Genomic DNA, 116,292 nt, shown 5'->3' with positions numbered 1-116,292 from the left:
TCTTATGTTTTGAACATGCTTTAAGCACCAGTTATATTTGCACATTTACTTTGATAATCTTTTTCATTTTTTTCCCGAATGGTTGGTTTTGACAAGATCAGAATTTATGCATTGAGCCGTCATCTACAGGAGGTATGTGCAATAGTGAGATTGAAATTTGAAGGAAAAAGCACCATATTTCAGCAAGATGATTTCAGAATGTTTGCATTGATACTTTTTTGTATTTGTTTATCTACAGATGCTGTCTCGTTTATTTCTAGAAGAGATGATTGATAGGAAATTTGTGATTGGCTCATGTATTTTTTGAGTATTTTTCATTTCTTTAGCAACTATGTTATAAACTTCAGGTCATCACTCTGAGACAGTGGTAGTTGGCAAGAGCACTGATCTTTAGCTGATTGACTGAATATAGAGGAAGTTATATCTGTGAAATTTGTTTCTCTAAGAAGAAAAGTATTGTTAGTCTAGAGTAAGAAATCAAAGGCACTGAAAAATTTAAAACCGCTTTTTTTGGGAGTTGCAGGCTTATTTGAAGATAAATTAATGAGTGTAAATAATGCCAATGACAATCGACACAATGCCTTCAATTTTAAATTCTGCTCTGATGCATATTGTATGGAATCCTTACCATTCCTTTCTAAAAGAAACTTTTTTCAAAATGGGAAGGAAGTAACAATTTAGAGAAATGTTGCTAAAGAGAAGCCTTATTATTTCTCAGCCTGGATTATTACGGTGTTTTATCCAGTTGCCCTAGACTTTCATTGGAACTTTGCCTGAGCCTAGAATACTACATTTGGGTGCATAATTAAGGCTCTTAAAAATTTATCACTATGGTTATCTTTTATTTATTTTTATGCCTTCTTCTGATATTCTTATCTGTGCCCAGGCTTTATGCAAATTAGCACTTAGGTTGACTTTTAGCACTCAGTTAGCATAAGGGACTCCTGCTCTAACGGTTTGAAGTGTGGGTCCAGTATACTTTTCTTGTTTCTTTCAGAATGTCTCTACCTTCTTAGACATTCTGGAATACCATTCTAGAAGGTGAATTCCAAGTACAGTGATTTTTTTTTTTCCCTAGTCCATTATAGTTAATCTTACTAGTTGGATCAAACATCAAAAGGAAAAAAAGCACAACCAGGAATTTTGGCTCTCAGTGTGCTGTGAGACTATTAATGTTTAGCCCTTGGACTCTATACTAAGAACTTAACTGAAATTTCTGAATTGGTATCCCTGCGTAGGACAAAGTTTTTCAATACTGTGTTGGAAATCTGCTTTAAAACCATTTAATTTAGGCTGGGGTAGGGATGGGAGACTGCAAGTCTATTTCTATATGAGGATATATTATCCTACCCCACCTCTACTGTTTTCTTAATTTCCATTTATTTGTAGTTATTTTAATAAAAGCTATTTGGATTCTGAGAAGTGCTAAGTAGTTGTGAGAGGTCTATGCAAGTAAGACAGAAAAGTTCATTGAATGAAGTTCTCATTTCTCTCTGATAGACTGTGCTCGCAAACTGCCTTTTCTTGGTGCTGTTGAAATAATTTAGTAGCTCACTAAGGTGCCAGTTTCTCTCCAGAAGGGTGTAAGGTTTTTGATTGCCCTTTTTTTTTTTTGTCTCAGAGTTGTCTTCTAAGACAGTCATTACCAAGTTATATGTAGGGTTATCTTTTTTTCACATGATGTGGCAGAAGTCATAACTCATAAGATTTAGGTATAATCTGGTTTTGAAAACGTGATTGAAACTGTTGTTTTTTAACTCGGCAGGCAGCCTAGGCCATGGCTGGAAAGAGAGGGTAAGTCCTTCCTTGCATGATGATGTGTGCAGGGTTCCTGACTACTGAATTCCTAATTTTCATATTTGAATTCACATGTGTGATTTCACATCAGTAACTTGTGTTTCTGAAATATCCTAACTAACTTGTTAATAAGGAAAGAAACCAGATTTGCTTAAGTCTGTTCAAGGCTGACATTCTGAAATTCTAAACTGGAAATAACTTCCCGCAGTATTTGGAAAGGTTCTGATGATGATGACCAGCCTAAAATGGCTCTTTGGGAAAGAAATTTCCTTTTTGATGAAAACTTAAAGATTGTGTTTGATAACTTAAGCAGTTAAAAATACAGCTTTAAAAAGACAGCTTAATATGTATTCAAGCAAACCTTTTTTGCTTTTGTTTTTGTTTTGTAGAAGGAAAAGAGAGGAATTGATTATACCAAAAAGTAATAACTATACATAACTTTGAGTGAGGCTACTTATATCTTAGAATGGATATCCTTTAACTATACCTACCCCACCACGGTTAAAAAAAAAAAAAAATCAGTGTATATATTGAGAATGTCAGTCATGAGCTTAGTGTTTAAGTAATACATCTCACTTGCAGTTGTTTGCATGATTAGTCTTGTGTATCTTGATACCCAACTTTGCTTTTGCTGTGCCAATTCAAAACTACTTTGCTAAAAAAAAAAAACCCTCAGAATTCATTGACATCAGTTTTGTCTTGATTACTTGATTTTGTATTGTATTTCTGGGACCAAAAAAATTTTGAAATCTTTTTTTATGTAGGACAGAAGTTTGAAGAGATAGAAAGATAGTGTTTATGGCAGATTTCTGTTCTTTTGTATATTAAACTCTTCAGGCTGCTGGTAAGGCAGTTTCTAGGGCACACTTTTTTTCCTCTTTATGTTTCTTGCTAGTGTAGACGTGGTATGTTTAAATACTTCATTCTCTGCTTCATAATTCTAATATGAACACTATACTATTGGTAGACACATAAGCTGAATTGTATATTTTAGTTACTTGGCCTAATCAAGCATAACCAAAGGGAGGGTTTTTTTGTACGTGCCTCAAACTAAGTGTATCGGCCACATTTCATGTCTTTCCCAAATATGTAGAATTGTGAAGCAAGTTCTCTGCCTACACTAGAAACATAGGGTGTTTATAGGTTGTCATTTAAGTGTAGAATATTTGGAGAAACAGTTCAGTCTCTCCTTTTTTAAACTGTTAAACATTCTGTCACAGTTCATCACTCCAGTTTGTTACTTTCTTGAGAATAGTCCATTTTTGTTTTTGTTATAATGCTTACTATTATAATATGTTTTGGTCATTGGAAACAAAACAGCTCATAGTCGTGATGTAATACAGTAACAATAACATAATAGTCATTTTGCTTCAAGGAATTTAATTAGATAGCCAAATAACCACTCTTTGTTGATTACCTTTGTACGGCTTTTGTCTTACTCTCCATGACCATTACTGGAAATGTCTGACAGTGAAGCACATACAATAGAGCACTTGTTAACTTAACCCTCCTGCATAATGCACTCATGAAAAGTAGTGCTTGCTACATGGTTGAAGATCTTATGATCCATGTGCTGGGGCTCTTTGAGTTATTTGTAAAATAAATATTTAGTTCCAGTTGATAGAGTGAGTTTTCTGGGCTAACAGTATCAAGCCCCTATCTACTGCAAGTATAATCTTGACTGCCCCCCTTTAAGTCAGAGGAGATGTAGAATTTAGGACACTTTGAGACATTACATTGTAAAATAGCTTGTTTTATGTTCCTAAAGCTATCTTGTTCTGTGTTATAGCTACTAATCATCTCAATGTAAGTTTTAAATAAATGTATTTCTTTAGAGTTGATTTGCACTGTGATTTTTCCTTTTTTTAACTCTGCACCATTGAATATAATTGCTTTCTTCCTCCCCTCTTATTCCCTTCAGTCATGCAACCCTTGGCTCCCTTAAGTTGAACACTTTCCAATACTCTTACAAGTTTAAACACTGCATTTATTTAAAAGAAAGAATTCTTGGGCTTCCCTGATGGCGCAGTGCTTGAGAGTCCGCCTGCCGATGCAGGGGACGTGGGTTCGTGCCCCGGTCCGGGAAGATCCCACATGCCGTGGAGCGGCTGGGCCCGTGAGCCATGGCCACTGAGCCTGCGTGTCCGGAGCCTGTGCTCCGCAACGGGGGAGGCCACAACAGTGAGAGGCCCGCGTACCGCAAAAAAAAGAAAGAATTCTTATTGCTCAGATGTTTTATTAGCTAAATGAAGAGGCTTATACAGGTAGGGTACTTGTCGAGGCGGAATGCTGTACTTCATCACACAGTGCTAATCCTGTGAAGTTTCGTCTAGCTGTGTATTCCCCAACATTGGCCAGCCCTGGTACCACACAGCAGCTCAGAGCACTGCGGTACATACTCATGTCATGAGCATCATACCACTCTTCGGTCTTTTCATCATAGCACTCCACATTAAAGGTGGTGGTAAAGCCATTAAAGCCACCCACCACAAACAAGAGGTCGTCTACCACCTCGATACCAAAATTGCTACGAGGATTAAACATAGTGGGGATCATGTGCCAAGTATTAGCCACTGGGCTGTAGACTTCTGCACTCCTAAGCCGACTAGCTCCGTCAAAGCCGCCTACCTGTGGACAGCAGAGGAAACACAGCTGGCTGTTAACCATCGCTTCTGTTTGCTGAGGATGCCCTCTGGGGGGGGGTGGGGGGACCAGTGATTTCATACCTCCCTCTTCCACTACCTTCCATGGAAAAAAGCTTTCAAATTCTTCCCAGTGGTAGTGTAAACCTATTTGCTAACAGAAAATCTAGGGCTATAATTTTTGTTGTACAAAAGGAACTCACCGCATATACGTGTTCTCCATAAGCAATTACGCCTATTCCACTCCTCCTGCTTCTCATGGGTGCTATGACTGTCCACTGATTATTCTCAGCGTTGTACACTTCTGCTGTAAACAGGCATTCATTTCCATTAAACCCACCACATATGTAGACCTGTGTGAAGAGAGTTCCAAGATTATTAAAACTGGGGAGTAGAAAGAAAGGGTGTGTATATGCTGGTGGCTGGTGGCTGGGGGCAGGGGACACTTCTGATGCCAGTCTTCAGTCTGATTTTCTTTTTTCCACATGTGCATGCATTGCTTTTTAATAAGTAAAATCAGAAAAGATAGTTACAAAGGGCCACTTAGTCATTTGATGAGGGAGTTAGTATTGCAAAGTGAATACTGACACTTCTGTTTTCCACCCATTATTTCCAGGCTTGTTTGCTTTCACATCTCCTAATCCCACCTTCCCCCCGGGGTCTTACCCTTCCATGGAGCGTTGTGGCACTCGCATCACTCCTCTGTTCATGCATGGGGGCAATGAGTGTCCACTGGTTGGTCTCTGGCTCATAACGTTCAGCAGTGTTGAGACGCACATAGCCATCAAATCCTCCCATGGCGTAAATAAAATTACTGAGGACTGTCACGCTGACATAGCAACGCCTGGAGTGCATCGGGGCCACCTGGTGCCACGTTTTCTCGACTGGGTTGAAACGCTTAACACTATTGAAATAGTCTACACTATTGAACCCCCCAATGATATAAACATAGCCTTTCAAATAAGCTGCCCCGTGGTAGGCACGAGGACTGTCTTCCTCACAAATGACAGTCAGCCATCTGTCTGCCCGAGGATCATATGCCTCAATGGCATTGATGGGGCTCCCACCACTCCAGCCACCAATTGCAAATAGGATGGCGTAGGGCAGGCGGGGCCTGGTGAGTGGGTTGGTGAAGTCAGAATTGGAAGGTCCGTTCATGTTTAGGTCATACATGGCCCTCAGTGCATTAATGATGACTGGCTTGCATTCCTCACTGTCTCTGACATAGTCATTCATCTTAACGTTGTTCATGAAGTATTCAGCATGCATTAGAGCCAGGCGAACCTAAGAAGGAAATACAGAAAGTCATTCAGATGAGGTATGGTGTCTGGAAAACCCATGTCCTTAAGCCCGCAGTTTTACAGTCTCCTCTGAATGCAGTAGGGTCATGTTTTGTTTTGTTTTTGTAATTTACAGCTCACCGTTTAAATATTTGTGTTTTGGAGGTGGTATACATTGGATGCTGAGAATGAGCGAGATAGAAGCCACCTCAAATGGTCACAGAGCTAGTCCATTCCTTGGCCCCTGGACAGGACTATTAGACCAGAAAAAGCTGTGGTCATTGTTCAGTAATTGGATATCTATGTCTCTATATGTAAAATAACATGAATTAGCACCAAATGGCTACACTTGAATGCAATACTCATGATCTGGTTTCTTGTCCAACTCCTATTTTGGTTGGGGAAACTCACAGAAGGAAAGGGGTGAGAGGAGGACCCTTTAGAATTCTTTTGAAGGCCTGCCCTCTCCTTCCCCCACTATCAGGGAGAATCTTGGTCAAAGAGAATATAACTGGGGCTTCCCTGGTGGCGCAGTGGTTGAGAGTCTGCCTGCCGATGCAGGGGACGTGGGTTCGTGCCCCGGTCTGGGAGGATCCCACATGCCGCGGAGTGGCTGGGCCCGTGAGCCATGGCCGCTGAGCCTGTGCATCCGGAGCCTGTGCTTCGCAACAGGAGAGGCCACAGCAGTGAGAGGCCCGCATACCGCAAAAAACAAAAACAAACAAAAAAATATAACTGGAGCAGAAGGAACTAGCAATGCCAAGGGCAAAGAAAATTGCAAAATTCCAGAGAATAGCAGGGGATGCCTTCTGTAGATGTACATATATAAGTATATGTAAGTATAACTACAGCCTTGGAATCTGTCAAACATCTGAGTATGGCTCTTGGGACAATCCCTCTGGGATAAATGAGTCAAAAGTGAGCAATTAAGGAAATTCTCTGGCAGTCCAGTGGTTAGGACTCCGAGCTTCCACTGCAGGGGCATGGGTTTGATCCCTGGTTGTGGAACTAAGATCCCACAAACCATGTGGCACAGGCAAAAAAAAAAAAAAGCAATTAAGCATCCCACAAAAGAATAACTAAACGACCTTGGGTAGCAAAACTGAAATATGCTGCTTCCTATTTTGGGGGTCATGAGAAATCCATTTTAAAATGGCCTCAAATACAGCATCTTCTTGTTTGACGTTGAGCTCATCCTTCTCAATGATATCCTTAAGTTCAGTGACTGAGAGCTCTAAAAACTCTGCTGAGACTTTCACCATCTCCTCAAAGTTGTGCAGGATGAACATGTAGGCCTTCCGCCTCAGCTCAGGGCAGTAGAAGTAGTCTGTTAACTTGCAGATGCCGATACAATTTTCCAAACACAGCTCCGCCTTGAGGAACTCACAGCAACCCCTGACAATACCCATGATGTTAAATTGGTCTGCAGCAGCCAGCAGCTTCTCCACGTTGTCTGGTGTGATGGGGATGGTCCGGGTGTACGCATATTCGATAATTAGCTTCATCATGTCGGGGGAAATGCCAGGGATGTTGTATACCTTCTTTTCAGTGTTGTTCCAGTTACTTGTAAACAAAGCTCTGGAAGAAGGAAAACTAGCAGTCACTGAAATATTTCTCTCTAGTTTGCCATGTTCCCTCCCCCCACCACCTTCTCTTGTTGTGGAAAATTTGGACATTTTCCACATAGTGTGCACAATAAGTAATTTGGAAATAAATTGGCGTGAGGAAGCGGGGGGAGGAGGGTAGGTTTTATACAGTTGTCAAGAGAACCTTTCCAAGAACTTTGACTTTGGTCACTTTTATTCCTATCTTCATGATAAGTAGCCTTTTTCCCATTTTGTGGATGGAGAAACTGGTATCTAGAGCTGGGAGTAAGACCCAGGTCTTTTTCTGTCTCAGCCCATTGCCCACCAAATTCTATCTTAATTAAGGAAATTAAACTTGAGCAAATACACTTTTAAAACAAGTATTATTCAATCAACACATATCCAGAATCTGATCGCTTCTCACCTCTCTCATTGCTACCTTCTTGGTGTGAGCCACCACCAGCTCTTGCCTAGATTATTGGGAGTAAACCTCCCAACTGATCTCTCTGCTTCTGCTTTTGACACCTCCAGAGTTTATAGTCTTATCCCAGACACCAGCATGATCCTTATGAGTTTATGCTCCTCTTCCGCTCAGAACCTTCCACTGACTTCCCTGGTTACTCAGAGTAAAATACAAAGTCCTTACCAGGGACTACAAAAGACCTCTGAGATCTGGACCATGAATACCTCTCTAACCATATTTCCTCTCACCTTCCTCCTCACCTTGCTCCAGCCCTGCTGGCCTTGCTTTCCTTGAATACACCAGAGATGCTTCCATCTTTGCACTTTGCTTTGTACTCTGCCTGGAAGGCTCCCCCAAGATCTCTGTTATTTCCCAAGACCACAGCCCCTTGAAGTCTTTGCTCAAACGTCACTTTGTCAGCAGTGATAATCCTATTTAAAATTACCACTGACCACTCTCTATCTTCCTTTTTTTCCCTAGCACTTATGATCGCATATGTATTTTATTTATTAAATGCCTGTTCCCCCTACTGGAAGGTAAACTTTACGAGAACAGGAATGTTTGTACATTGTTTTATTTCCAGTACCTGTCACAAAATAGGCACTCAATAAATAATTATTGAATGAGTAAAATGACCACTATTCCACAACAACTTATTGGGTCCCTACTATGTAGCTAGGTACTTCTCTAGGTGTTGCAGAGGACAGAAGTCCCCGCCCTAGTATATTTTTCCTTCCTTTTTCTAGGACGTTTAAGGGAATGTGGGCTCAGAGATCAAATTCTCTAGAGAAGAGGTCTGAAAACCTACAGCCTCTCGGCCAAATTCAGCCCAACTCTTGTTTTTGTACTGCACATGAGCTAAGAATATTTTTTACATTTTTAAATGGGGAAAAAATATTTTGTGGCACCTGGAAATTAAATTCAAATTTCGGTATTTATAAATAATTTTATTGGAACACAGCCATACCTTTCATTTAGTATTGTCTATGGCTGCTTTCCTACTAAAGGCAGAGTGGAGTAGTTGTGACAGAGACTGTATGGCCTGCAAAGCTTAAAATAGCCACTATTTGGTCTTTTTGTATACCCTGCTCTAGGTCTAGATGAATGAGAATTTTTAGCAACGGGTGGCACGCACTTACCATATCTTCATTGGAACCGAGTACTCAAATATTTTCAGCTCATGAACAAAATAGGTCTTTTACTTCCTGGGTTACAATAGTTTTGGCTCAAACTCCCTTTTTCTTCTGAAAAATATTTCCTTGGTTCTTTCCCCTCATCCCCCTTCCCATGCTCTCAGTCCTTGTTAATTTGTCACCCTGTTTGAGATAGTCTCAGGGGCTTAAGGGGTGGCTGAAGTGGCATTGTCATCTAGGTTTAAGTAGGAAATCCACTACAGGTGTCCAACCTTCCCAAAGTTTGCTTTGGGTGAAAATCAAAGAAAAAAAGCCTCTGGCCCACCAATAGTTGGTTGAAATCTAGTTGAAAACGAGACAGAAGAGGCTCTGGCCCTAGCTGTGCCTCTTCAGAAGACAAAGGAGCCAATCTACAGGAGCCCAGGGCTTTGACAGTGTCCCTAAACTTAAGATAATGGGGCGGGAAATATGGAATGAACCAAAATGTCTCAGAATAAGCCCCATCCCTCCTTTTGGCTTAGTCCAGCAACCCTGTTATACCTAAAGTAGGAACTGCAGCTACAGAGGATGTTCTTGTGGGCATTGAACTCAAAGCCATTGACCTCGATGACCACGTCGCAGAGCTTGCCCTCTAGCCTAAGCTCGTTGAAGACCTCACAGGTCATCGCACTCATCTTCCTCTCCATGTGAGGCTGGTGGAAACGTGTGGAGGCCGCCGCGCTCTCCATCTCCATGGCACCCTGGGACAAGCGGAGACAGGCTGCTCTCCTGGGGTGTCGGGGAGGCTTGTAGGGGCCCTTTAGCCAGCTGTCACTCCTTCTTCCTATTACATCTTTCATACAGGGCCCAGCAGGCAGCCCAAGTTCCAGAATCCTGGGCCCGCAGTGAGATCACTCTCGGCATTGTGCTGTCAGGTTCTGGAACTCTCTCCTGTCCCTGTCCTCCCCCCCTCCCCCAAGGCATCACTCAGGCTGAAGACCACCCCACACCTTCCGCAACCAACCAGGAGCAGGACGTGACCACCAACACCACACAAGACTTTTGATTCACTCTAGCTCCTGCTGCCCACTTCCGGTGCTCAGTTTGGCGTCTCTGTAGCAGCCATCTACCTTCTTCCGCAGCTTGGCACTTGGCTCCCGAGACATGAGTTCAAGGAAACCGAGTCAGGGGAGGCAGAAGGGAGAAGTAAAGCTGATGAGTTTTCATTCTGGCCCAGATGTCCAGGGCCCTCCTGCCCTCTGGACTGAGTCACTCATCTTCTGTGATGAGGAGCGAGCCCCGTGAAGGAAGCACCTTCTGGATGTTCAACAGAATTCACTTATGGCTCCTTCACACCCCCTCCCATCTGCGGCCTTTTGGTCATGCAAACCTTAAGCCTGGAAACGTCCATTACGGTTAGTGTTTTTGTTCTAAAAAGAGTGGCACCCACCCACGTAACCCCAGCCTCTTGGGACACTCCCCGCCCCCCCGCCCCCCGTCCCCCGTCCCCCCGCCTCACCCTCGCCCCGCCTCACCCCCGCCTCACCCCCGCCCCGCCCCGGAGGAAGCGACGCCTGTGCAGTGGGGCCGCGGGGCGGTCTTTGTGCCCACGCCGCCAACCGGCCGGCAAGCGCCATGGCGGAGGAGGTGAGGCGGGAGGAGGAGACCGGCGTGGGGCGGGCCCCGAACCCCCGGGCGCTCCGAGACCCCCACCGGGCCGCCTGGGCCTCGCCGCGCCACTGCGGCCCGTAGGCGCCCAGGCCCGGCCGGAGCCCCCGCTCGTCCCCCGCGCCCCCGGCCCGGCCTCGCCGGCCTCCCCTTGGGCCCAGCGCGGTGCCGGGGTCAGCGGTTCTCTCGGGTCTCGGGACAGGTGAGCACCCTGATGAAGGCCACGGTTCTGATGCGGCAGCCCGGGCGGGTGCAGGAGATCGTGGGCGCCCTCCGCAAGGGCGGGGGAGACCGCTTACAGGTACCGCGGGGGGGCTAGGGATGTGGCCTGCCCAGTGCGCCTTCCCGCTTTGCTGCGGACACCTGCAAGCATGCCTTCAGCCCCTAGAAATGACCAGGTGCCCGAGGGCAAGCCTGTTTTGCCTTGAGGGAGAGCCCACCTGCCCAGAAACCTAGATTTCAAATTTTTCAGTAAGGTCGTGCTCTAGACAGAAAGCACCCCCACACCAGGCCTCCGGGTCTTGTTGTCCTCACTAGCCGAGGTTGGTGGGCTCCCCAAGAAGGCGCAGATGTGTAGATGGGCCAAAAGGTGGGGGCATCTTAGGAAGGACCAAGGCATTGAGATGGGTGCTACTGAAAGAGTGGAAGGGGTCCTGATTCTGCAGTCCCCACCCCCATCCTCAGAGAGGCTGGCTCTTCTCTGGGTTAGCACAGGTACTAACTAGGATTAGTTCTTCCTTCAGCGCTTCCTAACTCCCCCAGGGCTTTGCCCGCAGACTGGCACTGAGCTGTTTGGACTCCCATAATCATCCTCTCTGGCTGGCACAGGGCCACCCTGGAAGGAGCCTGTCTAGGCATCTCTCTTTTGCATTTTAGGTCATTTCTGATTTTGACATGACCTTGAGCAGGTTTGCCTATAATGGAAAGCGATGCCCTTCTTCTTACAGTAAGTCACATACTAGCTTGCTTTATTGGGCTCGACAGGATGATGGCTTCTAAGGGGCAAGTAAAAGGAGTTCTGTGTTTTTGCAGATATTCTGGATAACAGCAAGATCATCAGTGAGGAGTGCCGCAAAGAGGTGGGTTACTCCCTTCTTTGCTCAGAAATGGCTATCAGGGCTTCCCTGGTGGCGCAGTGGTTGAGAGTCCGCCTGCCGATGCAGGGGACACGGGTTCGTGCCCCGATCCGGGAGGATCCCACGTGCCGCGGAGCAGCTGGGCCCGTGAGCCACGGCCGCTGAGCCTGCGCGTCCGGAGCCTGTGCTCCGCAGCGGGAGAGGCCACAGCAGTGAGAGGCCCGCGTACCGCAAAAAAAAAAAAAAAAAGAAAAAAAAGAAATGGCTATCATATATGACTTCCAGTGGTTCTTGGTTAGGACCAAAGGTTCCAGGGTTGAGACCTTAGAAGATTAATTTTTTAAAAAATTGTTGTTATGCTCAGGTGGACCTAGTCTTAATATACTGAGACAGCTTTTCCTTCTTGGCCAAGACATGTGATGATGGATGGTTGGAATATGCTTACTGCTATCTATAGAACTTAATAGGAGACTTCGATGTGTGCTGTGTAACCCTCCCACAACTCCGAGAGGTGGATAGAATCATTACTGTCTCCATTTAGCAGATGGGAAAACAGGCTTGGAGAGGTTTGAGCAACTTACCCAAGGTCATACAGCAAGATGCAGAGCTTGGTTTTCCCATAGATCTGATTCTGTTCCCAAACTCTTTCCACTATATTATGCTCTTCCCTTGATGGTATACATTTTCTTGGTAAGGCAGCAGGTACCAAGAAAGACTTCTGAATTAACGTCTATGTATGAAACTCCCGTTTCCATAAGATGCATACAGATATTGTAAAGCGATCCCTGTAGCCTTGGAGTTCATTTTACTTTGCTACGCGTTCTTCCCATCAGTGTCCTCTTTGCCAGAGCAGAGCTGTGCTAGCCCCTCGCTTCTCTGCAGGTTGCTGAGCTCTTTCTGCTAAATAGCTATATCATTTAGTTCCACTTGATTATGAAGTTCACCAAATTGGTTACTAAGTGGTCTGTTGGTCTGCCATATTGGTCAGATCTTCTAATACTCTGTCATGATTACTGGTTATTAGGATGGACAGTGAATTATAGATAGCTCTTCTGTTTCTACACTTGTCTCTCGGGTGATGCCACTTGCAGCTTAAGGTAGATTCTGGCTGCACCACTGATTACCTTTGGCAGGTCACTTTTTTTGGTTCCTCACATCCCTGATCATAGCAGCTTCCAGAGAGCTACGTCCACAAATAAGACAATAGGTTTGGATGCCCTCTCTAGGATAAAGAAGCTAGAGAACATTAAGATTTGTGGCATTGATGGGTTCCTGAAGAAATTAATAAAGCAAAATTTATGTAAGAAATCTTTTTTCTTTTTAAAAATTTATATTCTGGGGGCTCCCCTGGTGGCGCAATGGTTGAGAATCTGCCTGCCAATGCAGGGGGCACGGGTTCGAGCCCTGGTCTGGGAGGATCCCACATGCCACGGAGCAACTAGGCCCGTGCGCCACAACTACTGAGCCTGCGCGTCTGGAGCCTGTGCTCCGCAACGAGAGGCCGCGATAGTGAGAGGCCCGCTCACCGCAATGAAGAGTGGCCCCCGCTTGCCGCAACTAGAGAAAGCCCTCGCACAGAAACGAAGACCCAACACAGCCAAAAATAAAATAAATAAATTTTAAAAAGAAGAAATGTATATTCTGTTGAATTCTGTTATACTTTCAGAAAAATGTTCTCACACTGAAGAAAACATTGAGAATCTTAACACATTTTAGGAGCTTTCTGTCTTTGTCAGTCTTTGTATTTAACCCTCTTTTGGACTGATGGTCAGGGACTCCATTTGATCTCATAATATTCCGAGACCATGCACGTATTAAAATTAAAAATTTTTTTAAAAAATAAATTTATTTATTTATTTATTTTGGCCGCGTTGGGTCTTTGTTGCTGCGCGCGGGCTTTCTCTGGTTGTGGCGAGTGGGGGCTACTCTTCGTTGCGGTGCGCGGGCTTCTCGTTGCGGTGGCTCCTCTTGTTGCAGAGCACGGGCTCTAGGCGCACGGGCTTCAGTAGTTTAAGCACGTGGGCTCAGTAGCTGTGGCTCGCGGGCTCTAGAGCACAGGCTCAGTAGTTGCGGCGCACGGGCTTAGTTGCTCCGCGGCATGTGGGATCTTCCCGGACCAGCGCACGAACCCGTGGCCCCTGCATTGGCAGGCGGATTCTTAACCACTGCGCCACCAGGGAAGCCCAAAATTAAAATTTTTTGCTCAGTTCTCATTTTTATTGGGCACTGTTACTGACTGAGCCCATGTGACACATGATCCCTGAAGCAGCCTATCTAGATTGTGGAAGGTCCTGGCATGTGGAAGGTGACCTTAGCCAGAGGAGGTGCACAGAGATGCTCCCCGTGAGATTGTCCACCTGACGTTGGCAGTGCGATGAAGTTATCCCCTAACATGCTGTGTCCCAAGCTTCAGTCTTCTAGTTCACTTGAATGATTTTTGCCAGATCTGTGTAAATTACCCTGCTTTTAAAGATCTGAATGCAGTTAACTTGCAAAAGAAAGAAGCAATCTTTATGAAAGCATGAGTGTGCTATTCTAGTTTTCTTTCTTTTTCTGACATACATTAAAATGAATCCCAGACAACTAAAATGAAAGGTGTTTTTATCCATGTACCACCCCCCAAAGTTATCTTGCCTACCACCTGAGAAAATGTACCACATTTTGGGAAATACAGCGTTAAATCAGTTCTTACTGATGAAGCGGGAGTGCAGAGGGATGGCCAGCTCTGCAGCTCCAGTCACTCCCTTACATGAAGTTGCATCTTCTAGGTGACTTTTTTCTCATGCTGGACTGTAGGACTCTGCTGGGGAAAACTTGATGTGGACTAAACGGCTTTTCTCTTCCTTTGGATGTCACAGCTCAAAGCGCTCCTCCACCACTATTACCCAATTGAGATTGACCCACACCGGACCATCAAAGAGAAGTTACCTGACATGGTGGAATGGTGAGTGATGGTGGTGGTGAAACGCCCCTGGCCCTCAATGATGCTTGGTCTGGACGGGGGTGTATTTTTCCTGAGCTTTGGTCAGATGCAGGCTCCTTTACCTTACTGAATGCTTAACTGAAGGCCACAAGCCCAGCTGCTAGAACAAATTGTCCGGATACAGCCAGGCTACGTGTGGCTACTGCTAGAATAGAGGGCTCACCAAGTATCCTTGGAATGAGTTAGAAGCCCCTTAGTTTGGGGCAATAAGTGCTTTGGGGCAATAACCCTCCTAAGGAAACCAGTATCACTGGGCAAAGCCCCAGTTCTCCATAGAGTGGGGTCACAGAGGGAGGGATTCAGAAGAGCTTTGACATCAGCAGCAACTTGCCCAGCTCTTGTGTTGCTGCTGTGTTGCTGTCTCACCCTCTTCTTTTAGGGACAAGCAGGGTCTTTCAGGAAATGGCTCTGGGGAAAAGGATGAGGCCTCCGCTGTCAGTACTTCCAGAGGAGACTCGGCCCTGAGATGAGAAAGGTCACTTAGTGGTTTGAATTTGGGGTTTCGTGGGGTGTCTCTTTCCAGGTGGACCAAAGCGCATGAGCTCCTGTGCCAGCAGAAGATTCAGAAGTTTCAGATAGCCCAGGTGGTGAGAGAGTCCAACGCAATGCTTAGGTGAGCTGCCTGCTCTGGAAAATGTTTCTGCCAGACTGTTTGGAATGGGTTTGCTCACAAAAGAGAGGCTGGGAAGGATCGAAGAGGAGTCAGTTGCTGGGAGAGTCAGAAGCGATCTAGTACCATGAGTAGCTGACGTGGAGAAGGTCTTGCTTTTCCTCTCGGGACACAGCCAGAGAATTTTCTATCCTTGGGTGTGTCCTAGGATGCAGTCTGCTGGTAGTGGATGTGGTGTGAATATGACCAGGGCTCCATATCCTAGAAGAAACAGCATCTAGCTCATTTTTCCCAATGATAAAAAGACTTTTGGGGTCCCCATGGTGACTGGTGCTCTTTATCCAGACATGGGAGTTGGCTGACCTAGGACCCTTGATCATCCGTAGCCTTCACAGTGCAGCTGTCTGCTGGAGCGTTCTTTACTGGAGGAGGGATGAGGGCACGTAGAGGAAGGAGTCAACACGGGTGCCTTCCCTCAAGGATTGTGTGTCCTGATTGGGGAGAGACGCTAGCTCGTGGAAAGCCAGGAGAGTAGACACGTGCAGACCCAGTAAGTGCCTGGGTGGGTTGGAGGTGTTCCCCAGTGAAGCTCCCTCAGGATAGCTGCCTGGTTGTATTTTGCTCAGGCAAAATAATCCAGAAACAAACAAACAAAAAATGTGGTTATATGGTGTATATGAAGTTCAGGGACAGGGAGAGCAAATCAATGGTGATGTGACGTCAAAATGGGGGCGATGGCATCGACTGGGAAGGAACATGAGGGCATCTTGACCTGGTCAGTAACTACATGTGTGTGAACATGTGTAAATATTAACTGAGCTGAACACTTAAGATTAGTGCAGTTTAATAATTTACTCTGTATTTTATACCACAATTGAAAATGTTTTTAAAAAAATGTTAACAATGTAACCCAAGTAGAAAATAAAGAACAGTCGCAGAGACAATGCCGTTTCAGAACCGTTCATGTCACTTCAGGGATGGATACAAGACGTTCTTCAACACCCTCTCCCAGAACAGCGTTCCCCTTTTCATCTTCTCCGCGGGCGTTGGGGATATCCTGGAAGAAATCATGCGACAGAGGAAAGTGTTCCACCCGAACATCCACATCGTCTCCAACTACATGGAGTTTGATGAAGATGTGAGCTGGGGCTGGAAGAGGGGTGGGGACCGCCAGCCAGGGTGCTTCACCCTAAACGTTAACCTTGATGGGGGAGGGAGGAGGGAAGGCATGCCGGCTTCTTTGCCCTCAGCAGTTATTTATTTACTAGTGCCAGCTAAAGACAGTCGCTTTTGAAGGACCCACTCTTGGGTGTTTGGCTGACAGTCGACTCTGCCAGGGAGGACCGAGTTTAGGGCTCAGCCAGGCCCCGTGTCACTGTCATGGCTCGTGTGCCATCCTAGGTACTCAAGGGCTTGGACTTGGACTTGTTTTTCTTGAGCCAGAGGTGGGCTGCTCTGACTCACCCGTGTTCTGACTTCTTCCCCTTAAAACCAAGGCTGGAATTTTCATCCCTTTGACCTGTGGTTAGGGTGTGGCCCACAGCTGAGGTTAGCGCACATGTAGCCAGGCAGTGCTTGTACCACGGGCTTCATGCTTTCACCAGAGTAGGTGATCAACAATATTTGATGGTTCCTGTTAGTTTAAACCAGGGGTTGTAAACTTTTTCTGTAAAAGACCAGGTAGTCAGTGTCTCGGGCTTTGTGGGCAATATGATCTCTGTCACAACTACTCTGTTACAGAAAAAAGCACCCGTAGACAAGAGGTAAACAAATGGACCTGGAGGTGTTCCAGCAAAGCAGTTTACAAAAATAGGCCAAATCTAGTCCACAGGCCCTAGCTTGCTGACCCCTAGTTGGATCACAATGAAGTTTTGGCATTATCTGTGGCTTTCAGGATTCCCTTTCCTCTGTGGCAGAGACAGTGGAACACTGGTCCTGAATGGGTCCTTGTAGCCCTTCTGTCTGTCTCTTGTCTTGATTATTTAGGGCTTCCTAAAGGGATTCAAGGGCCAGCTGATACACACCTACAACAAGAACAGCTCTGTGTGCGAGAACTCTGGTTACTTCGAGCAGCTTCAGGGCAAAACCAACATCCTCCTGCTGGGAGACTCCATGGGGGACCTCACTATGGCTGATGGGGTTCCTGGCGTGGAGAACATTCTCAAGATTGGCTTCCTAAATGACAAGGTAGGTAGGAGACCCGGGTTCTTCAGGGCTGGCTTCTCCTTCATTCCTGTTAACGAGTGCTTATTGAACACCTTCTGTGGGCTAGACCCTGTGTGAAGTATGAGAGGCACAGAGGTCAGACACAAGCCATAGTCTCATAGGAAACAAAAGAAATACCCAGTGGTTACAGCTGTGCACGAAGCACACGGCATGACCCAGAGGTCAGAGCACGTCATCAGAGCCCACACTTACCGAGTGCTCACCGTGTGCCGCGCACATTAACCCAGTTCATCTGTACAGTCATACTCTGAGGTAGTGACTGTTACACGCAGTTTACAAATGAGGAAACTGAGGCAAGGGGGTTAAGTAACTTGCCCAAGGTGACATAGTTTAGAAGGTGGTTGGGCTGATTACCAGTCCTCCTAAATCATACCAGTAAGGCATGAATGAGATGGGAAATGTTGGTATTCAGGATGTGGGTTTATAATTTAGAGAAGGAAAGCATAGGAACAGACCAGAGGTTGACAGGGGTGAAAACCTAAGGTCACAGAGGGGCACAGTATGGCATCAGGCTAGAAGGCCTCCAGTTCTCACCCTCAGCCAGTAGGTGCTGAAGGCTTGTGAAGATTCAATCCAGATAGATGAGAGGTAACATCTGATCTTTTTTGTTTCTAATCGTTGTGACGGTCCTTTTGGCACTGACCCAAAGGTTAATTGTGGCAGCCTGCATCCATGGCCATCTGTGTCTCCAAAGGGCAGTTCCCGGTAACCTTGAACTCCTCCTGGGGAGTCGCAGCTTGAATGCCCTCTTCCCCAGCCCCAGGTGCGCAACAGCGGGCAACGCGGAGGGCAGGGTGCTGGGGGACTCTCGGTCTCTGCTCCCCGGGCAGGTGGAGGAGCGGCGGGAGCGCTACATGGACTCGTATGACATCGTGCTGGAGAAGGATGAGACGCTGGACGTGGTCAACGGGCTGCTGCAGCACATCCTGCAGCAGAGGGACTGGACAGAGATGCAGGGCTCCTGAGGGCGGGCCGGGGTCAGGCCCCGCGGGCTGTGATGCGGACGGGCTTCACCGGAAGGCTACTCTGCTCTGAGCACTGCTCCTGCCTGTGCTGCAGAGAAGAGTCCGGGCGGCCGGGAGCTGCTGGCCCACGCCCCTCCCTCCCCCTTTCCCTGGCTTCGTGGTGTGTGTTCTCCAGAGCCTTGAGGGAGCCCTGCCAGCCCGGAGGGCAGCAAAAGCCATTCCAGCTGAACTGTGGACCTACACAGTGTTAGCACTTTAGGAATCATTTGGTCCATGGAATCTTTTTTCCAGTATTTTTTAACATAGGAAGCTGCTCTTCAAACAAATCTAATATGTGAAACAGATCAAAATAAAAAAAGGAAAACACAGAGCTGTTCCGACTGGGGTGGGGTCGGGGCAGCGCCTGTACCTCCTGGTTCTGGAGGCGCAGGAACCTCCGAGAAGCTGCTAGAGCTCCACGGAACACGGTTTGAAAACCCCTGAATTAGCCCAGGAGACTCTGAGCACAGCGAGCACAGCCTAGTGTGTCTGTGGGCATCACGGTGGGCGGGCAGGGCTGGAAGGGTGTGTTCCTGACCTGGAGTGGTTTGACTTGATTCTCATGCAGCCGTTAAACTTGAAATTCAGCTGAGATCAGCTGAATCTGGCTGGCCCTGTATGCAGAGCTCCCTCTTTATGGGTCCCTAAAGTGATCCATCTGAGTGTGGATTTTCACTGGTGCCCTTGGCTCCTGTCCTTCCTCCTCCTCCACGGCCACTGAAATGGATGACTTAAGGGCGGTTGAGCCGGGACCTGAAGGGAGCAGGTGCTCAGGGTAGTTGGATTCATTCCCTCATCTGCCTGCCTGGTGGCTGGTAAGTTGTGTTTGTCTGCAGCTCAGCAGAGAAAGTGGTGGGAGTGTTGACTGAGGGCCAGCTGTGCACCCAGGTGCTGCAGGTGCCGTTTCACCCTCACAGGGATCCTGCAGGAGGTATGGGTCCACTTAGAAAGGACCAGTCCTTTGCCCAAAGGCCAGAGCTGGGAGCTCGAGCTGGGGTTGCAGTGTTTCCGACAGAGCCAGCCTTCTCTTCTGCATCACGCTGCCTCCACACGGACTTCGTTCAGGCTGTCCTGTTAGGCTTGGGGGAGGGTGGTTATCCTCTGAGGCTGTCACCTCTGTCGACCCCGAGGTGCTTTCTGTGCTTTGGGACCAGGGAGTATCATTCACTGGCGACCATGGGGAGCAGCTCCGTCTCTCGGGGGATCTTGGGCAAGAGCTTGGTGCTTGTGGGGGCAGTTTGGGGTGTGAATCCAGTCATTTTCTCTCCCAAGCATCCCCTCCACCCCACCCCCTTGGATGGCTTGGGTCATCTCTGTCGCGCTGGCCAGAGTCCAGCCAGGCAGGTGAGGGCAGATGGCCTGATTAGTGGCTGAAGCAACTCCTTCCTCAAGACACCAGAGGTTTGAACTCAATTACCTTTTTTTTTTTTTTTTTTTCGCGGTACGCGGGCCTCTCACTGTTGTGGCCTCTCCCGTTGCGGAGCACAGGCTCCGGACGCGCAGGCTCAGCGGCCATGGCTCACGGGCCCAGCCGCTCCGCGGCATGTGGGATCTTCCCAGACCGGGGCACGAACCTGCATCCTCTGCATCGGCAGGCGGACTCAACCACTGCGCCACCAGGGAAGCCCTCAATTACCTTTCTTTCTGGCAGGAGGGAGAAGCACCAGGCAGGTGGTAACAGCTGGCGGCCAGGAGCAGGGAGAGGTGGGAACATCGTGGTATTAGAAACGATCTATGTGAAAGGGGAATCTGACCTGTGTGGTTTAATTTAACCCTTGAGCTTTGCATGTTGTGTTTGAGTTCAGGGAACTTGTTTTTCCATTCAGCTGGGACCTTTAGGAGATCAGGATCATGTCTCCAGGCCTCCCCTGCAGGCCCCTCTCTGTGGACACTTACCCCCCCAGCCTCCCTCCATGGTGAGGGCCCCAGCTGGGCCTCAGGGAGGCAGGAGGCTGAAGGGCCATGGAGGTGGCCTGCTTTGCTCCCTTTCCTCCCAACACTTGGGTCTAAGCTTCCCGCCCCCAACCAAGAAAGACCACGTCCCGAGGACTTTGGTTTCGGACGTGTTTTATTTGGCACAAGGGAGCAGGGGGTCTGACACCAGTTTAGCCTTTGGAGTGTGCAGAGCTCCTCCCACCCCCCTCACTCCTCAGTAACGAGCCCCTTTTCCACATTTATCTCAGCCCTGAACAAAGGATTTCATAGCCCTAAGGTCCATCCAAGTAGGTTTCCTCATACCACCCCCCTTCATTTTTCTCTTGTTCTTTGGTCCCTAGAGAAGGCAGCCTTCTTTAGGGGTAAAAGGTGACACAAAGCCCAGCCCTGAAGTGCAGCACCCTAGGGGCTCTTCAGCCACCACTGGACAGCAGCGAGGGGGCATGGGACAGGTGAAGGGAACCGGACAGGTAAGGTAGGGCTGCCCCCCCGGAACCGTCCCCTTCCCTAGGAACCAGCCAGAGCTGAGGGAGGAAAGCTGGGGGTTCATGTTCCTGGGGAGCTGCCAGGACAGAGGAATGGGGGCTGTGGGGGGGGTGGGGCGGGTCGAGGATGGTGAGGAAAAGTACAGGTAAAGGGGAAGTTTGGGGATATAAGGAAATGATGAGCTTGGCCTTGCTCAGTGTCTGGTGACACGGAGGGGAGGTCTGAGCAAGGGGCCAGCAATGACCCCAGCCAACCCCCAAACTCCACCAATCCCCAGATTGGCTTTGTAATTCCAAAACTTTTAAGGAAGGGGTTTGGGGCTGGGAGAGGAAAACCAAACAGAGATCTGCGCTGTGGATTTTACTCTCGGGCAGTGGGAAAACCAGAGTTGTCCCCTCTGACCACTTTCTAGAAACTTCCAGACCTCATCCCAGCAGAGGGCAGGGTGACTTGGGAAGTCAGCCCCCTGCCCACTGTCCCCCGAGACGACCTTCGCATCTGGGCCCAGGCCTCTGCCCGTCAGAGCTCCTCGTGGACCCGCTCCTCATCTTCGTCCGACTTCAGCTTGAGTTCCTCGGCGGTGATGTTGCCATCCTGGTTGCGATCCTGATTCTGGAACATGTCTCCTATGGTTTTCTCAGGGTCCTGGCCAGGCAGGAGGCGTCCTTTGCCCTCACTGACTTGAGCCTTGATGAAGGTGGAGAACTGCGGCCAGGAGAGCCAAGGGGAGGGGGAGAGAGCGTCCTGCCTGAGCAGCTGTGCTCACCTTGGGCCGGGGGCCCCCAGGCGGAGGCCTTCCAGTGAGGGCTGAGGAGAGGAGCTGGTGCTGCGTCCTGAGGGGGGCGGGGTGGAGGGCGTGCCCAGGGTCAGGCAGCCACGGCAGGGAATGGGCTGCATGTGCCAGAGGCAAAGGCGGGGATGAGGGGCAGGGGCAGGAACACGGGTGCAGACAGGATGGTGGACACACCCTGTGTTCTCGTTAGATGCCACCGTGCAAGGTGGCTCCTGCCAGGTGACAGCGTGGGAGGGATGACTAGAAGGAGCGAACTCCTCACCCACCTCCTCCGGGGGGACCTCGCCATCCTTGTTGAGGTCCATGTCTTCAAACAGGTTGGCAGGAGGGTCTTCGTGCCACACAAACAGGTAGCCTTTGGGCAGCCCCTCCTCCCGGGACACCAGCTCCACCTCAAACAGGAGCACAGCACTTCCAGGAACCCCCCGGGCTGGAGGGAGGGGAGGAGGAGAGAGGGAAGGGTCTGGGCCCGGCTTCACTGCCTGCCCAGTGCGCTCCCAGCCTACAGGCCTCAGTTCCTGCCTTGGGGGCTGGAGAGTGGGGCATGGAATGGGAAGCATTGGGAAGGCCTCTCTCACGCCTGCCGGCAGCCATCCAGGCTCCAGGTGGCGGGGCAGAGGGGAGGAGGAAAGCCATCAGGCCAGTCTCTGCTCACCTCCGCTCTCTCCATGTGCCAGGTGCGGGGGGACCACCAGCTGCCGCCTCTCTCCCACACACATGCCCTGCAGGCCCGTGTCCAGGCCCTCGATCACCTTGTGGGCGCCCAGAGTCGCCTCCTGAGGGGCCCCGTAGTCGTGGCTGGGGGGAGAGCAGATTCCCGGGTCAGTGCTCATCCTGGTCCCCGGCAGGCCCAGGGCAGGGTGCGGGGGCCCAGCGGTGCAGAGATAGGATCCATCCCCTTATCTCGTAACTGCCCTGCAGTGTGGCCGGGGGCTCATCTCTCCCTGCTCGTTTCCCTCCAGAGTGGAACTAGCAGCTCCTCTACTGCTTACTTCACCCTCCCTCTGCCTGTGGACTTAAGAATTTCAGCTTAGATGGGAACTTAGGGAGGAAGGAAGAGTCAGGGGTGCTGCTAGGAGGACTCCCCACGCCTGGGCCCACCCACCTGCCCAGCCCTGGCCCTGCCCCGGACCCACGAGGAGAAGAGCTTGGTGCCATCCAGCAGAGAGCAGTTGTAGTGGTAGCGAACAAAGTCCCCAAGCTTGGCCGTCTCGTTGCAGGTCTCCGGGGGCCGGGACAGTGTCTTGATTTCCACTGGATCTGCAGGGTTGTGGAAGTCGATGATGTGGACGTCGAAGATGAGCACAGCAGAGCCAGGGATCTTGTCTCCTGGGGCCAGAATGGGGGCGTGGATCAGCTGGAGTCTAGGAGGGGCTGCTCTAGGTCTCCATGGAGGCCGCAGACCTTCCCCATCGTGGGGTTTTAAACAAGGATGGGATGGGATGTTTGTCCACATAGTCAACTCCTGTCATATACTCTGTGGTGGTGAGGAGGCAGGGGAGGGGAGGGGCACGCCAGCTGGAAAGCCTTTTCCATATGTATCTTGCAACCTCCCAGTAACTCACCCTGCTGATCGATGTGATTAGTTCCATTTTACAGGTGAGCACACAAAGCCTTCCAGCAAAGCTGGCACTCAAATCCAGGTCTCTTTGCTTCCCAGGGCTCTGCTGTTTCTGTTTCTGTTCTTCCATAACCGCCCTCCCTCCCCGAGCTCAGGAGTCGGCTGCCTTTCTCCAGTGTGGAAGGGGAGAAGTGGGGGACTGCCCCCTGGAGAAAAGGATGGAGTCCTGGTGGCAGGAGTTGGGTGGGGACCAGTGTTTTCGAGGAGAGGGGAAGAGCAATGGCGGGAATCCGCCCCCTTCGCCCCCGCCCAGCAGGGGGAAGGTCAGGAGGAACTGAGGTGTTGGCTTGGGGAACAGGGAGCACGCCTACCAGTCCCGTTCTCCCCGTAGGCGAGGTGGGGGGGGATGGTGATCCTCCGGCGCTCCCCCATGCACGAGCCCTGCAGCCCCTGGTCCATCCCTGGGACGATGTAGCCCTGCCCCACATAGGTATTGTAGGTGTGGTTTCGGGAGTAGCTGCAATACAAGGCGGGGAGGCGGGCAAGGGAGTCACAGCGGCCCCACCCTTCCCGAAGCACAGAGCTGCCCCCAGCCCCCACCCCCCACCGTCGTCCTCAGGACCCCCCCGGACCTGGAGTCAAAGAGGGTGCCATCCATCAGGGAGCCGTTGTAGTGGTAACGCATGAAGTCCCCAGCCACGGCTCTCCGGACGCAGCCAGGTGGCAGCTCCAGTGTCTCCAGCTGGACCGTGTCCTTTGGATTGTGGACGTCAATCAGTAGGACGTGGAAGACCAGGGAGGCCTGCGGGGGGATCACAGTCCCTGGGGAAGGGAGAGGCTTGAATCATACACGTGGAGAGCAAAGCAGGGCTGCTTCTCCACTCAGGAAGGCCTACGTGAGCACCGTGCAAAAAGGTGCTAACCCTGCTTTCCAGAGCCTTTGACGCCCATCAGCAACCCTGCTTCTTCCCCTGTGAGGCCTGAGCTGAGCTTTCCCCAGGGCCACCACCAGCCCACATGAGCCTTTGTGTGAATCAGAATAAAGCACCTTTATTTTTGGGTTTTTGTTTGGCTGTGCTTCGAGGCTTGCGGAATCTTAGTTCCCCAACCAGGGATTGAACCCGGACCCCAGCAGTGATAGTGCCGAGTCCTAACCACCCAAGCACCCCTTCTTAGTGAGGTGATCACCAAGGGCTAGATTTCATCACGACTTGCCTCCCTGGCTAGGTGTCCTTGTGCAGTACTCAACCTGAACAACTGTATGTGGCATCCCACTTCTAGAGAATCCCCAAGTCCCTGCTGCCCTCACCATAGCCTTTCTCGCCATAGGCCAGGAATGGAGGCATGACGATCTTCCTTCTCTCTCCAGGACACATGCCCAGCAGCCCCTGGTCCATGCCCTTGATCAGCCAGCCAGAGCCCACGTAGGTGTCGTAAGTGCCACCTTTACTGTAGCTGCAGAGAATGAGGTAGGGGTGAGGCTGCTGTTGGTGGGAGAGGCAGGAAGGCCCCCGACTCTCCCGCTGCATGCCACACTCCCTGGCGCCCCAGGGCTCCTTCCAGCCCTTACCTGGTGTCGAAGGCAGTGCCATCCAGCAGCGTCCCGTTGTAGTGGTAGCGGACAAAGTCGCTGTCCTGGACCATGCGGGGGCACTGGGGCGGGCGCAGCAAGGTGCTCACCTGCACAGTGTCCGCCTTGTTCCACACATCCAGCAGGACCACATCGAAGTAGAGGGTGGCATCCGGGGGAATAAGCCCCGCTGTGTTTGGTGCAGCCCCCAGAGTGGGGGGTGGAGTGGAGGTCTGAGCATCCTGCTTGGCCTCCCCCTCCACCACCCTTAGTTCCCCTTCTCCCAGGTCAAGCTAGGATCCTACCCAGGGCCCTATTATTGCCCTTCCTCCCGCCCCAGGGGCAGGAGACAGAAAAGTCTAGTCCCAGACCTGCCGCGCTACTCATTCTGCTGCGCATGCAGTGTGACCTTGGAGAGCCGCTCTCCCTCTCTGAGCTTCAGTTTTCTGGCCCTGGGCCCTTGCTTCTGCCTCCTGGTCTCCTCCACCCCCATGCCTGGGCCCCAGCTCTCCTCACCCACGCCGATGCTGCCATAGCCAAGGTGCGGAGGCACAATGAGACGTCGCCGCTCATTGACGCACATGCCCATGAGGCCTCGGTCCATGCCGGTGATGAGGCGCCCCACGCCCACCACGATGGCCACCAAGGTGTGGCGGTCATAGCTGGGGAGGGAGGGGGCAGATGGGATACAGTGGCCTCTGCCCATGGTCACATACATGCACGGGTGCACACAAGTGCACACACACACACACACACGCACACACACACACACACACACAAAACATCCTCCTCCCTACACAAAGGTGTAGACCCACAGGCTCCTCAACTCTTCAAGCCTCCCTCCTAGGTGGGCCGTGACTCCCACCTTAATAGGATGGGCTGTTACAAAAGGAAGTCCCAGGAGGCCAGGGGCTTTTATCTGCCCTGGGATGGGGGGATGGTGCCAGCAGTCCTATCTGCTGACAGAAAAGGAGCGGGAAGTGCAGACCCAGGGCGGGGGGGTGTGGGGAGACCAGTTATCCAGCACTTAAATGATAAGGCCGATAAGGCTTGGCATTTTGCATTCATTATCTTTTTTAAAATATTTATTTATTTGGCTGCGCCACGTCTTTAGCTGTGGCACTTGGGATCTTCGTTGCGGCATGCGGGATCTTTTAGTTGCGGCATGTGGGCTCTTCGTTGTGGCATGCGGAATCTAGTTCCCTGACCAGGGATCGAACCCGGGCCCCCTGCATTGGGAGTTCGGAGCCTTAACCGTTGGACCACCAGGGAAGTCCCTGCATTCATTATCTTATTTAATTCTCTCCCCTGTGAGGTGGGCATTATTCTTATTCTTATTCTTATTTGCCACACCATGCAGCTTGTGAGATCTTAGTTCCCCCACCAGGGATCAAAGCCGGGCCAAGCCGGGCCACAGCAGTGAAAGCGCCGAGTCCTAACCACTGGACCACCGGGGAATTCCCGAAACGGGCATTATTGATTTCATTTTTCTTACGAGAAAAATTGAGACTTGAGAGACCAAATGACTTGCCCAAGGTCACACAGCTAATGTTTGGTCTGTTGCACTCCAAAGCCCACGTTTGGGCCACTGCACCATCAATTCACAGAAGAAAGGAAGGGGAAGCAGAGCTGGCTGGGGATAGGGATTGGTTTTCAATTTTGAAAAAGCCTACTCTAAAATTGCCATGGCTTTTACTTGTTTTTAGTTACAGTTTTAATTTTAAGTTTTCAGAAGTTAAGGAAAAATGGGAGATTATTATTTTGATGGAAGGTGTCATGGGTTGTGAAAGTTTTCCAAGCTCAGCACTGCTTGGATCCAACCTGGATCCAAGAGTCCCCATCAGAATCCCCGATAGGGAGGCCACTCCCCAACTCCCAAGCCCTCCTCCACTCCTTGGTGGCCACAGGCTCACAGCTGTACTCCTGGCTACTGCCTATGCCTCATTTTGCCCACTGAGCTGGTTGTATGGCCTGCTTCCTCCACAGTGCCGTTGTGAGAGCCCAAGCATGGCAAGAAGCTTCTACCAGTTAAACACGACCAAAGTTCTCCCCGGAGTCAAGGCTAATGTGTACTGAACCTGCTTGCAGATTGTAAGGTACTGTGTGAAGTTCACTTTCATTCATCGTCTTGAGTCCTAACATCAGCCTTAGGAAGCAGGGATGCAGTTTTTCAGACTGTTTTTTAATCTCCTTTTTTTCAGATGAGGACAGTAAAGCTTAAAGAGGCAAGGCTCCTTGTCCATGATCACAGCCTGGGTTTGAATCCAGGGTCTTGGTCTCAGGAGTTCGTGTTCTTACCCAATAAACTGCCTGCCTCCAAAGCCACTCATTTCTATAGGCCGAGTTGTGTGTGCGACCTGGACCCAAGGTTTAACTGAGGCTGGCCTGGCCTACAGCCCTGCCCCCACCAAGAAAAAATGGACTTGCCAGAGCAGACGGAAAGCCTGGACACAGACCAGGAACCCATCTCTCAAACCCCAAGGCTGGCAACATGGGCGGCAGCACTGACCTGGTCGAGCTAAGATGGAGGGAGATGAGGGTGCGGGATCACGGGGAGAGGGAGGCATGAAAACCCTCGGAGGAGCCCAGGGTGGCATGTGTGCCTGTGTGACATGTAGGCAGACAGGGTCCCTACACCAAGTTATGCCCTGCACTCCCTGATCCATCCTGCTGTCTCAGAGTGCCCACCAGCTTTACCCCACTGGCTGCTAAAAAAACCCCTCCCCCTCCCCCCAAAACTCTACTTACTTCTTCTTCTCTAAACACAAAGGCACTGAAACCTGTGGCTGGAACCAGAAAGGGAGTCAGGGTGGATGGAAAGGTAGAGGGTGCTGGGCTGAGACCACTGGAGGATTCACATGCAGCAGGGACCATGCCCTTCCCCCCAACTCTGTGGACCAGAAACCCCCCTCTATGTCTTTAAATAAAGCGCTGGTAAGTAAATAGAGCAGTTCACCTTGATTCTCAAGCATTCTGAGAGACAGGGAGTTTGTGTGAAAGAAACAGGGGTCTTCTGAGAGGCGAAGGTTTGAAATTGAGGGCAGGGATGTCTGGGGAGATGTACGTCTAGGAGTCCCCCCACGCAGGGTGCTGTGTTTGAGGTTAGCGGATCACGGTGTGAGTAGGGAGCATGCAGACACAGCTTAAAAGCAGCAACGAGGGAACCCCAGGACTGAGAGAGCTTGGTCCCGGGCTCCGGGAAGGGAAATGGTGAGCCTGGGGGCACCCAAGCCATTACCTCGAGTCAAACTTCTTGCCGTCCTCGAAAGTACCGTTGTAGTGGTAGCGCACAAAATCCCCCATCTGCACTTCCCGGGGACAGGCCCTGGGGATGTGGTATCTCTCGATGACCACATCTTCCAGGGGGCTCCCGGCCGGGCTGGCGCGGCCCAGCCCCCTCCCCACGGCCTGCAGCAGCAGCAGCAGCAGCAGCGACTGCAGCAGGGGAAGCCGGAGGACGGTGTGGCTGGGGCGCCCCGCGCGGAACATGGTGCCTGGAGCTGGGACGGCCGGCAGTGAGGGCGAGCGAGCGAGCCGCCGCCGCCGCCAGACTCCTTCCCCCCACTCCTCCCAGAGCTGGCTCCCCCTCTTCCTGTCCTCCATCCTCACCCCCGCCCTGGCTGGTCCACGTGGAATGGGGGCTGGGGAGGCTGAGCTGGCGGGGCGGGGTGGGGGGGAAGGGGTGTGGAATAGGAGGAGGAGGGCCAGGCTGATAGCTTTAGAGTACGAGGAAAGCGCCACCAAGCCCTCCAGATTTTCCCCCACCCGCACCCTGGGGCTGAGAGACCTGGGAGGGGTAGGGAAGTTCCGGAAAGTTGGGAAAGTCGGAGCCGACTTAAAAAAAAAAAGTTCGGAGTCTTTTTTTCTGGAGCCCCCCGGGTCCTAAAGCCGGACTGAGGCATCCCTTGTTTCTTTGGCTGGCAACCCCAGATCTAGGTCTCTCCGGGTGGCTGGTGAGGCTCCAGAATCGGAGGGGTATCTCAGTGCTCCCTCCCACCCCTTCTGCCCCAGGGACGGCCTCTCCAGGGACGGGCTGCTTTGTCCTGCAAAAGCTGGACTGCCAGAGGACTTTCTGACGTGGGGATGGAGATCGAGTGGGAGGTGGTGAGAGTGGAGGATGTGCAGGGTAAAACCTGGGGTGTGCCTCCCCGTCGCGGGCTGGGGGGACACTTGGAGGAATCTCTTCGGGGCTGGGAGTGGGGAGTGAGCAGAAGGACCGCTCTGATGGAAGGAAGAGCAGGTTCCAGGGCTTGGGTAAAGTAGAGAGAGGTGGCACTTCCCTCAATTTCTCTATATTAAGGTCTGGGGTGGGGGTGGGGGGGCTGTCTTTGTGTGGGAGGGGCTTTCTGGGCTCCGCATCCCTGCGGGAATTGTTCCTCCACCCTCTCACCATCTGCCAAGGGGAGGACCCCCAAGGGCAGGAGGTCGGGGACTCAGGATAGTGTTGGCTTTCTGAGAAGAGTGGAGACACTGCCCTCGGCCGCTCGGGGGATCTGACTCAAGCCACGACCCCGCCTCGCTGCCCCCGGTACCAGGCGCTAAGACCCAGCGGGCGCGCCGGCCAGTCCCGGGCCCCAGAGCCCGCCAGCCTGCCCGGCAGCTGGGCCGGGACGCCAGCTCGCGGAGGGAAGAGACAGCGGCGCGGAGGGGGCTATGGGTCGGGCGGCGTGGGGGCTGCTGTGGCTGCTGCTGGGCAGCGCCGGGGCGCAGTACGAGAAGTACAGCTTCCGGGGCTTCCCGCCCGAGGACCTGATGCCCCTGGCCGCGGCCTACGGGCACGCGCTGGAGCAGTACGAGGGCGAGAGCTGGCGCGAGAGTGCGCGCTACCTCGAGGCCGCGCTGCGGCTGCACCGGCTGCTGCGGGACAGCGAGGCCTTCTGCCACGCCAACTGCAGCGGCCCCGCGCCGCCCGCCGCCGCGCCCCCCGAGCCCGCGCCCCCCGGCCCCGACGGCGGCCGCGGCGACGAGTGGGCCCGCGAGCTGCGGCTCTTCGGCCACGTCCTGGAGCGCGCCGCCTGCTTGCGGCGCTGCAAGCGTTCGCTGCCCGCCTTCCAGGTGCCCTACCCGCCGCGCCAGCTGCTGCGCGACTTCCAGAGCCGCCTGCCCTACCAGTACCTGCACTACGCGCAGTTCAAGGTGCGCTCCCAGCCGGCGGCGCCTCCCAGTCGGGTCGGGGGGAGCGCGGCTCCTCGCGTGTGCTTGGGGCTGCGGGCTCTGGCCCTGCTGACCGGCCCTGTCCCCACGCCGCAGGCGAACCGGCTGGAGAAGGCGGTGGCCGCGGCCTACACCTTCCTTCAGAAGAACCCAAAGCACGAGCTCACCGCCAAGTATCTCAGCTACTATCGCGGGCTGCTGGACGCCGCCGACGAGCCCCTCACGGACTTGGAGGCCCAGCCCTATGAGGTGGGGTGCCAGGGTAGGGCCAGCCCTGACGCAATTCCCTGAGTCCCCCCATAGGGCCCGTGGGGGAGGGGAGGTGTGGGGGTCCCCTTGACCCCTGTGCCGCGTCCCCTCCCCCTAGGCCGTGTTCCTCCGGGCTGTGAAGCTCTACAACAGCGGAGATTTCCGTAGCAGCACCGAGGACATGGAGCGGGCCCTGGCCGAGTACATGGCCGTCTTTGCCCGGTGTCTGGCTGGCTGCGAGGGGGCCCACGAGCAGGTGGACTTCAAGGACTTCTATCCAGCCATAGCAGGTATCCACCCCGGTGGGCACCCCTTTCATCCGCAGGGCCCTGCTTCCCAGAACTCCTGAGGCACCTTAACACAAATATTCATTCCATACACATTTATGGAGCGCCTACTAAGTGCCTGGGAGGCGGACAGGCATAAGGTGTTATACCGACCCTCAGACCCTTCAGTCGGCGTTGGCTGCAGAGGGGCCAACAGAACGCCTGCCACTGGGTGCAGAGGGCTGCGGTAGGGAGTGTCCAAGGTGCTGGGCATCGGTGCAGAGAGGAGGTGACATCCCAAAAGGGTCTGGGGAGGTTGGGTTCATGGGCCTTCCAGGCAGAGGGCAACGCAGGTGCAAAGTTGCTGAGGTGGGAAACGACCCAGCAGGTGTGTGCAGAAAGCAGTTTGTGGCCAGAAATCACACCTAGTCTGGGGATCCCTAAGGGCGGAGTCCCTCAGCAGGGGCAGAGGGGACTGTCCTGAGCTTCTCTCTTTGGCCTTCAGTCCCACCTCCAGGCCTCACCTGCCAACCTCCCAGTGTGCCCTGGCTTCCTCTGGCTTTGGGGCGGTGGGTGAGCTGTGGGGGTGATAAGTCAGCCCAGGCCACTGTAGGCTTCCGCAGCATCCCTTGTCCCTCGACTGTCTCGTGGGATCAGCAGGCAGAGCTGGGACTGGAAGTCATCGGCCGTCATCCCCATCAGCGGGATGGAGCTGTTCAGCACACCAGCTCCTCACCGCTGCCACCCCCACCCCCAGATCTCTTTGCAGAATCCCTGCAGTGCAAGGTGGACTGTGAGGCCAACTTGACCCCCAACGTGGGCGGCTACTTCGTGGAGAAGTTCGTGGCCACCATGTATCACTACCTGCAGTTTGCCTACTACAAGTGTGAGCCTCCTGGTGGGCTTGGGGTGGGGAGAGCACTGCACTGGGAGTGAAGCCGAGCCAGAATTGAGGACCCTTGGTGATGGGAGGGAAGGCTGGGGGTGGTGAGGCAGGTGAGAAGCTCGTGGCGGGGAACAGAGAGCAGCCTCAGGGGAGAATGCCAGGGCCTCTTGGGTAAATGACTAGAGAGTCAACAACTGCACAGCACTTGATAGTTTACAAAGCCCTGCCACATCTGTTTATCTCACTTGATCCTCTCACAAGCAACCGGTAGCTGGCGTTACTGGACCCATTTTTCAGATGAGGAAACCGAGGCTCACAGAGGGTAAGGGGCCATTAGTTACATGGCTAATAAAAAGTAGCACCAGGACTTAAGGCTCTCCTCACTTAAGGGGGATTCTGGCATCAGCCGGGGCTAAGGTGGTCAATCTCCAGGGTTTCTGCAATGCAGAGATGCCAAGATTCAGTCAGGCTGGAGTTGGAGAGGAGGAGCTGGAGACAAAGGGCCAGGAGACCCTTTGTGTTCTAGTTGGCAAACAGGTTGAGGGCTGGGCCACCGGCTTCTGATTCCCCAGTGCCATCATTCTCCAGCTGTGTGAGCTCAAGCAGTTTACCTGACCTCTCTGTGCCTCAGATTTCTTATCTGTAAAATGGGGATGACAGTAAGAGTGAGGCTTAAATGAGTTACATGGGGCATAGGGTAAGCGCCCACTACATTCTCGCTTGTATTATTATTGGGTGGTGTGAGGCGCCCGACAGGTATTCTGGGAGGCAGCTGGGGAACCAGGGGCACTGGACTAAATTTTGGGAGATAGGGGTGGGTTAGTTGAGGGTTATCCCTGAAGGTGGGGAAGTGCCAGGGCCACTGCTCACTCCTGTCCTGCCTGCAGTGAACGACGTGCGCCAGGCCGCCCGCAGTGCCGCCAGCTACATGCTCTTTGACCCCGAAGACAATGTCATGCAGCAAAACCTGGTGTATTATCGCTTCCACAGGGCCCGCTGGGGCCTGGAGGAGGAGGACTTCCAGCCCAGGGAGGTGGGCATCGCCGAGGCATTCTTAGGATATGTGATTTGATTTTTAAAAAAAAAGGGCTTCCCTGGTGGCGCAGTGGTTGAGAGTCCACCTGCCGATGCAGGGGACACGGATTCGTGCCCCGGTCCGGGAAGATCCCACATGCCGCGGAGTGGCTGGGCCCGTGAGCCATGGCCGCTGAGCCTGCACGTCCGCGTCCGGAGCCTGTGCTCCACGACGGGAGAGGCCACAGCGGTGAGAGGCCCGCATACCCCCCCCCCCAAAAACAAATAAAACAAAACAAAACAAAACCCTGCCTTCCTCCAAAGGCAGGGTGAGAAATAAAAAGAAAGAATTTGGGTTGTAGTTGGAATCCTAGGTTCAAAGCCACCAGCTGTGTGGTCCTGGGAATACTACTGGCCTTTACTGAATCTGTTGCCTCACCTGCAAAATGGGGGTGGAACAGCCTACGTCTCCAGCACAGTGCCTGGCATGTGGGAGGTAAAAAATATCTGTCCCTGCCTGCTCCCTTCCCCACTCTTACCATGCTCACTGCTGGCCTTTGCCCTTCTTCCCCAGGGACCCCATAACCTGGACCAACTGAAGAACCCCTTGGAATTCTAGGGCAAGACTGGCAAATATGGGGCACGTGGTGCCACTCCCCACTTCCTTGTCAGTGGCAGACATTGCGAATCGATTTAGGCACTCTTTCTCACTGAGCCCTCAGAATCCTTCTTAACCCGGCACTTCAAGCAGCTGTGATTTTTCGACCAGCATGTGAACTGATACCTGTTCCCTGCTCCTCGAGCTGTAAAAGGGCCAGAGGGCCCAGATCCTAGGAGCTCTGGCTCCTCCACCATCTGGCAGCAGGGCCTGGCTCACCACACTTTCCTTCCCTCCTCCCAGGAGGCCATGCTCTACCACAACCAGACAGCGGAGCTTCGGGAGCTGCTGGAGTTTGCGCACATGTACCTGCAGTCAGATGACGAGGTAAGTGGCCCCTTGCCCTCCTGGCTTGGGTGGTGATGGACACCCCTTGATCCTCTTCCTGGGGCCGCTGTGCCAAATCTCAGCCTCCGCTCATGGCAGTCAGCCATTGTGAAGCAGAGAGATTTCACCTGTCCCTTGTTTACACCTGCCCTCCTCTCCCCACTCCGCGTTCTCACACCCCCCTTCTCTACATGTCTGAGTCTCGCTTCTCCTGGGCCCAGCTCTGGTGGTGCCTCCTCCAGAAGCCCTTGCTGTACATCCTGGCTCTGTCTTCTGGGCTTGCAGTGCCTACTCTGACCGTCTGTGCCTCCCTCGACCGGAGTTACTTACAGCCCTCGTCTGTCTCACCCCGCCCCTTTCTCCAGCCAGCCTCCTAGAGGACTGGGCTCCAGGACAGGGACCAGGTTATTCCCAGCTCTCCCACAGCACCTGGCACAGAGCTGGCCCTCAGAAACTGGGCTTGAATGAACCAGTGAGTGAGTGAATGAACACAGGACGCCAGGAAGGAAGGACCACAGTGTGTTATTACATTGATTCTAAATGAGGGTTTGAGAGCCTGAATTCTCTGAGGTGTTGCTGCCCAGTGCTTGTTTATCCATCCCCTCCATTGTTTGTGCACCCATGCCCCCCCTCATCAAACAGGGGGCCAGGTCTGCCCAGTGAGCCCCCAGGCTTTGGTGCTGACCAGACTTGGCTCCACCATTTCCCAGTTGGATAGCCTCCAGGCAAGTGTTAGGTAACCCTCTAACTTCCATTTCTTCATCCATGAAATGGAGAGAATAATGGCCGTCTTACACTGTTGTGGTGAGAATTCAACGAGATCTAGTATGTAAATCACTTAGTGTAGAGCTGGCACATAGTAGGTGCTCAGGGGGTGGTAGCCATTTTGATTACTGTTATTTGTTGCTTGCTGTTTGCCAGACACCGTGATTGGGGCTGTGGTGAATTGATGAAAGGCACAGTCCCTCGCCCAGTCAGCTCACCGTTAGTTCAGTGCAATGGGAGAAGTCAGCACAGGGCACTGGACGAGGCCTCCAGACCCAGCCAGGGTCATCAGCAAGGGCCGCATCCTGGAGCTGATGCCTGGTGTTGGAGGGATAAACAAAAGCTATCCAAGCACAGGGGAGTACAGGTGTTCCTGGCCGGGAAGCAGCATGAGCAGACAGTATTCATGGACTAGCAGTGTGGCCTGTGTATTTATGCTTAAAAGTGGGCTGTGGAGAGGAAGAAGGTTACACCAACCCTGAAGCTCAGCTGGTGGAGCCCCATGCATCAGTTCATTGAGGGGGCAGTTTGGGAACAAGACTTAACGGAGAAACCCTCCAGTCATTCCTGTGTGAGGTCTTGAGTGTGACTGGGAAGGAGGGGTTTGGGACCGAGATGGGATGGGAGGGTCCCTTGGCCAGGAAGGGAGCCGATCTGGGTTTGTGCCTGCTATGACTTGGTTTATCCTCCCATCCTGGGGCTGCTCTAGATGGAGCTGAAGGAGACAGAACCGCCCGTGGAGCCTGCGGAGCCCCCATCTGATGCCGAGTTTGAAGGGGAGGGCGACTACGAGGAGAGCATCTATGCTGACTGGTGGCAGGAGCCAGATGCCAAGGGCGATGAGGCTGAGGCCGGTCAGCGACTTGAGTCCTGGTGGAGGGGCGGGGATGCAGCCTGGGCTGGATGTTAGGGACAGGAGGATCCAAGCACTGGGCTGCAGAGGCTGTGGAGTAGCTGTGCTGGGTGCTGGCGCCCCTCTTCTGGGGGCTTCCAGCCTGTTAGCAACCCCTGTCCCACCTGGTAGAGGGGTGGGGGTGACATCCTTCCTGGAGCAGGGACCAGCTGAGACCTGTTCCTGGGGACCCTCACTCCTGCCTGCGCCACCTCCCCGAGGACAGCACCCAGAAACCTGTGGGGGATGGGAAGCTAACCCCAATGCTCTGTCCTTTCATTTTTCAGAGCCGGAGCCTGAACTAGCATAAGAAGAGGGCCCCTGGCACCCCTCAAGAGCTTTGGGAATCCCGGGCCCAGTGGCACCACCCCCACCAGCCTGGGCAGCAACAACAACTATTTATTAAACATGTAAATGGACATAGCTGACCAGGCCCCATCCTGTCCCAACTGTGAGCACTGCTCCCCAGACCCCTCTTGCCTCCTCTCTGGGTCTCTGGACCACCGGATGATGGTGCTGCAGCTGCTGACGGCCTGCCCTCCTCCCAGTGTCCTCCCCACCCAGTGGGGCAGTCTCCTGGAGGAGAAGATGCTAGCTCTTCCTAGGTGGGGTCTCAGCCTGAATTGCAGACACAGCAGAGGGGCAGCTGGCATCACAAAGAGCACTGGACCAGGAGTCCAGCAGTTCCTGGCACACTGGCAATTGGTGCTCAATAAACATTTCTTGTTGAATGAATCACAGCATTGGGGTCCAGACTCCCCTGGGCAGAGTGGTGAGGGTGCAGGTCCTTCCCTCCCTCCCTCTGCACCCATCTCCCCTCATCAGTAAATGTGGAGACAGGTGAGGGGCCACAGTTTGGCCTCTGTGGACCCTGGGTGTTTGCGACCACGAGGAGCATCAGCCTGCCATTGCAATCTGCCACTAGGGGGCGTGAGGATGCAGCTCTGCCTGAGTCCTGGCAAGATGGTGGTTTCAGATTTCTAAGGTGGTGTGTCCTGTATTTTCCTAGTTCAGCATCGCTTCCCTCAGGGAATGTGGGGAGGGGGCCAAGGACACTTACTTCCGGTTTTTACTTTCCAAGCGTTTACTGAGTCAGAGCAAGCATGCCCTGCGCTGCCCTCTCTGCCCATTCTCCCATTCACTGCACAGCAGGGAACAGACCCTCTTAGTGGCCAGAGAGACCCTAGGGATACGGCTTGATAACATGAGACTTGGTGGTGGCAGCGGGACTGCCAGACCATCTTGCCCAATCTTGCATTGGCTCTGGGGGGCAGAGAATTTGGAGGTGGCTACCACCCACCCTGTGATTCCCCCCCACTTCATGTTCCAGAGCAGGGAAGTAGGGGCAAAAGGGGTCTCTCTGGGGAGGGACAGCGGGCTAGGGCCAACCAGGTGACAGTTCTGGCCCACTGCCCCCATTTCTGTTCTCCCAGCGGCAGGGTGGTGGAGGACCTTTCTCCTCTTATGGAAGGTGGAGCGGAAGCTGGTAAGCCCAGTTGTCACCGTCCACACCCCTGCCCAGATGTGCCAGCTGACGTGGCCTGGGCCCTGCCCATCGCTGTGCCCAGGAGGACTCCCTGCCCTACCCCATGCCCTTCCCCTGGGCCTTTGGTGAAGATGAAGAAAGGAAGGACGGAGTCGGAGTGTGGAGCACGGGCGGGGTCAAAGCTCGGGGCGCTGGTGACCTCACGCCTCCCTCCCTCCCGTAGGTGGGTCTGCAGTCGCAGGGTCTCCAAAGAGTTCCCAGGTACCAGGGCGGCCCCGCCCCACCCCACCCCACCCCTCTCAAGCTGCTGTGTTGTCAGCTTCCACCGAGGCCCCGCCCCCTGTTTCTGGGAGGGGCTGCCCTCCGGAGGGTGGGGAGTGGGGACGTGCTCCAGCATGCCTGCGTGAGTAGGAGCTCTGGAATCTGCACCGCTGGGTTTGAGTCTGAAAGCGCCTGTGTGCGGGAGCGAGAAGGCCTGTGTGCTTGTGTGTTGGTGTGGATGTGAACGAGTGCCTGCGTGCACGTGTCTGAGAACGTCCGTGGCAGCGTCGTGGGCGACAGCGGGTTTGCGCATGCGTCCCTGAGAGTGCGCGCATTCGTGACCCTAACCCTAGAATATGTGGTTGTACTCAACGCTTATCTATTGGGCACCTACTACGAGCCGGGTACGTCGCAGGTGCTGGGCATACAATAGTGGGCAAAGCAAGCCAAGCACCCCCTGCCCTCCTGGAGCTTGCATTCCAGCTGGGAGACAGGCAATAAACAATAAATGTTATCATGAATGAATTATCTGGCTATGTTACATAAGTGCGTTGGGAAAATAGAGCAGGGTGAGAGGATCGGGAGAACAGGGCGGGAATGGGGGTACGGTTTAAGAAGTGTGTTGATGTGTGTGTCCAAGTGTGCATCTGAGGGTGGCATCTGAGGGTGAGGGTGTGTGTGTGTGTGTGTGCGCGCGCGCGCGCGCGTGTCCTGGGAACAGAAGGCCGCCCCTCTCTAGGTACTCACCCACATCCCGGCGTTAGCCCAGGCCCACCCCTTCCAGTGGGCCTTACTCAGCTTCTCCATCCCTGGCAGCCACCAGCCACTGCCACTTCTCTCTGATGCCAGCGTCTCCCCATTGCCCGGCCAGCTCCCCAAACCGGTGAGACCGAGTTCTAGCGAGTCCCAGCGTGGGCCCTCTGGGGCCCTCCAGCCCATTCTCCCAAGCCCACCCGGCCCAGACGCCTTCACCTCCTCCACATCTCTGTCTCACTCGGTCCTCTCCTTACCCCGCTCCCAAATACCCACCCAGCACCTCAGCAGCCCTACCATCTGTAGCAAAATGGCTAGAAGGTTAGAGACAGCCAAAAAGGCGCTGGGGATGATGACCTCACACATTAGGGCCAGACTCAGATGTCACAGAGTGTCCTGGACCCAGAAAGGCCCCGTCCCAAGCAAAGCATCACTGCTACAATGTATTGAATACCTACTGTGTGCCGGGCACTTGGCAGGTTCTTTACAGGCTTCAAAACAGTCTTCCAGTTCCTGGACTTCCCTGGCGGTCCAGTGGTTAACACTCCTTGCTTCCACTGCAGGGGGCAAGGGTTTGACCCCTGGTCCAGGAACTAAGGTCCCGCATGCCATGTGGCCAAAACAAACAAAAAACAAAAAACAGTCTTGCAACATATTTATCAATTCCCTTCTGCCACAGGTGAGGCTGAGGAAGGAGAGCAACCTGTCCAAGGTTCCTCAAGGTGGGGGGTGCCTGAGCTGGGTTTGAAACATTTCTCCCTAAATCCGTGATGCTCAGAGAAGGGAGAGAGCAGAGAACACCCTGGTCTCCTCTCTCTGGTCCCCAGAGCTGGCTTTGTCCCTTTATGCTGTCAGCTGGGGCTGAGGAGAGGAAGGTGAGGACCAGATGTGGAGACAAAGCCCACACATTGCCACAGCTCACCGAGGGAGGCAGAGAGTTCCAGAAGGGAGGGAGGGAAGGAGGAAGGGAGGAAAGCAGGAAGAGGAGGAAGAGCAGGCAGTCCGAGCCTCACTCTCAGGCCTGATTCCATAGCCCAGTCCCACTTCCCGCTGTTGGCTCCCTGGGATTGGACCAGATGTTAGAGGGCCTGGGGACAGACTCGCTGGGGTCATTTAGACCAGCCTCTTCTTGAATCCTGAGAGGTGATGGCCAAGGGAGGCGGGGGAGGGAGGGTCCTATGGGATTCCCCCAAATTCTTGCAAATTCCAATGGAAGAAATTCCCCGCTTAGGTTTGAGAACTAGTTCTTGAAGTCTCACCCTAGTGTTCTCCTCCTCAGGGAGAGTAGGGTCCCCCTGACCCCCTCCTGTGTCAGAAGGCTGTGTCCAGTTGGCACTGGGGCCAACCTCATAAGCTTCCTGGGGGAGTCCTGGCAGCCACAGGGCCCAAGCTCTATGCAGCTTCCCAACTCAGGGGCCTTCATCCAGGCCTCCTCTTGCAGCTTCTCTCCAAGGATGGCTCCAGCAGATGGCCCCAATTTCATGGATGGGGAAACTGAGGCCCAGAGAGACTAGATTGGGCTCCCAGGGCCGCATGATAAAACTCCAAGATGACTTGGGGATTAGATGGGAGTATGCTGAGTGCTGGGGCTGCCCACTGGAGCCAGCCCCAGCCCAAACTGGGGACACATCACCCCATAATCACCACCTGCCTGGGTGCCAGCTGGCACCGGGGTGCCTGGATAGCATCTCTTCTGACCCCCAAAAAGCCCTTGGGGTGGGAGCAACTTTCATGCCCATAACTCAGGTGGAGAAACTGAGGTAAAAGGAGGACATGGCTGCTTGTTTACCCCCCTCCCCCACCCCATATACTTGATCCTCTGAATCTGTGGAAGAACTCACTAAGGTATGTCCCTTGGTAAAGAAGAGGCCAAAAAAAAAAAAAAAAAAAAAAAAAAGAAGAGGCCAAGAGAACTTGACATTTTCTATTTGGGGTCATCTTTTCAGCTTTCCTTTAACACGAAGAGTGCTATGTTATGTTCCTGGAGCAAAGTAAGTGGTGGCCATTTGAGATTCTTTTCTTTTGAGCATTTGGCTAAATCCTGGTGGCTTTCCTGGAGGAGGAGGCTAGGAAGGAGTGAGGTTCAGACAGTCTAACTGGGGAGTCTGGCCTCTTTCCCTGGCCCTGGGTGGGTGTGGGGAGCAGGGGGTCTTTTTGGAGGTTTCACAGCCATGAAGGAGATAACATCAATTTTTTTGTTATCTCCAAGTGAGGTTATGCACACAGTGACAGAGACACAGGAATGAACTCAGAAAATGCTTGTCATGTAACTTTGATAACCCCCCCTTTTTTTTTTTTTTTTTGGTAATACCTTGATATCCTCAAAAATGGAAATGTCCCTGGTCTTGGAGCTCCTCCCCGGCCCCCAACACACACTTTGGATGGAGCTGGCTTCACAGCCGGGTCCAGGCTTCACCCGCCCCCACTCTCCCTGCCCCTCCCCCTCACTACTTCCAGGTTCTCTGCTGGGGCCATAAATTATCCATGAGCTGTAAGTTGGCTGCTTCTTCAACTGCAGGCTGAAGTGCTGATGAAATATTCAAGGATCTCAACTCTCACATTCCCTGGTGGCCGCAGGATGGGACTAGGGAAGCTGGGATTAATGTACAAGGATAGAGGCCTCCAAACCTTGGCCCTAGTTCCCACCGAGGTGGAGTCCAGGTCAGGGAGACCGGGAAGGCCAGTGCGCGGGAGGAGGTGGGGGAAGGGTCTCTTTGTATAATCGATGGCGGTGGGTCTGTGTAGGGCCCTCGCCGGCTTAGAGGGTTTAGAGGAAGTGAGGGAAGGTACTGATTGAGTCCCTGAGGAGGGCCGGCCAGCCCCGGGCTGCCCCACCCCTCCCCCAGCCTTGGCTCTAATCCGGAGGCTTGCCTGAAGTCACACCTCCAGCTGACTTCTCCCAAGGTTGGTTCTCATCTGCCCCCCTCCCCACAACTGCCAGGAGTTTGCTTGTGTGACCTTGGGGAAGTTCCTGTCTTAGCTCCAAATTTAGTGTCCCCAAATACACAAGGAAGGGGGCTCTGATTAGAGTTCTCCTCCCTCTTCCCAAGGATTCTCAACAGGTGGGGGAGAAACTCCAGCCGTGCGTGCGTGCGTGCGTGCGCGCGCGCGCGCGCGCGCTGACACGCACGCTGACACGCACGCACGCATGCGGGCCGGGGAGGGCTGGCCTCTCGGTGGGAAGGGTGCCTGTCGGGGCAGGCATCGCCCCTGGCTTGTTGTGGGAGGGAGGGGCACGCAGGCTGGCAAGGCGGGTGGGGCCCCAGCTGTGTCAGCCTGTGAGTGGAGTCGCCCAGGCCAGGAACAGGAAGCGGGGTGACTCAGGCGGCAAGGCCTCGTCCCCTCCCTTCCCCCAACCCACTCAAGACGGGCATAAGGTTGCTCAGAGACCCGGGGAGACCCAGCTCCAGAATAGAATCCTGATGCTTGGGGCCCTGCCTTTTGGGCTCCTGAAGCCCTGAAATCGTACTTTGGGACGGTTGAGGTAGGGGAGGGGGCCGCTCGGAGACGGACATTCTCTGGAGAGGTCCTGACCCTCCTCCAGCCTTTCCGTCCACCACCACTGGCCCCTGGTATCTCGCCCTCGCCTGTGCTATTTCTGGCCCATCCTATCTCTGTTTTCTTGTCTCCCTGTTTTCCCTTTGACATTCCATCCCCGCCCACACACCTCGCCTGGCTGGGAAGTGTGGCTGGAGCTACCTCTGCTATTAAGAGCCCTCCCCAGGCCGGCTGGGCACACACCCACTGGGCCAGGCCGTGGGCAGCCTCTGGCCTCGAGGTTCCTCCCCTTGGACAAAGGGGAGCAAAAATGGCAGGAGCACACCCACCCTCACCTCTGGGGCCTTGCGCGGTCCTGCCCTGTTCCCACTCCTGGCGATGCTTGGGCCCACTCCAGCCAGAGCATTTGGGAGACTCTTCTGTAGCCAATGTCCTCTCCCCAGGCCTGAAGGGGTCACCCTGAGCAAGTCCCCTCACCCCAACGCCAGGAGCAGTGAACAGGGGCAACAGTGCAAACGGAGTTGCACATACATAGATCTACATAAGCTACAAGTCAAGCTAACTGTTCAAAGGTACACCTTATTACTGACAAGGACCTACTGTATAGCACAGGGAACTCTACTAATTTTGTGATAACCTATATGAGAAAAGAATCTGAAGAAGAATGAATATATGTATATGTATAACTGAATCACATTACTGTACACCTGAAACTAACACAACATTGTGAATCAACTATAATCCAAAAAAAAGAAAAAATGGATACGTGAAAATGCTTAGAGAAAATGCTGGAAATATATACAACAAAATATGAACAGCGATTATTTAACTATGATGGGAATATAGCTGATTCTTTTTCTCTCTCTCTTTTTTTTTTTTTGCGGTACGCAGGCCTCTCACTGTTATGGCCTCTCCCGTTGCGGAGCACAGGCTCCGGATGCGCAGGCTCAGCGGCCATGGCTCACGAGTCCAGCCGCTCCGCAGCATGTGGGATCTTCCCGGACCGGGGCACAAACCCGCGTCCCCTACATCGGCAGGCGGACACTCAACCACTGCGCCACCAGGGAAGCCCTCTTTTTCAGTTTTTATACTTAACATGTTTTGTAATAAGAAAGAGAAGAATAAATGCTCTTTTGTTCAAAAAAAAAAAAAAAATAGATACACCTTGCCAAGTATACCTCCACCGTGACCTGAAAGCCAGGCTGGAATTCAGACTTCTGACTCCTTCTCAGAACATGGAAGCCTGCAGAAAACTTCTCCCTGACCCCCAGCCCCCGGGCCATCTCCCCTCCCCTTCGCAGCCCTGGCTTCCCCCACACCACAAAGGGCCTCCAGCATGTGGGTGCAGGTACCCAGCTTGCATGTCCCCGCTGTGCGCATCCCTTTCCCATAACTGCCCCTTGTCGCCCCTTGGCCTACTACGCTCACACCATGCACAGTGCTGCTATCTGAACAGGAGAAAGAACCTGAGTAAGAGACCCACAGGCCCTAGAAGCAGGGTCAGTGCTGGGCACGTACCCGTAGTGTGATCTCCAAGGGCCAAGGCATCAATCTGTGTACGTTCATGCCCATGGCTCTGTGTGCAGGGACGCAACCGCAGAAGGACCGGAGCAGGGACCTGGGTGTGCGGTGGGCTCTGCCCCTTTGCCTGGGACTGTGCCACCCGGGAATGACTTCCACTCGTCCGTGCTCCTTTCCCGCTGCTGTAACGCCAGGGGAGAGCTGCTGGGTGGTGGCAAGGGACCGTCATCAGCCTGAAGTTTAGCGTCCCGTCTGTTTACCTGGTCTTCCTTTATGGAGGCGGCCATCCCTGAGGCCAGGCAGAAGAGGAGGGAAGAAGGCCGTGTGTATTTTTTTTTTTTTTTTTTTTTTTTTGCGGTACGCGGGCCTCTCACTGCTGTGGCCTCTCCCATTGCGGAGCACAGGCTCCGGACGCGCAGGCTCAGCGGCCATGGCTCACAGGTCCAGCCGCTCCGCGGCATGTGGGATCTTCCCAGACCGGGGCACGAACCCGTGTCCCCTGCATCGGCAGGTGGATTCCCAACCACTGCGCCACCAGGGAAGCCCGGCCATGTGTATTTGAGTGTACTGGGGAGAGAGTGCTGACACAGCTGGGGTTTGTGTGTCTGAATCTGTGCCTGTGAGTGTATATCCCTGAGGTATGAGCATGGAAGTTTGTGTGTGTGTGTGTGTGTGTGTGTGTGTAACGTGTGCAGATCTAAATGTCTACTTGTTTCTGTCCGGGGAAGGGGCCTCCACAGAGAAAGGACTGATTGTGAACAGACAACAGAGACTCATGCACCTCCTTATATGGCCCAGAGGCCTCGTGGAGGTTGAGAAGGGAGAGGAGCTGAGGGGGGCAGCCGGGCTGCCTCGGTCACCTTTCTCCAGGGAAACGCCTCCCATCCTCCACCGGCTCCCCTCATCAGACGGGCCCCTCTTTGCCGGTAACTCCTGTCTCTGGGGTGACTTGGGAGGGGCCCCTTGATGCCCTTTCCTTCTTTACTCTGAGGCCCCACAAATCTGCAAGGTTGAATTAACTTCATGTGTTCTTGGTGGCCCAAAGACTCTGCTTCCACTGAGCTCTGGGCAAGAGAAATTAGTTTAAACTGCAGGGATATGAATTAGGGCTAGACACCAGAAGGAATTTGCCAGTGTTAGAATAAGGAGACAAGGGTATTCATATAAGGGAGGCTGGAGAACCTCCTTTCCTGGAGATTTGTCAAACAGAGAAGTCCCTGCCTTTAAAGGCTTGGAGGCAGGGGACCGGGTAAGATGGTCTTGTGGCCTTTCCTTCAAGTTCAAGCTACAGAGGAGACTGTGGCCACAGGGACTCTCATCCCTATCCCTAGGCACCTCCTTGCCCCATGAGACCAAATCCCCTATACAGACAGCTGATTCTAGTAAACATCATTTTCTGATTCTTTTCTGTATCCTACAGATGAATCCTCAGTGCCTAGCAGGCAACAGTAGGTGCTTAATAAACATGCAGAAGCTCCCTTGATGTGGGAGATGCAGCTCTTCGCCCAGTCTTTCCTGCTGCTGTGGTGATGCCTCCACCCAGTCTCAGGCTGAGTTTTGGGGCCAGCTTGTTGCAGCATGTTCTAGGCTGACATGCAGGGAGAATTCTGGGGACACACACACAAACACACAGGCTTTATTCTGAAGCCTTATTTCTGTCTCTCCACCCCACCCAGGCTTCTCCACCCCTTTGCAGTCAAACAACCTACTGAAGCCAGGAGAAAGGAAGGGGTTAAGCCAGGCTTAGGTCTGGAAGTGTGTGTGTCCGTGTGTTGCCTTGTGTGGGGTGTGTGAAGTGGGCAGGGGAAGATGGGAAGTGGGAGAGGAAGGAAGAGAAACCCTGGAGGGGGCAGCAGCCTAGGATTGGGAGCTCTTTTCCTCCCAAGCTGGGGGCTGGCTGCTGCATGGCGCGGCAGGGTGGCAAGCAGGTGGGTGGGGCACAGGGAAGGTAGGGAGAAAGAAGTTGGGGAGTAGGGGAAACAAAGCACAGGGCAGTGGCCAGGGCATGTGGATGGTGACTGGCTGGGGATGTTGATGTCTCCCTGGCCCCTTCCAGGAAGACTTGGACGGCACAAGCCTCAGAAGTGAGACCGTTTGGCCATCATGCCTTTCTCTGGTGGAGAAAGTGGTCAAGGATGGACCTACCTCCATGCAGCCCATCCTGAGGGCTAGCTTTGGGGATATAAAGGTTTTTTGAGCGGGGGACCCTTTCCTGAACAATCACCCCTCCAACACCAACACACACAGAGTGGCTAAGATGACCTGTTTACACTTGGCCCTCTGGAAGCCCTTTGAGGGTTGGGGTCATTTTGATTTTCCGTGTCACCAGGGTCCTACCCGGTGTCTAGCATACAGTTGGTGCTCAATACTTGTGTGTTTAAAAAAAAATAAATTTATTTATTTATTTTTGGCTGTGTTGGGTCTTCGTTGCTGCTCACGGGCTTTCTCTAGTTGCGGCGATCGGGGGCTACGCTTCATTGTGCTGCGCGGGCTACTCATTGCGGTGGCTTCTTTTGTTGTGGAGCACGGGCTCTAGGAGTGAGGGCTTCAGTAGTTGCAGCACGCGGGCTCAGCAGCTGTGGCTCACGGGCTCTAGAGCGCAGGCTCAGTAGTTGTGGTGCACGGGCTTAGTTGCTCTGCAGCATGTGGGTTCCTCCAGACCAGGGCTCGAACCTGAGTCCCCTGCATTGGCAGGTGGATTCTTAACCACTGCGCCACCAGGGAAGCCCAATACTTGTGTTAATAAATGAATATCTGTAAGACCCTTGGCACACTGTACAGCAGGCATTCATTTCATCAACCACAGAAAGACCCTTGTCTTCTCAACCCGCCTACTGGGAAGTTCTTTCTTTTTTTTTTAAATTTATTTATTTTACTTATTTATTTTTGGCTGCGTTGGGTCTTCGTTGTGACACACGGGCTTTCTCTAGTTGTGGCGAGTGGGGGATACTCTTCGTTGTGGTGCGCGGGCTTCTCATTGCGGTGGCTTCTCTTGTTGTGGAGCATGGACTCTAGGCATGTGGGCTTCAACAGCTGTGACTCGCGGGCTCTAGAGCGCAGGCTCAGTAGTTGTGGTGCACGGGCTTAGTTGCTCTGCGGCATGTGGGATCTTCCTGGACAGGGGCACGAACCCGTGTCCCCTGCATCGGCAGGCGGACTCGCAACCACTGCGCCACCAGGGAAGCCCGGCAGGCGGATTCTTAACTACTGCCCCACCAGAGAAGCCCTGGGAAGTTCTTTCTGATAACTAACCCAGACTCTTCCACTACTGAGGGGCCTGCTGCCCCATTTCTTTTATGCCAGGGTTGATGTCCTTTAGATCTGCTGCCTGGCTTTTTCCAAACCCACCAATACTTTCTCTTTGACACACATCGTGGCTCTTCTGTCTCTCCCCAGAATATTCATTTTTGCCTTTTCCCCAGCCCCTCCCCACTGCTTTGACATTTTATGTCTATGCTATTATTCCACCAGGAGAGCATGTGGTTTGGTGGATCTTGAAGTTAGAAAAGGGTTCTAGTTTAGGATGTGCCATTTTCTAGTTTTGTCATCTCTCTGAAGCAGTTTCCTCATCTTTGAAATGAGGACCATTTTGTTGCCCTAACAATTTTTCAGAATTGTCATGAGAATTTTTTTTTAAACCCATCATTAATTTAACTTTAAGTTTTAGCAGTTGTCCAAGTTCACAAAACTTCCTTCACCCCCATGAGAGAGAGATATAGCTCATAAACCCATTTTACAGGTGTGGAGAAACAGGGTGAAAGACAAGTAATTTGCCTAAGATCATATAGCTACTAAGTAGCAGAACCCGAATCCAGGACTTCTAATTGTAAAGCTCATGAGCACTCCATCTTTGGGGGGAAAAAATCCCAACCCAGAAAAAAAAGCCTATGAAATGCTATACTAATATGTTATTACCACTTTGCGGCAAGGGTGAATAAGCCCAAAGAAGCATCATGCCTGACGCTGAGTTGGCTGGCCAGTGAAGGCGTCTGTCCTTTCCCATAGCCCCTCCTGACTCACCTGTTGGACAGGTAGGGGGAAGGGGAGAGTAATCGTTCTTACCTGCTCGGAGGTAGGGTGGGACAAGACACACCCCGTCCCTTCCATTGGTTCTTTCCTTAGTCTTACTGACAGTTCCTTGCCCAATCAGGAGGAAGTAACCCTCAATCTGCCAATAGGTGAGGAGTTAGGATGGAACCTCAAGTTGGAAAACGTCCCTAGGGTCGAGTGGCAGTCCCTGGGGCCAATAGCCAGCGGATAAACAGAGGAGGCGGTGAAAGGGGACTGGGCGCGAGGCTCCGCCTCTCCATAGGACAGTCAGGCCAGGCAGCCAGTAAGCCCACATCAGCGGGTGGGCGTCTCCCTCAGGGGCGGAGCTTCGAGGGGGCGAGAGGCGTGGCTTGGCTGTCAGGTCCTTTCGCCTTTTGTTCGGTTACTGAGTTGCTGCCTTGGCCAGAGTCCGGAGCAGCCACCGCCCGAGTGCGCTGAGCTCAGTTCGCAGCCCGCGCCGGCTCCTATCCCGGCCCGACCCCTACCCAGCCCGGCCAGGCTCCAAACGCAGGTGCGGACGATCGGGGCAGGTATCGCTGGGGCGAGGGAAGCGGGGCGAGCGGACGAGAGGCCGATCCCCGCCGTCCCCGGGCAGGTGAGGGCGGGAGCCAGGGAGAGCCACCCTGCACCGGCGGCAGGGGGCGCGCTGGGGTCCTGGGCGCGGTGACTAAGTGGGCGCGAGGTTCGCGCGGAGCGCGACTGGGGGCTCCGAGAGCCGGTGTCTGAGAAGGGTGGGGAGGGATCAGGGCAGGTGCCTCCGGGTCGCACCTCCCCCGGGACCCGCGGAGCTCGCTGGGCGCCGCGTCCCTGACTCTGGCCCTGCCTCTTGCGGGGGAGACTTTAACCTGCTCGGCCTGCGTCCCAGCGCTCACTCTGTAATCAGAAATTTACTGTTTGCGAAACTTGCTGCCGCTGGTCTCTTTGGGGCCACCGTCACCCCACCCCACGCGTTATCCTCGCTTTCCCTCCCTCTCTACTCCCCCAGGCCTGGGTGGGGCCCTATTGTCTACGCCCGGCTTGCCCAACTGTGAGGGCTGAGCGCACATTTTCCTAGAGACGCGGGCCCCACCTGCCGAGCAGGTGAGCACACGGAGTCCGGAGGCCCTGCCTTCCAGCTCTGCGAGCCTGGTCGGGACTGTACCTGCGGCGCCTCTCTCCGCTCCGTTCGGGTGGGTGCCGGGCTCTGGCTCCGCCAGCGGAGGCGGGATGGGATGGCAGGGGGATTGGTGCTGGGCCCGGCTCCGCGCTCAGCCGGTGTCTGGCACCCGAGCCTCAAGATAGGGGTCTGGGCGGAGGGGTCGTGCACGGGTGGAGATTTCACCGGCCCAGTTTCCAGTAGCTGCGGCTTCCAGAGTGTTGATATGGGAACAGGACTACCCTTCCTTTCTATCCTCTTCTTGGCGGAAAAATCACCCAGAACAAACTTTCCAGGAAGGAGTATTCACGGCAGCTTTCTCTGGGGGTTTTCCTGCCTCCTTGCCCGGGGCTTCCCGCAGGCTTTAGGGGTCCTTCTCGGAGCAAAGCCCCCTCCCCCAGCCGGCCAGGCTGAACCTGGGCAGTGCCTGCGCTGTGACCCCGTCCTCCCAGCCCCCACCTCCATCCTGTTTGCTGGGCCCCTTGGGGCCTGAGGGGGGGCTGGGGTGGGGGGCCGGGCCAAAGGGGAAGCAGCTTCTTCCTTGTCTTCCTGTCTCCGGGGACCACCACACCCCCTCGCAGGAGGCCTGCCCTACAGGCTCTCTCCCGAGCTCTGCCCCCCTCCCCAGGAATGGGGGTGGGGCAGGGCCGGGCCAAACTGACTGAGGGTGGGGGGAGCGATTGTTCTGGGTTTTTTTTCCCCTCTATCCCATCCCCCACGTTATTTAGCTGGCTGGGGATTGAGTGCGAAGAGCGCGGAGCAATGGGGCTGGATTTCCATTTGATTTCTGGGTTTTGAAGGTGCATTCCTTCTGGAGGCTTTTGAAGTCCTTTTCCCACCCACCCCCTTTCCGGAGAGACTTCGATGGGGAAGGTGGGACTGGAGGAAGGCTTCAGTGCGGAAGGTTTCAGGCAGAGCTGCGTTAGCGTCTACCCTCCCTACTCCCCCCAACAATTTCCTGAGAGCCCCTTCCCTGGCCTCCTTGGGGAACAGAAAGGGGGAATGTAACAGCCAGGTTCTCCATTCCTGAGATGACGGGAAGATGGGGGGGATCAGGGTTGCTTGCCCTGACTCACTTGGGAAGACCCTTACCGCCCTACAACTCTACCGTGGGAGGTAGATGGGAGAGTGAGGGCGGAGGTCAGACCCACCCCATGGAGTGCCCTGGGTCAGGGGGAGCCTGGGTCAGGGGGAGTCCCATGCCTCTTCTGCTCCAGTGGGTGTCACAAGGGCAAGGAGTTTGGGCAAAATAACCTGTTTTCCCTTTTCTCTGTGCCAACGTGGAGGAGGGGAAGGCATTGTTAATTACACTGGTTAAATGATTAGGTTAGCTAATCTGGTTCGTGGCTTCGATGAAAAGATAATACTGAGGAAGTATTGTTAGGAGGTGCAAACTGGCCACTTACTGGACTGGAGGGATAGGGGGAAAAAAGTAGGATCCGAGTGGTCATTTCTTGCTAAATCAAGCTTCAGCTTGGGTGACATGAGCCCTCTGCGTGCCTCCACCTGGTCCCACCCCACCCCAGTTACAACCCCATTTCCTCTAGAATCTCTGTTTGGGCTGCCAGGGATGAGGCTTTGAGAGTGCATTGCATGGGAAGGAAGGGGTACTGACTGGGCAGGTACAGGTGACGGGGGTCTCTCCCCGGCCTGGGAGGGCTTGGGGAAAAGAGCCACCTTAGAATGGGGATGGGGCAGTTGACTTCTCTACAGAGGGGCTATTGTTTGGACAGATGTTATAGTGGGGCAGTTCTGAGCACAGGGATTTAGGCTTGGACTGAGCTGGGTTTGATTCCCAGCTCTGTCGCTCGTTACCTGCGCGGACTTGGTCAATTGACTTCACCTCTCTGAGCTTCAGTGACCTCCTGGGCAAAATGGAAATAATAGTACCAACTACCGAATAAGTACTTGATAAATGGTCACTTAAAAGGTAAGAGGCTACTTACAGATTCCAAGCACTTTCATTAACTGTTCTCACTTAATCCTTATGGCCATCCCTCTAGGCAAGTATCATTACCCCATTCTACAGGTGAGGAAATGGAAAGGAAACTCGGGGAGTTCAGTAACTTGCCCAAGGTTGCACAGTGAGACCCAAGCAGGGCCAAGGCTGGCATTTGGGTCCTTTGGCGCCAAGCCCAGGTCCCATCTTGCTGTATCACCCCACCATGGCTCTGGGAAGAATTTTTCTGCCATCCCTTTTTTGAGAGTCTCTGCTTAGGAGTTTGGGGAGAAGAGAATCCCAAAGGGCCCAGGGTGGTGTGTGTGTTTGGTGAAGGCGGGGGCAGGTTTCCCAGGTAGGGGTGACTCACGTCCCAGCCTCCTGCCCTCTGAAACCCCTGCCCCTCCCATGGCTTGGTTTTTGGTTCCTGGTGGAAGGGGCTGTCTCCCCAAGGCCAGGGGCTGTGGCGGATGTGTGGAGGAGGTTTTGGCAGGGAGAGGAGGGAAGGGGTCAGAGCTGCTGCCGCCTCCTGACTTGAGCTGGGCCGAGCCATGGACTGTTCTGGGCTTCTCCCTGTATAGGAAGTGGGAGTTGTCTGCTTTGCTGGGGGCTGGAGCTGGGCCAAGATAAAGGGGGGCCTGTCCCCTGGGGAGTGGAGAGAAACAAGAGTCAGATTTAGGACGGGACCAGTGTCCTGCTGGACTCTACCAGTCAGCACTACCAGGCTGCTCTTGGGCGGGGAGCTGGCTGTCCTCTGGAGCTGGGAGCCCTGGGGGCTGGGAGTAGGTTTTCTGCTGCTGAGGAGGCCTTTCCGGTGATTGGGGTGGGGTCAGCAGGGCCTGGGTCCTGGAGGGAGGGGCTGGTGTCACTGTCCTCAGACCTGCCTGGTTCTGGCACGTCTGCCTACTGGGCACCTGACACCGGAACGGGCCTGGGAAATGGGGCCTCTGTCTGTGTCAGTACAGCCTGGGTACTGAGCCTATCAACACGGGGCTTCCAGATCCCTTGAGGTCAGGAGGGGACCCTAGGCATGGGGAGTTATTGATCCTGGAGAAGAGAAGGCCGAGGGGACTTGATGTGACAAAGAAAGAAAGAGAATGAACTCAGTCCCGGGTGATTGCTGTGAAGAGGGTGACAGGCTTGCAGTTTTCCAACAGCCCTGAGGACACAAGAGCGATTGGGACTCTTATGGAAGGAATGGAGGCTAGACAGGAGGAAAGACTTCCTGCCTGTTAGAGATGAGATCTTGAGTTGATGAGTAAGAGGGAGATCCTGGTGGAGGCTCAGGGTTGACCCTTCTCTGAACAGGATGAAGCAGGGTCCCATCCGTGTGAGCTGGGGGAGAGCCAGCCTGCCCCAGGAGAGAGGGCAGGTAGGAATCACTACCTTTTGGGGCGAGTCTGAGGTCTGTTGGGGTCCCTGGGGAAACTCTTAGTCTTGTGTCTTTTGGGAGGAGAGACCTGGCCATGTGAGAGGCAGGTAGCCATGAGCCGCTGGCCCAGTGACCCCTATGAAGAGAAGGAGCAGTGTGTCTGGGGCGAGTCATCAGGGTTTGTGTCTCTGCAAGCGACACCATGAAGCCTGCCTCCTGGGACATGGTTGAATCTGGTGGAGGTCTGGGGGGCGTGGACTGTCCTGATTTCCAGCAGCTTCCTTGGCTAGGCTGAAGAGAAAACTCACTGACCACTCCCCCTTTGCTCAGCCTCCTGGCCCCTCAGGCTTTGGGGGCCCTCAGGGCCGGAAGCTCAGCTTTCTATGACCTGCAGAGTGTGGGTTAACAGGTCGACTGTCTTTCCTCACTGTGGGGACAGAGGATTCTTGTCTCTGGATTCTTGTCTCTGGTGAGTGGCAGGGACAGGGGAGAATTGGGACGGGGCTGGGCAATCGATACACTGCTTATTTGGGGGTGAGTGGAGGTTGCACTCACTACGCGACTCCCCTCCCACTTGATTGAAAATGTAATATCTGATCATTTTACAAAACAGTTGGGAAGTTTAGGAAAGTTTCCAAGAGAAGAAAAAAGTCACCCGTCATCCTGTTGAGGCATCTAACCATGAACATTTCTTTCCCTTCTCTTTTCGTAGCGTCCTCTTATTTCTCAGCCTCACTCTTGGATGATCTTATGCTCTGTATACAATAACAAATTTTAACCAAATCTTTATCCGAACCCTAGTTTTCTCCAGCAAATGCTGAACAGGGAAGTAAGAGTTGGGTCTTCCCTGCTTTTCCAGGAGAGGGCCAGGCAGCGATCCTTGCAGAATGAAACCCTGGGGAATCACACCCTGAGGAGTGGACATGAGCTGGGGCCGGACTCCCCAAGCCCCCCTGGGTGGGGGTGGTCAGGTGGGGACAGCAGGCACTTGGGTATTGAGATACGTCACCGACCCAAGTGAGTCCTTAGCTGTTGTTTCCTGAGGCTGGTAAAGTGTTTTTCCATTCCCAGGGGTCCCGGTTTAGGGTCATCTGCCGGTTTGGGATTTTTGCCCACCCAGGGTCCCCAGCAGGGAATGGCGCTGCAGCTGGAGCCCTCTCCAGGGGAGCCCGGAGGTTCCCAGGGTCCAGCCACCTGGCCAGGCATTTCCCTCTCCTCCAAGTCCCCTTCATTTTCCCACCCTGGTTTGTTTGCTTTGGGCAGGAGCCCAGAAGGAAGAAAATAAACAGCAGCTGGGTCGGCCTGACCTGAACCTCCACCCGCAGCCAGTGCTGGGCCACAGCTCAGGCTGTCCTCCAGCCTGGATGTGAGGGGTTTCCTCTGGAAGCTCAGGATGGGCTTCTGTATCTTCTCCCGTCCCCAGGACCCTGGCCACGCATGGTACCCGCTTCAGTCCCTGCCCGTTTGGAATGACCAGTCTGATGGGGGAGACCACAGTCTCTGCCAAGGAACATCTAGTCTGCGGGTGGCGGACGTTTCTCTTGGAGCCACCCGTCTGAGGGGAGAGGCCTAGATGGGAAGCCCCAGCCTGATGGGGGAGACAGGGCTCTCAAAGGATGCAGTCCTGTCTGTCTCTGTACTTTTCTAGAGTCTGTTTCCGTCTGTGCTTGGGACCGCTCGCCAGATCTCTGCTGGAGCCAGAGACACAGTGGGGAAGGGTGGTGGCTGGTGGTGACACTGCAGAGCCCAGCCTCTCCCCTGGGGCTGCTATGTGGGGAATGTCCAGGCCTGACTGGCCTGCCGGCCCCCAGCTGCAGAAGGCAGCACGTGTGACCGGGGAGAGAGGCAGCGCCATGTCTCCACCTGGCCTCCCCTCCCAGGACCTGGACATCACTCGTCCTCCCCGGCCACACCTCCCCCGACCCCAGGGGCTCTGGCCTAGGGCCGGGAGGCAGCTCCCCTCCTAGCCTTCATCTGAGGTGTCAGGGAAAGGAAGCCTGGGTCTTGCCCTGAGTACTGGGTCCCACAAAGCAGGCTGGCTACCGGCTACCTTGCCAGGCCCATCTCTGCTGGCTTCCTCCTCTGCCATTTCTGTGCTTCCCTAGTAGAAGGACGCTTGCCTGGGCCTTTCCTACCAACAGAGGCCTTGCACAGTCATGGCTGTGTACCATCCACACAACACACAGCTGTCTGAAGAAAGGAGTGTCTTGATTGTCTCTACTTTACAGAGGAGGAATAAGGCTTCAGGAAGTTGCATGATTTGCCCAAGGGCACACGGCCAGTGAGTGCGGGGGGCTGGATGGAGCCTTCCCCTGACCCCCATGCCCTCCCACCCTGCCCATGGCCCCCTTCGTCTGTCATTGTCTGAGCCTGTGATCCATGTCTGCACAGGGTGCTGGCCTCTGGCCCAAGGAACTTCTGGAGGGCCCTGACTGCTCTAATGCAATGTTTCTGAGCCTGTTCCCAGCTCACCTCTCAGGCAGCCCATTCCTGTCCTGGTCTCCTGGTGTCTTACTGACACTTGGCTTCCTGCAGCCCAGCCCACCCCGTCACTGCGGCAGGTGCTGGCAGGGGGAAGAAGCCTGATGTAGCTCTGGTGGGGGTTCTTTTTATTTATTTTTAATTTTTAATTATTTTTGGCCGTGACTCATGGCATGCAGGATCTTAGTTCCCCGACCAGGGATCGAACCCGTGCCCCCTGCAGTGGAAGCACGGAGTCCTAACCACTGGACTGCCTGGGAATTCCTGGGAGTTCTTTTTTTTTTTTTTGCGGTACGCGGGCCTCTCACTGTTGTGGCCCCTCCGTTGTGGAGCACAGGCTCGGGACGCGCACGCTCAGCGGCCATGGCTCACGGGCCCAGCCGCTCCGCGGCATGTGGGATCCTCCCGGACCGGGGCACGAACTCGTGTCCCCTGCATCGGCAGGCGGACTCTCAACCACTGCGCCACCAGGGAAGCCCCCTGGGAGTTCTTTTTAATGTCAGAGCTGGGCCACACTCTGCCAGGACAGTCTTAGATTTAGGGTGCCTGCTGCCAGCCCCCTGGGTCGGCCACGTGGAGGAGGAAGCAGGAGCGACAGGCAGGGTCGGCCCCAAAGCAGCCCCCTTGCTTGCCTGCAGATTCCTGACCAGTGTGGACCAGTGGGGGAAGGATCCTTCGCACACCCTCTTCAGGGCCCCTGTCTTCTCTCTTCCTGTCCCTTGCGAGGTCCCCCACCCCACCCAGTGATCTCTGAGCTGGCTTCTTCCTCCTGCAATAGAGACTGCTTGCTAAACAAAGTGTCCCCATTCAACTCAGGGCCCCGCCCTGTGTCTGGCTCTGCCCGGCTCCCGCCAGGGTGCAGGGCCCGGGCCCGTGACTGTCTCGCCTCCTTCCACCCTGGCTCTGTCCAGGGGCATTGTGGCAGGTCTCACTCCAGGTCCAGGGCGGAGAGGGACAAGACTAAACCGGGTGCGGCCTCCTCCACCCTGCAAACTGCAAAAACAGCACTTTTGTTTCTTGTGAAAGAATTCCCCTGGGGCTTCCCTGGTGGCGCAGTGGTTAAGAATCCGCCTGCCAGTTCAGGGGACACAGGTTTAAGCCCTGGTCCGGGAAGATCCCACATGCCACGGAGCAACTAAGCCCATGTGCCACAACTACCGAAGCCTGTGCGCCTAGAGCCCGTGCTCTGCGACAAAGAGTAGCCCCGGCTCGCCGCAACTAGAGAAAGCCCGCGCGCGTCAACAAAGACCCAACACAGCCAAAAACAGATAAATAAATAAATTTATTAAAAAAGAAAAAAAGAATTCCCCTGGTTCTCCTGGGGACTAGGTGGGGAGAAAGGCGGGGCTGCTTGACAGCCCTGCCTGAGGTCTGACTTATATCTTGCCTGTGGCGGGAGTAGCTTCCCACCAGCATCCTTTCTTCAGGAAGAGTTCTGGTGCATGTCCTCTCTGGACTGCTTTCTACCTCTGACCCTGCCCACCCTCAGCCTTTTCTGGTCTGTCATGGGAATTCTGACTCTTTATTCCTAGAATCTTAGATATCAACTTTCCTCTGAGATCACCTGGGCTACGCTTTCTGAAGATGAAGCACAGAGAGGGAAAGCTGTTGCCCAAGGACACCCAGCAAGTTTTGCAGCAGAGGTGGGACTAGAACCTGGGACTCCTGATTGCCGAGCAGCAGGTGCTTGGCTCCACCTGTGCCCCTCCTGCCCCCTGCCCCAGGGTGTCTGGCATTCTCTCCTTGGTGGGCTGGAGGCTGGTTGGCAGTGAGGCAGATCTGGATTTGAGCAGAGCGCCACTGTTTTTCAGCCGGGAGCTTGTTTCCTCCCCTAGAAACTGGGAATAATAAAATGCCGGCCAGGGTTGCTTCTAGGGAAGCATGAGATTCATTTGCTAGTTAAGGCTCTCCCCCCGCCCCCCGTCCCCCGCCTCCCCTCCGCCATGGGTCCTTTGACCTCTGAGGGATCTGTCTCACCCTGGGCAGCTGTCCAGCCCTCAACTTCTCTTGGCTCCAGGCCTGGGCTGGCGGGGGTGGTGAGGGGCCTGCTGAGGAAACGCCCCTCCTACGGCCAGCCTTGACCTCGGTGGTCCCTTTGGATATGGGGCTGTTGAGGGGATTGTCCCTGAGGTTCCGGCCAAGGCCCGTATCGCTCTCACTTGGCTCAGAAGCATCAGGGTAGGCGGTGATCTCTACTGGGGAGCAGCTTTTCTGGCTCGGGTGGGGTGTTTTTACTGATAGGGCTGGAGATGTCCAGTTTGTCCTAAGCGAATCTGACTGAGGTTCGGCATCCAGATGTCGGCTTAGCCCTCTGCCCGACAAAGTGGCCTTTACAGGGTTAATGCAACTGTATTTACTGACACAGTTTCATCTTCCTTCTCCAGTGCTTGGATGTCCAAGGCCTCCTGCCTGAATTTTCTCCCTGGGGCTTCTGCGACAGGCTTTCTCCTCCCAAACTCTCCTGTATTCTCTGTGTCTGTCTGTCCAGGGAAGGCAGGAGTGCCGGGCAGTGTGTGGTTAGGGCGGGGCCGGGGGGAAGGGCTCCCCCTGAAATAGCCACACTTGGCCGGTGCCTGGAAAGCAGCTGGGCACATCTGGAGGTACCGAGCCTGCTTCTGTGTATCAGCCTGAAACTCTGAGTCACTCGGGGTTTGGGAGGAGAAGAAGGAGTCTGCGGGGAGCTGGTCTGGCTCCTGCCTCTGCCGGTTCCAGGTGTGCTCACGGCAGGGGAGGAGCTGGGGTCGCCATGAAAGGCGGGGAGACATGAAGGATCTTTGTCATCCTCCCGGAGGGTGGCACTGGGGCCGTCCCAGAAGACACATCATCCTTGGTGATCTTTGTTCCCGGGGTGGGACCAGGCTCACCGGCCACTCCAGCCTCGTCCTTAACTGGTCTCCCAACACAATGGGACAGTGGGTTTGAGGTGCTGGGTGTTCCCAGCCTCACGGGTGGACCAGCCTGGGGTCTCCTTGCCATCTGAGGCCACAGACTTGGGTGTCACTCACACCTGGGCCTGGGCCTGGCTCTGTCATTTCTCTGCTATGCCTCCTGACTGGGTGGAGCCTCAGTTTCCCCATCTGTAAATGCGTGAGCAGAGCATGTGCTTCAAAGCCCACTTGTGAGGACGATGACCTTTTTTTTTTTAAATTTATTTATTTTATTTGTTTTTTAAATTTTTGGCTGTGTTGGGTCTTCGTTGCTGCGCACAGGCTTTCTCTAGTTCCGGTGAGCGGGGGCTACTCTTTGTTGTGGTGCGTGGGCTTCTCATTGCAGTGGCATCTCTTGTTGTGGAGCAGGGGCTCTAGGCACGCAGGCTCAGTAGTTGTGGCGCATGGCCTTAGTTGCTCCGCGGCCTGTGGGATCTTCCCGGACCAGGGCTCGAACCCATGGCCCCTGCGTTGGCAGGTGGATTCTTAACCACTGCGCCACCAGGGAAGCCTTCTTGAAGGACACCAGGAAGGCCCTCACTGTGGCACAGCCTCCCTTGCCCGTCCTCCCAGCTGCTGGACTCTGGAGGTCAGCACCAAGACGGGAGCCGGACAGACCAAGTGGGAGTCACCACCTCCCTAGTACAGAGTCAGGCCCAGCTATTCATGGGCCTCAAGTGGCCCCAAGTCTCTGAATAGCAGTGACCACCCCAAGGTCTGCCCCACCCCGAGGGAGAAGCAGTACTGATATCTGGCCATGGTCACCAACATTGAACACCTACTGTGTGCCAGGCACCAGGCTGGGTCCTTTACGAATCTGGTCCTCACAACAGCCTACGAGGGAGGTGGTGCTACCCCATTTTACAGATGAGGACTGAGGCTCAGCAGAGCAGTGAGATGCCGAGTAGTATGTGGCTGAGATTTGAACCGGTTGGTGGGATTCAGAATTCTGGGAAAGGCTTCTAGAAGCTGGAGTGCTGGAGAGATGGGGTTCTTAGGGCCTGAGCCTCTGGGGTCATTCGCGATCCTGCCCCATCTGCAGGAAAGTGAGATCTTGGAGTCTCTGAGGCTTCCCAGAGAAACCTGTCTGGCTGCTTCCCTGCCCCACCCGGTTTCCTGCCCAGTGCCTGGGGTGTAGCTGCCTCACCTCTACAGTGCTTCCCAGGGGGCCCCAGTGGATGGGGGTGGGTCTGCGGGACCCTAGAAGCTGTTGAAGGTCCTGAATGCCTTCTCCTGCTCTGGGGGTTTGGGGCCGGGACAACAAGGTGAGTGAGCTGAGGGCTGGGTTGGGGCATCTGGCCCTTTATGCCCCTCCCACCATTGGGTTCACCCCACCCTGGGCTGGAGGTCAGAGATGCAAGCCCAGGACTCACAGACAGGTGTCCCATCCTGGCAGTCCCTCCCTGGGCTTGGTCTCTCCTGTCTCCCACCCTCCTCCACAGCCTGCTGACGGGCTTGCAGCTGTGGTGCGGGTTAGGGGTGATGGGCAGGGCCTGGGGAGAGGCTGCAGGTGGGGTCTGGGCCTGGTGATGAGATGCCTCGCTGCGGCCAGCTAATTTCCTGCCACTCCTTTGTGTCCCCAGCAGCCACCATGGATGTGATGAACCTGATCGAACAGCCCATCAAGGTGACCGAGTGGCAACAGACGTACACCTACGACTCGGGCATCCACTCGGGGGTCAATACCTGCGTGCCCTCGGTCAGCAGCAAAGGTGTCATGGAGGAGGACGAGGCCTGTGAGCGCCAGTACATGCTCAAGAAGACCACCACCTACACCCAGGCGGTGCCCCAGAGCCAAGGTCGGGATCCCTGGGGACTCTTCCATGGGAATATTCCAGCCAAAAACCAGGCTGGGCTTTGGAGGGAGGTCAGGGTCAGAGGAGGCAGACTTTAGGGGGCTCCCGGTCTGAGGAGGGAGGCACAGCTACTGTTTTTTTTTTTTTAATATATAAATTTATTTATTTATCTATTTATTTTTTGCTGCATTGGGTCTTCGTTGCTGCGTGCGGGCTTTCTCTAGTTGTGGTGCACGGGCTTCTCTTGTTGCGGAGCATGGGCTCTAGGCATGCAGGCTTCAGTAGTTGTGGCACGTGGGCTCTAGAGCACAGGCTCAGTAGTTGTGACGCGCGGGCTTAGTTGCTCCAACGCATGTGGGATCTTCCCAGACTAAGGCTCGAACCCGTGTTCCCTGCACTGGCAGGCGGATTCTCAACCGCTGCGCCACCAGGGAAGCGCCACAGCTCCTGTTCTTAGACTCACCAGTCTGAGGGAGGAGGCACGGCAACTTCAGAGCGCCCCCATCTGGGAGGGAGGCAGATTCCTCTTCCGTGAACCTGTAGTACGGAGCGGAAGCATAGACCCTGCCCACCAGTCTGAAAGAAGAGGCACAGTCTTTGCCTTCCATGAACAACTTAGTGTGATGAGGAGGCATCATTGCTGCCTTCAGGGAATTCAGGGACTGTGGGGAAGACACAGTCCTCTTGCTCCAGGAGCCTCAGATATGCCGGGGAGGCAGAGCCCAGTTCTGGGGCTTAGTCAGGGGTGGGGAGAGGCGTATCCAGTCCTGTCTGTAGTCCACAGATGCCTCCAGGGCCCTGAGTGTTGCAGCCCAGAGAGCTATGGGAGCTGGGGAGGGTTCAGGGTAGGCTTTGGCAGCCTGGGCCACGGCAGAGCTCAGCCTCTGCACCCTGGGTAGCTCCTCCCACACAGCAGGCAGAGGCCTCTCAGCTTGGCAGGGCCAGGCATTGTGTTGGTAGCTCAAGTACAGCATCCGGGTGGGAAGGTCATGTGGATGGTCCCTCCTTCCCGACTGATTGGAGGGTGGAGCCTCTGCCTCCCTCTCTTCGGGGCTTTGGGACACTTGCCAGGGCAGGGCCACCTGGGAAGCCGGGGCACCTGTTTGTGGGACTCCCAGACCCGCCAGGGGGTGGAGCCTGGACTCTGAGCTGAGAGCCCCCCTCTTGCTTGCTGAAACCCACAGTCTGGACTTTCCCTCTGATCTGCTCTATTCTACTGGGTGGCCCTCTGGGCCTCTATTTGCCTGCCCATATAATGGGAGAGTTGTCTCCTTTGGGGAGGATGAGGGTATAATTAGAACCGTGAGATTTCAGGGTTGAAAAGAGACCGAGGTTGTCTCATCCTACCCCTACCTGGTGGTTAAGGGAGGGGCATAGAGTCGGGGTTGGATTCTGGAGTCAGGCTGTCTGAGTTCAGATCCCAGCTTGGGTTCTTATAACCTCTCTGTGTCTCAGTTTTCCCATCTATAAAGTGGAGATAATAATAGTCCTTACGTTCTAGGATTGTTGTAAGATTAAATGAGAAAAGTATAAGGAAAGCACTTAATAAGTACAGGCACACCTCGTTTTATTGCACTTCCCTTTATTACACTTCGCAGATCCTGCGTTTTTTACAAATTGAAGGTTTGTGGTAACTCTGCATAGAGCAAGTCTATTGGTGCCATTTCTGCAACAGCATTTGCTCACTTCATGTCTCTGTGTCACATTTTAGTAATTCTTGCAATATTTCAAACATTTTCATGATTATTCTGTTTGTCATAGTGATCTATGATCAGTGATCTTTGATATTACTACTGTGACTTGCTGAAGACTCAGATGACGGTTAGCATTTTTTGGCAGTATTTTAAAATTGAGATATGTACATTTTTTAGACATAATGCTATTGCACACTTAATATACTACATACAGTGTAAACATAACTTTTATATGCACTGGGAAACCAAAAAATTCATGACTCACTTTATTGCAATATTCACTTCATTGCAGCGGTCTGGAAATGAAACCGCAGTATCTCCAAGGTGTGCCTGTACTCAAAAAATATTAGCTATTCCTTTTAATAATAATAATCTCTGAACGTTTTTTAGCAATATGTGCCAGGCACATGTATCCTTTCTTCTTCTTTTTTTAAAAATTAATTTATTTATTTATTTTTGGCTGTCTTGGGTCTTCGTTTCTGTGCAAGGGCTTTCTCTAGTTGCAGCGAGTGGGGTCCACTCTTCATCGAGGTGCACGGGCCTCTCACTGTCGCGGCCTCTCTTGTTGAGGAGCACAAGCTCCAGACGCGCAGGCTCGGTAGTTGTGGCTCATGGGCCCAGTTGCTCCGTGGCATGTGGGATCTTCCCAGACCAGGGCTCGAACCCGAGTCCCCTGCATCAACAGGCAGACTCTCAACAACTGCGCCACCAGGGAAGCCCCCTGCCATCCTTTCTTTTAAGAGCAATTCACAACTTTTTAAAAAAGATTTATTTATTATTTTATTTATTTTTAGCTGCGTTGGGTCTTAGTTGCGGCACGTTGGCTCTCCATTGTGGTGCACGGGCTTCTCTCTAGTTGTGGCGTGTGGATTTTCTATTTTATAGTTGTGGTGCACAGGCTCCAGGACGTGTGGGCTCTGTAGTGGCGTGTGGGTTCCAGAGCGCGAGGGCTCTGTGGTTTGTGGCACCTGGGCTCTAGTTGAGGTGTGTGAGCTCAGTAGTTGTGGCACGTGGGCTTCGTTGCCCCGTGGCATGTGAGATCTTAGTTCCCTGACCAGGGATCAAACCCACGTTCCCTGCATTGTAAGGAGGATTCTTTACCACTGGACCACCAGGGAAGTCCCAATTCACAACTATTATCTCATTTAATTCTCATAAGAATTCCCTACGACGGACAGAACAGGTGGTGCCCCATTTTACAGATGATGTAACTGAGGCGATGATGCCCTGCTCAAGGTCACTGGTTAAAGGTAGAACTATGAGTGGTGGTCTGTGAGGCAGTCCAGAGGACCCAGATGGGATGCCTGCTCCCCATTGTCCCCCTGCCTGCATCCTGCAGCTCAGTTCCTGCCTGTTGTCCCCCAGGTGACATGGATTACCAGATGTCCACGACAGCTAGAGCCAAGCGGGTGCGGGAGGCCATGTGTCTTGGTGTGACAGGAGAGGACAGCTCCCTGCTAGCCACCCAGGTGGAGGGACAGACCACCAACCTGCAGCGGCTGGCCGAGCCATCCCAGCTCCTGAAGTCGGCCATCGTGCATCTCATTAACTACCAGGACGACGCCGAGCTGGCCACCCGGGCCCTTCCTGAGCTCACCAAACTGCTCAACGATGAGGACCCGGTCTGTGAGGGGTCTGGCCGGGGTGGAGGCAGGGCAGGGAGGGGAGAGGTCAAGTGTCTGCAGGAGAGGGCCTTACCTGGGGTGGAGGGAGGTCATTGACCCAAAGCCTCATCGGTGGGAAGAGTCTGACCCGGCTCTGTCTGAGCTTTGTGGAGGGGTCTCCTGGCCCTTCGTTCTCACAGTGGCAACCAACCTGGCCCATCTGCTCAGATCCTCCCATCCTCCCCCCTCCCCCCAGGTGGTGGTGACCAAGGCGGCCATGATCGTGAACCAGCTGTCGAAGAAGGAGGCGTCTCGGCGGGCACTGATGGGCTCGCCCCAGCTGGTAGCAGCCGTCGTGCGTGCCATGCAGAACACCAGCGACCTGGACACAGCCCGCTGTACCACCAGCATCCTTCACAACCTCTCCCACCACCGTGAGGGGCTGCTTGCCATCTTCAAGTCGGGGGGCATCCCTGCCCTGGTCCGCATGCTCAGGTACCGACCCCTACTCACTGCAGGAGCCTGGGGCTTCCCCTCCCCTGGACTCCCCACCCTGCCCACGTCCCTGGGCTTCCGTACATTTACTGAGCACCTACTATGTGCCAGGTGCAGAACCACACCCAGTCTTGGTGCTCAGCTTCTCACAGCCTAGCAGGGGAGACAGGCACGTAACTCGCAGGTTAGTTATCAGGATACAGTATAGATGAGGGCAAAGGTGTGTCCAAGATTGGTCAGCGGAGCTCCAAGAAGCTGTTCACTCTAATGGAAGGGGGTTGACGGATGAGTGGAGTTTGGCTGGTGTAGATGAAGGGAAGAGTATTACAGACAGAGGGAACAGCATGTGCAAAGTCCCTTGCCACCTTTGTCTTTCCCAGTGTTGATTGGCCTTTTTCCTTACATCATATTAGGCTGCGAGTTACCTGAGGGTGTAGATACTGACCTTATTCCCCTCTGAGTCCCTTGCAGGGCCTCTCTAGTACGAGGCCTTCCACATGGCAGTTACTCAGTAGGGACAGGTGTTGGGGGGACCAACCGTGCGTTTAGCACCCAGCCGGGAGCACAGAGCAGGAGGAGTCCTGGTCCCAGTGGAGAGAGGAGAGGTGCTGTGTGCTTTGTGCCTAAAAATGGGGCTGGGGGGGGCTTCCCTGGTGGCACAGTGGTTGAGAGCCCGCCTGCCAATGCAGGGGACACGAGTTCGTGCCCCGGTCTGGGAAGATCCCACATGCCATAGAGCGGCTGGGCCCGTGAGCCATGGCCGCTGAGCCTGCGCGTCCGGCGCCTGTGCTCCGCAACGGGAGAGGCCACAACAGTGAGAGGCCCGCGTACCGCAAAAAAAAAACCCAAAAAACAAAAAAAAAAACATGGGGCTGGGGGACTGCCCTGGCGGTCCAGTGGTTAAGACTCCGCGCTTCCACTGCAGGGGGCATGGGTTTGATCCCTGGTCAGGGAACCAAGATCCCACATGCCACATGGTGTGGCCAAAAAAAAAAGTGGGGCTGGACCCAAGGGACAGCATTGGGGTGTCAGTCCTGGGAGGTGGCCCACGTTCACCTGGGACCTGACTCACGTGAGCCCCCTGCCCCTCCCCCAGCTCCCCCGTGGAGTCGGTCCTTTTCTACGCCATCACCACGCTGCACAACCTGCTGCTCTACCAGGAGGGCGCCAAGATGGCGGTGCGCCTGGCAGACGGGCTGCAGAAGATGGTGCCCCTGCTCAACAAGAACAACCCCAAGTTCCTGGCCATCACCACCGACTGCCTGCAGCTCCTGGCCTACGGCAACCAGGAGAGCAAGGTGGGCCACACCCCGCCCCCAACCAAGACCCGCAGCCCTCATGGCACCACCCTCTGTCCAGTGGCAGCTTCAGGACACTGCCTTGTTACCCTTTTTAGGTTAAATATATATGTGTATACAGATGTACATGTTTCACCATATGACTGGATATTTTGAGGACAAGGGGAAGAAAAAATTCATTATCCTCATACAACCATGTGCTTCTCCAGTGCTTTCCTGTGGGCATATTTGTACACAGTTGTAGTTATAGCAATTTACAACTTTGCGTCTGTTTTCTGCATGATATTAATTTTTTTTTTTTTTTGCTAGACTGTCCTCAAAACCACCCTCTATAACAGCAAATAGCATTTCATTTAAGTGGAGGCCCCAGACTTTATTCTGAGGGAGGGCATCTAGGTTGCGCCCTATTTTCCACCTTTATGAACAAACGATGCTGTAATGAACATATTCAAGTACACAGCCTTTCCCAGAGAGTGGGAGAAGTTTTTCATCAGTGGGGCTGAGGATTTTTAATATCTCTAAGCTTTTACTCAGAGCTCCAGGTACCTTCCAAAAGGCCTGCATTATTTGCAATGCCATCAGTGGCAATGTATGTCAGTAGTTTCACCTCATCCTTTCCAGCATTGTGTATTACCTTTTTTTTTCAACATTTTGGCTTATTTAATAGTCACAAAAGCTATTCAGGTTTTAGAGGAAGCACAGTAATAACAGCTCTGTCACCCCCCCTTCCTTCTTTGTTCCCTGTCATAGTCCCTGTCTGTCTCACACTCATTTCCCCTCTCCTTCCACAGCTCATCATCCTGGCCAATGGAGGACCCCAGGCTCTTGTGCACATCATGCGCAACTACAGTTACGAGAAGCTGCTCTGGACCACCAGCCGTGTGCTCAAGGTGCTGTCCGTGTGTCCCAGCAATAAGCCCGCTATTGTGGAGGCTGGTGAGTACTGTGGCCGGTGAGGGTGGCCCATGTGGCCGGGCAGGCGGGGGTGGGGGCCCTGACCAGTGACCAGGCTCGGTCAGCGGTGCTCCCCTGCGGCTGACGTGCTCCCATCTCCCACCCCAGGTGGGATGCAGGCCCTGGGCAGACACCTGACGAGCAACAGCCCCCGCCTCGTGCAGAACTGCCTCTGGACCCTGCGCAACCTCTCGGACGTGGCCACCAAGCAGGTGAGGGAGGTCGTGGAGCCCGGGTCTGCCTCTTCAGCCACCTCGTCCTTCCATCTTACCGTGTCCAGCCTCCTGTCTGGGAGTCTGACCTTAGGAGCTGGGGAGGCCTGAGGCCTCTGTATCTTGCTCCACTGTGGCTGGGGATGGAAGTGCCCTGTAGCCCCTCATCCCTTTAGGCTCAAGGCTCTAATCCCTATTAGGGATTCAGAAAGGGGACTAGATGAAGGAGGCTGATGTTTCTTGGCTGGGGTTCAGGTGGTGTCAGAGGAACAGTTCTGACCTAGACCCTGGGCGGGGAGCAGTAGTGTGCAGGAGATGGCTTGGGGGCCCCCGGTGCCTAAAAAGAGCTTAAGGAAAAATGCAGTTTCAGGACAAGTCTTCTGGTCCCTCCTTCCAACCTGACTGTCATTGCTAAGAACTGCATCAGTTGGCTGCTTGTTGAGCACCTGCCATGTGCTGGGCTTCACTAGGCCCTGGGGACATTGGCTCCTTTACCCCTTTCAGTACTTGGAGGTAGAGTGTGGGGCCCATCATTAGATGAAGAAACAGAGGCTCAGGTGGTACAGATACACAGTGGAATATTACTCAGCCTTTAAAAAGAATGAAGTAATGCCATTGGCAGTAACACAAATGGACCTGGAGATTATCATACTAAGTGAAGTAAGTCATCCAGAGAAAGACAAATATCATACGATGTCGCTTATATGCGGAATCTAAAAAAAAATGATGCAGATGAACTTACTTATAAAACAGAAACAGACTCACAGACTTAAAGAACAAACTTATGGTTACCGGGGGGAAGGGTGGGGGGAAGGACACACTGGGAGTTTGGTATTAACGTGTACACACTGCTATATTTAAAACAGATAATCACCAGGGCCTGCTGTATAGCACAGGGAACTCTCCTCAGTACTCTGTAATAACCTAAATGGGAAAAGAATCTGAAAAAGAATACATACATGTATAGGTATAAGTGACTTTGCTCTACACCTGAAACTAACACAACACTGTAAATCAACTATACTCCAATATAAAATAAAAAATTTAAAGAAAAAGGAAGTTTTCACAGAAAAATAGAAAAAAAAAAAAGAAACAGAGGCTCAGGGAGTTAAGGAATGGCCCTTGGTCACAGCTAGCAGACAGCAGAGCTGGGATTTGAACTCAGGACTGTCTGTCCCCAGATCCTGGGGTCTTCCTGTTCTATCACAGGGCCCACATGGCTCCCCTTGGGAGAATGAGGCTCCTGGGTTAGGGATGTTTCCTGAAAGCAGATTTGGCCTGGGGACCACTGAATGGGCAGCAGCTAAGGCCCAGAGAGGGGAGAAGCGTGTAAAAGTGGGTCAGCTGGGCCGTGGAAGCATGGACCTCCTCATCAGTTTCCTTCTGCCTAGGGGCCTCCCTCGGCCTGAGTAGAGCTCTGTTGGGTCTGAGGACAGGACGGGGTGGAGGAAAGAGCGTGGAGCTTGGAGACAGGCCTGAGTTCAGATCCGGCTCACTAGCTGTGGGTCTGTGGGCAAGGCCCTCAACCTCTCTGGGCCTCAGCTGCCCCACGACCACCTTCTCATGGGTGTTGGCAGGATCACAGGGATGAACACACACAGGCAGGGCCCATCAAGTGTGAGCTGAGTGGGCTGGAGACCTCCGTAGGCCATCCGTTCTCCCGGGTACCCTTGGGAAGACCCTGCGTTTGGGAATCTCCCTCACTCTGCACTGCCTTCCCCAACCCCAGGAGGGCCTGGAGAGCGTGCTGAAGATCCTGGTGAACCAGCTGAGCATGGACGATGTCAATGTCCTCACTTGTGCCACGGGCACTCTGTCCAACCTGACCTGCAACAACAGCAAGAACAAGTCGCTGGTGACGCAGAACAGCGGCGTGGAGGCGCTCATCCACGCCATCCTGTGTGCGGGTGACAAGGATGACATCACAGAGCCCGCCATCTGTGCCCTGCGCCACCTCACCAGCCGCCACCCTGAGGCCGAGATGGCTCAGAACTCCGTGCGCCTCAACTACGGCATCCCGGCCATCGTCAAGCTGCTCAACCAGCCCAACCAGTGGCCGCTGGTCAAGGTACCGCCCACTGCATGGTGGGGAGGAGGGGGGGAGCTCTGAAGACAGGATGAGGCGTTGTATGGGTTCAGGCAAAGCTGCGGTAACAAAGAGGCCTAAAACACAGCGGCTCCGATAAGACGGAAGTTTACTCCTCTCTCAGTGTTCCGGTTTAGACCTCCACAGTGGCCCTGCTCTTGAGACCCAGACTCCTTCTATCTCGTAGCTCAGCCATCTCCTAGAATAGAGCTTCAAAGTTTAACATGCACAGGACCACCCTGGGCGGTCTCATTCAACTGCGGGCTCTGATTCGGTGGGCCTGGGGTGGGCCTGAGAGTCTGCATTTCTAACAAGCCCCCAGGTGATATTGGTGGTCCATGGAGCACATTCCTTATGCCAGAGGGTCTGGTCATGAGGGTTGTCCTCACACGAACAGTTGGACTACACCATCCTCATAGGTGCCTTTTAACCCTGGAGAAGTAGGGAGGGCTAGCAGCGACCAGAAAGTGGGACACATCACTTCAGCCCATACTCTGGAACTTGGTCATTTGGCCACATCTGGATGCAAGGACGTTAGCACTGTGTTATGTGTCCTGCTCAAACTCAGGAGGGTTGCGAAAAAGACAAAGGGTAGAGAGGATTCCGGGGATACTTTGTGTCTGCTACTGGGAGCCAGGGTGGAGCCTGCTTCTCAGGAGGCTGCCTGGGTAGAAGAGAGATGTGTATCAGTTCCCTGTCACAGGCAGGGGAGGTGAGGGTGAGCCAGGGCAGAGGTACCGGTGTGTGTGACACCTGGTGCCAGAGAGTGAGGAAGCTGCCATAGGCTGAGGTCTTGTCAAAGGGCACAGGAGCCAGCTGGCAGGGGCTCCTATTGACTACATTTTCAACAATATAACAGTCCAGATAAGAATGACTCTAAGTGATTATATATATTGTATTTTAAAGAAAGAGCAGGGCTTCCCTGGTGGCGCAGTGGTTGAGAGTCCCCCTGCCGATGCAGGGGACACGGGTTCGTGCCCCGGTCCGGGGAGATCCCACATGCCGCGGAGCTGCTGGGCCCGTGAGCCATGGCCGCTGAGCCTGCGCGTCCGGAGCCTGTGCTCCACAGCGGGAGAGGCCACAGCAGCGAGAGGCCCGAGTACTGCAAAAAAAAATAAATAAAAATAAATAAATAAAGGGCAGCACACGGTCCCTCCCCTCCTTGGTCTTGGTCTGCAGCACAAGCTCGAGGTGGGCGGAGGGTTTGCACCCTGACCCAGCAGCTAAGTTGACAAGTGACCTTGGCAGGTCATCCACCCTGTCCTCATCTCCCCCATGATTTTCATCCCTGCCCTCCTGGTTTCTTGTTTTGAGGATCAAATAAGATGATAAATTGCTCCCCAAGGAGCCCTGGGAGGCCAGAATGGCTCCTGGGAGTTGGAGGACCCTGGGGCAGAGACCTCTTCCCAGAGCCGCCTGCTGGGGATTGATTACAGTGTGAGCGTCGCCAAAGCAGGAGGCTTCGGGGTCAACCCTAGTGAGGACTCCCTCTCCCTGATAATCAGGGTCTTGGGAACTATCAGAAAAGCAAGACTATGTTGTCTGTCTGTGAGTGGGAGGTAAGAGAGAGGGGACAGGGGGCAGTGTCAGGGCCTGGGGGCTGATGGAATATTCTGGAATGGGGTATCATTTTAGCAGGGGCTCTAAGAGTTAGACATGAGGACCCACAGATCGTATGGAATAAGGGGCATGGGCTGGGGGTGATCTCATTCTCTGGAGATCTTCCAGCATGTCTGTGGCTGGCCTCGGGGACAGAAGAGATGAGAGGGGAAGGAGGAGATGATGCTGGAGAAGTGATGCCCAAGAAGTGGCCTTGATGAGTGTCCCTTTTCTTGCCAGGCGACCATCGGCCTGATCAGGAATCTGGCCCTGTGCCCAGCCAACCATGCCCCACTGCAGGAGGCAGCGGTCATTCCCCGCCTCGTCCAGCTGCTGGTCAAGGCCCACCAGGATGCCCAGCGCCACATGGCTGCAGGCACACAGCAGCCCTGCACGGTAAGTGAGCTGCAGGGGCCTGTGACCCTCTACCCGGGGAGTCAGAGTGTCCCCTGTGTGAACGTGTGCGCATGCGAGTGTGTAAATAGGGAGGCGAGTTGCAATTGATGCCAACTCCCAGGACCAGTGAGGTTTGCCAGTGTCATGGGGGTGTGTGACCATTCCCAAGGGCTACCTGTTGCTATGCCCCAACGGCTCCTCTTGTACAGGATGGCGTGAGGATGGAGGAGATCGTGGAAGGCTGCACCGGAGCCCTGCACATCCTCGCCCGGGATCCCATGAACCGCATGGAGATCTTCCGACTCAACACCATCCCCCTGTTTGTGCAGGTGAGTCTGGGGCAGGTGGGCAGGAGAGGTTCCCCCAACCCCTGCTTCTCCCCACTGCTGAAAGGGGAAGGTTGACAGCCATGGGTTTGAGGGGGTCTGAGCCAGGCATCAAGAGGTCTTTGGAGGAGTTTGGAGAAAAGTGGCCGCACCAGGAGTGACCACTCAGCAAATGCCAGCAAATGAAAACAAAAGCTATGTTTTAATGTCCGAAAAAACCTAGAAGCATTGAAAAGTAAACAGCAAACTGGGAAGATATTTGCAAGCATCACAACAGACAAGAGTTAAATATCTTTCATATAAAAAGAGCTCGTTAATACTAGACCCCAGTGCTAGACCCCAGTAGTTATATAAGAAGAGGCACATGCAATTCCCAGGTGGCTCATAAACAAACAATGCTCGGGACTTCCGTGGTGGTCCAATGGCTAAGACTCCGCACTCCAAATGCAGGGGGCCCGGGTTCAATCCCACATGCCGCAACTAAGAGTTCACATGCCACAACTAAAGACCCTGCATACCGCAACTAAGACCCGGCGCAGCCAAATAAATAAATAAATATTAATAAAAAAAAAAAAAAAAAAAAAAAGCAATGCTCAGCCCCAGGAGTTTAAAGAAATGAAGCTTACCCTGCAGTGAGGGCCCATTTTCCATTATCAAATTGGCAAAGAAAAAAATGGGAGTGCTTGGGCTTCCCTGGTGGCGCAGTGGTTGAGAGTCCGCCTGCCAATGCAGGGGACGCGGGTTCGTGCCCCGGTCCGGGAAGATCCCACATGCCGCGGAGCGGCTGGGCCCGTGAGTCATGGCCACTGAGCCTGTGCGTCCGGAGCCTGTGCTCCGCAAAGGGAGAGGCCACAGCAGTGAGAGGCCCGCATACCGCAAAAAAAAAAAAAGGAAGTGCTTTGTGCTGATGAAGATGTGATAAAATGGGCAGTCTTATACCCTGCTGGTGGGAAGATAAGGTGGTAAAACCTTTCCAGAAAGCAGTTTTGAAATATGTATAGACAGCCAAGTAGTACAGGTTTGGGACTCTGTCTTTGTGAAATAACATAATGTAATTGAAAACATGGCAGGGATGTATGCACAGAGCTGACAATTGCAATGTTACTACTAACAATTAAAAATTAACCGACTGTCCAATGATAAGAGAATGGTTAAAAAAGGAATGGTCCATTATATCATGTGGTCATAGACAATGGTGTTGAAGAAGAACCTTTAGTTTTTGAAAGTTTTTTCCTTTAATTATTAATGTTCAGAGTAAGGAATTGGTGCCGGTAGCTACCTTCACTTGCGATTGATGAGGTTTTTTACTTTTTGTTGTTGTTTTGCTTTGTAGCATTCTCTTTCTCTCTCTCTCTTTTTTTTATTTAATTTAATTTTTTATACAGCAGGTTCTTTTCTTTTTTTAATTAATTTATGTATTATTTTTGACTGAGTTGGGTCTTTGTTGCCGCGCACAGGCTTTCTCTAGTTGCGGCGAGCGGGGGCTGCTCTTCGTTGTGGTGCGCATGCTTCTCATTGCAGTGGCTTCTCTTGTTGCGGAGCACGGGCTCTAGGTGCGCGGGCTTCAGTAGTTGTGGCTGGCGGGCTCTAGAGTGCAGGCTCAGTAGTTTTGGCCATGGGCTTAGTTGCTCCGCGGCAGGTAGGATCTTCCGGAGGCCCAGGGCTCGAACCTGTGTCCCCTGCATTGGCAGGCGGATTCTTAACTACTGGCACCGCCAGGGAAACCCCTATACAGCAGGTTCTTATTAGTTATCTACTTTATACACATCAGTGTACACATGTCAATCCCAATCTCCCGGTTCATCCCGCCACCACCACCCCCACTCCCCCTGCTTTCCCCCCTTGGTGTCCTTACTTTTGTTCTCTATATCTGTGTCTCTGTTTCTGCCTTGCAAACTGATTCATCTGTACCATTTTTCTAGATTCCACAAATATTAATAGTTAATATACGATATTTGTTTTTCTCTTTCTGACTTACTTCACTCCGTTTGACAGTCTCTAGGTCCATCCAAGTCTCTATCTCTTTCTCTCTTGAGTATCAATATGTACGCATAGATTTTTTTTTTTTTTCGGCTGCTCTGTGCTGCTTGTGATTTGTTCTCTGACCAGGGCTTGAACTCACGCCCTCGGCAGTGAAAGTGCAGAGTCCTAACCACTGGACCGCCAGGGAATTCCCATGAACTCATAGATTTTTAAAGAAAAGTTATTGAATAATGTGGGAAAATGCTTTATGCTACAATGTTTGGCAAAAAAACAGGAATCAAATATATGTATATGACTATGATAAAAATCCAATGGAAAGAAGCTGTGTCTGGGTGGGGGATTGTGTCCAGTGTGCTTTTCCATTTCTTTATACTTTTCTTAGACTTTTCACGCTTTCTACTATGGGCTTGGGTTAAATCCAAAAAAGGGAGGCAGAGGTGGGCAGGGCGGTGAGGTGCCTCATGCCCGCCTGCCTCACGCCCGCCCCACGCCCCCTCTCCCCAGCTCCTGTACTCCTCCGTGGAGAACATCCAGCGTGTGGCCGCCGGGGTGCTGTGCGAGCTGGCCCAGGACAAGGAGGCGGCCGACGCCATTGATGCTGAGGGGGCCTCAGCCCCACTCATGGAGCTACTGCACTCCCGCAATGAGGGCACCGGTGAGGGGCTGGGCTGGGGGCGAGGGAGCGAGGTGGGGAGCTGGGCCTTGTTCCCCCAGCCTGGGTGGAGGCAGGCCCCTGACTTGGCCTGTCCTTTTCTCTGCTCAGCCACCTACGCTGCTGCTGTCTTGTTCCGCATCTCCGAGGACAAGAACCCAGATTACCGAAAGCGTGTGTCTGTGGAGCTCACCAACTCCCTCTTCAAGCACGACCCTGCAGCCTGGGAGGCTGTGAGTATCCCGGGTTGGGCTGCAGCGTCTGGTTGTGCAAGTTGCGCACTGCACGAGGATTGCACTTTTAGGGAGGCCCCTACCATCCTGTCAACTTCATAGATTGTTATTTTATAATTGGATCATTTATGACCATCCCCAGCAGATGGAAGTAGTAGCTTGAACCATCTACTGTTTTTGACCTACAAAATGGCAATTTTATTTTGTCCAAACGAATACGAAGTGTTGGGGCAGGGGTGCCTTTCTCTAACTTGCACTAAGGTGCTGTACAGGCTGCAGGCTGCCCTGATCCTGGGTGGGGCAGCTCCTGGCACCCATTCTCTAGTCCTCTCCCCTCCACTCCCCTCCCCCCTCTAGTTCTGCGGGTGCCTCCAAGCATGAATGGTGGGACCCTCCACCCTGGGGAGGTGCCTGAGGAGAGGAGCTCCTCAGAGCGCTGTGTAACCCTGTCTCATCTTCTGCTCCGTCAAGGGGTCTTCGCCCCCAGCCTGGAGCCTGCGTTTTCCACCCTTCCCCTCCCCCAATCTTTCTCTTTGTCTCCATCCTCAGGCCCAGAGCATGATCCCCCTTAATGAACCCTACGCAGATGGTAAGTGTGTGCACAGCCCAGGGCAGAGGGGGTGCTTGTGTGGGTGTGAGCAAGGGGGCAACTTTGTGACCCCTGGGCCAAAGGACCAGTGACAGCCACTGTCGTGTCCACATGCACTCCTGTCCGGGTCCCTGGTGTGAGAGTCTGGGGAAGGGGGCGGACCCCCTGGGGGCGGGCAGAGATAGAAGGTGCTGCTGAGGGCTGTCCAGACCCCCCCCGCAGGGTAACCTGAGACCCTGGATGGAGCTCCCTTCTCCTCCCCAGACATGGATGCCACCTACCGCCCCATGTACTCGAGCGACGTGCCCCTGGACCCCCTGGAGATGCACATGGACATGGATGGGGACTATCCCATTGACAACTACAGCGACGGCCTCAGGCCCCCCTACCCCACTGCGGACCACATGCTGGCCTAGCTGCCTGGACCCTAGTATGGCGAACCCTCCCCGCCCTGCTTTGCAGCTCTTCCTTCCCCCTGTGGGCTGCTGGGGCTCGGGCTTCCCCTTCCCTTCAGAACCTCCTTCTCATGGAGGCCCTCTCAGGTTTCCCCTGAAACTCTGGCTCCTTTCTGGGGGGAACAAGTGTGGGGCCTCTTGGTGCTGGGCTCCCCCAGGGAAGGTGTGCCTCGCCTGCCTCATCCTGTCATCTTCGCTCGAGGCGAGGTGTCCCGCCCCTTCTACCATGGTGGCCGGGTTACGCACGAGCTCCTTCGGGCCACGGGGCCGGCCTGACCCCTCTGTGTCTGCCCCTCCCTCCAGGTGCGGTTCCCCATCTGAGAGGCTCTCCTCACAGGCGTTGGGGCGAGATAGCCAAGTGCCTGAGCCTGGGCAGGAGGGCTGCAACTTCCTGCTGAACCCCGCGCCTTCAGAGGTCCTCTGTAGGGTCTTTCTCGGGATGGCGATCTGCTCTTGCTTTTCTGTTCTGGGCTGTGGGTCCAGGGCCCGACACCCCCTCCCACCCCCGAGGCCCTGGCACTAAAGCTTTAGACTTGAGGCCCCCACTTTGTCCCCCCGCTCCTCCTGGGCTGCCCGTCTCCATAGGGCTGTGGTTCCTTCTCCGGCTGGCTCCGATTTGGTCACTGAACTCCACCAACTGTACTGAGCCCCGGGGGTCTCCAGGCCCCAGGTTCAAGGCCCAAAGGCCCAGAATCCAAAGCTTATCTTGAAAAGTTCAGGGATCGTCTGACTGGGGGGATGGGGCGGAGATGCGGAGAGTGCCTCCCCTGTTCCAGGACACGGCCTGCTCCCTCCCCAGGATGCGCAGTTGGCTTTGGCCCCTCCCAGGGTTAGCAGCTCCCTTGCACCTGTCCTGCCCACACAACTGCCCTAGCTGACCCCCTGAGAAGTGCTCTTGGCTGACCCCTCTGGTGTGCGGTGAGGGGCTTTCTCTTCCCCTTCCTGTTTCAGACTCCCCCCACCACCTCCTGCACACGGGTGTGGGGGGCTGGGGAAGGTCCCAGTAGAAACTTTTATTATTATCGCTTTATGTTTTTGGTTATTGGTTTTTTTGTATAGACCAAAGCAAAGAAAATAAAACTAAGGCACAGATCTGGTGGAGACTGTTTGGGGGAGAGGGGTTGGGGGACGGGGCTCCCTTAGCAGCCTGATGCCTCCTCGGCTGGATCCCGAGCGTCCACGGCCGCCTTGTGTGTGGAGAAGGCAAGGTGGGGGGGTGTGGGCGGGGGGAGAAAGGGGCCTTCCAGGAGCTGGAGTTGATTTAATTTCTTTTTTTAATTTTTATTTTTTTATTAGTTTCTGCTTTATAACAAAGTGAATCAGTCATACTGATTTAATTTAATACACACACCTTGGAACCTTAGGAGGCTAGGAGGGGTGAAGAGATGACTGGGGCTGAGTCCCCCCTTTTGGGCACACCAGGCCGTATTTATCTCTTCAGTGGGCAACCTCCTTGCCGGCCTCTCAACTTCCAGCCTGCCCTGCCCCCGTCCAGCCTTAATGAACATTGGCCCATCTCTCCAGGGCAGAACACTCCCCGACTCCGTGGCCTGTGGCTTGGAGTCCAGGCCCCTTATTGGTCGGTCTGTGGTGGGCCCACCCCTGCCCCTGCACCCCTCCCCTCCATCCTATCAGCCAACATCCTCCACACTGTTTCTTGCCTCCTGATCTTTGTCCGTGCTGTTCCCTCTGCTCTCATTTCACCCATCACGGTGCCACTGTCAGCTTATGTGACGGTCCCCCACCCATGCCCCCAAATTCTCCTTCCTGGGGAGGGCTGAGTAGAACACACATGCCAAGCCTGGAACATGTGGCTCCTGTGGGCCTGCTCTCACCAGATCCGTTGCCTCATCTCTATACCTGCCTGGAGGTCGGGCAGTGGAGGGAGGTCATGGCCTTGTTCTTGGAGGAGCAGTGGCCCAGGTCTGGTGTTGGGGGCAGGGCAGGGAGCCCAGTTAGGCGGCAGCTGAAGGGTGCAGGGGAGAGGTGATGAGATGCTGAGCCGAGCTCTGCTGAGAGGGGCCGTGGAATGGGAGGGCAGAACAGAATTTTCAGAGATCATGAGAAGGTCTGTTTTTTTTTTCTGGCTGTGCCTCGCGGCTTGTGGGAACTTCGTTCCCCTACCAGGGATTGAACCCGGGCCCTTGGCAGTGAAAGTGCAGAGTCTTAACCACTGGACTGCCAGTGAATTCCCACGAGAAGATCTTTTAACAATGCGCTTTCTGTACTCTGTGTTCAGGGCCTGCCTTAGTCTGCTCGGGTTGCTGTAACAAAATACCATAGACTGGTAGCTTAAACCCCATTTACTTCTCTCCGTTCTGGAGGCAGGAAGTCCAAGATCAAGGTGCCAGTAGATTCCATGTCTGGTGAGAGCCCACTTCTTGGCTTGCAGACAACAAGCTGTGTGCTCACATGACCTTTCTTTGGTGCTGGCTCAGAGAGAGAGAGATTTCTCTCCCTCTTCTTATAAGGGCATTTCTCTCCCTCTTCTTATAAGGGCACAAATCCCATCATGAGAGCCCCACCCTTGTGACCTCATCTAAACCAAATTATCTCCCAAAGGCCCTATCTCCAAATACCATCACACTGGGGGCCAGAACTTCAACATATGAATTCAGAGGGACACAGACATTCAGCCCATAAGAGAGTCCTGATAGGAAACACTCAATGTGGGTAATTTGAGAATTTGCTAAAGGGACAGTTTGACAAAGGTGTGGGCAGGTATAGGAAGCAGGAAGGGAGAGGGTAGTACCCTGGACTAATTATGGTGGCCTCACCTTCTCTACCCTCAGGCTAGAAGGGAAGGAGTGCTTCTTGGGGCCAGGACCCTGTGGATGAGGTTCCTGACAAGGGAAGGCTGTGACCTCACTCCTTCCTACTTGCGCTCCCTGTTGGCCAAACCCAAGCAGAAACCAGAGAGCCCATCAATGTGGTCTATCCATGTTGTATCCTGCTGCCCAGAGCAGAGTGGGGAGTAGATCTGGGGAAGCCAGTGGAATATACCTCTCTCCCACCTGCCATCTTTCCAAAGAGGATTGGAGACGGCTTACAAGAAAGGATTGCTGTTTCGAGTCTCAAAACAGGCAATGAGGACCAGGGAAAGCAAGGGGCAGCAAAGCACCCATGTTAAGGGTTCATACTAGCCATGCTTGAGCTTCCTCATTAGACGCTGAACTTCCTGGCAGCCTGGTCAAAAGGGGAAACAATGCAAGTTAAACTCAATGGAGTGAGTTGACTGCTCCTTCAGTTTTCACGCAGGAGCTGTCTGAGCCCCACAACCTTGAGAAAGTCAGTTCACTTCTCCGAACTTCAATATCCTCCTCTGTAAAAAGGGGGTAATGCCTGCTCCGCCTACCGAACATGAGGATGAAATGAGAAAGCACAGCGATTCCAGCAAGAAGAAGGGGAAAGGGCGAGAGGCTCTTTTCTAGAGAGACATTGCCTTTTCATTTTCCAGAAGGGACATCCACGCCAAGGACGTATCTGGACAAGGGCTGGACACTGTCACGTGGCCATCCCTTGCTGCAAGGGAATCTGGGAAACAATATTTCAGCTGCACATGTTACCTCCTTGATAAAAATCAGGTTTCTGAGAGTAAGAAAGAGAGGGGACATAGAGGACCTGGGGTAGACAGACCACCAGCCATGTCTACCGTGACTGGGAATGAGTTCTGGGACCAACTGCTGCCTTTTTAGGTAGGTTTGTTGGGGAAGCCAGCAGAAGAGCTGAGTGGGTGTCAGGAAAAGAACTGACAGAGTAGCAGACCAGAAGGGAAATGCAGGCTTAGGTGAGGTGGGTAGACCTGATTGGGCCACATCCAAGGAATAGCAACCTGGCCCTGTCTGTCTAGAGGGTCTGGAGGAAGGTCTCTGCCACCCACATGATCAACATCTCTACCTTGGTAAAAGCAGTACCAATGCAGACAGACACCCACCTATGACAAGGGAGGGTCACTTGCTAGATGGCGGAACCAAGCCCCCACCCGCCTAGAAATGGCAATGGGCCAGAATGAGGGGCAGAATCCAACAAGGTGGGATTAATATCAAGTTATTAAAATACGTCTTTAAAGGACTTCCCTGGGCTTCCCTGGTGGTGCAGTGGTTGAGAGTCAGCCTGCCGATGCAGGGGACACGGGTTCGTGCCCCGGTCTGGGAAGATCCCACGTGCCGCGGAGCGGCTGGGCCCGTGAGCCATGGCCGCTGGGCCTGTGCATCCGGAGCCTGTGCTCCGGAACGGGAGAGGCCACAACAGTGAGAGGCCCGCGTACCGCAAAAAAAAAAAAAAAAAAAAAGGACTTCCCTGGCGGTCTGGTTAAGCTTCCACGCTTCCAGTGCAGGGGCCATGGGTTTGATCCCCGGTCGGGGAACTAAGATCCCACATGCTGCATGGCGCGGCCAAAAAAAAAAAAAAGTTCTCATCTGTGGACTTAAAATGGCTCTTAAAATAACGTCTGTCAATTAAAAAAATAAGTTAATAAAAATAAGTTATTAAAGGGAGTCTTACACTAAACATTTAAAAAACATTTCTGCATGACCTCATCTCCAAAGTATATAAGTTGGCTTAAAAGGTACAATCGATAAGATAAAATAACTAGGTAGGAAATAATTGATGGAATCCTAAATCCTATACTTTAATCTAAAAGCATCTATGCACATATAGGAAATATGGGGAAATTCAGCTACACCCAGAACATGTGGGAAAGATTAGTTGCCCCGCGGCATGTGGGATCTTAGTTCCCCAAGGAAGGAACTGTCTCTGGAGGAACGCAGTAGCACTGCCTTGGCTAGATTTGTGGATCATTCATTCATTCATTCATTCATTCATCAACTGCTTCCTAAGGGCCTGCTGTTTGCCAGGCTTTGTTCAAGGCACCGTGGGTAGAGACGCCCGTGTTCTTGTCTTCCAGGGGGAAGGTGGATGGACTGTAAACCAAGACCAGCAGGACACCATGGAAGGGCGCATGTGCTTAGGAGTCTGGGTGGGTCCAGGAAGCCCGAGAGGGAGTGGGGGACAATTGAGCCTCATTGTGAATAAGGAGGAGGTATTTGCTGGGCATCACTGGGAGGCACCGGCATTCCTGGCAGTGGGAACAGCAAAGACATGGACATGGGGATCTGGGTGGGGAGTTCAAGAAATAACAGTGGGGTTTCCCTGGTGGCGCAGTGGTTGAGGGTCTGCCTGCCGATCCAGGGGACACGGGTTCGTGCCCCGGTCTGGGAAGATCCCACATGCCGCAGAGCGGCAGGGCCTGTGAGCCATGGCCGCTGAGCCTGCGCGTCCGGAGCCTGTGCTCCGCAACGGGAGAGGCCACAACACTGAGAGGCCCGCGTACCGCAAAAAAAAAAAAAAAAAAAAAAAGAGAGAGAAGAAATAACATGGGTTGGTGTGCCCGGCCCTTAAGAGGAGCGGGGCGGTACAGTGAGAAAGAGGCTGGAAAATGGGGCAAAAGTCAGATGGCAGAAGGCCTTGTGCATCTGGCCAAAGCGTGTGAGCTTGATCCTGGCTAAGATGGGGTGTGTGTGGGGGAACCACTGAGGTTTTAAGCAGAAGGCAGCAGTGACCCCACGTGGAGGGTGAGGTTCTGTCTTGAGGTCATTCCTGGAGGGCCGGTGGTAGTAACAGTCAGTGATCATAGCCATCATCACCCATTTACCTTCTTCTTAGTACCGGACCCTCTGCTAAGTGATTTCCTCACAAATTTGAGGGTGAGGATAATTTCCTCTCATTTCACTTTTGAGGCTAAAGACGTTCCAGTGACCTGCCTATAACTCTATAGTTTTAACTAATATTAACAACAGCAGTTATGAGCCCTCGGGTGCAAAGTACTTTACTGAATAATCTCAGTCCCCACGTCCCTGTGAGGTGTATAAAATGAAAGTAAGTTATACAAGGTGCAGCCCCCGAGACTCAGAGAGGTTAGGAAACGTGCCGAAGGCAGAACAGCTGTGTGAGCACTGGGGCTGAGATCTGAATCCAGGATACCTGACTCTTTTTCTTTAATTTTGTTCTATTTCTTTCCCTTTTCTTAAATATATATTTATTTATTTTTTGGCTGCGTCGGGTCTTCGTTGCGGCATACAGGATCTTTCTTTGTGGTGCGCGGTACTTCGCTGCGGTGCGCGGGCGTCTCTCCAGTCGTGGTGCACAGCCTTAGTTGCCCCGCGGCAATGTGGGATCTTAGTTCCCCAAGGAAGGAACTGGCGTCCCCTGCATTGCAAGATGGATTCTCAACCACTGGACCACCAGGGAAGTCCCAAGGACACCTGACTCTTAATCCCAAGGCACTTTACCCACACCCCGTCCCCGAGGTTGGGACCCTGAGCCTAGGTCTGCGTTGATGCCATGGCCCCACTGGCAACCCCTGGCTGGCCTGGGGCGCCCCGATGAGATCAGGAGGAAGGGGGTCCATGCCCGACCAGAGGATGCGGGGCCTGGAGACGAGCACACCGGCAAAAGACCTGTCAGATGTGCCCGAGCCCTGGGGGTGTGGGGGGCAGCCTCATTCCGGGGATCCCCAGAGGGCGTAACCGGACCAAGAAGTGGCATTGCGTGTGGGAGTGGGATCACAAAGAAGAAGGTCTTTGCTCTAAGCAGGAGTCTTGAGGAAGACGTTTCGAGCATGAGGGCCGTCCGGAAGTGCACAGACTACTTTACTGAGCGCCGCATGCCTGGAGATATCCAGGCAAAGGCTGGAGGATGGCCTGGCGGGGCGGTGATGGGAGGGGTCCTGCAGCAACCGGCAAAGGTCTCCACGGAGGGCGGCGGGAGTGGCGACGGGGTTGCCTGATCAGGGGGCCTCAGGGCACGGTCCTCCACCCGGAATCCTCACTCCTTGGCCAGAGGTGCTAAGCCCCCCTCCTCTGGGGCCAGAACACAGCCCTCTCTCTCCTCCCCACCCCAGCAGCACTGCCCCTCCCCCTCCCTCCTTCCCTGCCCCCCAACCCCACGAATTCCCCTGGAAGGGCTCAGAGCCTGGACACACACCCAAGGATCAGAGGGGGCCAGAAGTCAAGGAGCCAAGGGCTCTTTTTTATCCTCCCTGAGGCTGGGGGGAGCTCAGAGAGGCCCGGGAGCAGCAGAACATCCTCCCAGGCTCGCCAGCACTGCCTGCCCGGCAGGCTAGACCCGGCTGGCGGCACTGCCCTCCTCACAGTGGGTGCTGTGGCTCCCTTCACCCCTCTCCCAGCTGCTCCCCACAGAGCCTCCCAGGGCAGGGCCGGACCTGTGACCTGCCAGCTCCATATCCCACTTAGACCCACAGCTCTGGTCCCTGGAGGAAGTGAGTGGGGGCCAGGCTGAGGGGCTCTAAGTGAGAGTTCGGGGGAGGTGACTGAGCCGGGGGTCCCCCACTGAGGGTCTGTGGCTCCCATCCTTGAATTCCCTCGCTCCCAACAGGCGCTGCCGGGGAGGTTGCCCAGTGGGACTCACCTCTGCTGGGGATTGGGGAGCACTGGTCTGGGAGTCCAGAGTCCTGGGTTCTCACCTTGCCTGGGGCAAGTCAGCCCTCTCTGAAGCCTTTGGGGGTCACTGCCACCCGCCGCCAACAAGACAGACTTGCCCAGAGAATCCATCGTATGTTCATTCAACAAATACAGACTGCCTACTCTAATTAGAGTTCTGAGGATACAGAAGTGAGCAAAACAGACACTGCCCTCATTGTTTCTATTTTATTTAATGAATTAATTAATTTAGGCTGCTCCACGCGGCATGCAGGATCTTAGTTCCCTGACCAGGGATCGAAGCTGTGCCCCCTGCATTGGAAGCGAGAAGTCCTAACCACTGGACCGCCAGGGAAGTCCCTCATTGTTTTTATTTTATTATTATTTTTTTCAATAGACAGCAAACATGGTCTCCTTTACCCTGAGCTGTATTCTCCTCTTCACTCATTCTTCTTTTTTTTTGCGGTACGCGGGCCTCTCACTGTTGTGGCCTCTCCCGTTGCGGAGCACAGGCTCCGGACGCTCAGGCTCAGCGGCCATGGCTCACGGGCCCAGCCGCTCCGCGGCATGTGGGATCTTCCCGGACCGGGGCACGAACCCGTGTCCCCTGCATCGGCAGGCGGACTCTCAACCACTGCGCCACCGGGGAAGCCCCCTTTTTTTTTTTAACATCTTTATTGGAGTATAACTGTTTTACAATGGTGTGTTAGTTTCTGCTTTATAACAAAGTGAATCAGTTCCTCATTGTTTTTAAAATAATCAGCTCATGGATAACAATCTTACAGGTGAACAGTGAGAGGCAGGCGAGGATGCCAGGAGAGGGCAGGTCAAGGAGACACCCTGGTCTCGGAGCAGGGAGGGCTTCTCAGAGGAGGAGGGCAACCTCAGAAGGACAGATGAGCAGGAGTGAGCCTGCAGGCTCTATGGCTGGCAGGGGTTCTGCGGAACAAGAGCCCTGTGGGAGAGAGCTTGGTGGGGATTGGAGACGAGGAAATGGCACTCTGCCCAAGGTCCTGGCCATCCTCCCTGGAGCCCCTGCGTCCCACCCCGACCATCGCCCCAGGTACTTCCCCTCTGTCCTCTCTCCTTGCTTCTCTGTCTTCACTGTCCTGGCCAACAGCAGGGCCTAGAAACCAGAAGACAGTGGGCTGAGGTGCTCAGGCCCCCAGTGCATCCCCACGTCCTCACCCCGGCTCAGGGGAGGGCTTGGAAGGCTCAGTGCCCCAGGAGTCTGGCTGGGATCCTGGGAAGAGGAGTAAGGGAAAGGCGGCACTGAGGGGTGGAGGGACCCCGGGGATCGGGGGTTACACTGTCGTGGCCATTGCCTGGTTCTGCTGGGGAAGTGGGACCAGGAGAGGGAGGAGGGCTCCCCTGAGGCCTGCGGGAGACGAGCAGCAGTGGGGGTGGGGGTGAGAGGTCTGTGCTGTCCCGCGTCCAGGGCACCCCTCCGTCCTGCCCCCCAGTCTGATGCAGAAGGTAGGCCTGGTGCCTGGCCCTGCCCAGGTCCCTGCATTCAACCTCAGGGGCTCTTTTCACGGGGAACCGTGTCCAAGGTGGCTTTTTTCAGGTTCTGGCCAGGGGAGGTGGCCTGAGCTGGGTGTGTGTTGCCCAAGGCTGGGGATCAGAGTGTCTGTGCCCCAAGTTCATGGCTGTGGTGAGGAGTAAGCCTGGCAGACCTGGGCAGCAAGTGGCAGAAACCCAACAGCCAGACCGAAATGCCTATTGCGGAGGGACTGGGGGTCTGAGACCTGGTTTATCCATCTGAAAAATGGAGTCACCATCGCTGCACTGCCTCTTCTGTGGGGTGATGACCCTGCACACGAGGGAGGTGGGGTGGGGTGTGGTGTGGGTTGGGGCATGTGGACTGGCACTGCCCTCTGGTGGCTACAGTGAGAGTTGCCAGGCACTAGTGCCTGGTCCTAGAGGGTGTTGTTACCTGGGAGCCTGATGGGTTCCCTTCAACTCTGTCTTCTCCATCCCACTTCCTTCTTCTTTACCCCACACTTCCCAGGGGTCTCAGGGCTACTTTCTCAAGGACTGGGATAATTCAGTTCAGCAAACATCTATTCAGCAAAAATTGAATGGGCCCCTACTCTATGTCGTGCTCTGTGCTTGGTGTTGGAGCTACAGAGATGTCTCAGTAAGACTGTCCAGGAAGCTAGTGGATAGTGGGGGAGCCACTCGACAGAGCTGCAGAGCTGCAGCCTCATGAAGTCTGGGCTGTGCTGATGCCGGGTCACGGCCACCTCCTGGTATTCTCCAACCTCCCTGTCTGCAGCAAGCCCTTGGGGTTGGGTTGTGTCTTCTTTTTTTTTGCTGTATGCGGGCCTCTCACTGTTGTGGCCTCTCCCGTTGCGGAGCACAGGCTCCGGACGCGCAGGCTCAGCGGCCATGGCTCACGGGCCCAACCGCTTCGCGGCATGTGGGATCTTCCCGGACCGGGGCACGAACCCATGTCCCCTGCATCGGCAGGCGGACTCTCAACCACTGCGCCACCAGGGAGGCCCTGGGTTGTGTCTTCTTAAAACTTCTTGTTGACAGACAGAGAAAGACAGATATCAAATGATATCACTTATATGTACAGTCTTATATGTAAATAAGTCCACAAATGGACTTATTTACAAAACAGAAACAGACTCACAGACATAGAAAACAAAACTTATGGTTACCAAAGGAAGGGCGGAGGGATAAATTAGGAGTTTGGGATTAGCAGATACCAACTACTATATATAAAACAGATAAGCAACAAGGTCCTACTGTATAGCACAGGGAAATATATTCAATATCTTGTAATAACATAATGAAAAAGAATATATATATGTATAACTGAACCACTTTGCTGTACAGCAGAATCTAACGCAACACTGTAAATCAACTATACTTCAATAAAAAAATAATTAAAAACTTTTTGCTGACAAGTAAACCGTAGGAAAAACGTGCACACTTTATGCACCCCTATGTTCATAGCAGCATTATTTACAATAGCCAAGGTATGGAAGCAAACTGTCCATCAACAGATGAATGTATAAAGAAGATGTGATATATACGTATATATATATATATATATATATATATATATAAAATGAAATATTACTCAGCCATAAAAGAGAACGAAATCTTGCCATTTTCAACAACACGGATGGACCTAGAGGGTATTATGCTAGGTGAAATAAGTCAGACAGAAAGACAAATACCTATGATTTCACCCATATGTGGAATCTAAAAAAAACAACAACAAATGAACAAATATAACAAAACAGAAACAAGGTTATAGATAAGAGATACAAACAGGTGGTTGTCAGAGGGGAGGAAACAGAAAGTTGAGGGAGATTAAGAGGTACAAATTTTCAGTTGCAAAATAAATGAGTCATGGGTATGAAATGTACAGTGAGGGATCTAGTCAACAACTATGTAATATCTTTGTATGGTGACAGATGGTGACTAGACTTATCATGGTGATATATGTAAATATGTATATATATATTTTTTTGCGGGGGGCTGCCGCATTGTGGGACTTGTGGGATCTCAGTTCCCCGACGAGGGACTGAACCTGGGCCACGGCAATGAAAACCCGGAATCCTAACCACTATGCCACCAGGGAACTCCCATGGTGATCATTTTGAAATCCATAGAAATATTGAATCACTGTATTGTGCAACAGGAATTAACACAGTGTTGTAGGTCAATTATACTTTAAAAACAAACACATAGAAAAAGAAATCAGATTTGTGGTTAACAGAGATGGGGGGTAGGGGAAGGGGGAAGTAGGGGAAGTCAGTCAAAAGGTACAAACTTCCAGTTACAAGATAAAGAAGTACTAGGGATATGATGTATAACATGATAAATAGAATTAACACTGTTTTATGTTATCTGTGGAAGTCGTTAAGAGAGTAAAGCCTAAGAGTTCTCATCACAAGAAAGAAAATTTTTTTGTTTCTTTAAAAAAGATCAGTGGGGGACTTCCCTGGTGATGCAGTGGTTGAGAATCCGCCTGCCAATGCAGGGGACACGGGTTCGAGCCCTGGTCTGGGAAGAGCCCACGTGCCATGGGGCAACTAAGCCCGTGCGCCACAACTACTGAGCCTGGGCTCTAGAGCCCACGAGCCACAACTAATGAGCCTGTGTGCTGCAACTACTGAAGCCCGTGCGCCTAGAGCCCATGCTCCGCAACAAGAGAAGCTACCGCAATGAGAAGCCCGTGCACTGCAACGAAGACCCAATGCATTCAAAAATAATAAATAAATAAAATAAATAAATTTATAAAAAAAAATAAAATAAAATACGGCTGCTATAAAAAAATACAGCTGCTAGAACATTTAAAATTACATGTGTGGCAAAACAAAAACAGACGGACATAGAGAACAGACTTGTGGTTGCCAAGGAGAAGGGCGTGGGGGAGGGATGGATTGGGAGTTTGGGATTAGCAAATGCAAACTATTAGGTATAGAATGGATAAACAACAAGGTCCTACTGTATAGCACTGTATTCAATATCCTGTGATAAACCACAGTGGAAAAGAATATGAAAAAAATTACATCTGTGACTTGTGTTTGTGACTCCCATTCTATTCTTATTGGACAGAGTTGCTCCAGAATTCATTCTTTACCCAGGAGCCAAAGTGATCTTTTCATAAATGTAAGTTAGACCATGTTTCTCTCCTGCTGGAAGATCCTCGGGGGCGTCCCATCCCACGAGCATCCAAGCAGGCACGCGTCTCCAGGTCTTTGTACTTGCTTTTCCTCTGCCTGAACAGCTCTTCCCTCATATAGGCAGGGCTCACTTGCTTAATTCACTTTGGTCTGTGCCCAAATGTCACCTCCTCAGGGAAGCCTTCCCAGAACATGCTTTCTGAAACAGTAACATCTGTTCCTCCTTGTCTTTACTTGGCTCTCTTTCTCTCCCACAGTGCTTATCACCACAGGATATTATACATGTGTCACTATGTGACATTATAGGTGGTGTTACTGTGTCTTACTTCCCTAGAGTGGAAGCTCCCGGCGGTAGGGACTTGTCTTGTTCATTGCTGTATCCCCAGTTTCTAGAACAGTACCAGGCTCTTGGAGGGGCTCATTGAAGACTTGTTTTTTTGTTTGTTTGTTTGTTTTTGCGGTACGCGGGCCTCTCACTGTTGTGGCCTCTCCCGTTGCGGAGCACAGGCTCCGGACGCGCAGGCTCAGCGGCCATGGTTCACGGGCCCAGCCGCTCCGCGGCATGTGGGATCTTCCCGGAACGGGGCACGAACCCGCGTCCCCTGCATCGGCAGGCGGACTCTCAACCTCTGCGCCACCAGGGAAGCCCCTGGACACTATTTTTTTTTCCTGGACACTTTTAAATGGTGAATTTTATGGCATGTGAGTTATATCTCAAAAAAGCTTTTAATTTTTTTAAAAGAGTGATAGGATAGGGTTGTTACAGACTGTTTTGTCCTCCACCTCCCTCTGCAATTAATAAGCTGAAACTTCAGCCCCAATGTGATAGTATTAAGAGGAGGAGGCTTTGGGGAAGTGATTATGCCATGAGGGTGGAGCCCTCCTGAATGGGAATTGCGGCCCTTATAAAAGAGACCCCAGAGAGCTGCCTTACCAGGTGAGGACACAGTGCGGAGGGAAGAGGGCTGTCTATGAACAAGGAATTGGAACTCTCACCAGACACGGAACATGCCGGCATCTGGATCTTGGACTTTCAGCCTCCAGAACTCTGAGGAATACATTTCTGTTGTTTATAAGCCATCCAGTCTATGGTATTTTGTTAGAGCAATCTGAATGGACTAAGACACCCCCTACTGGCTGTCTATTCTCAGCCAAACAGCCAGAGCCTTCCTGTTAAAGCTTAAGTCAGGTCACATCACTCTGATGTAAAGTCCTCCACTGACTCAAATTAGGTCTAGCCCATGGGGCCCTGCTGTTACATTTCCACCTCCCTCATCTATAGTCCCCTTTGTTCATGTCATTTTAGCCACTGTGGCCTCCTTCTCTGGCCTCGAGTCTTTGCATTTGCTGTTGCTGCTTCTCACCCTCTGTTGGTGAATATTCTCCCCAGCTCCCTCCCTCCTTCATCTCTGGACTTAAGTGGCTCTTCAGTGAGAGCCTCCCTGACCACCCAAATATTTAAACTTGCAACCCACAGCCCACCCACCCCTCCCAGATCCCCCTGCTGCTTTCTTTTCTTCTCCCAGCACTTTTCACATCATTTATGCTATGTGTTCTACTTCTTTGTTTATTATTTGTAGCTCTGCATTGCATGTGGGCCCTATGAGGGCAAAGATCTTTGTTTTGTTTCACTGATGTGTCCCCAACACCTGTCACAATGCCTGGCACCGGGTGCTTGATAAATGTTTGTTGAATGCACACCTATGTTCATAGCAGCACTATTCATAATAGCCAAGACATGGAAACAACCTAAATGTCCATCAACAGATGAATGGATAAAGAAGATGTGGTACATATATACAATGGAATACTACTCGGCCATAAAAAAGAACAAAATAATGCCATTTGCAGCAACATGGATGCAACTAGAGATTATCATACTAAGTGAAGTAAGTCAGAAAGAGAAAGACAAATACCATATGATATCACTTATATGTGGAATCTAAAATATGGCACAAATTAACCTATCCACAAAACAGAAACAGACTCACAGACATAGAGAACAGACTTGTGGTTGCCAAGGGGGAGGGGGAATGGGGGAGGGATGGAGTGGGAGTTTGGGGTTAGTAGATGCAAACTATTTCATATAGAATGGATAAACAGCAAGGTCCCACTGTATAGCACAGGGAACTACATCCAATATATGGGGATAAAGCCTCTGTCCTGGGCTCCGGCTTTGAGTGGTGGCTGTAGGAAAAGGGCTCCTGGAATTCCTTAGCTAGGATAGGGGTATGAGTGAGAGAGATGGGTTAGAGATGGAGTCATGTGGATGGGGGTCGGGTGGGTGGGAGGATAGACTCACAACAATCTAGAAGAGAGAATGAGGCCTCAACAGCAGAAGGGCTGAAAAGGAGGTGGCACATTTGAGAACTATTTAGGAGGCAAATTAAGCAGGATTTGGTGATTGACGGTATTGAAGAGAAGGAAATTGGGGCACCAAGAATGATCCCAAGGCTTTAAAAGAATCGGTGCCGCAGCCATTTCTTTTTGGCCTGTAGGTTCCTCCGGTCCAAAGGCACAGAAATGGCCACTGGACTCCTCTGCCGCTCCACAGTTCATTCAGGACTTACGGCGACCCTCACAGGTATCCCGTCCTGTGCTGCGCTCTGAGGGACACGCTCCCTGGGTTGAAGGGGCGTACGTCTGGTCTCGGAGACAGACACTGTGTGACCACTGCGGCCATCGCATAAAGGATGCTCTGGGGCCGAGAAGGACGAGGTCGGAGGAGTCTTTGCGCGGAGACACCTAAGTGGGGGTCTCCCGGAAGAACAGGTGTTTGCTAGCGTGGTATGAGGTGGGCAAAGTGAATGAGGGCGGAGGTAAAGCACTAGGAAAGGCAACAAAACGAATTAAGAAATAAGAAAGAGGTCTGTCAAGCGGCTGGAACACCGGGGGTGTGAGCGCCGGGATCATGATGCCCCAGACTGGGCAGCGCGTGGAGGCCGTACTGGAGTTTGGATTTATCTCCCAGCCCACGCGGGAGAGACACAATACGGCCCCAACTTACAGGTCAGATCCAGGGAAGGCAGCCGAAAAGCCTCTGGCTGGAGCGGAGCGAGGGGGTGCCCCCAGTTAGGGACTTCCAAGTCCCTGAAACCGAAACCCCGGGAAGCGGCGGCTTTGGGCAAAACCATTCTCCGGAGGTGGAGAGGGGAGAGAAGGACAGCACTCGGAGCCCAAGTCCGCGGAACCAGCTGGAACTCCGCTCGCCTCTTCTCCTCACTCTTCTCTTACTTTTGAGTTCTGCTCCGCCCCATTAGCTCGCCTTCTGCGCGCCCGCCAGTGCCGGGCACCACCAGTTGCTCCTCGGCCGCCCCCTCCCGCGCGTGGTACGGCCCGGCGGGCGCGCTTCCAGGCACAGGTTATAAAGGCCCTGCTGCGGCGGCCGACTGCGGACTCAAGATGCGCCCGAAAGAGTTGGGGCAGGGTTCAGCCGGCGACTGGCCTGGACCCGGCGATCCGGCAGCAGTCACCCCAGCTCCTCCGCCCGCAGCCAATCCCGCTCCAGAGCCCTCCGCCGAGCTTGAACCCGCCCCTGTGCAGGTACCCGCGGCAGGACAGGCAGCAGGATCCGGATCCGCAACCGTCTCGGGACCCTCAGCGGGAGCTCGCCCGGCCTCCAGGGCTGGATCGGAGGCAGGAGTCCAGCGCGCGTCCGCATTCTCGGCAGTCCAGGGGAATGCCCAGTCCGTGCCCGACAACTCGGACGCGCCGTGGACTCGCTTCATATTCCAAGGTCCATTTGGCCCCCGGGCCGCTGGCTTGGGTACTGGAAAGGCAGCGGGCATCTGGAAGACGCCAGCTGCCTACGTCGGCCGGCGGCCTGGGGTGTCGGGCCCCGAGCGCGCCGCCTTTATTCGGGAGCTGGAGGAAGGTAAACTGGGTCCCCGGACCCCCGGAGCAGGTGGGACTAGGGCAGCAGCAGGCAGGAGGGGGCCCCGTCGGATCCGGGCGCCCGGTCCCCTCTGGCACTCAGTCCCACCCCTCCGCCCACCCTTGCGAAGTCATGGTCTGCGGCGCCTCTCCGGTCCCCTTTTCCCCACCTCCTTCTCCCCTTCTCTCGTTCCCTATTTCCGTCGGTGGGTAGGATCCCCGGGGCTCGCGCTCCCCTGCCCCCCTCTTCACGCCTGTTGCTGCAGCTGATCTGCGCATTCTCAGTGCCCCCCTCCCTAGGCTACCGCAGTGCCAGGAGAGGGGCGGGGGGGCTGCGGGAGGGCGTTGCCCGGTGCGCTCTGAGCCTGCGCTGGCCCGCAGCGCCAGCGACGGGGAGGTGGGTGGGCAGAGGGGAGGTTTTGCCAACCTCCTGGCTGCTGGAGTCAAGATCGGGCTTCCCCCCCTACCCCCAAACAATCTTGGGGGCGGGCGGAGCCTCAGACAGATGCTGCCTCTCCTCTTCCCTCCTACCTGCTCCTGGGTCGCTGGGGCTCTCCTGATTGGGTCTAGAGGCTCAGGTGGCCCCTACCCCAGTGCTGGAGAAGTCTCCTCCTCCTCTCCTCACGCAACAGGTGCAGGGTGGGTGACTGCGTCTGTTTTTATGACCCGTGAGGCTCCAGTGAGCTGGCCAAGGCTGCCCTCTGGGTAAGGGGTGATGAGTCGGTCGGCGCTGTACTTCCGCTAGCTGCCTCCATTCTCCTAGGTTCCAGGAGCTGTAGGACTGGGATCTCCTTACCCCTCCCAGGCCCCTCCAGAAAAAACAAACAATCAATCAAACAAACAAACAAGAGTCCAGTTGGCCCTGGGAGCAGGGAAGGGAGTGCCGATTACTGGGGGTATGGAGAGGATATTGGGGGCAGAAAGGGAACTCAGTCTTCTCCCTTGTTGCTGACCCTTGCTGTTGAGGGCAGGAAACAGTAGGGTGGCAGGTAGCATGTGCCCCCTTTTTCCTGATGCGGCTTCCCGCTTTCTCTTGCAGCGCTGTGTCCTGACCTACACCCACCAGTCAAGAAGATCACCCAAGAAGATGTCAAAGTGATGTTAAGTTTGCTAGAGGAGGTGTGTGCTGCCTTCCCTACCCGGGACAGCCCCAGCTTTAGCCAAGCTCCCGTTTTAATTATGTCTGTAGGGGTAGGAGTGTTCCTGCCTGGCTACCTCTCTGGGGGCCAAGCTGGAGGTCCCTCTTATGGAAGACAGGTAGATGTGGGATGTCCAGGCTGCAAGAGCTCTTAGCACCATCCGGTCTGATCTCTTTTTCCATAGGGGGAAACTGAGTCAAGTCCCACAGTGGGTTCATGGCAGGCTCTTGTCTAGTACCTTGGAGAACTAGGGGATGGAGAGGGTCTCCAGTAGTGGCCTAGCTTTCCTCTGGACGCTAGCTCCTCCCATCTGTCTGGGAGATCCCAGAAACCAGGAACATATTCCCCATGGATGGGGGTCCCTCTGCAGAGAGAGCAGGACCTGAACACGGCAGCTCGCATTGGCCAGTCCCTGGTGAAACAGAACAGTGTTCTGACGGAGGAGAACAGCAAGCTGGAAGCCACGCTGGGCTCGGCCACGGAGGAGGTACCTGGGTGGGGAGGGCAGCGGGAGGCGTATGTCAGGCCGGCCTCCATCCCACTGTGCTGGGATCTGTGCCTGCCCCTGCCCATACCCCGACCCAGGGCTTCTCTTCCTCCTGCCAGATTTTACATCTCAGACACCAGGTGAGCCTGCGGGATGACCTCCTTCAGCTTTACTCAGACTCTGATGATGATGATGAGGAGGACGAGGAGGATGAAGAAGAGGAGGAGGAAGAAGAGCAGGGGCATGATCATCCCTGCAAAGCCTCAGATCCGTGAGTGTCCTGCCTTTTTTTTTTTTTAATTTTTCGCTGCGCCACGCAGCTTGTGAGATCTCAGTTCCCCAACCAGGGATGGAACCTGGGCCACGGCAGTGAAAGTGCCAAATCCTAACCACTGGACCACCAGGGAATTCCCCGCAAGTGTCCTGCCTTTGCACCTGGGCGGCCCCTTCTCCGAGCCTCAGTTTCCTTGTTCGCAAACAGGGACACCGTGTACCTGCCACTGGGGTTGCTGGAGCTAACTGAGACCAGCCGCAGTCACCGCAGTGGGGGAGCCCTGGGTGGGCTGGGAACTGCGTCCCCCGAGCCCCTGCACCCTGACTCCCATCACTCCCTCCCCTAGGACTCCTCTGACAGAGTCACACGACTGCCCGCAGCTGGAGGCCCTGCAGGAGCAGCTGCGGCTGCTGGAGGAGGAGAATGAGCAGCTGCGAGAGGAGGTGAGGACGGGGGAAGAGGGCGTGCCCGTGGGCAGGGGGTGTTGACGCCCCTGCCCCTTCCTCTCTCCCGCTCTCCAGGTCTCTCAACTCGATGACCTTGAGGAGGAGGAACAGATGTTCATCCTGGATCGTGTGGAGCAGTTTTGTACGTGATCTTGTAACTGGGGGTAGGGGGCTGTCCAGAGGAGCAGAGACAAGAACCCGGGATTTGGAGTCTGGAGACCTGAGTTCATGTCACAGCTCTGACACCTCCTAGCTGTGTTAGCTTGGACAAGTTCCTTAACCTCTCTGAAACTTCATCTTGAGAATGGGGGTTAATAATCTTGGCCCTGCTGACCTCGCTAGGGGTTACAGCTGAGGAAGTGCTTTGTGCAAACTGTAAAGAGCTGTACGGATGCTCTGGGGCTCCGCTAAGCCTGTCTCCTTTTGTTATTTGAGAAGGGGGAGGGAGGGGGCTGGGAGCGAGGAATGGAGGGAGCCATGAACTGCCGGAGACCAGGCCCCCCCTCCCTCCTCAGGCACTGCATTATTAGGCAGAGGCTGTGCCTGGCACTGTGTGGTCATGAAGCTGAGTGCAGCACAGCATTTGTCCCTGAGGAGCTCAGGCCTGGCTGGGGAGATGCATACTCAAGGTGTCAACAGATGTTCAGCTCACCCCAAATCTGGCCTTCCTTCCCCCTGGGTTCCCTGAATGCCCCCCCCTGGTCCCAGGCTCCCAGAGTAGGAGCCAGTCCCCACATTCTGTTGCTTCTACGTCCTAGGAAAGGCTCACGTCTCTTTCCTTTTCCCACCCCAGCTGCCTCTAAGCCCAGGCCAACTCTTAACTGGTCTCTCTGCCTCCACTCCTACCCTTCCAGGCCCTTCTGCACGCAGCGCAAAGGAGTTTTCTAAAGCCAAATCTATGTCACTCCCCAGCCTAAAACACCCAAATAACTCCTCATTGGCCAAAGGATAAACCCCACCCTCCCTACCCCAGCCCTAGTGATCTGGGCCCTGCCCACTGCCCCAGCCACTCCCTCCTGGTGTCCTCTGGGCCTCTCCACACCCTGCCTGGGCCTTGTCTTCCCTTCTGCTGGGCGAGCCCCATTTCCCCGGGGAGGCCCTAGCATCTCAGACCTTGCCAGGCTGGCCTGGGTGCGGCAGCTACGACCCCCGATGCACCCTTTACACTTGCTGCATCCTAGTCCATAATATGCACTATTGTGATTTCTTTTTCCCTCAGTCTCCACACTAGTCTTGAGCTCAATGTGGGCTGGGGCCAGGTCTTGCTGACTGCTTGTCCAACACCCTGCTCTGTGTCAGTCAATAAATGTTTATTGAAAAGAAGATCCGAGTGAGGGATGCTAAGCCCTGTGGAACCTCGGGTACTTGGCGCGAGCTGAGGGGTGCAGGTGGACGGAGGCATCTGGGAGACTGAGGGCCCGGGGAACCAGGGCTGACCTCTCCCCACTCCTCCCCAGCAGAGGCCAGCCAGCAGATGGCCGAGCTGTCGGAGGTGCTGGCACTCAGGATGGAGAGCTATGAACAGCAGCAGAGGGAGGTTGCCCAGCTGCGGGCCCAGGTCATGAAGCTGCAGCAGTGCTGCCAGTCGGTGCGTCGGGGTGTGTGCGGGGCTCCTTGCTCCCGTCATGGCCCCATGGGACCCACAGCTCCTTCTCCCTGCCCCCACCCCATGGAGCTCAGAGGCCCAAGGCCCCTCTCTGTGTCAGAGTCAGTGTTGGAGGAGACATCAGAGGGCGCCTCATCCTGTCCCCTCGTCCCAAGTTGGGGACCGAGCCCAAATAGAGACACAGGGTGTTCCAGGAAACAGGCCGTGTGACTCCCCACGTTCTTTGGCATTATTCCACGTGACTTCTTTTTCTAAAGAGCTGCCAAAGACTCACCGATGAGCCTGGGAAGACTTGCCAGAAGCAGGGTGTGCACGGGAGTAGGGAGGTCTGGGGTGAAGTTCACTGGTCTTGGGTCCTTCCAGTACGGGGTCGAGGCTGAGAAGTTGCAGCAGCATCTGGCTTCGGAGAAGGAAATCCAGATGCAGCTCCAGGATGAGGCGAGGCTCCCCTGGGCTCCTGGCCCAGCGTGGGGGACCTGGGACCCTTGGGCAGCTGCCTGACTCTCCTGAGAGGACGAGCTCCTTGCAGCAGGGACTGGGTCTGCCCTTTCCACACCCTCAGGCTCTGGCACAGGGCCTGGCAGGTGGCAGTTCATTTGGGGTCTGAGTGGAGTGGAGTCCAGGGATCACCCTGCACATCATTATGGGGGTCTAGAGTCTGGGCCTCTTGCCTCTTTGCCCAGGCTTCCCCGCCCCCTGGGGAGAGAGTGGGCAAGGCGTCTGGGCTGGGTGTGCCTGGGTCCCAGCAGAGCCTGTGGGCGGGTTCCCAGCTGCAGGACCTACGGGAGAAGTACTCCGAGTGTGGGAGCATGCTGACTGAGGCCCAGGAGGAGGTGAAGACCCTCCGCCAGCAAGCCCCGGCGTCCACTGGCTCTGTCGCCCACTACACGTACACTGTACCTCTGGTGAGGCCCCCTGGCTGCCTGCCTTTTACCTCTGTGCGGTCTGGGTCTATCCGCAGTCCTTTCCTGTGCCTGGAGGTACGGGTGGGGGGATCTTCTGGTGATGCCCCCCTCTCCACCATAGGAGGCGCTTCCTGATTTCCAGGAGACCCTGGCTGAGGAGCTCAGAACGTCTATAAGGAGGATTATCTCAGACCCTGTGTTTTTTTATGGAAAGGTGCACTCTGGGCCCCAGACTTTGCCTGCCCTGCACTCACTCTTGCCTACCTGGTAGGCAGCAGCCTTTCTGGTAGTGGGAGGGGGTTCACCCCCCACCCCGCTCTGACCTCCCCCCGCCCCTCCCCCCCGTGGTGCCCCTCATCCTGCCTCATTGGTCCTCGGCCCCTTCCACTCAACACCTTTCCTCTGTGCACACGTTCTGGGTGCATCATTTCTCCCTGGGATTTTTCTGCATGATGGGGTCCCAGGGATTTCACAGTGAAGACCCTTTTCTATGTTGAAGGAAATATGAAGTGACTCCAGAGGAGACCTCAGATCTGGGGTACGCCGACCAGGGGCTCCCCCTTCACCTGCCCTCACCTATTTTTTAAAATATTTATTTTTGACTGCATTGGGTCTTTGTTGCTGTGCAGGCTTTCTCTCGTTGCGGCGAGTGGGGGCCACTCTTTGTTGCGGTGCACGGGCTTCTCATTGCAGTGGCTTCTCTTGTTGAGCATGGGCTCTAGGAACGCAGGCTTCAGTAGTTGTGGCTTGCGGGCTCTAGAGTGCAGGCTCAGTAGTTGTGGCACATGGGCTTAGTTGCTCTGCGGCATGTGGGATCTTAGTTCCCCGACCAGGGCTTGAACACGTGCCCCGTGCATTGGCAAGCAGATTCTTAACCACTGCGCCACCAGGGAAGTCCCCACCTGCCCTCACATTTCAGCAGCCAGACAACCCCCTGCAGCTGGTTCTGTGGCCCTACAACCCTGGAGAAGCCCTGCTCTCGGGCCGGCTGGGCTAAGAGTTGTTCTGGGAAGGAGCTGCCCCCTTTGCCTTCAAATTTTGCCCCATGGGTGGCCGTCTGATTTGAGGCTTCTCCAAGTGGGGGCTGAAGCCTTCCCTTCACCTGACCAGGGGCTGAGAGGCGAATGGGCACTGGCCTAGGAGCTGGAAACAACTGGGACTGAGTCCCAGCTTGATCCCTTTACTGGCTGTGTGTCCTTGGGCAAGTCACTTGACCTGTCTGGGCCTTACTAAAATGGATTTGTTCCTGTGGCAACTCGATGTGGGATGGGTTGTGAACGTTAAATAATGAAGGAGGGGGGCAGAGGGGATGTTATTCCTGCTGGTCTGTTCCGTGCAGCAGGGTGGGGTTACTGGGGGAAGGCGGGGCCTAGGCAGTATTGGTGACCATTCTTCTGGGTGTTTGAAGCCTTGAGGCTGGTACCCAGCTGCCCTCTCCCCTGGCTGGGAGAGAACTGGGGAGTAACCATCAGGTCTGTGTGCAGACCGGGGCGGAGAGCAGGAGCCCCAGTGGCTGGAGATGCCCTGGGGGAGTGAAGAGGGGCGGCTCTGGCTCTGGGGGGTTAGGGAAAGACTTTCCTGTCTCCCTGCCCAGACATGAGCTGCACTGCCGTGAAGAGCGGGAGCGGGAGCAGGGGCTCGAGGCAGAGGAGGGGCCGATGTGGGCTGAGGATTTCGTGCCTGCGGAGGAGTTGGTGCCTGCGGAGGAGCTGGGGGCCACAGAAGAGGCGCTGCCGGCTGACGAGGGGGTGACGGAAGAGGCAGAGCTGGTGTCTGAGGAGGCGGAGGCCTGGGAAGGGGTGGAGCCGGAGCTGCGTGAGGCAACGCGGATGAGTGGGGTCACGTCAGCCCTGGAGGCCAGCGGCTTGGGCCCCTCCCACCTGGACATGAAGTATGTCCTCCAGCAACTGGCCAACTGGCAGGACGCCCATTACAGGCAGCAGCTGAGGCAGAAGATGCTCCAGAAAGGTGAGTGCTCCCGTGGGGGCCTCCCTCCGGCCAGCCGGACAAGCTGCGGGTCGTCAAGCCGATGAAAGGTGAGGGTAGGTGAGCCCCCCAAACGCTCACTTACCCCAGCCCGGCCCCACCCAGCGTGCTGATTTGCATGGACTTTGCATATCATTTACATAGGCACCTCAGGTCCCCCCTCAGTGGGAACTGTGGCCCCAAGGCTTATTTACATGGAGTTTACATAGGATTCCAGATCTTCACCCTTTTTGCTCCTGGGGCTGGGCTGGGGGTCAGGGAGCAGATTGTAGCCCCTCACTGTGTCTCAGCTTCCTGTCTCTGCCCGCCCCCTTCCCGTGTCCCCCACCCCCACCTCCCCCATCCCCAAGGCTCCCCAACCCTGCAGCAGGGGCAGCAGCCAAAGCAAACATGGGGGGCGGGATCGTGGAGCAGCAGCTGGGGGTGCCAACCCAGGACTTTCGGAGGCTGGAGGAGGAAAGGGCCAATCACCCTCCCAGGGCCTGGGAGGAAGAGGGGCCTTCTGGGGCCACCCAGGCCATTGGGACGAAAGCCTCTGCCAGCAAGGGCCACAGTCGGACCAGTCCCCTGGGTGAGTCTGAAGGTGGGCTAGGGGCTCCTACAGGGTGATGGGGGGTGGTTAAGGTCTCCTCTCCCCAGCTGGAAGCCCCAAAGATTGGGGAGTAACACCTGCTGAGTACAGGCCTTGTGCTAGGCCGTGAGAGCCCTGCCTTGAGGAGTTTATGGAGATATCAAAGATGATTTAGTGATGCGAATTATCTTCCTTAATCCTCACACCCCTGTAGGTATGTATTATCCCCATTTGGAGAGGAAACGGAGGTTCAGAGAGCAAAATAATTTGTTCAAGGCCACTGAACCCGTTTTCTTCACTGCTATGCCATAACAACTTCCCTGACCCATCCCTCCCCTCTAACCCTGTCCTGGTGCCTTCTTGGCCTTCTGGGTGAACTGTGAAGTTTATAACCTGTTGGCAGCCTCACCATTATATCTGATCTGCCCTGACTCTGATGGCCGTTTGGTCACTGCTGGGTGGCCTCATCGGGGTCGCCATGTAAGGCTGTGCAGGTTGTAAAGTGAATGGTGACCTCTATGGCTGGGCAGTGGACAACCTGCATAACTCTCAGTGGTGACTGTCTCCTTCTGATATAACTGCCCAGGCCTAGCCCCTGCCTGCTGCCCAGGCCAGACCTGTGGTCCTCAGGCCCCCAGTTCACATCCACCCCCTTCTCTTCCAGGCTTTGCTGTTTCCCAGCAGCCTGCAGGGGCCCCACAGACAGCCTGAGGCCCCTCCTTCCGCTGCCTGGCCAAGCCCCACCCTCCCCAGACTTCCTTCCCTTGCTCAGAAACCGGACCCCCGATCTGTCACCAGCCCACCCGCTGTCCTGATGAACCTGGGCTGGAACTTGAGGGCCCAAGCCTTGACCCTCTTCTGGGACAGGCTGAAGGAACCCCGGCCCTCGTTCTGCAGCTGGTGCAAAAGCTGTGGCTGCTGGGCCTGGATCACTTGGTGGCCCTGGGGGCGTAAGAAGCCCAGGGGGTGTAAGAAGCCCAGGGGGAGGCCCACCAGCTACCAGACTCGGCTCTGAGCTGGGGCGGGCTCAGGCCCCGGGTGTAGGAAGTTGTTCTGAGCACCTTGCTCACTACATGCCCCTCACCCCTTGACCCCCAGATCAAAGGTGGCTTCCCAGTCCTTGGTGACTTTTGGGGACCTGGTCGTCTTTCCCGGTTCTTGGCTCTTTCTTCTGAGTCCCTAAGTGCTGTGTGTAACCAGAAGCATCTGTCTGTGTGGACGAGGACTCCCTCTGCCCGGGATGGGGGTGCAGGGCTCCCTCCCCTCCCCACCTCCCGGCCTGTGGCCTGTGAGTGTCCAGGCTCCCTCCCAAGGCCCTGTCACTCCCCACCACGTCCTCTTCTCAGTGCCCCTTGTTTCCTTGTTCTAGATGTTTCACCCTTTCCCACCCTTTACTCATAAACACCTGGAGTGGGGGGCTCGGGCCCCCATCGGTACCTGCCCACCTCCCCACGGTGCTTCTCACGCTCCTGTTGCTTGCCAGCCCGTGTACGTGCCGGTGAAGGAAATAAAGGACCTGTGCGCTACCTGGTCCAGCCTCTGCTGTCTTTCTCAGGGAGTGCACGTGTGTGTGTGTGTGTCTGTGCATTTTGTGCGTGTGCATGTGCACTTTGGTGGGGCAAAGCTGTGGAGAGAGGATGGGCTCCAGTAGTGAATTATGTGTCAGGGGCTTTGATTAAACACATAATCATTTCAACAACCCCTGGGGGGGTGATCTGATAAATGGTCGTCAGGTGGTGAAACTGACAGCTAGGCAGGTGAAGTGACCTTCCCAAGAGTGGAACAGCTGGTTGTGGAGCTGGGATTTGAACCCAAGCCCTCAGGCCTCCAGAGCCCATGCTTGGGCAGGCCCCCTTCCCTGATCCTTTCTGTTCCTGGGATCCTGACTCAGTGCCTGGCTGCAAAGGGTAAAACAGGAATGAAGTCACCACTGTCTTAGGCAGAGGTCCCCCAGAACAGCATGTGAAAACAAGTCGTTTATTTCATTAAATGAAGCTGTTGGACTGACTCTTGCCAAGGCAGGATTCTCAAACATGCAGGCAGAGAGGGACAGAAAACAGTATGAGATCAGAGGGTCCCAGAACTTTTGTTATGAGTCTGGCTTGATACGTTCAATTTCCAGTTTAGAGTTTATCATTCTGGAAAATAAGAGCTCAATTCTCAGGGTGGTTTAGTCACCTTCTAATTCTTGGTGTTTCCAGAGCATTGTTAATAAAGATTTCAATCATGAAAAAAAAAAACAAAAAAACCCAAGTAGTTTATTTAGAAGATGATCCCAGGAAGCACTCTTGGTGGGGGAGTGGGTAACCGAGAACAGAAGGAAGCTAATGAAAGGGAGTTTTAGGCAACAGGCTCAGTCCTACTGGGGACCCCTGGGAGGGAGTGTAGCCAGTTGCAACTCAAAGTGTGGTCTGTGGACCAGCATCATTAACATCTCCTGGGAGTTTATCAGAAATGCAGAATCTCAGGTCCCACCCAACACCTATATTGTCGGAATGTGCATGTTGGCAATGTCCCCAGGACCTTGACCTTCAATGCATATTAAAGTCGGAGATGCACCAATCTAGAGCCCATTTCAGTTACCCCATCCAAGGGGCGAGGAAGCTGGGGCAGGCATCCTCCCAGTTTCGTTTGTCATTGGCTGAGCTTGGCTCCTGGGGGTATTAACTCACTCGTGCTCTGGCCTGTCCACACATACGCTGGGGAAAAGTCCCCTGGCAGAGATTAACTGTGCTCGTCATGGACCACGGTCAGCGTGTGCTAGAATGGTGAGTGCCGAGGACGCGGGCAGGTCACGGACAGTCTGCTACAGTCCACCCTTTGTGCCACTCAGAGGCACTCAAGCCCCATGTGGAGTTCACTCTGGCCTGGCATTGCTTCTTTAAGATGGCGGCTGGTCACAGTATCTTAGAAAGAAGAATTACACCTGGAGGATGAATGGTATAAGCTGTGGTCCTCAGCTGCAATTGGTCCTGAATCCCTAGATGATATTTCTCATCTCCTTCCTCTACCACCCATCCTATATTCCCCTCTTCCTTGGTCAGCACTTCAGCTGGTCCAGGTTGCTTTCCTGGTGAAGTAACCTAGATCTTCATTCCTGAGAGGTCTGAACACTTGGTCAGGCTATTGTTACTGCAACTGTCTGTTTATGGTTATCGCCAGGCAGGAAGTCCCAAGATGCACCTCAGTGAATCCCCCTGAGTTCCAGACCCTGAATACTCCTTCCTGCCCCCATTATGAGGCAGTGATCCTAGCCCCTCATGTTAATCAGAATCAGTAACCCCTGCTAATAATTCACCTTTCTTTGCCTGATGGTCTAATGACACGAACCAAAAAATGGCCAGGCAGCCCCTATAACTTTCTTTTTTTCTTTTTCTTTCTTTCTCTTTTTTGTTTTTTTGCTTTTTTTGTTTTTGGCCGCACTGTGTGGCTTGCAAGATCTTAGTTCCCTGACTAGGGATCGAAACTGGGCCCCCTGTAGTGGAAGCGCAGGGTCCTAACCACTGGACTACCAGGGAATTTGCAAGCCCCTATAACTTTAGATTTAGGAGAACCTTTACTGTTCTCCTTGGTGGAAGTATCTTTCCCCAGGAACCAGGATTTCTAGTCCAGGAGTGTCTAGAATCGTAGGGACAGGAAATACAAATTTCTGAGGTGGGCCACTGGGAGTGGTGGTCATAGGGACCACTTCCACTCTCCCCCAGGTTCCCGGACCCACGTGTTCTGGCTGTCAGGGACAAAACACTGTTTGAGAACCTCTGGCTCAAAGTATATCCTGCACCCCACCCTCCAGGGTGAGTCCCCAAGTTAGTGCCTTAGCTGCGCCTTTAATTCCAACATTCTTTTAGGCCTGCGGTCTCTGGGACACATGGTATCTCGTAGGACAAGTGGATCCTGTGGTCATGTGCTCATTGCTGCACCTCCTTCACTGTAAAGCAGGTCCCTTGTCTGAGGTCATGTTTTTTTATTTTTAAATTTTTTTTAACTTAACATCTTTATTGGAGTATAATTGCTTTATAATGTTGTGTTAGTTTCTGCTGTATAACAGTGAATCAGCTATATATATATGCATATATCCCCATATCCCCTCCATCTTGCATCTCCCTGCCACCCTCCCTATCCCACCCCTCTGGGTGGACACAAAGCACCAAAGCACCGAGCTGATCTCCCTGTGCTATGCAGCTGCTTCCCACTAGCTATTTTACATTTGGTAGTGTATATATGTCAATGCTACTCTCTCACTTCATCCCAGCTTCCCCTTCCCCCTCCCCGTGTCCTCAAGTCCATTCTCTGCGTCTGCGTCTTTATTCTTGTCCTGCCCCTAGGTTCATCAGAACCTTTTTTTTTTTTTTTAGATTCCATATATATGCGTTAGCATACGGTATTTGTTTTTCTCTTTCTGACTTACTTTGCTCTGTATGACAGACTCTAGGTCCATCCACCTCACTACAAATAACTCAGTTTCATTTCTTTTTATGGCTGAGTAATATTCCATTGTATATATGTACCACATCTTCTTTATCCATTCATCTGTTGATGGACACTTAGGTTGCTTCCATGTCCTGGCTATTGTAAATAGTGCTGCAATGAACATTGTGATACATGACTCTTTTTGAATTATGGTTTTCTCAGGGTATATGCCCAGTAGTGGGATTGATGGGTCGTATGGTAGTTCTATTTTTAGTTTTTTAAGGAACCTCCATACTGTTCTCCATAGTGGCTGTATCAATTTACATTCCCACCAACAGTGCAAGAGGCTTCCCTCTTCTCCACACCCTCTCCAGCATTTCTTGTTTGTAGATTTTTGAATGATGGCTATTCTGACTCGTGTGAGGTGATATGAGGTCATGTTTTGTGGGATCCTGTGATGGCATGTCACACACTGTACGTCCTTAGATGCTCTGTCGTCCTGTAGTGCTGGGGGAGGCACTGCGGGCAGAAGGGAAAGCCTACATTCAGAACGTGAACCACTCCCCACCAGGATTGTTCAATGCCCCTTCTAGGGTAGAAGGTGTCTGATGGAATCAATTTACCAAGTGGCTTGTTGGTCCCCTAGGGCATGGTCCCATAGCCAGGGCTCAGAAATGGCCTCTGCTGCTCACAAGTCAGATGTGCAGCAGAGGTAGTAGCTGGATTGACTATCGATTCCATGACTGACCTCTGTCTCTGGCACCATGGTCACTTTATTCATGGGCCCATAGTGCAAGTAGGGAGTGACCAAAGACTGCGCCTAGCTGACCTCCATTGGGTGAGACATCCTGACCACCTGGTCATTTCAGTGGATGCTCTCGGGTGGGCACTGATGTGAGACACGATGGTCCACAGGCCCTGTGCCGCCCTCCATAGATCTATCTACTTGCCTCTTTCCCAGATGTCTTCGTCTTGGAATTTCTAGTCTTTCTCTTGCATGTCCCCTGACGGGTCTGCTGCTGCCCAGAGATCTGTGTGTGTCCTTCCCCCAAACCGCTTCTCCCTCCACGCCAAGTGGATGCCCAGGTCCAGAACGTGAAGCTCTACCCACCTGAAAGACTGTCTTTCACCACCGTCTTCCACGGCCGCCCAGAGTGAGCCGTGGTTCAGCAGCAGTTCATTTTCAGTTTTTACCAGCTTATCAAGTCTACCCCCTCGTGAACCAGGCCTGAATTTTTCCTCCTGTATGAGCTGGCCATAGGGAACCTCCAGTGAGGCTATAGGGGTAAGCCGAGGAAGAGGCACTGGTGCAGTAGACGTAGGTGGCCTGGGGGTGAGGGTGACTGACTAACTTGTTTGTGCCCTCTGGCCTTCCTCAGGCCCAATCTCAAGTGAACTATTTCATCCTAAACTGAATCACTGCTTGGCCCATCCAACCTTATGATGTGGTGGGTCTGAAAACACCCAGCTCATGATGGGCAACTCTGATTGCATAGTAACTTAATGTCCAGTGGTCAAGTGCTCATTCCCTACTAGGGCCCAGTAGCATGCTGGGAGTGGCTTTTTTAACAGCAAATAATTCTCTTCTGTAGATAGCATGCCCTTGACTCTAGAACAGGGGTCAGCAAACTATGACCCATGGGCCAAATCTGGCCCGTCACCTGTTTTTGTTTGGCCTGCAAGCTAAGAATGTTTTTTATAGTTTAAATGGGTACACTTTAAATGGTTATTTGAGTACCTATGCAATGTCCTTGATTTTGCCTCTTGGCCTGCAAAGCCAAAAATATTTTCCATCTGACCCTTTAAAAAAAAGTTTGCCAAACCTAGGGGTCTGCACTGCAGTTCTCTTATTGGGACTTCCCAGAGACTTCACATGAAATTCTTGTCCAACACAGATATTTCTAGCACTGTGGGATCTGTAGCATCACAATTACTAAGATTCCTTTAAAAAAATTTTTATTTTATATTGGAGTATATTTGATTAACAATGTTGTGTTAGTTTTAGGTGTACAGCAAAGTGATTCAGTTATACATGTACATGTATCTATTATTTTTCAAATTCTTTTCCCGTTTATTGCAGAGTATTGAGCAGAGTTCCTTGTGCTATACAGTAGGTCCTTCACAATTACCGAGATTCTTATCCATAGTGAATTAGGATGGGATCCAGGTGGATGAGGGTGCATTGGCTTATCAATTGCTTCAGCACTTGAGAGATAAGAGCAATGATTATTATGACAGTGGAGTTGCTTGGCTATTGTTAATCATCAGAGAATCTCTAAAGGAGGAAAATGTTAGGGTCAGGACAGCCAACCATTAACTCAGGATATAGTATGAAAGTCAAATGGCTTCCATTGCAACAAAGGGAAGATTGCATTGGAAATCAGGACCAAGTCCTGATTGTAAGAGTGCAGAGTAACAAAGGAGGCTGAAAGCAGAACCCCAAAAGTCTCCTCTGCTGAAGTCCTAGAATGAAAGGAATGGGACCATGACACCCATGGGTGGAGCATTTGAGGAGATGCCCTTAAGAATCTTGAACTCCCAACCCTCCTACACTGTTGGTGTGAATGTAAATTGGTACAGCCACTATGGAAAGCAGTATGGAGGTTCCTTAAAAAGCTAAAAATAGAGTTGCCGTATAACCCAGCAATCCCACTCCTGGGCATATATGTGGGCAAAACTCTAATTTGAAAAGATACATGCACCCCTATGTTCATAGCAGCACTATTTACAATAGCCAAGACATGGAAGCCACCTAAATGTCCATTGACAGATGAATGGATAAAGAAGATGTGGTACATATATATAATGGAATACTACCCAGCCATAGAAAGAATGAAATAATGCCATTTGTAGCAACATGGATGGACCTAGAGATTATCATACTAAGTGAAGGACGTCAGAGAAAGACAAGTACCAAAAGATATCACTTACATGTGGAATCTAAAATATGACACAGGGACTTCCCTGGTGGCACAGTGGTTAAGAATCTGCCTGCCAATGTAGGGGACATGGGTTCGAGCCCTGGTCCAGGAAGATCCCACTTGCCACGGAGCAACTAAGCCCGTGTGCCACAACCACTGAGCCTGCACTCTAGAGCCCGCAAGCCACAACTACTGAAGCCTATGTGCCTAGAGCCCGTGCTCCGAAACGAGAAGCCACCGCAATGAGAAGCCCGTGCACTGCAACGAAGAGTAGCCCCTGCTCACCACAACTAGAGGAAGCCTGCGCGCAGCAATGAAGACCCAATGCAGCCAAAAACAAATTAATTAATTAAGAAAAAAAATGACACGAACCTGTCTACAAAACAGAAACAGACTCACAGACATAGAAAACAAATTTATGGGCTTCCCTGGTGGCGCAGTGGTTACGAGTCCGCCTGCCGATGCAGGGGACGCAGGCTCGTGCCCCGGTCTGGGAGGATCCCGCATGCCGCGGAGCGGCTGGGCCCGTGAGCCATGGCCACTGGGCCTGCGCGTCCGGAGCCTGTGCTGCGCAACGGGAGAGGCCACAGCAGTGGGAAGCCCGCGTACCACCAAAAAAAAAAAAAAAAAAAAAAGAAAACAAATTTATGCGGAATTCCCAGTGGTTAGGACTCGGCACTTTCACTGCCGTGACCCGGGTTTGATCTCTGGCAGGGGAATTAGGATCCTGCAAGCTTTGTGTCCCAAGGCCAAAACAAACAAACAAACAAATAAATCCCCTACCCCATTTAAAAAAGAAAAGAAAAGAAAAACTTATGGTTATCAAAGGGGAAAGGTGGTGGGATAAATTAGGAGTTTGGGATGAGCAGATACACACTATTACATATAAAATAGATAAACAACAAGAGCCTACTGTACAGCACAGGGAACTATATTCAACATCCTGTAATAAACCATAATGGAAAAGAATATGAAAAAGAATATGTATACATATGTATAACTGAATCACTTTGCTGTACACCAGAAGCTAACACAACGTTGTCAATCCACTACACTTCAATTAAAAAAAAAAAGTAAAAGAATCTTGAACTCCCGGTTTCCGGGAATCCTCTGGGCTGGAAGAAGGCCCTCTACTTTGCCAGAGGGGAGCAGCTTCCCTTTACCTGGAGTCTGCAAAGACCTCCTTGAGGCAGATGCCTCCTGAAATGATGCTTCTCAAGATTTGCCCCTGCCACCCTTAGGCATTTCTAAACCACAAGCTAACGTCAGGTCTTAGCATGTGGAGAAGTACTGTCCCAGATAAGAGAAGAGACGGATTATTCTCTGCCAAATGCTGCAGGAGCTGAATGACCTGGATAATATGTACCATCGGGGACCAGGACAACAAATATAGGAGTGGATTTTTGAGGTTGGTAGACTCAGGAGGGTGAGCTGGAGAATGGTAGAATGACTGGCTAGGGGAGAGTTTATTTTATTTTATTTTATTTTATTTTGGCCACGCCGCCCGGCTTGCGGGATCTTAGCTCCTCGACCAGGGATTGAACCCAGGCTCTCGGCAGTGAAAATGTGGCGTCCTAACCACTGGACAGCCAGGGAATTCCCAGGGGAGAGTTTATTGATATGGGAGACAAGGATGCTTACTCTCCTATGACTCAGGATTTAATTTCCTGGCAAAGACACCTGAAGCCAAATGCCTCGCTGGCAATGACTCCTTGAAGCTCAGACAAAACAACAGTATACAGCAATTGAATCGAAGATGTCTGAATTGCCTCAGCAGAGTATTGAGGAAGGAGACAAAGGCTCAGAGAGGCAGGCTTGCTAGAATGGAATTGTGATGTAAGGTGAGAGAATCCACAGGTGACTGTGATGCTTCAGGTGTTATCAGCACCCCTCTTAGCACAGCACTGGGGTCTGGCTGGTGCAGGACCAAATCTCAGAATCCCATAATGGGGGTCTTACTTCCTATAACCCCTTCTAACACCCACTGTCTTAGGATGAGTTCCCCCAGATGCAGACTTGGAGATAGGGATTTGAATGCAAGTAGTTTATTTGGGTGGTGATCACAAGAAATATCCATAGCAGCCTAAGGATATGAGACAGGGAAGGGAAGGGAGCCAATAAAGGATATAATTGAGCAGCTTACTGTTGTGGGTAACTAGGGCTCAATGCTACTGGGGACCCGTGGGAGACAGAGTAGCATACACCTCAGTGTTACCCCACCCCAGGGGTGAGGGAGCTGGGGTAATTATTCTCCAGCTCTAATCTGTCACTGACTGACAGATGCTTCTGGAGGTACTAACTCCCCAGAATTTCCAGCCTGCCTTGCATTCTGAAAGCCCTCAGGTGGAGAGTAACAGGTGCCTGTGGTAAGATGCTGTGACAGGCACAGGAACAGTAAAGGGATACGAGCGAAACGCCAAGTATGTGTGCCGGCCACGCGCCTATCCATTTGATAAATATTTTTAAAATTATTTATTTATTTAATTCATTTTTGGCTGCGTTGGGTCTTAGTTGCAGCACACGGGACCCCTTGCTGCGGCGCTCGGGCCTCTCTCTAGTTGTGGCGTGTGGATTTTCTCTTCTCTAGTTGTGGTGCGTGGATTTTTCTCTTCTCTAGTTGTGGCGCGGGTTCCAGAGCGCGTGGGCTCTGTAGTTTGTGACACGCGGGCTCTCTCGTTGAGGCACACGAGCTCAGTAGTTGTGGCACGCGGGCTTAGGTGCCCCGCGGCATGTGGGATCCTAGTTTCCTGACCAGGGATCAAACCTGCATCCCCTGCATTATAAGGCAGGTTCTTTACCACTGGACCACCAGGGAAGTCCCCTATTTGATAAATATTTACGGGGTAGCTCCTGTTCTTGGCACTAGGGATACAGCAGGGAAGAAGGACACGTGGTCCCCACCCATACAGAGTTTCCCTTCTACCTGGGGAGGCAGACAATAAACTGGCAAACAAAACAACGACAGACTGTGAAATGCGCTCTGCAGACGGTACTATGCTGTGATGAAAGACTATTGGGGGCTGCGTGCCTGCGAGGAGCAGAAAGGGCAGGTCTCTCAGGAAGAGGCCTTTCAACCAAGACGCAAGAGAAAAAGAGGAGCCGGCCATGTTTGTGCCCAGGAAATGCATTCCACGCACAGGGAACCGCAAGGACAAAGGTTCAGGGCAGGAAAGAGCCTGGTGCGCTTCAGTAGCAGGAAGGAAGAGGAAGGAGGAAGGAATTTGGACCCATGAGGTGGAAGAGGACAGCAGGGCTAGGTCTTAGGGCTATGGCAAGGAGCCCACGTTGGTTTTTTTGTTTGTTTTGTTTTTCTGGCCGGGCCACGCGGCATGCGGGGATCTTAGTTCCCCAATCAGTGATCCAACCCGTGCTCCCTGCAGTGGAAGCGTGGAGTCTTAACCACTGGACCGCCAGGGAAGTCCCCAGGAGCTTAGGTTTTATTCTAAGTGCAACGGAAAGCACTGGCCGGGGGTGGGGGTTGACTCTGGAGTGGCATGACTGATTTCTCTCTTTTTTTTTTTTTTTTTTTTTTGCGGTACGCGGGCCTCTCACTGCTGTGGCCTCTCCCGTTGCGGAGCGCAGGCTCCGGACGCGCAGGCTCAGCGGCCATGGCTCACGGGCCCAGCCGCTCTGCGGCATGTGGGATCTTCCTGGACCGGGGCACGAACCCGTGTCCCCTGCATCGGCAGGCGGACTCTCTACCACTGCGCCACCAGGGAGGCCCTGATTTCTCTTTCAGAAGGCTCACTCTGGTTGCGATAACACCATCCATTCTCCCATCCACACTATAGAGTCTTGTTCAACGTTAAGCTCTGGGGACACCCAGGAGACTTAGCCAGTATCCCTGCCCCTAGGGGCGTGCTCAACCCTCCTCCCTGTCTCAACTCTGCCGCAACCCCCTTTCCCTGCCCCGTGACACTTGACACAATGTGATCCATTGGAAGCTAGTTTATTTCGATTTATATTTCATGGGGCTGGGCTAGGCTGGGCTGGGAGGTGGCTGGGCTCTCAAGCTTGGCTCTAGGGACGTAGGTCCCCTTCCTCGGCACTGCGGCGGCCGAAGTCCATCCATCCATATGCTTCTTCGTCTTCTTCCACCCATGGTCCCTGCTTCTTGGACAGGTCTGAGGGTCAGAGATGGGAGAGGAGGTGAGGATGGGGGAAGGACGCCTAGCCTCTGGAGACTGAGGTCAGGGCCAGCCTGGGGGGACCTTGGCTAAACCAGGCTGGGCGAGGCAAGTTGGGACTGTTGTCAGCAGCTCCTACCTGCTACCAAGTGTGAGGGATCCTGGAGCCCCAGCTGCCTTCGGTGGTGAGAGGCTGGGCCCAGCTGGTCCAGCCCACGTGGCTCCTGGCCCCTATTGGCCCCTGGACCCAAGGGTGCATCTTGCAGGTGGGAGTGGGGCTTCCAAGAAGCTTCAGAGAAGACAGCCAGAGCCAGCACCAGGATCAGCACATACGCACACCGTCGCTGCATCTTGTCTGCAAAGGAGAGAGGGGTTGAGCTTAAAGGTGGGGCACCCAGAGGCAGGGCCAGGACCCTCCCTGCTGATGGGTCTGCAGTTCTGCATGGGGTTGTGGTCTGTTCCTCCAGGTCCTGCCAGATCTCCCCTAACTCCCAACCTCAAGCCTTGCCCCTTTGCTCCTTACCTACCCTAGTTACAGTGACTGCTTCTCTCGGAGGAATTTAAAACCCAGAACAATGGTTTCCAAAGTGTTCTGAAGAATTTGAGGCCATGTGAGCGGTTCTGTAATGCTTAAGTCTTGCAACTGAAAGTGAACTTTTTTTTTTTTTTTTTTTTTTGCGGTACGCGGGCCTCTCACTGTTGTGGCCTCTCCCGTTGTGGAGCACAGGCTCCAGACGCGCAGGCTTAGTGGCCATGGCTCACAGGCCCAGCCGCTCCGCGGCATGTGGGATCTTCCTGGACCGGGGCACGAACCCGTGTCCCCTGCATCGGTAGGCGGACTCTCAACCACTGCGCCACCAGGGAAGCCCTTTGTTAGATTTCTTTTGGAAGAGAAAGGGCTCTGCTGCTAAAGAAACAAACCTGAAAAACCAGTGATCTAGAGCGACGCTGTCCAATATGGTAGCCACCAGCCACATGTGGCTCTTTACATTTAAATTAATAAAAATTAAAAATTCCTGGGACTGGGCTTCCCTGGTGGCGCAGTGGTTGAGAGTCCGCCTGCCGATGCAGGGGACATGGGTTCGTGCCCCGGTCCGGGAGGATCCCACATGCCGCGGAGCGTCTGGGCCCGTGAGCTATGACCGCTGAACCTGCGCGTCCGGAGCCTGTGCTCCGCAACGGGAGAGGCCACAAGAGTGAGAGGCCCGCGTACCGCAAAAAAAAAAAAAAAAACAAAACAAAACAAAAATTCCTGGGACTTCCCTGGCGGTCCAGTGGTTAAGACTCCATGCTTCCTCTGCAGGGGGCACGGGTTCAATCCCTGGTCAGGGAGCTAAGATCCCACATGCTGGGTGGCCACACATACACACACAAATTCCTCTCTTGCACAAGCCACATTTTTAGTGCACATGTGGCTGGCGGATACCGTATTGGACAGTGAGGCTGTGGAAGGTTACCACCAACATGGAAAGTTCCATGAGACAGTGCTGGTCTAGGAAAGAGCTTGAGATGGGTCTAGGAGCTGTAGGTTCCAGTTCCAACCCTGCCCAATTTGTGTGACTTTGGGCAAGTCACATGTCTCTCTGGGCCTCAGTTTTCTCCCCCGAGAGATGGGAGAATAGTCTTCATCCTCATCCCGCAGGGCTGGGGTGAGCATGGAGTCAGAGGGTCAGGGAAGGGCCCTGGTTGAGGCAGCAGGGCAGCTCGAGGCAAAGGTTGGGATGCCAGGGTGGGTCCTAGAGCTGAGACCTAACCCAGCTAAGGGCTAAGGGAAGGCTCCCAGCCCTGGAGACACTGAGGTGTGAGCCTGCTACCTGGATGAGGGCAGGGGTCCCATTAACCCTCCTCCCAGCTTCTCCCCTCCCTTTCTGGGTGCTCTCACCTGCAGAGTTGGGAGATGCGTGTCGCTGCTGTTGGCCAGGCGCCTCAGTTCTCTGCTCTGCTGGGCGCTCCAGCCTCACTTATAAACCCTCAAGGGCCCTCCCAAGCCCTCCTCCCCCAGGAGGCCAGGCTCCCCACTGCAGAGGAACAAGGATGGGCACAGGTACCTCAGCCCCGCCCCACCCTGTCATTTAGTCAGCCGTCCAGATGTGGGGGAAGGGAAGGCGAGTTGAACTTCACAGAGAGGGGCGGGAGCAGAGTGGGGGCAATTCTTCAGCTGGGGCATATCAGGTGGGAGACAGGCTCCCTGGGCTCAGGACAGAGCCCCCTGCCATGTCCTTGGGGTCAGCAGCCTGGTGATCATCCCTTGGACCACATCCCAGTTGGATGGACCGAGTGACCTTAGATGCAGAGGAAGCATATTTCCCGACACGTTCATGTTTGAAGAGCAGGGAGTGTGTGAACGTGGAGTGAGGTATCGATCCCCTGTCCCCTCTGTTGGGCTCTGCAAACAGGACGTGTCATAGTTATCAGGAGCAATGGGCCGTGGGCTGATGGCCCCGCTCTCTCTGCCTGGTGGCTGTGTCCTGGCTGCCTCTGAAGCCCCTTCGCCTCCCTTACCTGGAAAACCCTGAGCGTCCCCCTTCTGATGCCTTTGATGCCCTCTGCGCTGGGCTGGGTTTAGCTTGGGTTCCCCATCATCTCTCAGGTCTGTCCCTCCTCCCCCACCCCTTGCATCCCCCATCAAAGCCAGTTCCTTAGGCTCCTGCACTTCCAGGCTCCCTCATTTTGTTTTCAAAGCAAGACAGTAATCTGCACTTTTCAATATCGAAATACATCTTTAAATGGTTAGCAAAGAGACTAAAGCGTTTGCCCGAATGTACCAGAAAACCAAAGGGTGCGTTTGGTCAACTTATTTGATAAACTGCTGCGTCGACCTGGTTTGGGTGGATATAACTAGCTCTAGGCTGTGTTTGATTTTTCTACGGTTGGGGCTAGAGACTTAGCTCTTGTTCATGTGTCATCAGGGCCCCTCCTTGTCTGGGGGAGTTTTGATGCCCCTGGGTATCATAAGGGGCTGTGGTACCCACGCTCACAGCCAGACTTGCTGAAAATGAACAGGTGATGAAAGAAGCAGGCTGTGAAGTGTCCATGGCAACCAGTGGCCAAACGTTCTGATAAATAACCACTCACATCTGGAGCAGGACTCAGAGTCTCAGCAGATGAAATAAATGAAAATGACAAAACGGGGCAGGCATTGTTGATAATTAATTGAATCACAGAATCTCAGAGATGGAAGGGACTTTGAGGGGGCCTGGGAGAAAAGGTGGGGTGGGGAGCAGCTCTGCTCACATGCTAGGGGAATAGAGGCATTTGCGTTGCTGTGGTAACAGGAAATTATAAGCTTACAGCAGAGCCCTGGCTGTATAGGGCCCAAGGCTTGATTTCTGCTGAGGAGGGGGTTATGCTCCTTTGTCTGTTCTTCTGCAGGCTGGTTGCTGGAGGGGTGGCCACTGCACAAAACAGAAGCAGGTACTCCCATGCAATAGGTGATGGTGGAAGGCGGCTGCTGCTGGTGGGCGTTGGCGGGCCTGCGGGGGGGCTCACAGTCACAGAAACTGCATGTTCTCCTCACAAGGGGAGCTTGTCCGATGGCAAAGGGAAGGGTTTCCTGGCTCTGTCCTTTTCCAGTTTTGGGCAGTGGCTGTTTATCCCCCCAGGAAATGAAGGAAGTAATTTGGAGAGGAGTCTTGAAAGCACAGTTGCCCAGAATATCGTGGGCATCTAATTTGTTTGCATCTTCTCCCCTTAGCCTCTCTGGGTTTCAGTTAGCCTCATCTGTGAAATGGGAATCACTCATTCCTACCTCACAGGGCTGTGGTGAAGGGGGAATGTGACAAGACCTATGCACACATTTTGCATACACAGTGGAGCTTCTCCCCCCCGCACCCTCCGCCCCAGCCAAGGATTAAGGAACTCAGTTCCCTAAAAAGCATTGTCTGTGAATCCAAGGTTTTCCCTCCTGCTGGCCTGACACCTGCCCTGAGTTGCTATTGAAAGGGGTGGCAGGGATGGAGGCTGTGGAGGCTGGGCTTCTCAGAGGCCGGCACCTACTGGTGTGCAGAGGGTTTTGGAACTGATGAGACCAAGGTGGAATCCTGGTTCCAACGCTTTGACTATAGCTGAGTTACCAGAAAATCCAGTTTCTGGGTGTACCAAGTTGAAGAGCAGATCCCTGGGGCCCAGCCCCCTCCTGCTGCCTGTGGACCCTCCCCCTGTCTTCACGGTAATGACCATGCCGAGTGCCAGGCACTGATAAGCCCTTCGGGGGAATGAATGCAGTTGCTCTTCACCATGATCCCTCAGACACAAGTGCTAGCGTGTCCCCATTCTACAGATGAAGAAACTGAGGCTCAGACAGGTGAAGGAATCCCTGTCCTGAGTTTACATGACTGACCAAGGAGAGCTGGGCCGGAAACTCAGGTCTCTATCCTCCTAGGTCTGGGATCTTTCTCCTCCCAGTGGGGGGTGTGATGGGCAGAATAATGGTCCCCCAAAGAGGTCCACACCTCAGTCCCTGGTGCCTGTGAAGATGTGACAGTGCGTGGCAAAAGAGATGTTGCACATGCGATTACGGTTACAAGCTTTAAAATAGGAAGTTTACCCTGGATGATCTGAGGGAGCCCAATTTATTTTGTTTTGTTTTGTTTTTTTGCGGTACACGGGCCTCTCACTGTTGTGGCCTCTCCTGTTGCGGAGCACAGGCTGCGGACGCGCAGGCTCAGCGGCCATGGCTCACAGGCCCAGCCGCTCCACGGCATGTGGGATCTTCCCGGACCGGGGCACGAACCCGTGTCCCCTAGCATCGGCAGGCAGACTCTCAGCCACTGCGCCACCAGGGAAGCCCCTGAGTGAGCCGAATTTAATCAGAGGAGTCCTTAAAAACAGAGAGCGTTCTTCGGCCAGAGGCAGGAGTGACGCGGCTGAAGGATGAACCAGAGATTTGAAGAGTGAGAAGGACCAGCCCTTGCTGGTCTGAAGATGGGTGCGGGGCAACGAGGTGAGGGAAGCAGGTGACCTTAAGGAGTGAAGTGGTCCCCCCTGACCACCAGCAAGAAACAGGCATTTCAGCCCCATGACCGCCAAGAACTGAATTCAGCCAACAACCTGGATGAACTTGAACTTGGATTTGTCCCTGGCACCTCCAGAAAGGAATGTAGCCCTGGCTGCATTGATTTCGGCCCAGTGGGCCATGCTCTACCTGGACTCCTGACCTACAGAACTGTGAGGGAATGAATTCGCGTTGTTTTAAGCTTCTAAGTTTGTGGTAATTTATTATGGCAACACTAGAAAATGAATCCAAGGAGTTCCAGCCTTTTGAAGGCTTCTGTCAGTGAGAACGGACCCTGAGTGAGTTCGCGGGTGATTTTTCCAGTGCAGTTAAGGGAGATGTTTGTCAGGGCATCTGACTGCCCATCTAGTCCATGTTTGTTCCAGTTATCGAGCACGTGCTGTAAACCACGGTCTGGATGAGGCCCTGGGGATAAGAGGTGACTGTGACCGGCCCTCTCGTTGCTTTGGTGGAGTTTAGATTCTTGAGGAGGGGGAACACGTAAAACAGACAAAAGCGATGGTTCCCTGTCAAGGGGAAAAGCTTCCCTGGACTCGGCTGCCACCACGTCCCCCAACCCTCGCCCCAGCTACACTCCCTGCTGCCAGGACTGGCCTTGGGAAACCCCTGATGAGCTGCTCTTAGGAAGGCAGTGCCTTGGCTTCCTAATCAGTTATTGATATGGAAAAAGGGAGAGGTTGACGGTGACTCAGTCACCCCGACCCAGGCAACGGGCCTTGGAGGGTGTGAAGGTGCTGGGACAAACAGTGACACCTGGGTGCCGTTCATATCCACATGGGCATCCACGGTTCCTCCCAGGGCTGGGGCTGGGGCTGGGGAGAGGGAGGTGGGTTCACGACTTCTGGCCTCACCTGCTGTCGAAGGTCATAAGGTAGCAGGACCTAGAGGACAGCCCGTATGATGCCCTCAGGCTGAACTGGAGAGGCCACCCGCCAACCTCAAGGGCAGGTGACAGGCCGGGTGGAGAGGAGAGAGGGCAGAGGTGCTCCCACCCCAGCCTCCTCTCCCTGGTCCTGCCTCTCACCTTCTTTCTCTCTCTCTCTCTCTTTATTTTTGGCTGTGCTGCGCAGTTTGCGGGATCTTAGTTCCCCAACCAGGGATCGAATCCGCGCCCCCTGCAGTGGAAGCGCGGAATCTTAAACACTGGACTGCCAGGGAAGTTCCCCCCCACTTCCACGACAGTGTTTTTATTTTAAAAATATTTATTCGGCTGCACCAGGTCTCAGTTGCGGCCCATGGGATCTGTTCCCCGACCAGGGATCGAACCCGGGCCCCCTGCATCAGGAGTGTGGAGTCTTAACCACTGGACCACCAGGGAAGTCCCACCGATAGTGTTTTTAAATGGGAAAATAATTCTAAAAGTACTAATGTGAGAGGACTCTTTCCTCAGGTGCACTTTAGGGGTGGTCGGCCAGGTTGAGTCGCTTACGCCAGACCCCACGGGTAGGAGACGAGGCAGCTGAGCTGTGAACCTGGTCCGTCGTCTTGGTCTCCAGCTACTGCAGCCTCTCCTCGCCCACAGCCTCCTGTTCTACCCTTTCTCCTGAAGCCCAGCGCCTGCTGAATCTACCTTTGCTGGGACCTCCAGTTCCCCAACCCCGTCTGGGTCCTCACAACCCACCTACCCTTCCCGGTCTCACTTTCCTCCCCAGCCCGGGCCACAGGGTTTGTCGTTTCAGTTGTGTGTGGTGCATCTGGATTGCTGCTCTTGTCCTGCTTCAGAACCTGCCAGGCTGGTCCCCAGTTCCTGGCAGAGGACGCCACTACCCCTTAGTTTCTGTCTCCCTCTCCTTGCAAACAGGAAAGTTCCTGAAAGTGGCCCGTTGATTCGATTACAGATTAATAGTCTGCAGATTAATATTCTGCAGCTGGGCTGTTGCCTGGCAACCTTGTGAATCATCTCTCCCTTCACTCTCAAAGTCACCTGACATCAGCCCCCATCTCTCCACCATGACCAAGGTTGTCCAAGTCTGCCTTCTATCCTTTTTTCTTATTTTTAATTTTTTTTAGGCCCCGTGGTATCTTAGTTCCCCAACCAGGGATCGAACCTGTGCCCCCGCCGTGGAAGTGTGGAGTCTTAACCACTGGACCACCAGGGAAATCCCTGCCTTCCATCCTTTTCTCCTTTCTGCCGTTACTAGAGGGGGCATAGCTCTGTTCAAGATCAATCCCCCTACCGGGGTCCTTCATCCCAGACCCTCCTGCCTACTTAGAGACCTTGTGCCTTCACTTTTTCATTCGTTCATTCATGCATTCATCTGTTTCTTCAACAAAAATTCTCTAAGTTCTCACTTAGTGCCAGGCACTGTGCTGACCCTGGGGACACAGTGTTGATCGAGAGGGTCTTCCTGCCTTTTCTCTTGAAGGAAAGACAGTATGATGCGAGCTTAAGGTACCACAGGTGGTTGGGGGCGATGTAAGCGGGGGAGCCTTGTCTATTTCCCTGTGTTGCAGTTGTTCAGTCAGAGACGAAAATGAGTCCAACACATGAGATGTATGCGTTAAAGCACAGTGGTAGAGGGCTGTTGCTCGCTCAGGCAAAACCGCAAAGCCCTCAGTCCACTATGGCGTATTTATTTAGGCTTTATCTTACCTCTATTATACTTTTTGTAATTAAAAGTACATTTCAGGAGCTGGATGTACTTTACTTATAACTTTATCTAATACAAAGGGTTCTGTTTAGCTCAGGCTGTGTCGGCCTTGAACAACTAATCAATGCACCTCCTTATTTCCTTATGTTCCCGATTATACCGAGGACATGCGTGGATCAGTGCCCAGAGCAATCAGTACTGCTTGCAGTCCTGAAACATTCGCACGCACCCAGCTTGCTAGGTGAGCCGATTCTTGGGTCACGTCTCTTCCCATGTCCTCAGTTACCCTTCCACACCCTGGACCTTGAAGCTCTCCTCCATGAAAGCCTCCTGACATCTATAACACGTTTCCCCTCCCTCTTCCCAGAATGACGGTGATTAAAATTTAGGGAGCATTTCTATGGCCAGACCTCCATGGTAAGCACTTTACATGCATTATGTCTTCTAATCCCTACCACAACCCCACAAGGAGGGTAACACTCTTGTCCCTAGTTTATAGCTGAAGAAACCAAGGCACAGAAAGAGTTGGTGATTGATGGGAGAAGCAATGAAGCAATCCACTATGGACCTTGAGCATCCCTGAATGTTCTTGCTGAGGAGGCCAAGAATGCAAGGTTATGACCACTCTTCACCTGGGCCATGTCTCGGGGATGTCTTTGGAGCGAGTAACCTTGAAGGATGAGGTTCTTGATCTCCTGATGGGAGTAGGGAGATTCCCCAAGCTCAGTGTTCCTCAGCTGCAACTACTGCCCACAAAGCATCCATCTGGGTCCATATTGTGTCACCAACTGTGGAGCTTGAGGGGCGAGGGAAATTGATGCAAATCATGCTGTTAGCTGGGTTGTAACTAATAAGGTTATTTGTCTCTGACCCAGGAGTCTTGTGTCTTCTGCCGGCATTGGTCAAAGAATAACTTATCAGCTCGTAAGTAGGATCAAATCAAATCAATCAAATCAATCCCAACGTCAACACAGTGATTTGCCCAGGACACAGGGCTCATCCACTGAGATTTGAACTTAGGCAGTTTGATTTCACGAGCATTAAATAAAAGTCTTT

At 53.5% G+C, this 116,292-nt stretch overlaps 7 protein-coding genes across 8 annotated transcripts; 4 read left to right on the top strand and 3 right to left on the bottom strand.

Annotated features, from left to right (window-relative positions):
- Nucleotides 1–4,053: 4,053 nt before the first annotated feature.
- On the bottom strand, nt 4,054–9,635 carry KLHL10 (kelch like family member 10; the record flags this gene model as incomplete). The annotated part of the gene is made up of 5 exons (XM_079725417.1): nt 4,054–4,425; nt 4,643–4,792; nt 5,106–5,723; nt 6,808–7,297; nt 9,442–9,635. 5 exons carry the CDS (start codon nt 9,633–9,635, stop codon nt 4,054–4,056), a joined length of 1,824 nt encoding a protein of 607 aa, XP_079581543.1.
- A 909-nt stretch (nt 9,636–10,544) lies between these two features.
- On the top strand, nt 10,545–18,776 carry NT5C3B (5'-nucleotidase, cytosolic IIIB). Its single transcript, XM_079725305.1, has 8 exons — nt 10,545–10,849; nt 11,425–11,494; nt 11,581–11,627; nt 14,483–14,568; nt 15,131–15,220; nt 16,193–16,355; nt 17,204–17,404; nt 18,274–18,776. Exons 1-8 carry the CDS (start codon nt 10,763–10,765, stop codon nt 18,406–18,408), a joined length of 879 nt encoding a protein of 292 aa, XP_079581431.1. The 5' UTR covers nt 10,545–10,762; the 3' UTR covers nt 18,409–18,776.
- Nucleotides 18,777–20,850: 2,074 nt separating this feature from the next.
- On the bottom strand, nt 20,851–28,296 carry FKBP10 (FKBP prolyl isomerase 10). Its single transcript, XM_079725103.1, has 10 exons — nt 28,031–28,296; nt 25,309–25,454; nt 24,793–24,982; nt 24,532–24,677; nt 23,855–24,044; nt 23,594–23,739; nt 22,798–22,990; nt 22,317–22,459; nt 21,928–22,091; nt 20,851–21,573 (listed from the first exon to the last, which is right to left on the bottom strand). The coding sequence occupies exons 1-10, from the start codon at nt 28,279–28,281 to the stop codon at nt 21,388–21,390; spliced, it is 1,755 nt and encodes a 584-aa protein (XP_079581229.1). The 5' UTR covers nt 28,282–28,296; the 3' UTR covers nt 20,851–21,387.
- A 1,149-nt stretch (nt 28,297–29,445) lies between these two features.
- Nucleotides 29,446–35,734, top strand: P3H4 (prolyl 3-hydroxylase family member 4 (inactive); the record flags this gene model as incomplete). Its single annotated transcript, XM_079725016.1, has 8 exons — nt 29,446–29,928; nt 30,043–30,195; nt 30,314–30,485; nt 31,219–31,347; nt 32,235–32,380; nt 33,263–33,346; nt 34,821–34,965; nt 35,291–35,734. 8 exons carry the CDS (start codon nt 29,446–29,448, stop codon nt 35,311–35,313), a joined length of 1,335 nt encoding a protein of 444 aa, XP_079581142.1. The 3' UTR covers nt 35,314–35,734.
- An 11,240-nt stretch (nt 35,735–46,974) lies between these two features.
- JUP (junction plakoglobin) lies at nt 46,975–73,890 on the top strand. 2 transcript variants are annotated; one of them, XM_079725697.1, is made up of 15 exons: nt 46,975–47,083; nt 58,010–58,225; nt 61,282–61,538; nt 61,777–62,015; nt 63,112–63,313; nt 64,105–64,249; nt 64,376–64,479; nt 66,209–66,547; nt 68,405–68,560; nt 68,770–68,889; nt 71,374–71,524; nt 71,633–71,754; nt 72,304–72,343; nt 72,608–72,773; nt 73,102–73,890. In XM_079725697.1, exons 2-14 carry the CDS (start codon nt 58,018–58,020, stop codon nt 72,757–72,759), a joined length of 2,235 nt encoding a protein of 744 aa, XP_079581823.1. In that variant the 5' UTR covers nt 46,975–47,083; nt 58,010–58,017; the 3' UTR covers nt 72,760–72,773; nt 73,102–73,890. The 2 variants fall into 2 exon arrangements, with proteins under 2 accessions (XP_079581823.1, XP_079581824.1); XM_079725698.1 differs by having other exon boundaries at nt 47,042–47,083; nt 58,013–58,225.
- Nucleotides 73,891–88,288: 14,398 nt separating this feature from the next.
- On the top strand, nt 88,289–95,649 carry HAP1 (huntingtin associated protein 1; the record flags this gene model as incomplete). The annotated part of the gene is given in 15 exon segments (XM_079725607.1): nt 88,289–88,760; nt 89,799–89,878; nt 90,269–90,385; nt 90,505–90,656; nt 91,006–91,102; nt 91,181–91,247; nt 91,621–91,734; nt 92,563–92,693; nt 93,075–93,149; nt 93,395–93,616; nt 93,738–93,815; nt 93,817–93,847; nt 93,850–93,883; nt 94,116–94,154; nt 95,211–95,649. Coding segments are annotated over 15 exon segments (2,148 nt in total).
- An 11,875-nt stretch (nt 95,650–107,524) lies between these two features.
- On the bottom strand, nt 107,525–107,981 carry GAST (gastrin; the record flags this gene model as incomplete). The annotated part of the gene is made up of 2 exons (XM_079725102.1): nt 107,525–107,628; nt 107,771–107,981. The coding sequence occupies 2 exons, from the start codon at nt 107,979–107,981 to the stop codon at nt 107,525–107,527; spliced, it is 315 nt and encodes a 104-aa protein (XP_079581228.1).
- Nucleotides 107,982–116,292: the final 8,311 nt, after the last annotated feature.

Source organism: Hyperoodon ampullatus (assembly GCF_949752795.1).
Source record: "Hyperoodon ampullatus genome assembly, chromosome: 19".
NCBI classification, from domain to species: domain Eukaryota; kingdom Metazoa; phylum Chordata; class Mammalia; order Artiodactyla; family Ziphiidae; genus Hyperoodon; species Hyperoodon ampullatus.
The sequence above is the reverse complement of the archived record's forward strand: the minus strand, read 5'-3'. Positions and strand labels throughout refer to the sequence as shown.

Bases quoted from the DNA above. Each gene is read 5' to 3' on its own strand.
- NT5C3B (XM_079725305.1), top strand. From the start codon at position 10,763: ATGAAGGCCACGGTTCTGATGCGGCAGCCCGGGCGGGTGCAGGAGATC. The intron at 14,569-15,130 runs GTGAGTGATGGT...GTCTCTTTCCAG, and splicing joins TTACCTGACATGGTGGAATG to GTGGACCAAAGCGCATGAGC. The intron at 17,405-18,273 runs GTAGGTAGGAGA...CTCCCCGGGCAG, and splicing joins TTGGCTTCCTAAATGACAAG to GTGGAGGAGCGGCGGGAGCG.
- FKBP10 (XM_079725103.1), bottom strand. From the start codon at position 28,281: ATGTTCCGCGCGGGGCGCCCCAGCCACACCGTCCTCCGGCTTCCCCTG. The intron at 24,678-24,792 runs GTAAGGGCTGGA...CATTCTCTGCAG, and splicing joins GGCACTGCCTTCGACACCAG to CTACAGTAAAGGTGGCACTT. The intron at 22,460-22,797 runs GTGGGTCCGGGG...CTCTCCCCCCAG, and splicing joins GGCACCAAGCTCTTCTCCTC to CCACGACTACGGGGCCCCTC.
- JUP (XM_079725697.1), top strand. From the start codon at position 58,018: ATGGATGTGATGAACCTGATCGAACAGCCCATCAAGGTGACCGAGTGG. The intron at 61,539-61,776 runs GTCTGTGAGGGG...CCCTCCCCCCAG, and splicing joins TGCTCAACGATGAGGACCCG to GTGGTGGTGACCAAGGCGGC. The intron at 71,755-72,303 runs GTGAGTATCCCG...CTCCATCCTCAG, and splicing joins ACCCTGCAGCCTGGGAGGCT to GCCCAGAGCATGATCCCCCT.